Source organism: Plecotus auritus (assembly GCF_963455305.1).
Source record: "Plecotus auritus genome assembly, chromosome: 12".
Classification (NCBI taxonomy): Eukaryota; Metazoa; Chordata; class Mammalia; order Chiroptera; family Vespertilionidae; genus Plecotus; species Plecotus auritus.
In genome coordinates, this window is record NC_137778.1 from 16,346,362 (window position 1) to 16,490,540 (window position 144,179).

A 144,179-nucleotide genomic window follows, 5' to 3' on the forward strand; every position below is an offset into this window, starting at 1 on the left:
GCAGAGAAGACACCAAAGGGAGAGAAGGGGGAGGGTGAAGGGAATGAAGATCCGCTTCTCAAACTCGGAAGGAAACAGCTGGATAGCTTCGATGTGGACTTGCTGGGTTTCCAAAGAAAATTAGGGAGTGCCTTACTGTGGTCCAGGAAGTGTGGAAAGCACTTTGCACTCCGGTGTCATTATCCCCATTTCCTAGATAAGGAAAGTGAGGCATGAAGAAATTCCCTATCTCACCCAGGGTCACACAGCAGTCAAATCTGATAATGGAGCCTAGTCTGGTCTGGCCCAAAAATGCAAGCTACTTATCTCTTCCACGTTTGAACAAAACAGAATTAAGGTTAAAGATAGGGAAATACCTGCAGGCTTCCCAGGTAAAGCCCAAGTGCCTGCTCTTTCCCTGAGATAGAAATGCCTCTTGGGGTCTTAGAGGAAAGGAAGTGGCATTTGTGTGTTGTTCTAAAATCACTGTGATAGCCAAACTCCCAGCACAGCAGCTAAGACAAGTGTGGTGAAGACTGAGCAAAGGACTTACATGGAGACAGACTTCCTTTTTTAAATAGGAAGTCCAACTTGAAGTGACAAAAAGCCTTTCATTCTCCGGGTAAGCATGTAAGAGCGAGTCAGGCCTCTTTCAGAAAGGAAAAAAGGCAACCCAAGCCTGCATCGCACTCGTCTCCTCAGTGTGCAGCAGAGTGAACGGGAGCGTGGCTGAGGGGCTAGGTCCCAAATACATCACTATGGATTTACTTGAAAGCTTTGTAAGAACCTGTCATAAATAACTCCCAGAGTATTTCAACTTGTTACAAGCCTTCTTTAAACTACAAATACAGGCAGAATCTCCTGGGCCTCCATGATTCCTCCGACCTCAGTGTGTTCCTCGTGTTAATTTATTAATGTTATACCTTCAAAACATCAGAATCACTGAAAGCAACACAAAACAAGCTCCCCAATCAAAGCACACTGGAGAGGAAGCAGGCTCTCTTAGGAAAACTGATGATCTCTAGGGATCTACTCATTTTTAAAGTCTTATGTATGTAATTATTATTTTGTTGGTTTTTACCCTCAGTCTAATTCCAATTCCTAAATGGATATTTGGCAGTAATAGAGGGAAAGAAAATGGGGAGCTTTTTTAAGATACACATCCTCTCTGTACCCCCCTGCTCCCCATAGCTTATTCAGCATATTCCCTGGGTCTAAGGAAGAGACTTGGATGGGTGTGTACATGTGTATTTATAATATTTTAGACAGTATTGAGATATATTTCACATGCAATACAAAGCCCAAATCTGGCGTCCATACAATTGATGGCTTTTTCATATGGATACATCCACCACCCAGATCAAGATAAAGAAAATCCACCACAGAAATTTCCTTTGTGTGACATCTTAGAAAGTATCACCTCTCCAGGTTGACTTCTACCACAGAAGAGGAGTTCTGCTAGTTCTCAAACGTCACTTAACTGGAATTATACTGTGTGTGTACATGTCACAATTTGCTTCTTCATTCTCCTATTGGTATATTGGGCAGGTATATTTTGAAACATTTCCCAAGTTTTCCAATTCAGAACCACTGACTTACAGCAAAAATATAATAAGATAAGCCTAGATCAGTGGTTCTCAACCTTCCTAATGCCGCGACCCTTTAATACAGTTCCTCATGTTGTGGTGACCCCCAACCATAAAATTATTTTCGTTGCTACTTCATAACTGTAATTTTGCTACTGTTAATGAATCGTAATGTAAATAATCTGTGTTTTCCGATGGTCTTAGGTGACCCTGTGGGTTGAGAACCGCTGCTGTAGAGCCTAATAATTTTATGGTTGGGAGTCACCACAACATGAGGAACTGTATTAAAGGGTCGCAGCATTAGAAAGGTTGAGAACCACTGGCCTAGATTATTCTACACCTACAAAAATTATTAAGTGACAGACAAGGAAAGGAAGAGAAGATTTTAGAACAAATCTAAGAGGGCTTTAATGGTCATATATAATCAGAGCTTCTTATCAATAAAAAGAAGTAGGAAATTAACTGGAATATGAACTTCTTATGAGCTAGTGATTTTTTTAAGCTACCTGATTCTAAAGAATGGTCACGTACAGCCACATACGCATACACAGCTCTACTCCCAGAGCTAAAATAGTCCGCAGTGTGAATGGCATCCCCAGAGTTGTGCAGCGTGCAGTCCCTGATGTGATGAGTTCTCCCTTTGGAGAGAAGTTCATAGGATCTGCTTGGGAAGAATCACTTCTGACACAGAAGACAGCCCTTCCTCCTTCCTAGTTGCATCTTTGAGGCCTTTCAGTTTGGGGAATTAATGGGGTCCTCCAACACCCAGCCTTTCCACAAATTGACTAAGCCAGGAAGCCACACTACTCTCAAATATTGGTAAAATGATAGACTTTTGTGGAGGCATGGGTAAGATACTAGTAAAAGTGCACAAGGTATATTTGGGTTCGCTCTCCAGGCTCACCTGTCTCCATTTCACCATCTTTCCTAATGTCTCCACTCTCATTCCTGAAGCCCCTTCATCTCTGGCCACCAAGCCTTCCGGTCATTACCTCTCCAGTTCATTTTTCTTTCTTTTTTCCATCCGTCAGGAAAAGGCTCCCTGCCTTCCAAAGGGGCTACTTCCTGACCTGAATCAAAGGAGAGAGGGCTCCCATATCCGTACCTACCAACCTAGGCCCCAAATGAATTATTTCCTTGTTACCTCCTTCAGGAAAGAATGTCAAAGGTTTATAGGTTGTATTTTTTCAAACTGCTAGGAGAAAGTTGGATCTGTTTTCCTGGATAGTGTGCCAGCTCCACGGGGCAATGATCCCGGAGTCAGGTACAGTGGGCAGACTGGCTCTAGACCAGGGGTGGGCAAACTTTTTGACTCGAAGGCCACAATGGGTTCTTAAACTGGACCGGAGGGCCGGAACAAAAGCATGGATGGAGTGTTTGTGTGCACTAATATAAATTCAAAGTAAAGGAGTGGAGGGGAGAGCAAGAGAACCGGATAGAATAGCTGGATCCGGCCCACGGGCCGTAGTTTGCCCACGGCTGCTCTAGACAGATCACAAGTTTTTTCTTTTTTTTTTTTTTCCACAGCTTGTCAAATGATAACTTTAATTGAAACATTTTCCTTTGTAGTTCTTAACTAGCCGGACATGCCACTGCACCACTGTTGATATCATCTATGGTGTCATGAGGGTGGCGGCCATCAACATTGCACCCCACAGACTGGGCAGTCCCCAAGATCTCTTTAATAGTTCCAGAGAGTTCTCTAGGTAAAGATCGGTGCCGCATCTGTCGGGCAATGCTGACAATCTCATCGAAAGTGATATTCCCACTGTGCTTAACGCTTTTTGCTTCTTTCTGTCTCTTGGCGGTTCGTTGAGGGCTTTGATGATCAGGGCAGAGGCAGAAGGCACTACTTCCATCTGGGCCTGTCTGCTCTGAATGGTCAGTTTCACTGTCATCCTCAGACCCTTCCAATCACCAGTTGCTTTGGCGATGTCATCACCAACCTTTTTTGGAGACAGGTCCAGGGGGCAGGTCTTGGGGGCCAGGGCAGACATGGCACCCACTTCCCCACCGGTGCACCTCAGGTATACGACTTTGATTTCGCTGGGGTCGAACTTCGGCGGCATGGTGGAGGCAGCTGGTGTCGGATGGACCCGGATTCGGGACGACCGAAGAAAGTTGCACCTGAGCCTCCTCCGAGCCGAAAGCCGAAAGCGATCACAAGTTTTTTCAATAAAAATCTGCAAAATTAAACCAATTGTTTACTCTTTAAAAGTTCCACAGGACAGCAATAAATATAGCAATATATATTAATCAGGTAACTCTAGAAAAGGTAAGTCACACACATTATTGGTACTTTCAAGAAGTTGTAAAAGAAATAAAACCCAGGCCCTATTAAGTATCTTTCCATGTTCCGCGTGTTCATTATCATTCTCTACTAATTTCACCTTAGGTCACAAGCACCCTTTGAATCATGTCTTCAAGGTATGAGCTTCCTGATCATATTTTTTTTTCCATCCGTCAGGAAAAGGCTCCCTGCCTTCCAAAGGGGCTACTTCCTGACCTGAATCAAAGGAGAGAGGGCTCCCATATCCGTACCTACCAACCTAGGCCCCAAATGAATTATTTCCTTGTTACCTCCTTCAGGAAAGAATGTCAAAGGTTTTTAGGTTGTATTTTTTCAAACTGCTAGGAGAAAGTTGGATCTGTTTTCCTGGATAGTGTGCCAGCTCCACGGGGCAATGATCCCGGAGTCGCCCCCTCCCTCAGCACCAACCTTGCTTTCCAGCTTTTCCTGGCTTGATGGGAACACACACATCCAGTCATCACCATATCCTCTTCGGGGCAAGCTGCCACTGAAGGGACTACCCACCCCTTATTGCTGAAAACCATCTATTATACAGAAAAGGCTTTTACTACTGAAATCTCTTCATTTTTATGTGAACACTTTTAAACTTTGTAATGGAATAGAGTCATTTAAAAAATCACTCTCCACAGTCATTCACATATGGTTGTTAAAATAAAAAACATAATCTAATGTTGTGTGCAACTGATCTGGTAGATAGGAAGAACTGTCTTAGTACAAATCCTTCAGTTTACAATGAACAAAACCCCACTTCAGATTGTTCAAGCCAAAAAGGAATATATTGGCAGGATACTGGAACGTGACATAGAATCTACGAGAAAGAAGGGTAGGACCAGAGAACCAAAAAGATACTCTTACTTCTCTCCTTCTGGCTGGGAGTAATATCCTCCTCTTGTGGGCATATCCAGGTTCAACAGCCATGTGACCCTGGGCAAAGAACTAAAGCTCTCACACCTGGATGCCCTCACCTGTAAAGGGGGAATGGTGAACATATCTACTTCATGGGGGTGAAGTAATGATGAGTCAATGTGTGAAAAACCCCTAGAACAGTACCTGGTACACACTGAGCTCACAATGCTACCTATTAATACTATCATCATTCTGTGTCTGCAGGCTGGATTTCTCTCCTTCAACAGGGATTGTATCTCAAATCCAAATTGCCAAGAGAAAGAATATGGCTTGAGTTGTCAATCTTTTGTCTTGAAGAAGGACAGGCTGCTGTGGCCGAGCCTAGCTCTTTGGGTGGGAAGTCACTTCTCAAAGAGTGGCCCAGAGGGGCATCTGAAACCACACCAATAAGAGAAAGGAGAAACTTCTTGTCAAAGAGGAGTCCTGGGAATCCCCTCCATTAACTCTGTAACGTTCTACACCAGCCTTGGGCAAACTACGGCCCGCAGGCCGGATCCGGCTGTTCTATCCGGTTCTCTTGCTCTCCCCTCCGCTCCTTTACTTTGAATTTATATTAGTTCACACAAACACTCCATCCATGCTTTTGTTCCGGCCCTCCGGTCCAGTTTAAGAACCCATTGTGGCCCTCGAGTCAAAAAGTTTGCCCACCCCTGTTCTACACCATCTATGCAAAGATGATTTCTCCTGTGGAGAAGGAAGTCACCTATGAAGGTGAGTGACAGAGGGAGGAGGTAAGGGAACCAAAGTCCAGTAAACACTTGCAGTGCTCCAGGAACAAGACTAGGTCTTGTATATGCATAATTGGAGGTAATCCTTGTGACAGTGTTAGTGTTATGGATTGCATGTGTCTCTCCAAAATTCATATGTTGGAGTCCTCGTATGGTTAGATTTGGAGATAAGGCCTTTCAAGGAGATCAGGTTAAGTGAGGCGGAGTCCAGGGGAGGCAGCCAGGAAGCAGTGGGGAGTTAGGGGAGATTTTGATTTACGGGTGAAGTCACACTTTCTGGGAGTGTAGAGTCATTTCTGTCTTCAACGTTAATCTCAAAAGGTCAGAGGTACCCTCATTTCTAAGAATAGTTATGAATCTGTCATCCATGAAATGAGCTAAACTGTTCTTCATCCCATTTATGTCCCTACCTGGGCCAGCTTTCAGGAAGGTACACAGCTCTAGAATTTACCATGGCTGGCCAAGGAGCCATCAACACCTTCATGGAGTTGCATGAGGGCAGGTAAATGATAGCTGTAATTATCCCTGTCTAATCTCTAAAATACCTGCCTGTTGCCATTCTGTGGCATGATGCTGGGAACAGGTGCCAGGTTGCTGAGAATAACTGGAAGAGAGAAATTCTGAGTGGAACCTTGAAATCATGATTCATGGTAGATAAAGAAGGGACGGTTAGGCACACTGTTGTAAGAAGCCAAGTAAGCCAGGATGTTTCAGAGTAAAAAGTCAATGGATCCCCCTTTTCTTCATGTATAGGGGTGGGTTAAAGTAAGTTTACACAAAACACAGAGTTAATTCTTTTTTTAAAAAAATATATACTTTTTTATTGAGAGAGGAAGGGAGAGGGAGAGAAAGATAGAAACATCAATGACGAGCGAGAATCAGTGCTCGACTGCCTCCTGCTTGCCTCACACTGGGGATCGAGCCCTCAACCTGGGCACGTGCCCTGACCTGGAATCGAACTGTGACCTCCTGGTTGTTAGGTCAACACTCAACCACCGAGCTATGCCAGCTGGGCTATTCCTGTATTATTTATTTATTATTGTATTATTTGTCTTATTATTATTGTTATTATTTCCTATTCTTACTTATGATTGATCTTTTAATGATGGCTGGTAATTTAACCTACTTTTGCCCATCCCTGTATATTTTTCAATGCTTTTCCATCAACTTCAGGAGATATTTGGAGCTAGGGGTCTGTCTTTACCTTCTCATGATGACAGTGTTCAGAATAAAGGGATCTGTCCAGGTATGGCCTACTTTCTGATACTGTCTGTGTTTGCTAATATTTGTAGCTGCACTAAGCCTCTAAAACTGCATCTGAAATCTATCCAGCCGGAGAAAGCTAGATTCCAATGTTATGGGCCACTGACACCATCCTATATAATAAAAGGCTAATATGCAAATTGTCCCCTCGGGAGTTTGACCGCTTGCTATGACGTGTGCTGACCACCAGGGGGCTGTGCAGAACAAAGGAAGGCCCTGGCCTGCAGCTGGCAGCCAGGGAAAGGAAGGCCTGGATCGGCCCTGATCACTGCCCAGGCCTAGGGTCCCACCCATGTAAGAATTTCATGCACTGGGCCTTTAGTACTTAAGTAAAGCCCCGTAGGTGGCAATTCATTAGTTTGTTTTTTCTTCATCTCTTTGGGTTCTGGGCTTATTTTATTTTATTTTTTAATGTAAATTAAACAGCCAAATGAAGTTATCGACTAATAATAATGCAAATGAAAATACCAGGTTTATGGAGGTAAAAACTGGACAGCCTTCCAAACGTATTGCAAATTCAGAGATGGTTGGAAAGTAAAAACAGGAACGGGGCGCCTTTGATTCTGACACGGGCAGCTGTAGCCAGAACACCCCTCTGAGAGATATGGGACATCAAAGGAATCTTCTGCTGTGATTAGCGACAAGGAACAACCTTTGCTGGGGGAGGGAGAGGTCAGGTCGTGTTTGGGATGCCTTTCTAAAGAACATGGACACCCCAGCCTGCAGGGGTGAGGTAGGGTTACCTCGGGTATGGGCATGGCTGTGTAGGAGAGTCCAAAGCAGTAAATCAAAACCTCCCCTAAGACCTGGCTGCTTCCTGGATGCCTCCCCTGGACTGAGGGGTGACTCAGAATGTGACTGGCTCTGGGACTTCAAACATTTCTGAGTTATTCCCACGGGCCTGGACAAGGGCAATTAGAGGACTGGTTTGGAATGACTGCTGAGGACCGAAAGATCCTCACAGGGAAAAGCAATTGCCCAGGAAGCTCAATTTCGAGGTGTCTTTTACTACAACCAGGAGGCAGAGGTACCTTCTGACATACTAAATCGTAGAGGCTAGGAAATGTTTACTAATGCAAGAAGGCACATGCTGGGCTTCCCTCCGTAATTGGCACCTCCGATTTTATGGGACAGGCAAGAACAAAGTTTTCAAATGGTGAACGAGAAACTGAATGTTCAGTAACATATGAGAACACACATGATCTGGCCACTGGCTATTATTTCTGATCCGATTTGCAGCTACTCTTCCCTGGGACACTCTGCCCCTGACATGCCCACACTCTGCCATTCCTTGAACATGCCAAGTCCTCTCTCACCTCAGGACCTTTGCAAGTTTCTGCTCTCTCTGCCAGTAACTCCTCTTTCTGGCTTGCGCACACACTTCATTCCTTGGACAGACCTTTCCCAGCTGTCCTGAACCTTTTCAAACCCTATTCTCTATTCCCTCACCCTGCTCTAATTTCCTTGGTAGCACTCACGCTCCCTCATATTATATTATCTTTTTATGTTCTTTAGTTTATTACTTTTCTCTCCTAATACAACCCTCCGCCCTTCACAGAAGTTCCATTACAGTAGAGATTTTTGTTTGGTTGGTTCACCAGTGCATTCTACTGCGTGGTGCATAGAATATCGTCAACAAATATTATTGAGTATTTGAATAAATTTTAAAAAAATATTTTTATGTGAGCATATGCGGTTATTTCTCTGTGCTTAAGAGTTCTACATGTATTATGTTATTTAATCTTTATAACCACCCTATTAGGTAGGGGTTATAGTCTCCCATTTATAATGAAATTGAGGATTGGAGAGATGAAGTAACTCGTCTGTTGGGTTTGTTATTTTTAGATTGTGGTTTCTCTATTGTTTTGTTTTGTTTGGGGGCGGGTTGATGTTTGTTTAAAGGACCTTGAGTTGACATATCCAGACTTACTCCCACTCTTTTTTTTAAATATATTTTATTGATTTTTTACAGAGAGGAAGGGAGAGGGATAGAGAGTTAGAAATATCGAAGAGAGAGAAACATCGATCAGCTGCCTCCTGCACACTCCCCGCTGGGTATGTGCCCGCAACCAAGGTACATACCCTTGACTGGAATCGAACCTGGGACCCTTAAGTCCGAAGGCTGACGCTCTATCCACTGAGCCAAACCGGTTAGGGCTTACTCCAACTCTTAACACACTTTCTCAGCTCTTAAACTGCCCCTCTTTCTACTTATTTTATAATTTTACTCCCTTTAGGCCCTATTCATAACTTAATTCTTCTTCTCCAAACGGACAACTGACAGAGTAGATCTAAGAAAGAAACTAATGGTTCAGGTATACACTTCAGCTACATCGCTGGCTAACCTCCTGGCTTTGCCATTGACTAGCTGTGTGACCTTGGGATATTCTTGGCCATTATTGCTGGAATGATTGGCCTCCTTCAATTTCCTGGTACAAATAAACTTTGACACCCGATTCTCCAAGTTTCTTTTTTCTTTCTTTTGTTCTTTACCCTGTCCTTTCCTGATGTCTCCTGGGGGACCCCCTCAATCTAATCTCCCGCTCATATATTTATTAGATACTTTATTTAAGCAACCCATTAAAATCTTTATTCAATAACTACAGGATTATTTTTTTATTTTTAAAATTTAATTTTTTTTTGCCCTGGCTGGGTAGCTCAGTTGGTTAGGGCAGTGGTCGGCAAACGGCGGCTCGTGAGCCAAATGCGGCTCTTTGGCCCCTTGAGTGTGGCTCTTCCACAAAACACCATAGCCTGGGCAAGTCTATTTTGAAGAAGTGGTGTTAGAAGAAGTTTAAGTTTAAAAAATTTGGCTCTCAAAAGAAATTTCAATCGTTGTACTGTTGATATTTGGCTCTGTTGACTAAGGAGTTTGCCAACCACTGGGTTAGGGCATCATCCCAATATGTCAAGGTTGGGTTTCTAACCGCAGTCAGGGCTCATACAAGAATCAACCAGTGAATGAATGTATGAATGGGTGGAACAACAAATCAATGTTTCTCTCTCTCTCTCTCCCTCTGTCACTCTCTCACCTCCTCTCTTTCTAAAACCAGTCAATAAATAAAAACTCTAAGAAAATTTTAATTTTTTAAACTTTATTGAGGTATAATTGACAAGACTGTAAGATATTTGAAGTGCACAACATGATGATTTGAGGTTTGGCTTGGTTTTTTAGATTCCACTTCTAAGCAATACCAGGCAGTATTTGTCTTTCTCCATCTGGCAGGATTCATTCTTAGTATTTTTAATTCTTTCACTGAACTGCCTATTCTCACTCCATGTTTCCAGTATCTTCTGTCACGTCTTCAAGCATATTTATTATTCTGGTGGTAAATTCCTCTCCTGTTTTCATGAGTTCTGCGTTCTCTGGTATCCCTCAAACTTGCCATGCTCAGAATTTGCCCTCTGAGCTCACCTCTGTTCCTGTGGGACCATGAGCCGCCTTGATGAGTGAGCTGCATCATGGAGAGGGAAGAAGTCTAGCCAGCTTGTGCTTCCCCAGGTGAAATGGTGTGTGTGTTTATTGCTGTGTGCATTGGTGGGAGAGATATCCAAGGAACTCTGAACCGTCTTTTATTGGAGGCAGAAGCTCTGTATTATAATGGATGCCCACAGAGGCGTAGGAGCAGCACGTGTGTGGAGGGGGCTTTCCAGCACTGGGCAGACCAGCTACACTGACCGCCATGTGCTCATAGAGATGCCAGTCAAAGCTCTGCCTTGCAGCTGCCCAGGGCTTCTAGCCTGTGCTCTGATCTCCTACCTCCGCAGTGCCAGGAGGGGGAAGCTGCCCACGGCATTGCAGGGGTGGGGAAAAGGCAGAACTAAGAGTTGTTTTCCCAAACCTGGTTCCTATTTGTGACCCAGGCCCTCCCCATCTCTGGCCACCTTCCCTGCCAATGGACCGAATCTACGTCTATCTGCTGCTCGTTACTGAGCACAGCTCTGAGGTCTCTCATCTCCTCTGATGTCCCTCCCCAAGAGAACACTCCTATTCAGATAAACCAAGTCTAAAATGAAAAAGCTGTCAATGCCGCTTCTGAGGGCCTTTGAACACTGATTAGATATTAAGGAATAATGAAGTGTTTTAGATATGATAACCAGTACTGAGTTTATGTTAAAATAAAGAGTTCTCCTTTTTTAGAAATAAATACTAAAATATTTATAGTTGAAATGTTGTATATGGGTTTTGCTTCTGAATAAAACAAGAGGTGGGAAATGAATGGAAATATAGATAAAACAAGATTGGCAATGAGTTTATGATTGTTGGAGATGGGTGGTAGATATATGGGAGTTCATTATACTATTCTGATTAATTCTGTATAAGCACAAAGTTAATAACATTAAAAGCCTAATAGTAAAAGGTTTAATATAGTAAAAAGTTTAGTTGGACGTTTCTCCACACACTGAAAGGTCGCCTGTTTGATTCCCCACCGGCTGTGGGATAGATCCCCAGTAAGGGGCGTGCAGGAGGCAGCCGATGTGTCACTCTCACAGGGATGTTTCTCTTTCTCTCCCTCTCTCTCTAAAACTCAATAAAAAATATTTTTAAAAAGGTGGGTTGTCTGTTTTCATAACCCATTTTCATCTGAACATTCCCCGAGGTAATCACTATAATTTTAAACTGATACAGACAAGGTTTTTTGTGTCGCTACACACACACACACACGGGTGTTTTTTTTAAGTGCAAGAAAAAGCAGAGGTTAAGCATAAGTTATTACAATATGTAGACTGTCAGTTATTCCTACATTTTGGGTGGGACATACACAGTTTTTTTTTAAAGTCTATAAGGATACATACCAAACTGTTAACAATATAGGAGAGAAAATGATATTTTTATTTCTGCTCAATTCTGTATTTGAATCTATCAGAGTAAGTTCAAAAGTACTTTGTGGAGAAAACACAATATAAAAATTCCAGACTTAGGAAACACATTTGTTTTGGAGTAGGTAGAAGGAATCTTCACTAAAAACAAGTAACCATAAATATAACCAATGTCTTCATTGATTGTGAACACCACCTCAGACTTAGATTTTTAAATTTTTTTAAAATATATTTTATTGATATTTTACAGAGAGGAAGGGAGAGGGATAGAAAGTTAGAAACATCGATGAGAGAGAAACATCGATCAGCTGCCTCCTGCACATTCCCCACTGGGGATGTGCCCGCAACCAAGGTACATGCCCTTTACCAGAATCGAACCCGGGACCCTTGAGTCTGCAGGCCGACGCTCTATCCACTGAGCCAAACCGGTTAGGGCAAGATTTTTAAATTTTATCAAGTTTTTACATAACTTTTCCAATGCACACACCTGCACAAACCTCATGGCCTATGACCTCGATTTGATGTCAGGTGACTTGAGTCTTTATCAGCTCTGTATAGGGCACCAAATAAGTAATCAATCCTATCAATTCAGTTTTTTCAACCATTCATTTCAACTAGAATTATTTCATTAAAAATAGTTGATAAGTTAACCACAGTAGACTCATTGAGGAAAGAGAAGGAGAAAAGAAAGCTCAGCAAGCAAAAAATATAAATAGAAGCCAAGTATCATAACTACATGGACCTTATTTAAAAAACAGAGAAACACTTTGTGTGTGCATTGATCTCACCTCTCTTTTGACAAAGAGCAGGAAGATGGACATGTAGGACCCCTCTGAGTGCCAGGAACCACCTACTCCCACCCATCTGCCAAGCCAGCTCCATATGTTCTAGAAAATCCATGCAATATTTTTGTGATATTTTTTTTTCCAATTAAGGAGAGCAGCTTTTCTTCTCAGTTTCTCTACAAACTCCTTATAAACACTTACATGATGGTGTTTGTGTAAAATTTCATTTATTGTAGACTATACATAGATGGATATTGTCTAATGTTAATTATTCTTTTCTAAGCACATAGGTGATATTAACATTAATTCAAAAACATTTAATAACCCCCTACTATTTGCTAAGTGCCGATAATACAGACTTGAGTAAGATGTTTCGGGGGGAACTTATTAAGCATCTTCCATATTTAGACTGAAGCAGTCCTTGTTGTCATCTTTAGATACCTTCCTGTACTTAACGCAGAATTTTGAATGAATATATGGTTTTTGATAAAGACACAGGGTCTGGTTTTTAAATTTAACGACTTGTGGAAAACGGCGCATAGCTAGTTTTCTTGAGAGAACATTATTACCGCCATTTTCTGTATTATTTAATTTAAAACATTGTTCAAATGAAATGACACTTGGCATAAAACTTCAAAAAATAATATGACATCATCAAATCATGAAAACAACATTATGATTTAAAAAAAGTGATCCTCAGCATGGAAACACCCTTTTTGGCAAAAAATAGCACTTTTCTGTAAGATCTGTAAAAGGATAAAAATGCATTCTAACTTCAAAATTCCTAATATCTGAAAATTATACAAAGGAAGAAAACAATGTTAAAATAAGGAACAATAAATTTAATGTAAACAATGGCTGTTCTATAAAGTAAGTTACATTTTTGTGTGATACACACACACACACACACACACATATATATATATGACCGAAAATTTGTTTTTATTGATTTGCAGCCAGCAAAGTCATTGGTACAAATTTTAGTATAGAAGAAAAGTACTCTAGAAAAATCAGTTTGAGAAATCTCCCCTATATATGTGGAGGAATAGTCATTTCTTAATCAAATTCTGTTACTAAGAAAGTAAATATTAACACATGGCCACACAAATCTATCCATTTCCTTAAAAAATGCACAAAAATAAGCGAGTTATAAAAAATTGGCAGGATGGGGATATATGATTCTTGTATAAGAGACCCTCCACTCCAGCTGTTGGTAGCCATGCCTGGGCCACATGGCTCTGACCTCAGTGTGTGACACATGGTGAGCTCACCCACGTCTTAGCAAGAGTTTGTAAGGGGAGAAAGTGACATTTTCACTTATACTAAAATTGGGATTTCATCCGAGTAGTTCAACTGTGCTTCACTTTGGAGAAAACCTAATAAAAAAATTCCAGACTTATGAAATAAGTATACTTGGGGGTGGTATCTCATTTAAGGTAAATCACCAAGGCTATCACCATAGGCTTGTTTGTATTATGTGTACCAGTATTAATTATAGAAAAGAATTCAATATTTACACAAATTCAATGTTGACACACACACACACACACTTTCTGATCTGGACACACTTTCTGATCTGGTCAGACCTTATTACAGGTTGTAACCACTGGGTATGGGCCTAAAGCCCCTTTAACTCTAAAATTATATGATTCTCTGATAATTCTCTGAGATGTTTCCTCCTGCACCAGTGGCATGAGGAGCTCACAGTCCCCTAATATGTCCCTTCCCCAAACCTCCTATTTGAGTAGTGGTTGGGCCAGTGCTTGAGGAACTACATAAGTAGTGGACTTCCCGTGGTTCTAGAACTATGGCTATTGTACATCTGGATTTTGCTGGACATGTCAGTAAAAAATATAACCTTGCAATCCCCAAACATCAGTAGCATACTGAGGTAAAATACACACACAAAAATGTCTTTTCTAAAATCCCTGAAAAAAAATAAGTTAATACATAAAGTTTTCCTAATTTCCTGTGTTTCTCCCATGTAGTTTCTTACATTTCCAGTGCCTCCCAACACTTGTCTATTAGTGGAGGATAGCAGTGCAAACAAGTACCAAATTATATATATGGAAATACATAAAAGACCACTGACTCTTAGTTTACTAATTTATGCCTATAAATTTAAGCCTGTAATTTTTATTCTTGCATAAACTATCATTTAATTCAACCTCTGTATCTTTTTTAAAATATTATTTATTTATTGATGTTAGAGAAAGAGGAAGAGAGAGTGAGAGAAAGAGAAGTATCGATTTGTTGTTCCATTTATTTATGCATTCATTGGTTGATTCTTGTAGGTGTCCTGACCAGGGATCAAACCCGCAACCTTGGCATATCAGGATGACGCTTTAACCAACTGAGCTACTGGGTCAAGGCTCAACTCCTATATCTTGAACTTTCTATGTGCCAGGGCTTGTGCTGAACACTAGATATAAGAGGGTGCTAGACATGCTCTTTGTGTCATGAATGGTAGAAGTAGTGCAGACAGAAATGTTAAATAAATTATTACGCCAAATATATTCACATGGACAAACTGTGCTAAACATAATAAAAGGGAAAAATAATACTGAGAGGAAAATGTGTCTCCTAACCTAGAATTTGGTATACTTGGATCTTCAAAATAATTCATCTTTTATGTCAGGTGTTTCTTATCGATCAGCATGATCTCTGAGTCTGGGCTGGGGAATGTGGAACATCCTGTCCTTCCTTTTCCCATCTCTCTTCCTTCCTCTACCCCAGGTGCCAGGTACCAGTTTCTTTTTTCCCCTCCCTCCTTCAGAAAAGTCAAACAAACAAACAACAACAACAAAAATAGGCCCCACTTAGATCCAATTATGAAAACCAGTACCTAGAAGAGCCAGCCATCGCCTAGAATTAGCCATGAGAGTGCTCTGCCTGCTGAAAGTGTGTTGTGAATGTTAAGTGAGAAAGCATTAAGTAAATAAGCAGACACACCAGATATCAAGACTCAGGGGGTTGGCCATGGGCCCAAATCCTATGTTCATTTTTCTGTTCTCATTTTGCTTGGCTCCTTGGCAGCATTTCAGAGTTGACTGCCTCCTTCTTGAAACCCAACGCCTCCTGGCACACTTATTTCACACCCCACCTGCCATCTCTCTAGCCACTCATTCTCCACTTTATCTCTGAATGTTGGAATGATTAGTCCCGAACAGCTGAGTCCAGTCTGGAAGGAGCTAAGAGCCCCAAAGAGCTAAGCAAGCTGGGTTGTGGATCATGTGGGCCACTTGCTTTGCATCCTTCTTCTAATAATGAACTTCACCCCACTGACCAAGCACTGGGGGGTGGGGGGTGGGGAGAGCGGCTCGGGGCAGTGGGCAGTGGGGACAGGATATTATCTTCAATTTGGTCTACCTTGCTTTTCTTTAGCAATACCAATAGAGGGGAACAGGGGTTGAAGTTAATGAAGTGGAAATGAGATTCTGAACGATCAGTGCATTTCAATGATTTCTGCTCACCCTTGCAGGCTGACCACATGCAATTTCCTTTAGACATCCCTGGGTAGAGCAGCCTAGACTCATGAGAAGAAAATACCTGTCTCTCGTGGAAGCTCTATTCCCTCTATCTACCTCTATTATTTTAAAGGAAGACTTAATAACTTAGGGAGGCTTGGCACACCCTCCTTGGGGCATGCGTACTCGAAGCCCCTTTTCTTTTTTTTCTTTTTTTAAAAATATATTTTATTGATTTTTTTTTACAGAGAGGAAGGGAGAGGGATAGAGAGTTAGAAACATCGATGAGAGAGAAACATCGATCAGCTGCCTCCTGCACACTCCCCACTGGGGATGTGCTCGCAACCAAGGTACATGCCCTTGACTAGAATCGAACCTGGGACCCTTCAGTCCCCAGGCCGACGCTCTATCCACTGAGCCAAACCGGTTAGGGCTTCTTTTCTTTTTTAAATATATTTTTATTGATTTCAGAGAGCAAGGGAGAGGGAGAGATACAAACATCAATGATGACAGTGAATCAGTGATTGGCTGTCTCCTGCACGCCTCCTACTGGGGATCGAGCCCAAAACCCCAGGCATGTGCCCTGACTGGGAATCCAACCTGGTTCATAGATGGACACTCACCCATTGATTCACACCAGCTGGGCTTGAATCTCCTTTTCAAGTGATTTGTTTTCTTCTAATCTCGAAGAGTCCTCACAAGACTTGCAATCACGGAAGCATTCGGCTTGTCCCTGAACCTGTCCCCAAGGCCCCCTTTTCCTCTAACTTTCCAGAGAGCTGAGGGTCGCCCCTCCCCGCCCCCCCCCCCCCGTGGGTCCCTTCTTTCCAGAGAGTCAAAGCGGCCCTGCCTCGCCCCTCTCCTGTTGCTTCATCTATCCTAGCCCTTTCCTTGTTTCACTGTCCCTGGCTTTAATAAACATCCTTTCAGAACAAACAAGCAAATGAACAAAAAACTTAGGGAGGCCTGGAGCAGAAAACATTTCTACTTTCTGTTTCTTCTAAAAAAGCCTTTGAGATATTTTTGTTAAGAGAGAAGGGGTTTCCCTAGTGTCTTTGGACCCATATTTCTGAAAAGTCCCTCCATGTTACTTCTCTGCATATGGAATGTAAGTAACATCATATACCTTCCATGTACTAATTTCTTCCTCAGTTCCTCCTGTCCTTTTTGGAGAAATAGCTTTCATTTTTTTCAGAATGCTTTTAAATTCTAATGTCAGAGAACTTCTGCAAAAACCAAATATAGGCTTTGTTGATGTGCCGTGGGGGGAGAAGTTGAAATAACATCGAGGCTGGATGTAAACAGCAAAAAGTCATTTATGTTCTACCTACGTGGAACAATAAATGATGATAAAAGTCAGCAGGGAAAAAAAAAAGAATGAAAAGGATAGCCAGAAAAGAAAAGAAGGGCTTTTGTCTTTAATTGACCATTCTAGCTCAAAGGTTCTACCAGAAGTAGTGGAAATTATAACAGCTCTATGTAGCGAGAGTGCCATGGGTTGAGGTCCTTTGTTGGATATTTTTTGAGGACCTAGAGTTTGGCCTGGAAAGAGGTGAAAGGTTGGGCTGAAGAGAGGTGGAGAGAGAGAATTCCAAGCGGAGTTTGAAAGGGGACATAAAGGTCAGAATGAGCCCTAGCCCGTTTGGCTCAGGGATAGAGCATGGGCTCACAGACTGAAGGGTCCCAGGTTCGATTCTGATCAAGGGCATGTACTTGGGTTGGCCCTGGTCAGGGCTTGTGCTGGAGGCAACCAATCAATGCATCTCTCTCACATCAGTGTTTCTCTCTCTGTCTCCCCACCTCCCTTCCACTCTCTCTAAAAATCAATGGGAAAATATCCTCGGGTGAAGATTAACAAAACAAACCAAAAAAATGTAAAGGTCAGAATGAGCACAGTGGTGGTGACGTGGTAGGGGCACTGCGGAAGGTGGTCTGCCTTACCCAAGGGAGGGGCTGCCTCAGTGGAAAAGGATGGAGCCTCAGAAGCTTGAGGGTTAGGGACAGGCCTCAGTGTGACTGGGTAGCAGCCTGCTCGGGGTCTGTCTGGTAGAAAGCCTTCATTAAGAGCTTTGTGAACTGCCAAGGAAATTAGTTCCCAATTCCTCTGAGTTAAAGTTCAACTCCCTCCCCCTCCCTCACTCCTTCAAGATCCTGTCCTTTGGCCATAAGACCTTACAGTTGCTAGAATAATGAGGCAGAGAAGAAACGGTTGACATGTTTTCCCTAAGCAATTAATTTGAATAACTAGTGTTCTAGTATTCTCTGTTCATTTGTTTTCCACTTGAAATTCAAAACAGACTCATAACTGCTCCACACAAGGACAAGTTTGGCAATTCTGTCTCTCTTTCTCTTTGTTACACACACATACACAACACACACACACACACACACACACACACACACACCACACACACACACACTCACACATACATACTGCCGGAGTTACCACCTCCTTCCCTCCCTCAGTTTCCAGTAGGTTCTGACGCGGGCCCCTTTAATAGCACTAGCTGGTGAAGGCAGTGGAGGAAATCTAAGCATCTGACCTTCAGCTCATAAATAAGTATGGCTGTGTATATAAGATGCAGAGGAAAGCAATTGTCATACCACTTAACAATGCATGCACCACGCGCCCCCCCCCCCGAAAAAAAAAAAAAAAAGATAACATTGGCCCAAGAATCTTGTATTGTTCTTCTTCTTTTTTCCCCCACTTAATTCCTGAAATCTACCAGGAAGATCTCAGAGAGTGATTAGTTTCACAATTCTGGTCCTTCCTGAGGTTCTGAAACATTCCTTTTTGGGACATACATGGTGTGTTGATCTCTATTAGATACGGTCTTTGCCCAGATGCCTAGCTCAGTCTGCTCTCCGCTCTTATCTTCAAGTGAAATCCAAATCTCCAGGAGGAACTTAAAAAAAAAAACAACCACCACACACACCTGGTCTGGCGCAGAACCTTAAGGGCAGAAAGCCAGAGTAGACTCTCCAGCTGTAAGAATCAAACCATTCATTATCTGGCCTCGGGTCTGCCAGCCCAGAGGGAACAGGAAGCTTGCTTGTGAGTCCAGGGCGATGGAATGCAAAACCCCAAGCAGTGATTGCTGTGGTTTTAAGCTTTGTCCTGGGAGTTAAGAACAATCTGCACTTTCTTCTGAATAACATTCTAGTCAATAAATACCTACCTAGCACCTAAGGTCTTTGAATTTACTCCAGTGTGAACCCTTTACACGGTATGTTAACACCCTATTAGTTTTTAAAGCCAATCTAATACGGGTACAGAGTGCCCAAGTCGCCGAGCTGATTAGGTTGCTATTTAAGACAGAGCAGATCAAATTCCCTCCCTAAAAAGCCTTAGTAGGCATTTGAATGCGTTCCGTAAACCTCAGCCAGCTACTGGACAACATTGCCCATGGGTCGCACTTGATTTATAGTTTACAGATTCGTCTAGGAGTGAAGAACCCATTTCAGAGGAAGGGTCTGAGTCTACCATAGTTAACACAGATGGGCTTTGAGACTCCAGGCTTGTCAGCAATCCAGTTTAATAGCTCATTTCCAAATCCTTTCTTGGAAAAGGAATTCAGATTACATAATCATGAAAAACAAACCTGTTGCCACCCAGCATGAACTAACATGTTACAGTACTTTATGGCCGAAGGTTATTAAGCCAGCACCCAGCTTCGTGCACCAAGGAGAACAGTGGGAAAATGAAAACCTGCCAATTTTAAGTTATGCCACTTAGTAGTAGTGACAGGGGCAATTCACCTTAGGACTTGGGGTGGATTAAATAGATGCTCATTACTGCTGATTAGGACGGTATAGTCATTAGCAACCTAGAAGCCTATTAGAGCAATTCTTTAGATGAGCTCTTGTTAGTAGGAACACCACGTTGGGAGTTTCTAGTCAGCCTCAAGATTCCCATCAAATGCCTCCTCTGCTGGGCAGCCTTCCCTGACACTGTCCCCCTAGGCAAGTGAAGTAATGAGTTCTGATCTTAGGACATCTATTGAATTTAACCAAAGAATTCTGGGATTGTGGGTTTTTAAATATTTCATTGAAGGTGAACTTGGAGATAAAAGACCCTAAATTAAAATTTAATTTGCCCTGGCCAGTGCTGCTCAGTGGTTAGAGGGTCGGCCCCACAGAAGGATCACAGGTTCGATTCCCAGTCAAGGGCACATACCTGGGTTGCATGTTCAATCCCTGGCCCTGGTCCGGGCATGTGCGGAGGCAAACAATCAAATGTGTCTCCCTCACATCTCTCTCTCTCTCTCTCTCTCTCTCTCTCTCTCTCTCTCTCTCTCTCCCCCCTTTCCCTCCCTCCCTTCCATTCTCTCTAAAAATCAATGGAAAAAATATCCTTAAGTGAGGATTAAAAAAAATTATTATTTTTTAAATCTACACTTCCTGGTTTAAGAGCCATACACAAACTCTGTCCTAAGAGTCCTGCTTCAGGTTCCCAAATGAAATCTATCAACATGAGGCTGGGTAGACAACCAGACATTAAGGAGGTTACTTTCTCATTTCAGACAGGTAGCCAAATCAGAAGGCTTTTCTGCCTCAAGCAAAACTTTGACCTAAATTTCTGTTCTCAACACAGAAGTGAAAAAAAGAACACAATTTGATTCATCACCAACTCAGCACATAACCTTTCCTGTGGCTAATACACTTTATAAACTTACTAAGAGGTGTAAAAACCACCTTAGTTCTTCCAGCAGAAATTACAGGTGAGTGAATGACACAGCCTAGCCAACAATAAGTACCAATAGCTATCTTTTGACTACGCACCGTGTGGCATGGTGCCGAGAGCTTTACACAAATTATCTCACTTAATCCTCATAACAGCCCCAGAGTGAAGACAGGTTGAGCAATGTGCCCAATGTCTCAAAGAGGGTAGGTGGTGGGGCTAGGAGGTTCTTTGGTTTGATACCTACACCCCAGCACTGTGCAACCCCCTGGTTATCCGATGGCATTAGAATCTAGATGACAAGGAACAAATACACTCTTTAATTGCTATGAACAACAGGTCACCTTTATACATCCTGAATACATATTCTGTCATCTTTGCCTTTTTCATGAAATAATACCCTTTCTCTTGGGAATTAAAAATCATATGCAACCCTGAAAAGTGTTGATTACCTGTTTTATAAATAGTCAAGGGTTCCTGTTTTCTGGTTCTAGGATCTCAAAAGCAAATTCTCCTAGAAGGGAAAATATAAGGGATAATCTAGTTAGCAGATAGCAGTCAAGAGAGATGCCTACGTCAGATGCCTCCACTGCCTTTACCTTTAGCTGTTCCTGCTTCTCCAAATTCCAAGAAGCAAAGGAGACAGGAATAAACAGTTTTCTTCAGTTCCTTTGTGGGTCATTTGCACTTTACCTCATCCACTGAGCTCTTGGGCGGGGCAAAAGAGAAATGGTTATTCTCCAACATTTTCTCTCCCTTCCTCTCCTAATAACTGTCTTTCACCAGGTAGCTGGGAGAGTACTATTTTATGAGTTTCTACTATTTGGGGGCCCTTTGCTCTCTCATTCACACATTCTGCATATATCTATTGAATATTTACTATGTGCCAGACATGGAACTAGTCCTTAGTGTTCAATGCCCAACGTTTTTGGTGGCTACTCAGAGAACTGGTTTCCTATGAAGCCAGGCAGGCTCCAGACGCTGTTGAGATGTCGCATCTACTCTCAAAATCAGGAGTAGTTTTAGGGTTGGGAGTGTGAAGAAGCAGAAGTCAGGACCCGGGTAAGAGGGGAAGGAAGTGAACCATCGTAAGATATTTGTCTAGGGTTTGAGAAGTAAGGAATGTATGGGAGCCACAAAAGTTGCTGCCTAGTTACCTTGCTTCATACTGAAGGTAAAGAGCACCTTTTCTGAAACCATGGCTCAGAGGCTCAGTATTTATGACTTCCCTTCTCCACAGGCCAACGGGCCTCACCTGACACATTGGGATCTGAATGCATGTAACAGATATAGGGAGACCATCCGTCTCAATTTGTCTGAGACTGTCTAGGGCTGTTCTAAACATATATTATCCAAGCAAAATTTTGAAACATTTTTAAAAAATGTATTTTAATTGATTTCAGAGAGGAAGTGAGAGGGAGAGATAGAAACATCAACGATGAGAAAGAATTGTTGATTGGCTGCCTCCTGCACACCCCCTACTGGGGATAGAGCCCGCAACCCAGGCATGTGCCCTTGACTAGAATCGAACCCAGGACCCTTAAATCCGCAGGCTGACACTCTATCCACTGAGCCAAACTAGCTAGGGCTTGAAACATATTTATATTGATTATCGGAATATTAAAAATAATATAAGCAGAATAACTGTTATATATATAACTGTTATTTATATATACTTATTATATACTAGAGTCCCGATGCACGAAATTTGTGCAAGAGAAGGCTCTTGCAGCCCCAGCTGCCTCGCCCCTCACAGCTCTGGCTGCCTCGTGGCACCACAGCCCCACACTCCCTCCCCACCCCGCCCATTGGTCGGTCCAGAAGGTTGTCCTGCCATCTGGTCTAATTAGCATATTAGCTCTTTATTATATAGGATAATACACATATTATATATATTATTTGGTTTCTTAGCATTTTCATTTGCTAGTGCTCTGTTATTGAGATATTTCTGAAGAATGTAGTTTTTCAGTATGGTCTTATTATATACATATTTTTTTCATAAATTTGCCAGTCTTTCTCACTTAACACTTCTCTGTAGCCCACAATATTTGCAACTGAGAAATCTCTCTTCAGGTGGTGAGGCTCACAGTATGCTCAGAACAAATTCTGCTAAATGGAGGAGATCCCCAATTCTATTCTTTTTAGTTTGAAATGTGTAAATATTTCAGCTGAGATATTTTCACAGATCCCTTATGTTTGGCTCTATTCAGAGTAAATTTTTAAAACAAATACATTTACAAGGCAAAACTTGCCTATAAGTTGTCTCTATTTATATATATTATATCTATCTATCTATCTATCTACCTATCTATCTATCTATCTATCTATCTATCTATCTATCTATGCCTAAGTGACTGAATAGTCAACTGGTCACTATGACACGCACTGACCACCAGGGGACAGATGCTCAATACACAGGATCGGGCTCCCTCCTCTCTGGATCGGGCTAGCAGGGATCAGGTCAAAACCAGCTATCTGACATCCCCCGAGGGGTCCTAAATTGCAAGAGGGGGCAGGCCAGGCCAAAGGACCCCTAGTTTTGTATAATTTAGATGCTTCCAAATTGTTAGCTTTTGCAGTTTCGTTCCATCCTGGGATAGAATATACATTTGTGAAATAAAAACAAGGAGCTTCATCCAAAGATTATTCCACAAGTCAGGATATTTTAAGGCATAATTATAGAATTCATAATTAAATCCTATAAATTGATTAAGGGCTCAATGTTTGATTTATTCAATTCTTCCCTTGCTTTTATAGGATAAATTTCAATATCTCCCCATTTCCAAATTTTGTTGTTAATAACTGCAGTTCTCTAAAAGCGTAATAGAGCCCAGCTGGCATGGGTCAGTGGTTGAGCATCAACCTAGGAACCAAGAGGTTGTGGTTGGATTCCCGGTCAGAGCATATGCCCAGGTTGTGGGCTCGACCCCCAGAGTGGGGCATGTAGGAGGCAGCTAACTAATTATTCTCTCTCATCATTGATGCTTCTATCTCTCTCTCCCTCTCCAAAATCAATAAAAATATATTTTTCAAAAAAGCATAATAGAACATTTATGCTAACTAATTAGGCAGCTAATTATTCTCTCTCATCATTGATACTTCTATCTCTCTTCCTCTCTGAAATCAATAAAAATATATTTTTCAAAAAAGCATAATAGAACATTTCTGCTCTATAGATTTTTTATTTAGCAAGAAATTTATTAACAAGAGATAGAATATATGAAGAATTTGTATTTCTATGATCCTCACGATATAAAAATTTTTATCTTCAATGTTAACATTTTTAACTGAATTTATGATAGCATTCATAATAAAGTCAGATGAATGTTTTTACTTTGATTCTATGAATTTTATGGAAAAAATTGAACAATGATTGGAATTAATTAATTTTAATTTGAAGCATCTGTTGACACATAAGAACGGAGTCATTTAGCTGTCTGCAGAGTTCTGTTAACTAAACGAAACACATTAACAGCTATTGCTTCATATTGCATGCTTCTCCATGAAAACCTTAAAATAATGTCTAAGGTTTAAAGTAAATTCTGGGGCCTCTGTAGTATATTTATGACTTATAGTTTTCATTATTATAGGGCCCATGGTAAATGGTAAATGTTGGCAAACATTTTATTTATGTTATGTACTCATCATCAACTTTACTGAGAAATTAAAATTGTGTACTTAATTTTTCACTAAATATGCATTTTTGTTTTGGTTCTTGAGCTCATTGCTGCTGACAGGGTTCATTAAAAAATCTTGAAAAAGATGAAATAGTAATAAACAACAAAGTAAATAAATAGAGCAGTTGCAGATTATACTATTTAGTATATTACAAAACCATTTTAGCAGGATTGTTCATGCTACTCTATATAAGCTCTATGGCAGGCATTCTCTTTTTGTTTGTTTTTTTGTTAATCCTCACCAGAGGATATTTTTCCATTGATTTTTAGAGAGAGTGAAAGGGAGAGGAAGAGATAGAGAGAGGAACATTGATGTGAGAGACACACATCAATCGGCTGCATTCTGTGCATGCCCAAACCTGAATCCTGGGTTATGTACCCTGACCAGGAATCCAACCAGCAACCTTTTGGTGCACAGGACAAACCTCAACCAGCTGAGCCACTCCAGCTGGGCCTGTGTGCTATCCTTCAAGTGGAGGAGTTAGTTTCCTGTGTCAAGAAATGTTTTGAAAAAGTGGGAGGGGTTATCACTGATAGTTTGGATTTAACCACTTGTTACATGTCTTTGCTTAGGCTATCTCACATACTACCAGAGAACACCATGGTAGCAAGTGGAAGTACAAAGTGATCTACCAAACCAATCTAGCATTATTTTTGATACACCTATCCTATCTAATAAAAGAGTAATATGCAAATTGACTGTCACTCCAACACACAAAGATGGCTGCCCCCAAGTGGTCAAAGATGGCTGCCTCCATGTGGACACAAGATGGCCAGCAGGGGAGGGCAGTTGGGAGGGACCAGGCCTGCAAGGGAGGGCAGTTGGGGGCGATCAAGCCTGTAGGGGAAGGCAGTTAGGGGTGACCAGGCCAGTAGAGGAGGGAAGTTGGGGGCGACTGGGCCTGTAGGGGAGGGCAGTTAGGGGCAAACAGGCTGGCAGGGGAGCAGTTAGGCATCAAACAGGCTGGCAGGGGAGTGGTTAGGGGGTGATCAGGCTGGCAGGCAGAAGCGGTTAGGGGCAATCAGGAAGTCAGGCAGGTGAGCAGTTGGGAGCCAGAAGTCCTGGATTGTGAGAAGGATGTCGGACATCCCTCGAGGGGTCCCAGATTGGAGAGGGTGCAGGCTGGGCTAAGGGACACCCCCTTCCCCCCCCCACCCGTGCACGAATTTCATGCACCGGGCCTCTAGTTAATAATAATATTCTGTTAAAAGCAGTAACAACAACTCTGGGACACATTAAAACAGATAGATACCAGGACAATAGAAGTAAACCAGGAAGTATATTCACCTTATCTATTGACCACAGGAATGTTTCATAAATTAACTTTTTTTTTTTTAACAAGCATAAGTTTATTTAGAAAGTCACAGAGGTAGAAGAAGTGAGTCATAGAAGAAATGGGCTCAGGAAGCAAATTACATAAGCAAAAGAAAGACCTATGAATGGATTTCTGTACTACACCCCAAAAGTTTTTCCTTTTAGTGTTAATTGTTTTATTGATTTTAGAGAGAGAGAGGGAGAAGGAGAGAGAAACATCAATTGGCTGCCTCCTGGATACTCCCTACCAGGGATTGAGCCAACAACCTTTTGGTGCACGGGAGGACACCAATCAACTGAGTCACACCAGCCAGGGGTACACCCCAAACCTTTAAATCAGAACTGGGTGTAGCCTAAATTTTTGCATTTTAGAAAATCTTTTCATAATATTCTTAGGGACATTAAAATTTTATTCCTGGCTTAAGGGAATTTCTTCACTTTTCATTCCAATTAGTCAAACACCTGATCATAGGGGTTGGAAGAATCATGCACTTTATTTCATGGTGAACCTAACACCTGGATCAAAACTATTATTGAAAATGAACTGGAGACCAATTGAACTGTCATCTTCTTGCACAAACTTGTCTAGCAGGTTGAGAGATTGACTTTTGACTATATGTATATTGTTGTTTTGGAACCTTGGGCCTGTACCAGCCACTTTCTTTCTTTGGGCATCAGGTTTCCAACAAAGGAATAGAAAATATGATAAACATTGATTTAACACTTTGGCAGAAATAATCACCACGTAAGCATTTTGTCCCTAAGAAATGCTACTGAAAATTTAAAATTATATAAACAATTCCACTTTATTCATAAAATTACTGTTTCAAGACTCATTAGAATGTGTTTTGAATTTCTATAAGGTAATCGATTGCAGAATGATGAGGGTTTATTTGTCTAATCTGTTTTCTTTACTTGCTTCTTTTTTTTTTTTTTTTGCCTGTGAATTTTTGAAAATAGCTTAATCTCATTGACCTCAGCTACAAAATGAGGATTTCAGTCTAGAGGGAATCCAATGTTTGTTCTACTTTCCCAAGTTCATCTTTTATATCTTTCTTGAATGTTTGGAATTTCTTATTATGTGCATGTGTTATTACTTTGTTAATAAGAAAGACTATATAAGCAGTAGGATTATGGGCCATTATTTTTTCTGTGGTTTTCCTCTACTCTAAACAAACAAATGTTATATTAAAACAAAGTAAACAAGAACATTAGATACATTGAAGGAAGAGAGAGACAGAGGGAGACAGGAAAGAGAATGTAGTGAGTCAGGGTGTGGGGCAATAGTGACTTTTAAAGATTTTTCAAGGCATAGGGAATCACCTAGTGGTTGGAATAGAAAAAGCTTTTTAAAAGTTCAAAATCCCTTTTCTTGTGCTTTAGTTCACATCACTGAGTCGTGTCCATATGGCTTGTTATCCATTTTCTTAAAACATATAGCCTTGGCTCACTTGATTGAGTGTCATCCAGTGCACCAAAGGGTTTCTGGTTTGATTCCTGGTCAGGGCACATATCCAGGTTCCAGTTAGATCCCTGGTCAGGGTATGTGCATCGATGTCTCTTTCTCGCTCTCTCTCTGCCTTCCTCTCTTTCTAAAATCAATAAAAAAAAAAAAAACCCAAAATGTAGAATTTTTTTTGTAATCAACTTTATTTAAATCATACGAATGTATTGAATATGTAATATTTACTACCCTAAGCTTTTCTTTCCTTATCAAAAATTCCTTAACATCAAGCTTTGAAATTCTTGTCCCAAAGAATGTGTTAAGTTCACCGGTACTTTAGTCAAAAGAAGTCCAGATATGCACAAACCAAGCATAACCCTTATCTACCAGAAACCCCTGGTCTAAAACCACCCGCTACCAGGCAAATCTATTATAATTACACTTCGAATATCACAGATGAGGTAGGTGAGGTTCCATCTACGTAACAGAAGCTGCTGATACATTTGGGAGACCAACACTGATTTTTCACTCGCTGAAAATAATAAATCCTATGTGCAGTTTGGGTTCTCTCCAATGCAGAGACTGAGATAAGGACTGAGGTGGAAGTTTAGTTGGGTGATGATTCCAGGAAGCAAAGCGAGGAGAAGGGAGAGTGACAGGGAAGGAGGAAAAGCCAGTCGTAGGGTGCTGTTTCACAATTGTTGCAGTAGGTGCCAGGGGTCTGATTCTTCCGGGATCTCTCAGAACAGCCCACGTGAAAGATGCGACACCAGGCCTTTATTTATCCACTAGTTCCTGACCGCACTCATTGAGGATTGCCCCTGGAAGCTATAAATGCCCTCAAAATTCCTGGCTGTTCTTGTATACTGGCTTAGCAGGCTGCCTCAGTTTCGGAGACAGTTCTAGAGCAGGGGACTGGAGCGATCCATGGCTTGCACTTGAGGTGGAAACAGTCTGAGCCCACACAGAACCACCTACCTACCACAGCTGTGGCTGCAATCAAGGTGGGCCAAGGGGATGGCATCAAAGTACTTGCTATAGAACACACCTTAACCTACTCCACTTGTCTTTGTATTTTTTAAAAAAATATATTTTTTTATTGATTTCAGAGAGGAAGAGAGAGGTAGAATCATCGGGGATGAGAGCGAATCACTGATCGGCTGCCTCCTGCATGTCCCCTACTGTGAATCAAGCCCAAAACCCGGGCATGTGGCCTGACCTGGAATCGAACCGAAACTTCCTGGTTCACAGGTCTACGCTCAACCACTGAGCCGTGCCAGCCAGGCTATCTCTCTCTCTTTAGCATGCTGTCACCTTTTCCCATCCACTTCTTTTCCCAGGAGCACCCTCTCTGAAGCACACCCACATTTTTCTTCCTCGTCTTTCCTCAAGGCAGGTGAGGACCTTTGCTGGGTCTCTGTCTCTCTGTTTTTCTCTCACCTAAGCTCCAAGGGCCCTTCTTTTGCCTCTGTAACTTATTTCCTGAGTCTGCACAGCCCAGCTGGCTCACTTCTACCTCTGTGAATTTCTAAATAAACTTTTGCTAGTATTAAAAAAAAATTGAAATGTAGAAATAGCACTGAAGTTGCTAGAATCGTTTCCATCACATGATTGTTCAAGAAGTGAATGTATTTCTTCACTATTTGTTACAGAAGAGCATAGCACAAGGCTTGGCTATAGAGTGGCCACTCAGTAGACATCTAATGGCAAATGTAAATTTCTCATTCAAAACACTCTATGACATGTCTTTCTATTTCTGTTTTCTTTAGGCAGCTAACAAATCTATATATATAAAAGGCTAATATGCTAAGTGTCCCTCCGCCTGTCTGACTGGTCGCTATGACACGCACTGACCATCAGGCTGCAGACACTCAATGCAGGAGCTGCTGAGCTGCAGAGACTTGGCAGCAGCAGTTCTCAGGTGACGCACCCTGAAACCAGAGAGGAGGGAGCCTGAGTCCTCACGGGCCGTGCAATTCCACCTTCAGCCATGGGTTATGTTGTTGCTGGGGCACTGTCGGCCCGAATCTGGTTTACTGCACACTTGCATTTGTGTTCCACACCCTGTACAACAGCAACTTTGCAGAGTGCCCTCTCGCACTCTTGGACCTCTTGGGGGGATGTCAGAGAGCCAGTTTTGGCCCAATCCCCACAGGCCTACCGGAGGGACCCTGCTCACTCTGCAGACGCAGGGAGGAACTGAAGAAGGCTGGCTCCAGGGCGTGTCTGGCCCATCTCACCCAGTCCTGCCCCACTGACAACCTTCTAATTAATTTTCTTTCAATGTGCACAAATCTGTGCACCGGGTCACTAGTAGTTGAATAATAACTTGGGAAGCAATGGGTTTGTAATTGGCGTTGGAGTCAGAATTTGGTTAGAATCCCAGAATGACCAGATAACTAGACTGTATGTGGGAAGTATAGGGAATTACAAGAGACACAGGATGAACTGAAACAGATTTTACTCTAGAGGAATTTTTGAGTCTGATGGGGAAGCCAGACATAGAAATAAATATAATGTGTAAGCATTATATTTCTAGGAAGTAATTATTTCTAAGAGAGTGGGTGAGAATAGGAATGTTTTATGAAGAAAGTGGCATTTGAATTGGGTTCTGAAGTAGAATTTCAGTGAAAGGATAGGGGCAATACAGGTTGTGCTAACCGTCTAAAGAAAGGTAGAGGTTTACACAAAATTTAGACTCTATTAAGGAGCATAATAACACCAGAGATATATTAATTTAACAATCTACCCTAGCTGGTTTGGCTTAGTGGACAGAGTGTCGGCCGGTGGACTAAAGGGTCCCAGGTTGGATTTTGGTCAAGGGCGCATGCATGCTGGGGTTGAGGACTGGATGCCCAATAAGGGGCGTTCAGGAAGCAGCTGATCAATTATTCTCTCTAACTATTGATGTTTCTCTCTCCCTCTCCCTTCCTCTCTGAAATCAATAAAATATATACTGTATATTAAAAAAAAAAAAGACAATTCATTGTCTTGTTCCTGCCTTCAGGAGCTTCTTTTTAGTTGAATAAGGAAATAAAACAAATACATAAACACACAAAACAGTGGGCTTCATAAAAAGGAGAGATTACACCTTTTTGGAGATTCTTCTGGCTTCAATGCCCTCCTGTGGAATCCCAGCTAACAAGTGTCCCGTATCACTCTTTAGAATATTATCAATGCGGGGGAGGGGAGGGGTAGCTACGAAGAGCAGGGGGGGTGGGGTTAAAAAAAAAGAATATGATCAATGACCAATAAAGGACAGCAGTTAAGAGGTCCTGGGTTGGATTTCAAATCACATATTTTTTATGTGCCTCGCTTAACTTTTATTTATTTATTTTTATTTTTTAAAAAATATATTTTATTGATTTTTTACAGAGAGGAAGGGAGAGGGATAGAGTTAGAAACATTGATGAGAGAGAAACATCAATCAGCTGCCTCCCGCACACCTCCTACTGGGGATGTGCCCTTCACCTGAATCGAACCTGGGACCTTTCAGTCCGCAGGCCAAGGCTCTATCCACTGAGCCAAACCGATAGGGCCTCGCTTACCTTTTAAATAAAATGAGACTTACCTAAAAGAATGATTAAGAATGACACTGGATGAAGAATGCATGGCAAGCACAGCACCAAGTATCTATGCCGTGAATGATATTTAATAAACAAGTGGAAATGTACGTGCAGTATTAAGTGTTTTCACCAGAGAGCACTCTCCCGCTGGCAGCAGGTGATGGACCACACCCGCCTAACCAGCGGCCGGTCCCCAGGCTTTTGCGGGGAAAAAGCGGTTCAAAACTTCCTCCGGCAAAACCACGTGGGCTCCGCCTCCCGCCCCCCCCTCCCCCGCCACCCTCCCTTCCCAACAACAAAAAAGCACTGGAACTCCGGCGCCGGTACCTCACGAGGGGGAAGGGGGGGACTTGATTTTTAAATCCATCCGAAATGACCAATCAAAGGCGGCAGTCCTAAAGCGCGGAAGCGGATTGGTCCACCGCTGATTACAGCGACCAATAGGCTTGGAAGCGAGTTTGGTCGAGACCGGAAGTGGGCGAGTCGTAAACGGGTGGCGGCCGCGGGCAGTTTGAATTGGGGTCTGGGCTCCGAGCCGCGGAGGCTGCGCCGGAACTCTACTCTGCGAGGGGATGTTTTTCCTTCCCAGCTGGTGAGGTGAGCGTCCTGCGTGGGTCCCGGCGACGCGGCGGGCGTGGGGGACGGGGAGGGGATGCCTGTGGGATTGCGCCCCCTGGGCCCCGGAGGTGCAGCGAACCGCCCCCTCCCACCTGACCCGACCGGAGAATCTGGTCCCGGGAAAGCTGTGTTCGCACTAGGGTCCCGAGACCCCGCTCGGTCTTGAGCTCGCACTTTGGGGGATCCGTTTGCAAGTCTGTGAGGTAAAGGAATTGGAGGTCAGCATGTATTTCCTGTAACAGGACCTAGGGGCTCCCATTTGATAGGTGGACGTGGGTCCTTTTGTCGCCTGGAAGCGTGGGTTTTGGTCCGGGCGGCGGCGGGCGGTGCGCTGATGGTGAGTCGCGAGAGCACGTCCCCGTTGCCTTTCACTTTATGTGGCCGCGTTTGTGCTCCTGGCTCTGCTCTGTTACGAGGACCCAGAAAGAGATGGCGTGAGTCCTGGCCTCGAGCGTGGTCTGGAGGAGCAGGTGTTTTCATTCTCGGCCTCAGCAGGGGCACGGTAGGCGGGAACTGGGGTTTCTTGGTGGAAATGGGGGAATTCTGATAAAGAGAAGGTGTACTAACGGGCCTGCAGAGTCACAAGTTGGCTTCCTCGGGCACCCTTCGGGGTTGGGTGGTTCGGTCATGAAGAGTGTCCTGCAGACATCTGGGAGAGAGCGTTTTCTGGAAAGGATGATGGTCCTGTAAATCCTCTTTGCAGGAACCTTGACTTCCAGGGCTTTTCTACACCAAGCCCCCGCCCCGTTCCCCATCCTCTGCCCCCTACATCTTATTTTTAAGGTTTACATATTTTTTTTTGGTCCCCCCAGTGGCTCCATACAGATTCTTGATGCCTTAATCAGAAGAAGTCTGCTCTGGTCAAAATTAGCCTGGGTCTGGTAGTTGCTTTAACGCCTTCTTTATAGCTGTATCTTAGATTTTGAGTTGGAAAAGCATCGAACTTGGCCAGGCTTCCTTGCTTATTTCATAACCGCATCTCTGTCATCCTTCTACACTGCTCCTTTCTATATTTCGATGTCTGTGGCGTCTTGGTGGGATGGTCCCAGTGACTGGCAGAATCGTTGAGGTCAGTCGCAGTGTGTGCCTCTGGGATCTGTACCCCCCATCCCTGAATGAGCAGGCTAGGTTTGGAATGGACCGAGCAGGGTTGAGACAGTGTAAATTGTTCTTTGTTGGTGGAGAGGCTTGAGACTCCCTTCAGGAGTTTTTTGGGCAAGTGGGAGGGGAGTTGAAGATGTTGTGTTCAAAGAACTGACATCTGGAAGCAAAAGAATTAAACAGGCAGAGAAAACACCGCTTTCCAAAAGCGTGATGTCTAAATTGTTTTCCCAGACCTTTGCTTCTCTCTCTTAATAATCGAAAATCTCTTTTTTTATACCATTCTTAGTACTTTCATCAACTATTTATTAGTTATTCTGATAAATTTCATTGATACAGTCGATTGAAATAAAACACTAAAATGGTTTTGGGCTTCATTTAGTAAAAAAAAAATTCACCCTGTTGCCAAAATAACTGGAAAATGAGTATTTTTTCTTTCACTTAAGTACTAAAGACTAATGAATAAAGAACAGTTACCATGCCTTTTCCCCAGCTGATGTAAATGTTCTAAGATTTGGCTGAGAAGGAGGTAGGCCACTTCCCTTTTGGTACCATAAGCTGAAATACAGAAATGAGAAAGTGTTCTAAGGCTGTCCTCAAACTTTTTATTTTATTTTATTTTTTAAATTATTTAATCTTTATTGTTCAGATTATTACAATTGTTTCTCCTTTTTCCCCCATAGCTCCCCTCCACCTGGTTCCCACCCCACCCTTTGCCCTTACTTCCCCCCACTGTCCTCATTCTTAGGTGTATGATTTTTGTCCAGTCTCTTCCTGCACCCCCCCCCCCATACCTATTCCCCCTGAGAATTATCAGTCCACTCTCTTTCTATGCCCCTGATTCTATTATATTCACCAGTTTATTCTGTTCCTCAGATTTTTAATTCACTTGATTTTTAGGTTCACTTGTTGATAGATATGTATTTGTTGTTCATAATTTTTATCTTTACTTTTTTCTTCTTCCCCTTCTTAAAGAATACCTTTCAGCATTTCATATAATACTGGTTTGGTGGTGATGAACTCCTTTAGCTTCTTCTTATCTGTGAAGCTCTTTATCTGCCCTTCAATTCTGAATGATAGCTTTGCTGGGTAGAGTAATCTTGGTTGTAGGTTCTTGCTATTCATCACTTTGAATATTTCTTGCCACTCCCGTCTGGCCTGCATAGTTTCTGTTGAGAAATCAGCTGACAATCGTATGGGTGCTCCCTTGTAGGTAACTAACTGTTTTTGTCTTGCTGCTTTTAATATTCTTTGTCTTTTGCTCTTGGCATTTTAATTATGATGTGTCTTGGTGTGGTCCTCTTAGGATTCCTTTTGTTTGGGGTTCTGTGCGCTTCCTGGACTTGTAAGTCTATTTCTTTCACCAGGTGGGGGAAGTTTTCTGTCATTATTTCTTCTGATAGGTTTTCAGTATCTTGCTCTCTCTCTTCTTCTGGCACCCCCATAATTCTGATGTTGGTACACTTGAAGTTGTCCCAGAGTCTTCTTACACTATCTTCAACTTTTTGAATTCTTTTTTCTTTTTGCTTTTCCAGTTGAGTGTTTTTTGCTTCTTTTTATTTCAAATCTTTGACTTGATTCTTGCGTTCCTCTAGTCTGCTGTTGGGACTCTGTATAATATTTTTTATTTCAGTCAGTGTATGTTTAATTTCTAGTTGGTTCTTTTTCATATCTTCGAGGGTCTCGTTATATTTATCGGCCTTTTCTAGGATATTCTTGAAAAGCCTTATAACCGTGGTTTTGAATTCTATATCCAGTCGTTTGTTTTCCTCCATTTCTTTTGTTTGTGATCTGTTTCTTCGTCTCCCCATTTTTCACTGCTTCCTTGAGTTGGTAGGGTAGCTTTGTGTGCTAGGTTTCCTATGTGGCCCAGTGGGTCGGCCTCCCCAGTTAACCTGAGGTGGACACTCTTGATGCACCCCTTTGTGGACTGTGTGTACAGCCTTGTTGTAGTTAAGTCTTGATTGTTGTTGGTATCACTGGGAGGAATTGACCTGCAGGCCAGTTGGCTGTGAGGATCAGCTGTGTCTACACTGGGAGAAGTTCGGTGCTAGAGACAGCCTTATAGGATTAGACTTGCCAGATTGCAATAACCTCTGTGCTCAGCTTGGAAGGGGTGGAGTCTCAGGGCGGAGCAGACAGTCTTGGCTTCCCATCAGCCCTGCCCTTGTGCGTGAGTCTCCAGACCTCTGCCTTCCGCGGTTCCCGAGTTTCCGCCTTACAGTCCAGATTTCCCCCGTAAGAGCGTGGGTCCCCAGGGGCTCGCCCAGAACTGCGGTTCAGTGCAGTCGGAACTGGGGTTCAGTGCAGTCAGGAGCTTTCGACTCCCTTTCGCTAGGGAATGCATGTGGTAACCTCCGCAGTCAGTCTTTGTGCGCACTCGCGCCTCCAGACCCCTCCCCACCGCGGCTCCCCTGAGTCTCCGAGTCTCCGTGTGCCTTTCTCTCTACCTGATAGTCCAAACTCCCCCTGTATGAGCCTGGGTCCACAGAGTTTCGCCCACAACTGAGGTTCAGTGCAGTCGGAACTGGGGTTCCGTGCAGTCGGGGGCTTCCTTCCCCTTCCCGCCAGAGAAAGCCAGCCAGGCACTCCGCCGCCCTTCCTCTCTGCGCACGTGTGTCTCCGTACCTCAGCCCTTGGCTGCTCCTTCTCCGTGAGCTTTCCTCTTTCCTTCTAATTGTAGAATTTCCACTCAGCCAGCTTTCCTGTGGTTCTGGATGGTGTCCGTTCTGTCTTTTAGTTGTAGTTTTGAAAATGTTGTGCAGGGCAGCAGTTTAGGTGCTTACCTATGCCGCCATCTTGGTTTCTCTCGGTCCTCAAACTTTTTAAACAGGGGGCCAGTTCACTGACCCTCAGACCGTTGGAGGGCCGGACTATAGTTTAAAAAAAAAACTATGAACAAATTCCTATACGTACTGCGGGCCGGGGACGAGTCGGCTGCTAAGCAGGACAGGCAACGGCACCCGGCGGGCCGGATAAATGTCCTCGGCAGGCCGCATGTGGCCCGCGGGCCGTAGTATGAGGACGCCTGCTAGAAGTTGCCATCATGATTATCCCCATTTTGCAAAGGAGAAAAACCACAGCACAGAGCAAGTTAAATGACATGCCCAAGGTCACTGTTTCCTAGTCAAGGTCTGTGTGCAGCATGACTTGACTGCATTTTGCAGTGGTTCTAGTACTAACATGTAGTAACAGCTTTGCCACTCATAACATTAATTCAACAAATGAGAACTGGGAAGTGAGGGAGGTACCTGTGTCATGAGAAACTATGACCAAGTTGTGGATCTCCCAGGGGAAGAGGGACAAAGAGGGAGTGAGAATTGATCGCATGAAGAGGGGAGAAAAGAGCGTTTACAAAATAACTTGTGTATTTTATTTGCTTGTAGGACCCACTTCACCCAAAACATTATGGCAAAATATTCATATTTTGTATAATGGAAACAAACAGCAGTAGAAAGCAGGTAGCAATCTTAAGAAGTCAAAAAAGAGAAATAAAAACAGAAAGCAAGGGGATGCCAAACAAGCATACAACGTGCTTCACCATCAGGTTATTGGTAATCACCTTCAGAGGACGGGAAAGACAGATGTTTTGCTTTGTCATCTTTTGCAGTGAGAAGGTTTCAAACTTGATTCTTAGGAGTGGTTCTGTAGACTCATTAATCTCTGAGATTTTAAGTATCCTTTTCCTATCTATAGTTAGACCAGCAGCCTGGTTCTTCTCTTCAGTTCACTTACAGATGTTTGAATAACAAAGAAAGGAGTCAAAATGAGCTGGGCTTTGGAAGAATGGAAAGAAGGCCTGCCCACAAGAGCTCTTCAGAAAATCCAAGAGCTCGAAGGACAGCTGGACAAACTGAAGAAAGAAAGGCAGCAGAGGCAGTTTCAGCTGGAAACCCTGGAGGCTGCGTTGCAGAAACAAAAGCAGAAGGTACCCTGACGGCACTCATTCTGTGGATGCATTGTTTCATCTTGGCCTGTTTGTTTAGAGCAAAATGATTTTGCTATATCTTTAGGTGGTAATGACTCCTCTCCTTTTTAGAGTCATTTTAATTTCAATTACCTCGTTTTTCTCCATCCTCTATCCTCGTTTCTGCTTACCTGCTTATATTTAGGGGGGACAGGATAGAACACTTTGTGGTCCAAATAGCAACCACTTTTTCAGAGTGGGCTTTTCAACTTGATATTCCCAGACCTGTCTCTTCAGGGCTAGTAAATGAAAACTTAAACAGTCCCTCTTTCTTATCTCCACTAACCAGCAAAGTGGTGATACAGTTATTGCTTCTAAAACGTTTTTGCCAGTGGGATAATTTTCCAGTTTCTTAGAATAACGGATTTTAGCAGTCAATTTTGAAAATGAGTTGCTAAGGAAGATGTATAGGGCTTATTTTTGTTGTTTTAATTCTTGAAAGCGTACTAAAGCTTTTTCTAGGATGGGTACATGTAGCCCTGACCAAAGGTAATGTAATGCATAACTTTGTAGAACTTTTCTCTCTAGAGGCTTTAAATGGAGGTCTTTTAAATATCTGCATTCATCAAGCATTGCCACTGGATTATTGCAGCCCTGTCTCAGAAAATGAGTTGTCAGTGTTAAGCTCAGATTTACAAATCATACCCAGCAAGTTCACGAAGTAAGAGACCTCTTTCCTTTTAAATAATCCCCGTTAGGTTGAGAATGAAAAAACAGAGGGCACAAACCTGAAAAGGGAGAATCAAAGCCTGATGGAAATCTGTGAAAACCTGGAGAAGGCTAAGCAGAAGATTTCTCATGAACTTCAAGTCAAGGAGTCACAAATGAATTTCCAAGAGGGACAGCTGAGTTCAAGCAAGAAACAAATAGAGAAACTGGAACAGGAACTTAAAAGGTAATTTTTTAATGGTTTTTATATGGATGTCTGTGTGTATTTATCAGATGCATTTCTCTTTCCTTCAGTGATGCAATTATTTTTCCCAGTGGAAAAAAAAACCATGATCTAAGGAAAATTGGTTCTTATATACTTCAGTCCTATCATTGCATAGCTCAGTACTATTTAAATTCATTAAATGGTTGCTCACTTCATTTGAAAAAATATATTTTTATTGATTTCAAAGAGGAAGGGAGAGGGAGAGAGAAACATCAATGAGAGAATCATTGATCGGCCGTCTTCTGCACACCCCCTCTTGGGGTTAAGCCTAGTGTGCAACCCAAACAGTGCACTGACTGGGAATTGAACCTTGACCTCCTGGTTCATGGGTCAATGCTAAACCACTGAGCCATGCTGGCTGGACTATCACAACTATTAAGAGTATAGTTTTCTATAATCTAGAAACTGTTAAAAGTATAAAAACTAGACTATAAGAACTATTGAGTACAGTGTTTAAATTCTCACTGGTAACCTTCAAGTGCAGGGCAGGAACTTAATTTCTCCATCAATATCCACACATGTTTCAGGAACATCTCAAACATGTTAAGTTTGAAATGTTGATTGAAAATTGTTGACTATTGGCAATCTTGTGTAGTTAAACTTAAGGAAACATCTTCATTGAGGGCTTTTGGTGGTGGTGGTTTTTGTTCTCTCCCTAAGAAAAAGAAGAAACAAAGGTTTATAAAAATAATAGGATATACTTTTATTTAATATTTAAAACAAACTCTTTGTTCTTTAATGAAAGGAAAGGGAAAAGGGGGTAAGATGTGAATTTGAGAGGGAAAAGAAACACCGATTTTTCAAGTTTTTGAAAATTCATCTCTGGAATTATTACCAACCTTGTGACACGTTAGGTGGTCTGTAGATACACCTCCACTGTCCAATATGGTAGCCACTGCTACATGTGGCTCTTTAACTCTTGAAGTGTGGTTAGTGAAAACTGAAATGTGCTCCAGGTTCTGAAGATTTAGTAAGAAAATATAAAAAACCTTATTAACAATTTATTGATTACAAGTTGAAATGACAGTCTAGAAAACATCAAGTTAAATATTGAGGTGAAATTCACTTATTTCTCGTTCCCTTTTTTTTTTTTTTATGTGAATGGAACATTTCTATTGAACAGTCCTGTTAATACCTACTGAGAGTTCGAATCTGAGATCTGATTTGCTGAACAGTCATTTCCAGCTCTTACATTGCTTCTTCCCAGGTTGAAGTTGAGGCTGGGGGAGCTAGGGCACCGAGGCACTTTCTTCACCCTCTGCTTTGAGGAATGCGCCAATGGCAAAAAGAATGGTGCACATCGCTGGCCATCCTAATAGGATGTTCATTATGTTTCTATGTTAAGCTAAAATCAGAGACATTAGAGACTTGCCAGAATCGAATCATCTTTTCACTTAGGTTGCTTGATTCTGAAAGTTGCTCAGAACTGAAGTGGTAGGATATTTTGTACATATATACAATATATAGCTTTACTTTCCCATTTCTTTGTAACTGTTTTCAGTCATATATTTATGCATTATGTTAACTTGATTCTTATATCTGTTTTAAAAATGTCCTAAGCATATGACATATATCACATCTACTATGCTTTTGTCATGCCTTAATAACATATACCATCCAGTTTTGTGATTTCAGCCCATGCTTCAGGGATACCAGTTTTCTATGTTTCTGAAGTTCCGGGTTCTTTATATCCCTAGACTTCAAATATAAAATTTTCTTGGAATATATCCCCAGCCTCCCACTTCTTGCTTTTACTATATAGTGGATATTACAGATCTTCATGATAGCCTTTATGACATTGTATTTATTGGTTTATATTTCTGTTCCCTAACTAGTCTGAGTTTGTGTGTCTGTCATAAGCCGGGTTAATTAAATGTCTTGGGTAAATGAAGAGTTTAGAATTCTTAGGGTGGGTTTTGTCAGGTTATTGCTCTCTGGGAATGTATGGTGTTGGCTTTCTGTAGCTTTCGCTCTGATTTGGCATCCTCTTGGGTCCTTTTCTAACAGGTGTAAATCTGAACTTGAAAGAAGCCAGCAAGCTGCACAGTCTGCAGATGTCTCTCTGAATCCATGCAATACACCACAAAAAATGTTCACGACTCCACTAACACCAAGCCAGTATTGTAGCGGTAAGGATTTTTTCCCTTCCTATAAATAGTTCTCTTATTGAGATTTCAGTTCTGCCTAAGATATGAGTTAGTTCAACTTTGAATTAAATTTCTATTTGGGCATTAAAAAAATGCAACTACTTGCTATAACATACATTTGTTTATCTGTTGAACTATATTGAGACATTAGGTTAATAAGAGTTTATGCTTTTTTACTTAAACATTTCTTTTTCTTCACCTGAGGATATGCCTTTTATTTATTTGAGAGAGAGAGAAACATTGATGTGAGAGAAACATCGATCAGTTGCCTCCCTTATGCCCTGACCAGGGATCAAACCCACAACCCAGGTACGTGCCCTGAAAGGGAATCAAACCTGCCACCTTTCAGTGTGCAAGACAATGCTCCGACCCACCTGAGCCACGCTGGCCAGGGCTTAAAATTCCTTTTACTAACAGGAATTCCACCAAGTTGTTAGCACTAATTATAGGGAAGCTTTAAAGGAAGCTCCCATTTTCAGGGAACGTAATGACCTCAATGTCCACTATTGCCAGCTTCTTCTAAATTTCTGCAGAAACACATTCAGGTGGCAGACTTGTTGACTGGCTTACACTTTTCACTTTATCCTTCTATGGTGTGTTTCAAAAGTAATTCAGTTTCAGAATATTCAAAGCACCTGTGTTTCCATGGATTTTGATACTTGAGTAATTTGATCAGTATCTGTTGCCCAAACTGAACTGTTCTTTCTGGTGTACTAAGGTAGTCATTTCTCAGCTATCTATTGCATTCATTATTGATCTGAGAATTCCTTCACGGAATCAATGATCAAAATAAAACTGTTATCTCCTTGTGTGTGTTTAGGTTCCAAATATGAAGATCTAAAAGAAAAATATAATAAAGAAGTTGAAGAACGAAAAAGATTAGAGGCAGAAGTGAAAGCCTGGCAGGCAAAAGTAAGTCAAGAATGAGCCTTATAACAGAGTATGCAGTCAAGAAAGTACTTTGGTACAGGCTAGAACGAGGTTAGAAAAATCTGCTTTGCATAGAGCTGGTACATTTTTCTTACACCAAGAAAATAAGTTCCTTCCTCACTGGTTATGATATTTCTTAATTTAAAAGATAAAGAGTGAATAAGATAGAGTGGGAGATTGCATTATCTCTAAATGTTAAATGTTCACCGAATGCCATAGAAACTAGCAATACAGTATGTTTATTTCCCTATTAAGGTCTAATGATAAGAATCATGTTTAGAGAGGGCAGGACCAGTTCTTCCGACACTGGCGTTGTCACCTGGAGGAAATGGCTTATGAGCAGAGAGAGGTGGATAGAGAGATTTGCTTAATGTCAACAAAATAAAAAAAAATGCATATTTTAGAAACCCTTGCTTCTAGTTTAGGGACTTACTCTAAAATACCTGGTATGTAGAATTTTCCTTCACCATTTTTGCTCATGTGATATTATTTCTTTAAAAAGTACATTTTGGCACTTAATAGTGTATTGTATTTCTGCTAAACATAAGAACTTGATAAGATACCACAATTTTGCAGATAGTTGAATGACAATTTTATAAGTAGATACCTTAAATATTGAGGATCAAAAGTTCTTAATAGAGACTTAACAATTGTAATTCTTTTTGTACCTTTAACACTTGTTTTGGAGTCACCAGAATTTTCATTTGTGACAACTGCATTGCTTATGAAGATGAATAATTATTAATCTATGATTTATCCTAGAAATATCATATGCTTTGTTATCCAGTTCATTCATTGTTATCAATTCTGCCCGTGATTCCCAGCTATTCTGTGGAGGAGTGGGAGTCTCCATAAACATTAAACCTCTCGCTGTGGCAAGAAAAGCACTTGCTATAAAGAATGAAATGTAGCATCTACAGCCATGTCAGAGTAGAGTCTGAAAGAAGAACCAAAAAATCCAAAGCATTAGGAAAATTCATAGATGCCTATTATATAATGTAAAATATCTTATAGGACATTTTCAGGAAAGTTAGATTCTTTAAAGTTTTTTAGGTTAATTTTGATTCTCTTTGTGTAAAGCTACTGCGGATGATAGGGAGAGTGGGTATGACCAAGGACAGGGGGAAAAAAAATCAAATTTCAGAATTCAAAATTGCAGTGAATACTCATGTGTTTAATAGAGTATTTGAGGGATGTAAGCTAAATACAAAAACTGAGCTCATGTGAAATAGCACTGGCTTAACCCTTTAGTGCTGGTCTGACCATTAGAAAATCTCACTGGGTATTGGAGCTTAATGGTTCCCTTGACTTGATGAATGTTCTTCCTTGGTACCCAGTGGAGATGCTAACCTCTTGGCATGACTTTATGTTCTATTTGAAAATAAGTAGTCTTGAATATTGATTTCTAAAGGGCTCTAAAGAGTTTCTATCTTAACAGAAAGCAAGCCAGGCTATTCCACAAAACACCATGAATCACCGGGACATTGCCCGACACCAGGCCTCGTCATCTGTGTTCTCATGGCAACAAGAAAAGACCCCAAGTCGTCTTTCTTCTAATGCTCTACAAACCCCGAGTAGGAGAGATTTCTCTGCATCTCACTTCTCTGGGGAACAAGAGGTGACTCCGAGTAGATCAACTTTGCAAGCAGGGAAAGGAGATGCTAAAAGCAGCTTCTGTGATAATTCTAGCAATTCTCATCTTTTGGATCAATTAAAAGCCCAGAATCAAGGTAAATTAAGTTTAAATTTTCTTGAGATAATTTTAGAGGTGATTCCAGACATTGTTGGTCTGAGAAAGTGCTCATGTGTTTCGTTAGACACATCAGTGGTGAGCATCCCAGTCTGATGATGTTAAATACTGTCTTTTCGATAATGAGAAAAGATATCAGTTTGGAGTGTATCTTGATTTGTACTAAAAAGCTGGGCCCCTGAAGCCTTCAAAAGTAGGATGAATGGCTTTGATTGTCTTTCCAGAAGCCGGGTGAGTAGGTTGGTTGCAGTCGACACTCCCCACGCTTCTCATCTGGTGCCTTTTGTGCCCCATGGAACAGCCTGTGTTCTGGCCAGTTTGGGCCAGAGGTGTGGCATGTGTCTGCAGAACAGCTTTGCTCTGTGCTGCCAGCTTGTCCATATGGGAGCAAACCTGTAACCTTGGCGGCTGCACCACGCTGCAGCTGACAGCCAAGGGTACCAGGTGGTGGTTTGGAATCTTCTCTGCAGACTACGATAATTTCCAGGGCTGTGATATATTGAAAATCACCGTCAGTGTTCACTGGTGAGAGCTGTCACACTGCCAGTGCCATTGGAACCAATAGTGTGTGTATGTGGGGGGAAAATGAGAAAAAATGATTGTTAATTTTGGCTGTATAGGATGCTCACACTGTCTTGATCTTTAGTGGAGGTAAAGCTACCCCAGGATATGGAAGGGTGAATTTTTCACTCTTTATCACTTATTTGCATTGATATGGGCACAGAACACATATTAGTCTGCCAGTGTGTAAAACCAGGTGGTAATTTATAGTAAGGGTGTTGTTATATGTGATGCACTTTTTGCAGGCTCGATCAGGTAATATTCACAATTTTAGAAAAGCATTTTCTTTCCCAAGTTTCTCTGTGATAAGAAGAAAATTTGTTTCTCCTGCTTTCTATAGGTTATTTAATATAAATAATAGAGACTAACCACTGAAATTAAATCCAATGAAAGTAGCTTCTGTGTTTAATGTGAATTGAATTGACTTATGTTTGTCTCACCAAAGATTTCAGAGCAGAGTGACATAAATGATAAATTCTGAATTGAATTGTAAGTTTTTTTGTGAAAAGTATATGTTAATTGAAGTATGGGTTTTGTTTGTGATTTAAGAGCTAAGGGGCAAGATTGGTGAGTTGGAACTACGTCTACAAGGACAAGAAAAAGAAATGAAAGGCCAAGTGAATAAATGGCAAGAACTGCAGCTCCAACTGGAGAAAGCAAAGGTGGAATTAAATGAAAAGGAGAAAGTTTTGAATAAAAATAGGGATGAACTAGTGAGAACAACAGCACAGTACGACCAAGCCTCCGCAAAGGTACGTGACTGCTCATGAGTTACTGAAAAATCTCCACTTTTTATGCAATTATTTGGGAAGCACACTTTACACTTAAATTATGAAATAAATGATAAAATGAACCTTATTAATAAATTCCAGGCAGTATCGATGCCCTTGAAGTAGTAAGTTCTTTTAGAGTTGGGTATATCAGGGCTCAGTTCTGGACTGTCTGTTTTCCCAGCTGAGGGCCTTGAGGCAGTCACTTCTCTCTTGCATCTCAGAGGGTGAAGAATAAGATTATGTAAACACAATATCTGCCACAGCCTGGCCCATATAAGAGACTTAAAGAAATGGAGCTTTGAATGACATTTAGGAATTATGATAGAATGTAATTGAACCACTCTTGGGATCCAGTATCCATTTACTCCCAAAGCTCCAATTAAGGCCTGTTATTTGAGGGTTGCTTTTTTTTTTCTTTTTTTTTTTGTGGTGGTGTGTTGAGGGGGTGTTCGTTGCTTTGGCCCCAACCTGTTTTTTTCTATTATTCATTCATTCACTCACTCATTTGACAAGTATTTATAGACTGCCTACCTATGTCAGCCATTGATCTAGACTTGAGGATGGAGCAGTGAGAAATTAGACAAAAATCATTGTCCTGTGGAGCTTCATCCTAATGGGGGATGTATCCTCAATATAGAAATCACAGGTAGTGTGGTATATGGGGACGAGTGTAGAGAAAAATGAATTACCTTATAGAACCACCTGCCTTATTTGATGTCTCCTGGACGTAATCTTTATCTGGGCCCAGTGTCTTTCCGCTTCACATACTCTCCTCTTGGAATACTCTTGAAATGCTTGTCCTTTCATCCTTTTATCTCACCCCACTTTTGTGTAATTTTAAGTGTTTTCTCTACATATATTTAGAACCATATCTGACAGTGTTATAAGTTTTGCTTCAGCCCTAGCTGGTTTGGTTCAGTGGATAGAGTGCTGGCAGTCAGACTGAAGGGTCTCAGGTTAGATTCCAGTCAAGGGCACATACCTTATTTGTAGGCTCCATCCCTGGCCTGGTCACATGGATGTTTCTGTCATAGGGATGTTTCTCTCTGTCTTCCCCCATTCCCGTCCACTCTCCAAAAAAAAAAAAAAAAAAAAAAAAAATTATTGGGTGAGGATTAACAAAAAAATTTGTTTTTCCCTTCAACTGTCAAATAACTTAGAAAACTAAAGAGAAGGGAAGGAAGCCTTTTATATCTACCAATATTGTTGCTTCCCGTCCTCTTTTCTGGTTCCTTTCACATGTCCTTCTTTCATCATTTCCTTTTTGTTTAGACAACTTTTTAAAACAATTTTTTAATGTTGGTCTGTTTGGCCATGGGTTGTTTTACTCTGCCTTTCTCTGAGGATGTCTTGGTTTCCTCCTCATTCCTAGAAAATACAGCCTCAGGGTATATGATTCTGGGTTGACTGAAGTTATTTTCTCTCATCACCAACATGTTTTTCCCTTGGGTCCCAAGGTCCCCAATCAATCAGTCTTCTCTCCTTTTAGAGCATTCTTTTTTTTTCTTTTTTTAATATGTTTTATTAATTTTTTTTACAGAGAGGAAGGGAGAGGGAGAGTTAGAAACATCGATGAGAGAGAAACATCGATCAGTTGCCTTCCTGCACACCACCTACTGGGGATGTGCCCGCAACCAAGGTACATGCCCTTGACCGGAATTGAACCTGGGACCCTTCAGTCTGCAGGCCGACGCTCTATCCACTGAGCAAAACCAGTCAGGGCTAGAGCATTCTTATGTCTGTTTTACTAAACATGGTTTTTAGTTGTTCTTGATGGGAAAAATAGGGAAGTGTACATCTGTTCTGTCTTCTTGGAAGTGGTAGTCTAGGTTCATTTTTGGATATTCTCGTAGTGCAGGACCTGGCACAGAGAAATTCTTGATAAATATTGATTAGTTTTATGAAGGTAAAGTGGAGGGTCAATGGGACCATAGCCTGCCTTGATCCTTATATGTATTCTCTTTGTGCAGTCTTGAGTTGGTTTTTTAAGTTAGAAAGACTTGGATTTGAGTTCTGGCCCTGCGACATCTCAGTTGTATTGCTTTTGGAGCTATTTAATTAACTTCTGAGCCTCAGTTGTCTAATCAATAAAATGGTGTTAAAAATGCCTGTGTCATAGGATTGTTATTATTGAAGTAATTTTCATAAAGGCTTTAGCATAGTACTTGGCACGTGTGAATTATATTAATATTCGTAATGATTTTTGTTGTATAGAGTTCTTTTTCAATTAAGCTCATTTTCGGTTGCATTTCTGCCAGTTCAGGCCTTCACATATATAAGAATTACACTTGCCCTTTCGCATTCTGTGCTGTTGGTTTTCGTGTAATAAGATCACTGAATCCTTGTTCCATCTGACACATCTGATGTAGTGTCTTCTACCAGGTCATGATTGAAATATTTGACTGGACAGTGCTGAGTGCTGAGAACACAGCTCTGACTTTCTTTCTATGAGTTGTCCCTCCAGGTTAAGACTTGTTTGTTCTGTGCTTCCTGGGTTCCATTTTCCCGTGAGCTACAATCCACCTGACTGAAAATTCAGTCTACCTCTCTCCAGCTTGCCTCTAAGGACAATATGACCTTGTCAGATATGTTGCTGAAATCAAATTATGCATTGTTTATGCTTTCCCCTGAATCTAACCTTAGAATTACCTATTAAATAAAATGGAGCTAATTAACCAAGTTCAATACCATGTTCTTCAGTTTTAGTGAACATATGCTTTTTCTGGTATGCTTCTTTTCCAAGTATTTGTGAACCGGGTGGCATATAAAGCTGTTGAAATCATGTAGAAACAAAGTGTTGGGGCTCATAGCAAACCCGGAGTTGAGCACCCACATTTTAGAGATAAAACACAGGCCCAGAGCTCTGAGTGCTAGTTTCATGTGCTGCATATTTTCATGGACTTGAGTTCTGGACACTATTTTAGAATATTATGGAACATTCATGACATCTAGTGGTAAGCTACTCTTACATGGATTGTGCATGAGAATGCCATTTAAAAATTTTTACATAAAATATAAATATCTCCTGAAAGCTCTTTTTTAACGTACTGCTTCTAGTAAGAAAAAATTACTGCTTCTGAGAAACTTTAATGGAATGAGTTGCAGATTGAAGGAGGGCCAGCAGAGGGCGCCAAGGGTTCAGTCCTCTACAATGCCTGCCAAGTGTGGGGGGTTTTCCCATGATTGTCAACCATCAACATTTTGGACCATGTGGGCAATGATTTTTATCGGAATTGTTTACTCCTGTATCTCCAGTATCTGGCACAGTGCTTGACATATAGTAGGTTTGCAATAAGTATTAAATTTATCTTATAAATAATTTCTATAATACTTTTTCTCGGGGATTAAAAAATTCAAGAACAGTTAGGATAAGACAAAGGTGTCTTGAGGTCCAAGGCAGTGTATTAATTTTTTAAAAATGTATTTTCATTGATTTCAGAGAAGAAGGGAAAAGGATAGAATGATGAGAGAGAATCACTGATGGCTGCCTACTGCATGCCCCACACTGGGGATCAAGTCCACAGCCGGGCATGTGCTCTGACCAGGAATGGAACCGTGACCTCCTGGTTCATAGGTTATAGTGTAAATGATGAAGTATTAAATGGTCTAAGTCAGGTGTCCTCAAACTACGGCCCGCGGGCCACATGCGGCCCGCCGAGGACATTTATCCGGCCCGTCAGGTGCCGCTGCCTGTCCTGCTTAGCAGCCGACTCGTCCCGGGCCCGCAGTGCGCATAGGAATTTGTTCATAGTTTTTTTTTTTAAACTATAGTCCGGCCCTCCAATGGTCCGAGGGACAGTGAACTGGCCCCCTGTTTAAAAAGTTTGAGGACCCCTGGCTAATGCTTTACATCCTTGCTACTATTTCCCAAATATAAATTTTATGTCTCCTAAAATAATTATAGTGCTTTTGGTATATGGCTAATAGTTTTAAGCTAAACTTTTTATGAAATATAAATGTCAAAGCATAATGTTAAACTTGAACCAGAACTTGGTACTAATTTTTCTAAAGTTCAAAATATTCTTTCCTTGAATAGTTTTGTATTGCACATTTTTATTTGTTGTTAGTGTACTGCATTGGAACAAAAACTGAAAAAATTGACTGAAGATTTGAGTTGTCAGCGACAGAATGCAGAAAGTGCCAGATGTTCTCTGGAACAGAAACTCAAAGAAAAAGAGAAGGAGTTTCAAGAGGTAAGGTGAATAGATTCATTAGGAGTTTGTCGGGATGTCACAGTTCACTCATTGGAAAAGAGCCATTTGTCATTGTTTGGATGTTCTACTAGGGAAATGCTCTTGGCGGGGAGGGGAGGTCGCTGTATTTTCCTTCAGTCTTTTCAGTCTTTCAGTTTTTGATCAGAGAAGGAACTCAGTAGTCAGAATGTTCTTTTTTATCCATATTTTCTGATTAGTTTGAGATTATTATTCTGAGTAGGAAAGTGTCATATTTCTTCTTTCAAACACTCTCCATTGTGAAAGAAATTGAATTACAATCTCTGCCTGTTTGTAAAGCTTGTGGGTTGGCAAATACATTAGAACAGTAGCTGATGAAGTGGGCAAAGGCTTTGGCAGGCAGGTTATAGCTGAGGATGCCCTTGTAAGTACAACTGCCAGTGTGAGGCGAGTTAGCCTGGAAGTGTGTGTGTCATAGAGATTGAGGGTCTGCAGACTTCCAATAGGAGTGACTGCAGACTGGAGCTCATCTTGGTCAGACACCGCCTCATACATTCGTTAAACTGTTTATCCCTTTATTGTTTTTCTCACCAGAACTACTGTATACAGCAGGCATGATATACCCAGAAGGAAGTAATTCCGCCTCCTGGGGAAATTATAACCAATTTTGTATTTAAATATTTTTTATTGATTTCAGAGAGGAAGGAAGAGGGAGAGAAAGATAAGAACATCAATGATGAGAGACAATCATTGATTGTTGCCTCCTGCATGCCCCCTACTGAGGATGAAAGAGAATCATTGATTGGCTGCCTCCTGCATGCCCCCTACTGGGGATCAAGCCCGAAACCCCGGATATGTGCCCTTGACTGGAACTGAACCTGGGACTCTTTAGTCCACAGGCTGACACTATCCACTGAGCCAAACCAGCTAGGGCTAATTTAATGTTTTCATTTCAGTTGATGTTTAGTATTCTGTTAGTTTCAGGTGTACAGCATAGTGGTAAGACATTTGTAAAACTTACAAAGTGATCCCCCGATAAAACAAGTATTTAAATATTGTGTCTATTATTTATTGACCAGATAAGATACCAGGTGCTTTGCAAGTTCTGGGTGAACGGGGTGATTTAAGACCATGGTTTTTATAGTCTAGAACGGTGGTTTTCAACCAGGGGTGATTATTTTCCCCTTCCCAGGGGATATTTAGCAATATCTGGGGACATTTTTTATTGTCACAACTGGGGTGAGGGATTTGGGGGCCACTACCAGCATTTAGTGGCTAGGGGCCAGGCCTGCTGGTAAACACGCTGTAATTTGTGACAATCCCTTAAATTAAGCATTGTCCCCAGCCCAGAATATGAGTAATGCCAAAGCTGGCAATCCTCAAGTAGTAGTGGGGTGATAGGGAGAAACGCCCCCCCCCCCAAAAAAAAAAAAAACAACAACACAAAAAAACCCACACAAGCACATATACATATAAAAAAGTGACCTGCAAATGTTACTCTGGTATCCTTACCTGGTTATCCAAGTTCATTGGTGACATATACTTTGTGTCATTCTCAATGATAAGTGGTGTGTGGTACTTGAAATTTTAAACCCCATTTTTGAGTGCCTTTGATTGCTCAGCTCTCCTCTCTTTTGCCCCTGATGATTGATTTAAGAGTGGGGATGAGGTGGACACAGGCTAGCTTCCAAGTGGTCAACTGGCTCCTTCCCGGGACCTCGGAGACCTGGATTTGAATACAAGGACCAGTGCTCCGGCTGATTATGTTCATCATCAAGTGGATGGTCCTCTAGGCTCCCTGTTGCCTCTGGCTGTGGGGTGTCTGTGTCACCCTGGTATCTGCCTGGGAACCATCAGCAGTGTGACGCGTGTGTCTTTTGCTTTTCAGGAGCTGTGCCGTCAGCAGCGCTCCTTCCAAACACTGGACCAAGAGTGCACTCAGATGAAAGCCAAACTCACGCAGGAGCTGCAGCAGGCCAAGAATGCTCACAACATCCTGCAGGCTGAGCTGGACAAGGTAGGCGCTCCTTTCTCTCGCCTTTCCCTCGTACCTGGTGTTTCTGTGCCGCAGCTGACATAGGCCACTTGGAAGGAAAAAATGCTCTATCCTCACTTTCCTTTTCAAACAGGAGAGCAAACGGACCCTGTCTGGGTCTGGATTCTCATTTAGAGAAGAGGACAGTGAATGAGGAGGGGTTCTTAAATCTGAAAGTCTGTGAGCTCTGATATTCTAGTTCTTAGTCATGTCACTGGGTTCCTGTCCCAAGTAATTTATGCCCTCAAATCGACAAAGCACTGAAAATTACAATCTGTTTACTTAACACTCACTTCAAAAATGATGTCCAGTATTGTGGCTTTGCGTTTCATCTGTGTGGTGAAGGTTCCCATACTTACATCTCCGGCCTGGACATCTGTTCTGAACTTGAGACTCAGGGGTTTGTATCTGACATTGCCACTTGCATTTCTAACGCATCTTACTTGTTAATAATGGAACTCCAGTAAATACCGCATCCCAGCGAATATCAATTCTGGTCTTCATATTGCTCAGGCCTAAAGCTTCCTGTTATCTTCAGGTCTTTCTTTTCTCTCACACCTCAATGTCATCCACTAAAACTCTGCCGACTCTACTTTTATTTATTTACATGTACAAACGTGTGTATTTGTATATATCAGTGTATATGTGTGTGCATATGTATATTTCTGTGCATGATTGTATGTGTATGTGTGTGTGCATCATATAGAAAGTGCATTTAAACTTTGTGTTGTAACACAAAATCTATATAGAATAAAATTTTGATAAGTCATTATCAGGCGTGCTCTCTTGAAAGCATTATCTATGTTGGGATAGAATGTTATCAGCCACTACTTACCCCTCTGCTTAGAAGAAACCTGACTTCACAAAGTCTGTCTGTAGTTTATATTGAATATGACTACTTTCACCATTTCCGGTGCTGGTCTAAGACGACATTGTCTCCCTCCTGGATTACTGTTCTAGCCTCCTAACTGTCTACGGGCCCCGCACTTCTTCCTCAGTCTGTTCACAACCAGCGGCCAGAGTGAGTCTGTTAACCTGATGTCACTCTGCTCAGAGCTCCTCAGTCTCTCTCAGAGTGAGGGTCTTGGCCAACATGGATGGATCAATTCTTTTATTCGGTGACTTTCTTATTATTGGAGAAGAAATTACTATTAAGGAAATAAAGAACAGGAGATTGAACCTTGACCTTATTTTCTCTTTGTAGGTCACATCAGTAAAGAACCAGCTAGAAAACAAATTGGAAGAGTTTAAACAGAACGCCTGCCGAACCGAGCAGGCATTACAGGCAAGTCAGAGCAAGGAGAATGAGCTGAGGAGGAGATGTGAGGTGAGTGAGGAGCAGAGACAAGTGTTTGCCAACTTCCATTCAGGATGCGCTGGGAATTGCTACACCGATTTTCAGTAGCTTATCATGATCAGTTCATTGTCTATTTTATTTGCCAGAAGTATGACAATGTATTTTGTATATAACCTATGACATCGAACTATAGTGCTTTTTTTTTTTCACATTCTATCTCTATATATAAAAGCCTAAGGGACTGAATGACCAGTCGACTGGTCACTATGATGCACACTGACCACCAGGGGGCAGACGCTCAACTCAGGAGCTGCCCCCTGGTGGTCAGTGCACTCCCACAGCAGAAGCACCGCTCAGCTGATCAACGGGCGCCAGACACCAGGCTCATGTGCGAGCCTCTCCCGCCTCTGCGGCAGTGCTGCCAGCGGTGGTAGTGGCAGGCCCGGAGTGGTGGTGGTGGTGGCAGGCACAGTGGGGCCAGGATGAGTGGGAGCGATGGCGGCACCCAGCCTGGGCTTGGGCTCCTCCCTGGCCGCCTGCCGCTTCGCATACTACTACATCCCTCTGGAGATGTCGGACTGCCAGTTTCGGCCTAATCAAACTGGCAGTCTGACATCCCCCGAGGGGTTCCAGGTTGCCAGAGGGTGCAGGCCAGACTGAGGGACCCCACCGGTGCACGAATCCATGCACTGGGCCTCTAGTTCTGATATAATTACTAATATGCATATAGAAATTATAGGAAAACTTGACTTGTACAAAGGACATATACTATTTTTTTTAAAAAAAATTATTTTAGACCATTTGGGAGGTAGAAGAATAGAAGAAAATGAGGGGTTTTCTAAATGGAAAGAAACAAAATTGGTGAAGGGGTACATTGAAATCCCTTTTCCAAGGGTTGGCTTTTGGAATCATCAAATATTAAAAACCTGGTGGAAAGTCAATGATTTAAATGAGCAGAGTAATGACAGATGAAGAGTTTCTAGATTTCAAGTTTTTGTGAAAATATCAAGTAATTGTAAATTATGTTACTCTGGCTTCAAAAGTCAGCCTTAGGCTCAATGTTGAGCATGGTTGTCAGTGTTTTCGTAGATTCGTGCTTTTGTGCACAATGCTGGGTGATATCCCCAGTGGTGTGAGTATAGAACTACCCTGACACTGCTTCTGCTGATAGGGTTTTCTCCATACTTACTTAATTTGGCTTCTCCCTGAGTTTACTTAGTGGCCTGGAGTTTATTTTAAAGGGCTTAATGAAGAGCCATTTAGGGGCGCTTATTAGCCTGAGACAATTTGAATAGTGACATAAATCAGCGTGGCATTATTACAAAGAAGCAGAGCAGAACAGAAGTTTCTCCTCCATCAAATGTCACAGGAAAGAAATTGTTCCACTCATTCTTTAAATATTTTGCAGTCACTTACTAGATTGTAAAGATTCTCTCTGAAATTCTCTGTAAAGAGCAGTCATTTATGCAGGTGAGTAGAGTCGAAAGGTTTTTATCCCCCCGCTTTGGAGAGTGAACATGGTTGTAAAATCCGAGCATCTGTCAGTAGCACAGGAGCATGCAGCTGCCTCAGAAGGGTAATACGGCTGGAGACAGGCGGCCCCAGTTCCAGGCACTGGAGTGGAAGGAAGCTTCGTATCAGATGATGGTTTCAACAGCGAACGTTTTCAAATGGAAGTGTTTTGTTTCAGCAAAACAAATGTTTGCCTTTTGGCCAGTGGGGACCAACCAGCAGATGCTTCTGCTAACATTTCCACAGGCAGACTGGCACCGAACTCTTCCCTCTGTGAGGTCCCCTTTCAGCCAGGAACTCTCCCACGATGCCACTGGCGGGCTGGTGGAAGCGTTTTGTAAAAGCAATCATCTGGTTAAGAGGCCACAAACACTTTTAAAACAGTCTCCTTGGCTGAGGCGCAGTAGTGGGCTGGGCGTTGTCTTGCAGGTGTTTCTGAAGACTTGGGTGAGCCCACAAGGTGTGGTGTGCCAGCTGAGGAGCTCTCCTATATACTGTGAACTCGCCTATACTGAGCTAACTGCCCAACGCGTTGTACTAATATTTCATCGATCTCTGTGTCCAGTGAGGGCAGTTGTGTGGAAGGGCCTAGCACAGGGCCAGGGAGTTCATTTAGTGTCTGCATTTATGTGTGTCTTCATTTGAAGATGATAAGAACTCACATTGAGCTGGCTCTTGCATTTTGAATTGGGATTAGGATCAGAAAAGTGATTTAGCCACTTAGAGCAGTGTATGACTTACTGGTATAATGTTGGCAGCTTTAGTGTGAGCGAGAGCTGAAATTGCATTGCTTTTCTGCCACCTACCTGCTGAATGACCTTGAGACAGTGACTTTCCTCTTCTGAGTCTGACTTTATTCATGTGCATATAGGGACAAATAATACCCCTTCCTTTTCAAAGCTTCACCAATGATTAAATTAAACCTTGCCCAGTACATAAGTGCTCAGTAAATTATTGCAGTCCACCTGCTCATTGCTTTGGTCTTCACAACTGTTATGACCTGTTTGCTGTCACCAATAGGCACAGAAATCGATGAGCCAGGGGACTGCATTTGAGATTTTACACATTTAAAATTTGCCTGTTCTATCACTCTGGGTCTCTTTCTGTATCTAATTATAAGTAAGTACTAATGAGTTTAGCACGCCGATAGGTTTTGGATGCCGAAATAATGTGACAGTTGTACTGAATTTTTCCTTGATCGTGTTTAGCAAACTAATATGCCACTCACAATGAGAAAGCATTAGTAATGGAAACGTGATTTAATGGTCCAATCAAGGGTAAAGTTAACGTTTAGTATCAAAGTGAATGGAGGGTTCAGATAACACTGCTCATCCAGCATTGGCTGCCAGCCCCATAGCATTGGGTTAGGCCCAGTGGTCGGCAATCTCATTAGTCAACAGAGCCAAATATCAACAGTACAACGATTGAAATTTCTTTTGAGAGCCGAAAACCGACTTCTGCGCATGGGTCACAAAGTTTCAGTTGCACTGTACGTGCGTGCCTGCACGTGGTATTTTGTGGAAGAGTCACCTTCAAGGGGCCAAAGAGCCGCATGTGGCTCGCGAGCCGCAGTTTGCCGACCACTGGGTTAGGCCATTATGTACCATCATTTGACAGCCAAGGTAGGGGGAACACTTGCTTGGGGCCCTTTCTGAGCATGGGATCTGTATTACACCAGATCCTCTAAGGGGCTTGTTCTGGCAGACAGGAATGATGAGGTGGAAGGGAAAAACATATCCTTGCATCCGTCCCTTGTTCATGATACAGACTTCGCCCCAGCAGGGGATGTATTAAGCATCATTCATGGATGGGATCATGAAATAGTGCACAGTAACTGAAATTTGTTTTGTCTGGCCCTAGGAAAGGATGCTTCCCTTGCTGCTCCTAAACCGAAGTTGATTTGGGTGGAATAGCTTGCTAAGCTCAGATGCTGGCTTGTGTTTATAGGGATTTTTGTTGCATTTATCCAGACTCGTGCCCAATTTTGCACATCATGTCAGGATACAGGAGATGCCTAGGAGAATGTATCCTTGTATGCTTAACTCGTTGTTGATAATGAGCTACCCAATCAAGTCTTAAGTGGCTGTAGCCTTGCAGAAAACTAATTGCTGATGGATAGCAGTCTTCAGCTCCATTTTCAGATGTTCATTTTCTAAATTCTGGCTTTTAAAAATCCTTGGGTTGGTCTTAGCCATAGCATTAGAAGCCTGCTGGGTCCCATGATTGGCTGAACATTTTTTTGTTAGAAACAAATATTTACGGAGCTAATGCCAGAATAGAGAAAGACATGCTAATCTTGCCATTTCACTTACAATTCCTGTAAATGTCTCCAGTTACGGACAGAGGCTGTGGAGATCAGCAGACATGTAAACATAAGTTGTCCCCCTCCTTCTCAGGGATGCACCCAGCTTTAGCTTTGCACATGGTGTTTTCTGTTTTCTTGTCACCTCCAGATGTAGATGCCATTTAATTTAATTGGTTTTTTAGGATGATAAAATATTTTATAGGTTGTAAATAAAAATGCTGCGTCAACCCAGGCGGGTGGGTAAATGCTAGTTCCTCTCTTATGTTGAACTCATTCAGCTGATCTTAGCACTGATCACACAGATCTGGCTGCTGTTAGATTTTGGGAAGAAATAATAATGATGCCCCATTCACTTATTAAAGTTCTTTAAGGTATTTTTCCTTTCCCATTTGTGATATCTTTTTGATGATGATTATCCTGTGTTTGAAGAACAAACAAGTGATTATAGTGTCTATAGTTTAATGATGTTAGTTTAAGTCAATAACACATTTTAAATATGTATATGTGTGTATATATGTGTGTGTGTGTGTGTGTGTGTGTGTGTGTGTATATATATGTATATATATATATATATATATATATAGATATAGATATTGATTTTAGAGAAGAAGTGAGAGGGAAAGAGAGAGAGAAACATTGATGAGCTGAGAAACATTGATCTGCTGCCTCCTGCATGCCCTCTACTGGGGGATCCAGCCTGCAACCCGGACATTGCCCTGATCGGGAATCGAACTGGCAACCTCTCGGTGCATGGGATGATGCTTGATCAACTGAGCCACACTGGCTAGGGCACACTGTTGTATCTTAATGATCGTTCTTTGTGGACTTGAACACTGCCCAGTATGAATGTCAGCCTCAGTCTTGAGATCAGTTGGAGCAGCCCTTTAGTTCTGATTGATGTCTTAATTTGCCAGCAAGGGAGGCAGGATTAGGACAAAGACAGGAGTTTAACTACAATGGGTTCTATCTTATCTTGATGATGAAATGAGCATATATATATGAACACAGCAGCTGCCAGCAAGTTTTCAAGTACTTTCTCCTAGCCAGATTCCCCCTCTTCTTGAATTTGGCTTTGCTACCTCGGTACCCATCTGCTGGTAGTAACCAGACTGATAATTGAAGGCAGCTTTCCAACACAACACTGCCAGGGCCATCTGTTTTCTAACGGTGCAGTAGGGTTTTGGAGGCTGGGTCTTAATTGTTTCTTTAAGATTCAGAATTTTCTCCTACTTATTTTTTAAGTGTTGTTTTTTGTTTTGTTTTGTTTTTTTTAAAATTAGCCTTATGAATTCCCCCTCCCCCAAGGATGTGAGACTCTTAGTTCTGTCAGTATATGCCAATTCTTTGTGGTCCAGAGGGTGGCACATCATATAAGCTGAGATACTTAACAGCTAAAAAATCATTGAAGGTGGGAAAACAGGTTGAGGAAGTAGAGGATTTATGATATTGTGTGTCTTATATGGTTAATAAGCAATAGCACTTTTCTTTGGCATACAAATATTGCTTGGTTTTAAGATTCCTCCCCTCCCCCAAATATGTCTTCTTAGATAATACAATGGGGCTACATCTGCATCTCTGCTACTTTATTTACATTTCAGTACATGGATACTTCATTTAATCAGGTGCCCAAAGAATCTGTTTTTACTGTGAAAGCTCAGTTTCCTCCATCTAGAATGAATTCTTCCTTTTGTGCTCCAGCCCGATTTCCCATAGTACTCGCCACCTCTCTTTAGCAGTTAGCACATCTCCAGGTGTATTAAGTGACTGGTAACACATCTTCCCCTACTGGGTTACCTGCCCTGAGGGCAGAAACTGTCTCACTTAAATTTACATCTTTTATAATGTTCATTTCAGCATGTGGTTTATTGTAGACTTCTTTGATAAACACTTATTAAAGGTAATTTACTCATAAAGACATCCCCTTAACAGTGAACCTCAAGATGTAGAGTCAAAATTTGTAGTGTGAATTTTTTTGTTCCTTAGTACATCAGGTATTTGCAAAACTATATTTGATATACATTCAGATATGGTAAGAACTTGGAGCTTGTGTCCTTGAGGATCTTTTAAATAGGATTTTTCTTATTTGCTAACTCTTTAACAAGCTTAGGGAAAACCAGAAAGCTCAAAGAAATATATTTTTGAAGGAAAACGATAATTGCCAGATTTGGGTTTGTTTTAACTTCTATTCATAAACTCATTTGGTTTAAGAGTGTCTAACTTTGTTAAGCACTCAAAGGAAAGTGTGATTCCTCCCCTAGTGAGATACACAATCATTTCCAGTAGGGCCTTTACTAAGGCAGAAGTCGTAGTTTGCTTGAGCATTTGTTTTGATTATAACCAAGAAAATGTGCACTTTAGGAAATGAAGAAGGAAAACAGCTTCCTTAAGAGCCAGTCTGAGCAAAGTGCCAGAGAAGTCTGCCACCTGCAGGAAGAACTGAAGAAGACCAAGCAGTGTTTGACTCATAGCCAGAATTTTGCAGAAGAAATGAAGGGTAAGGAAAACTTGATGTTTTAGAATTGTTTCTCTAAGCTACCATTCCTGAGAGAGAGGATGGATAGCATTAGAAATTGCATTTTTCCGTATATTCTCCCAGAAAGATGTCTGCATTCGATGTGGAGAAAGTTTTCTCTCCACTTTTTAGTTTCCAAAGTGATAGTTGGACATTGTTTTATTGGAGCACATTGAGTCCCCAAACGCCTGGTTTTCAGCACTTTGAAACCAGAGGGGTAAATATTTCCCACACAAAAGTAAATTGTCAGTGCTGACTGTTGCCCGAGAGTGCTATTGATTGTCTCAAGTGTGTTTGTTCGTTACATTCAGACAGCTCATCTCCTCGCTCATTACCATTTCCCATATAATGGAAAATCCCTTTATGAAATGCATGTGTCCCAGCCCTTAATGACCATTGATTTTTGATGACTAACTTGATTGAATGATTTTATTTCCTTACTTTAGAGCTACAGAATTATGCTATACACACTAAATGAATCCACTGCTAGTTTCCCATTTATCAGTGTACCATATGTCTTCTACTTCATTTATTTTCTCACCTGGGGTATTTGCACATCTGAGATTTTTTTTTTAAATCCTCAACTGAGGATATTTTTATTGATTTTAGGGAGAGAGAAAGAGAGAGAGAATCATCAATGTGAGAAACATTGATCGGTTACCTCCTATATGTGCCTCAACTGGGAATGAACCTGCAACCTTTTTTGGTGTGCGGGACAACACTCCAACCAGTTGAGTCGCCTGGCCAGGGCTCTAGGATTTCTTTTAACCTGACCTGTGGATTATGTGTCACACTTGCTGGTGACTGTTTTCTTTTTAAAATTTCCATCTCCCAAAGATAGCTTTCAATTTTTCCACAGCAGTGGTAAAAATGTCCGTCTCTCTTGAAAGAAAACCATGGCAAAAGTGAAGGGTTCCAGGCATTTTCCAGTGTTAGTCATTAGGGTTATTGTCTCAGGTCCTTGTGAGCAGAGGTGATTGATGGCCCTTTTGGTCAACTGAGAACCCTCATCCAGTAGGTAGAATGAGGTTAGCAGATTAAATTTAGGAGCTGTATTGTAACATCTGCATTTAGAATACATCCTGACCTTATCATCTATTAAGTTTCTCAACTTATATTCTCCCTCAATATATTTGGGGTGTATAAAGCCTTCCCACCACTGTTGAATGAAACCATTGAGGTTATTCTCAACTGGATGGGACCAGTGGGTAGAGTTGTGTTGTTGGACAGAAAACAAGATTTCAATGGAATTTGAAATTTGGATAATTATTGGATTTATAGACACCACCCTTACTGCAAGGGGCTGGAATGTGGGTGACATTGTTCCTAACTAATATTCCTATATAGGCCTCAAGAGTTAGTGATTTTAGGATTTTTTGCTCTTTTGTATTTAACCCTATAGATTTTGGCTAAAATGGTGGCGTAGTTACTTATTTTCCTGGAAAATCAGTATTAACGCCACAGTAACATGGGTAATTCCATTTCAGTGCTGCTTTCGACACAGTTTTCTCTCTTTAAGTAAATATATCAAAAGAGTTGAAAAATATAGTGAGAGATGTGGTGAGTTTGTATCCAACCATTGCAAAAAAGCAAGTATCACAATGAAGGGAGTCATGATCTTTTACTGGTGGAGGGTCTTGCCTTCAGTTTATAAAAATGCAACATCAGTGAAGCACAATAAAATGAGTATTCCTGTACACATATACATAAACATGTACACAGAAGAAGAAGAAAAGAAAGTTCCAACAGCTTAGGAAAATAATCTGTTGGTATTTTATATATTTTATGCAACAACCCTTTATTAAGCTGCTTAGAAGGAAGATAAACAAATGTATTACCACCCCTAAAAGGACCATGACTCTCATTGCTGTAATTGACTTTATATGATGATTATCAGGTGATCTACTTTGCAAGAGGTACCTGGGCAATAATGCCAGTTTTTTTTTGTTTTGTTTTGTTTTTTTAGATAAATCTTTATTGTTCAGATTATTACAGGTGTTCCTCTTTTTTTTCCCCCCATAGCTCCCCTGCACCTGATTCCCCACCCCACCCCATGCCCTTACCCCCCCGCTACTGTCTTCATCCATAGGTGTAAGCTTTTTGTCCAGTCTCTTCCCGCACCCCTCACACCCCCTTCCCCCTGAGAATTGTCAGACCACTCCCTTTCTATGTCCCTGATTCTATTATATTCATCAGTCAATTCTATTCATCAGATTTTTCATTCACTTGATTTTTAGATTCACTTGTTGGTAGGTATGTATTTGTTGTCATTTTGTTGTTCATAATTTTTATCTTTACCTTTTTCTTCTTCTTCCTCTTCTTAAAGAATACCCTTCAGCATTTTATATAATCCTGGTTTGGTGGTGATGAACTCCTTTAGCTTTTTCTTGTCTGTGAAGCTCTTTATCTGACCTTCAATTCTGAATGATAACTTTGCTGGGTAGAGTAATCTTGGTTGTAGGTTCTTGTTATTCATCACTTTGAATATTTCCTGCCACTCCCTTCTGGCCTGCATAGTTTCTGTTGAGAACTAACTGTTTTTTCTCTTGCTGCTTTCAAGATTCTCTCTTTGTCTTTTGCCCTTGGCATTTTAATTATGATGTGTCTTGGTGTGGTCCTCTTTGGATTCCTCTTGTTTGGGGTTCTCTGCGCTTCCTGGACTTGTAAGTCTATTTCTTTCACCAGGTAGGGAAAGTTTTCTGTTATTATTTCTTCTAATAGGTTTTCAATATTTTGCTCTCTCTTGTGTTCTGGCACCCCCATAATTCGGATGTTGGTACACTTAAGGTTGTCCCAGAGGCTCCTTACACTATCTTCATATTTTTGGATTCTTTTTTCTTGTTGTTTTTCTGGTTGGGTGTTTTTTTGTTTCCTCATATTTCAGATCTTTGGTTTGATTCTTGGGGTCCCTTGATCTACAGTTGAATTTCTGTATATTCTTTATTTCAGACAGTGTATGCTTAATTTCTGACTGGTCCTTTTCCATTTTTTTGGCATTCTCATTAAGGTCCTTGAAGGTCTCACTAAGCTCCTCAGAGGTCTCATCAAGTTTCTTGGCGGTTTTTAGAAGATTCTTGAGTAACCTTATAACTGTGGTTTTGAACTCTATGTCCAGTAGTTTGCTTTCCTCCATTTCTTTCATTCGTGACATGTTTCTTTGTCTCCGCATTTTGCTGCTTCTCTGTGTTGATGGAGTGGCTTTGTGTGGTAGGTGACCTATAGGGCCCAGTGGTTGAGCCTGTCACCTGAGGTGGACACTCTTGGTGCACCCCTTTGTGGGCTGAGTGCAAAGTCTTGGTGTAGTTAAGCCTTGATTGCTGTTGGTACACTAGGAAGAATTGACCTCCAGGCCAATTGGCTGTGAGGACCTGCTGTGTCCATAATGGAAGAACTGTTGTGCTGGAGACACGCTTATGGGGCAGGACTTGCTTCAGTGGGGCTTTGGTGCTCACTGAGTCTGCCTCTTGAATGTGTCACTTATGGATGTGAATAGTTGAAATCTGGTGTCGTCTCACACAGACCACTAGATATACTAGCTTCTGGATCTCCAATGGGGTGCAGGTCAGCTACTGTCTGAGGCTACCCAGCAGGAGCTACAGTGAGAACTACAGTTTTCTCCTCTTTGCTTGGGGTTTGGAGGTTTTGGAGCTGTCTGACCAGAGCTGCAGTTTGTTAGGTTAAGCTGCGATAGGGAAGACTATTTATATGCAAAAGCCGCTGCGTGGATCTTGGGTGGGTTTGTAGATTGTGCGGGGTGGGGTCTCAGGGAGTCACTAGGCTAGGGCATGGCAAACAGTGATGGCTGCCAGTCAGCCATCTCTGCGTCCTTGCATTTCCAAGTCCCCACGCTCCAGCGCAGTAAACAATGATTGCTGCGCGCACCTCTGCAAGAAAGCCACCCTCACTTTCTGACCCGATGGCAGACAGTCCAGCTTCTCCCCGTAGGAGTTTGGGTCCCCAGCGTCTCCCCAGAAACTGGAGTTCAGAGTAATCGGGAGCTTGTCTCCCTTCGGGTTGAAAACAGCGCACCCAATCACCCGCTGCCAGCCCGATTCGCGCGCCTCCGTACCTCAGCTTTTCAGCGCTTGTGCACGTCTCAATGCTCTTTACTTTTTCCTTCTAGTTGTAGAACTTCCACTCATCCAGCTTTCCCGTGATTCTGGGTGATAGATGTTTTGTCTTTTGGTTGTAGTTTTGAAATTGTTGTGTGAGGCAGCAGTTGAGGTGTTTACCTATGCTGCCATCTTGGTTCGGATCCTCAATAATGCCAGTTTTTACAGGGCTGAGAAGTTGTTTTTTTAGATTTTTTTTTATCAATTTAAAATTTTTATAAAGTAAGTATTAAAAACAGTGACAGTGCTTTTTATCATTTTATTTTCAATAGCTAAGAATACTTCTCAGGAAACCATGTTAAAAGACCTTCAAGAAAAAATAAATCGGCAAGAGAATTCCTTGACTTTAGAGAAACTGAAACTTGCCTTGGCTGACCTGGAAAAGCAGCGTGATTGTTCTCATGATCTGTTGAAGAAAAGGGAACATCACATAGAACAACTGAGTGAAAAGTTAAGCAAAACAGAGAGAGAGTCTGAAGCTTTATTGAGTGCTTTGGAGGTAAAAAAGAAAGAATTTGAAGAATTGAAAGAAGAGAAAACTCAGTTTTCTCGTTGGAAAAATGAAAATGAACAACTTATAAAGCAAATGGAATCAGATAAGGAAAGCTTGCTGAGTAAAATTAATCAGTTGGAAACTTGTCTTAAGACACAAAAAATAAAAAGCAATGAATACAACGAGAGAGTAAGCATATTGGAGATGGAAAGAGAAAACATAAATGTTGAGGTAAGAAACCTCCACAATGTGATTGATAGCAAAACTATTGAGGTAGAGGCTCAGAAACAAGCTTATGCAGAGCTACAGCAAAAAGCCGAGTTCTCAGATCAGAAACATAAGAAGGAAATGGAAAATATGTGTGTGAAAGTTTCTGAGCTTACTGGGCAAACTGAAGATCTGAAGCACAAGCTTCAATTACTTTCAAGTGAAATAATGAACAAAGACCAGCGTTACCAAGACTTAAATGCAGAATATGAGAGCCTCAGGGACCTGCTAAAATCCAATGATATTTTGGTGGCAAATGAGGCTCATCACAGAAATCTTTTGGCTTTTGAGAAGCAGTCTGCAGTGAATAATTCCTTTGCAAATATAGGGGAACAAGGAAGTATGCCTTCAGAAAGGAGCGATTGCCATGTAGAAGCTGACCAAAGTCCAGAAAATTCATCTGTCTTACAAAATAGAGTCATTTCTCTTGAGTTTTCATTAGAGTCCCAAAAGCAAATGAACTCAGATCTGCAAAAGCAGTGTGAAGAGTTGGTGCAAATCCGAGGAGAAATAGAAGAAAACCTTGTCAAAGCAGAACAGATGCATAAAAGTTTTGTGGCAGAAACAAGTCAACGCATTAGCAAGTTAGAGGAAGACACTTCTATCCATCAGAATGTTGTTGCTGAAACTTTAGTTGCCCTGGAGAACAAGGACAGAGAGGTGCAGCTTTTGAATGGAAAATTGGAAAGTGAGCAAGCAGAGATTCAAGAATTAAAAAAGAACAACCATTTACTTCAAGAATCTCTAAAGGAGCTACAACTTTTGTCTGAAACTCTGAGCTCAGAGAAAAAGGAAATGAGTTCCATGCTTTCTCTAAATAAAAAGGAGATTGAAGAGTTGACCCAGGAGAATGGGGCTCTCAAGGAACTTAACGCAACCTTAAATCAAGAGAAGATGGATTTACTCCAAAAAAGTGAGAGTATTTCACAGTGTATAGTTGAAAGGGAAAAAAGTATTTCAGAGTTATGTAATCAGTATAAGAAAGAAATACTTATTTTATTACAAAAATGTGAAGAAACAGGAAATGCATTTGAGGATCTCAGTGAGAAATACAAAGCGGCACAAGAAACAAACTCCAGATTAGAAAGCGTGCTAAATGAATGCATTAGTGTAAGTGAAGATAGTAAAAATGAGTTGGAACAGCTAGAGGAAAGATTTGCAAGGGAACAGCAAGCATTTATAGCAGAATTAGCTTTAGCTAAAGAAATTCACCAGAATCTAAAACAAGAGTTGGAGTCATTGCAGGGAGATCTGAGAGCTGAGATTGACGAGATTCAAAACAATTCCAAGAGCGAGGCTGATGATTTAAAGCGAGAGATCATGACTTTAAAGGAAGAGCACAGCAAAATGCAAAAGGAACTTGATGCCTTATCACAAGAGAATGAGCAGCTCATAAACTTAATGAAGATGAAACATGAGCATCAGAATCTAGAATTGGACCTAAATAATGACTCCATGACAGAAAGAGACAGTGAGAAGAGTAAATGTCATGTTCAACTTCCAATGGAGCTTGAAGTTAAAGATACTTCTCAGGACAATTACATTGCACAGTTGGAACAATTACAAGCTAAGATAAGAAATATGGAATTACAACTTGAGGAAAGTGAGAAGGAAAAGAAGTACTTACAGCATGAATTACAGAAAATTAGAGAATTAGAATCTAGAAATTTGCAGCAAGACATTCAATCACAAGAAATTAGTGGCCTTAAAGACTGTGAAGTAGATACAGAAGAAAAGTATATGTCCATGCTTCATGAGTTGTCAACAAGTCAGAAGGACAATGAGCAGCTGCAGTGCTCTCTACAAATGGCATTGAACAAGCTGAATGAGCTAGAGACAATGTGTGAAATGCTGCGCAGTGAAAAGTTTGAATTAATGTCTGAGCTGAATGACTCAAGATCAGAATGTATCACAGCAACTAGTAAAATGGCAAATGTTGAGAAACTAGTCAGTGAAGTTAAAATGTTAAATGATGAAAATGGTCATTGCCAAGATAAGTTAGTGGAAGAAATGCTAGAAGGTGAATGTGGTGAACGACAAAATTCAGAGACATCTGTGTCCTTAAATCCTTTAGATAACAGTCACATCTATGAGCACTTGACATTGTCAAACAAAGAAGTTCAAATGCACTTTGCTGAATTGCAGGAGAAATTCTCATCTTTACAAAGTGAACACAAAACTTTACATGATCAGCACAGCCAAATGAGCTCTAAGATGTCAGAGCTACAGTCCTATGTTGACGTGTTGAAGGCTGAAAATTCGGTTTTGTCAATGAGTCTTCGAAACTCTCCAAGTGACTTGGTAAAGGAAAGGAAGATAGAATCCGGTGCGAGGCATTCGCTGTCACTGTCATTCTCTTGCGTGGCTGACAGCCCTAGTCTTACTAGTGTGGGTGAATTATCATTTTGCAAAGATCTTTTAGAACAGACAGGGGAAACATCCCTTTGGAATAGTTTGGAAGGGAATGTTTCTACAAACCAGTCTAACCTAGAGGAGGTATCATGTAGCAGTCTGGAGGAGGAGGATCTGCCCAAGACTGCTGTCCCGTCAGCCTCAGAGAAGAGTGTTGAAGAACTTGAGATCCTCTGTCAGATATACCAGCAGTCCCTTAAGAAGCTAGAAGAAAAAATTGAAAGTCAAGAGATCATGAAAAAGAAGGAAATTGAAGAGCTCAAACAGTTATTAAGTTCTGAAATGGAAGAGCTTGACTATCTTAGGAAGCAGCATTTGTCAGAAAATGAACAGTGGCAGCAGAAACTGGCAAGCGTGACTATGGAGATGGAGTCCAAGTTGGCAGCAGAAAAGAAACAGACAGAACACCTGTCACTGGAACTTGAAGTAGCACGACTCCAGCTACAAGGTCTGGACTTAAGTACCCGGTCTTTCCTTGGCACCGACCTTGAAGATGTAAGTACATGGATTTACATGCTGTTTCTCTAATTACATGTCTAGCAGATACCCAATAAATGTTTGTTGAATGGAAATCAATGTGGAATTGACCTTAAAAGTAGTTTTAGTGTTCAAGGGCATTAAATGTCCCAAAGTTTTTTTAAAAAAACAATCCAGAACTTTACGAATATGAGTAAACCTTTTTGGGAGCTAAATTTCTACAGTTATTACATTTAAACACTATTATATGGGAAATTACTAAAGAGGGCTTTTAAACTCCCCTGGAAAAAATTATATGGCATCAGAACAGTGTCTTCAGGATGTGTATGTTGTGTATTTTCATTCTTTGTGAGTTAATAAAGCACACTTACATATTAAATTAGAGCTTAGGAATGCTTTTGTGATATGAATTTTAAAGTCTCTTGCCCTTTCAGCCTATTTTTAATGTTACAGTTACAGTCATGAAACTAATAAAAGAGTATATTACATGTTACTGAATCATTTTCTAACAATTTGCTCTGATACAAATCTGTAATTTGGTATCAGTCGTTTAAAAAGACATTTCTTTATAGAATACGAAATTGCTTAGTTACTTACAACTTTGTCCTTCTAGTCTGCCAGCTAAACTAGTAATTCTTCATGGTTGACGAGTCTCACTTTGTTCCTTCTGCCTCTGTAAGATAGGAAAGGCAAGTGGTGAGGAGTCAGCAGGAGTAGTCATAGTAGCTGATTGCCATTTTACAGATGAGAGGAAGGTGATGTCCAGACATGTGATTTTTCTGAGAATGTTAAGCCCTTCAGCTGGAATTTTGCTCAGAAAACCTTATTACCTTTTCTTGAAGAATATCCGAAATCCTGAAGATGGAAGCTGAGCATGTCATGTGGAATTGGTTAGCCTCTTGTTTGATAAGCACAAAGAGATATTTTATATTTAGGCTATCTGGACTATTTCTAGCAAGAAAAACAATATATGAAATTTAAGTGTATGCCAATGTGGATGATTAAATAACTGCAGGTTTGTCTTCATGATAAAGACCTTACCAGTGCCTTGCCCAGAGAGAACACTTACTGAATGTTTGTTTAATTGTGGAGTATTTGGATGGAGAGAAGAGAATATTGTAGGCAATATTTTATTTGAAGAGATGTATTTAGCCAAGGCAAGAAGCCAGTTGCTGTAAAATAATAATTAAGCCTATTTATTCTATTATGATTCTTCCTGAAACATAAAAAGCATTCTTGTTATGTATTACAATTGCAGGCTATTCAGGGTGGAAATGATAACTGTGACACCAACAAATCAGAAGAATGTACTACTTCAGAAACTAAGAGAGCACCAAAGCACGACATTCATCCAATTTGTGAAAAAGAGGTTCAGCAGGACCTCATTCTAGAGGAGGAGAAAAGCACCAAGCCTGGGGCAGTTCTGCAGGCAGGAGAAAGATCTCAGGAGCTGTCCCCAGAAACCAGTTCTGATTCCCCACTGGAAGACAAAACCCAGGACTTTCCAGAATGCATTTCTGAGTCATCCCTTTCTGGTCCTAATCCTTTGGTACCTATGGATTTTCTAGAGGCTCAGGTAACCACTCAGAATCTCCAGCTGCAGGTAAAAGAGATATCAAACGAGAATTTGAGATTACTTCATGTCATAGAGGAACGGGACAAAAATGTTGAAATTTTGCTAAGCGAAATAAAAGAGTTAGATTCAAAACTCAATTTACAGCAAGTACAACTAACTACCAAGATTGAAATGTGCAGAGAATTGGAGGAAACCATTGAGAAACTTAAGAAAGAAAAATCCGACTTAATGGAAAAATTGGAATCCTTTTCTTGTGATAACCTGGAGTTCCACCAGAGAGTAGAAAGTTTGGAAGGCCTCAACTGTAGTTTAGAAAAGGGCACAGCTAAATTGTCACATGAAGTTACTAAAGATAATGTAGCCAAGGTGAACGACCACTGGAGAGAGAGGTTTCTTGAAGTGGAAAATGAGCTGCAGAGGATCAAGTTGGAGAAAGGCAGCATCGAGCATCATGCCCACTCTGTGGAAGCTGACAGAGAGAGAGTTCAAACAGAGAAGCTGCAATTAGAAAAAGACTATGAATCTAAGCGGCAAGTTATAAGCCATCTTGAGGAAGAACTCTCTATGGTCACAAGTGAGAAAAACCGGCTTAATGGAGAATTAGATACTTTGTCAAAAGAAAATAAAGAATTGGACCTGATGTCTGAAAAGATGAAGGAGAAAATTCAAGAGCTGGAATCTCATCAAGAGGAGTGTCTACAGCACATTGAGGTGATGGGAGATGAGCTGAAGGACAAAACCCAGCTCCTTCAGAATTTGTCCTCAGATAATGCCCGTCTGCAGGAGCAGCTGCAGAGTTTGGAAAAGGACTCACATGCACTGTCTTTGGGAAAAAGTGAGCTGGAAAACCAAATCGGACAATTGAATAATGAGAAAGAATTGCTTGTAAGGGAATCTGAAAGCCTAAAGACCAAGTTTCATGAATTGGGACAGGAAAAGCTGACAATTGCCAAGGCCTTGGAGGCTGCACTAATGGAAAAAGGCGAGGTCGCCATGAGGCTGAACTCCACACAAGACGAGGTGCATCAGCTGAGAAGTGGCATGGAGAAACTGAGGGTCCGCATTGAAGCTGATGAAAAGAAGCAGCTCCACATCTTAGAGAAACTGAAAGAAAGTGAGCGTAAGAATGATTCGCTTCAGGATAAACTTGAGAATCTTGAAAGAGAATTGCAGATGGCGGAGGAAAACCAAGAGATGGTAATTCTTGATGCCGAGAATTCCAAAGCAGAGGTCGAGACCCTAAAAACACAAATAGAATTGACCACTGAACGCCTGAAAGCTTTAGAATCAAACCTTGTCACAATAAAGTCCGAAAAAGAAAATCTGACTCAGCAACTACAAGAAAAACAAGGTCAAGTGTCTGAATTAGACACATTACTCTCTTCATTAAAAAATCTATTAGAAGATAAAGAGCAAGAAAATATGCAGACAAAAGAAGAATCTAAAGCTGCAGTGGAAATGCTTCAAACAGAGTTGAAAGAGCTGAACGAGGAGGTGTCAGCCTTGTTTGATGACCAAGAAACCAGGGAGGTCAGAGCACAGAGTCTGGGCTCCCCAGTGCAGGTCGTGCACCAGCTGAGAAACAGCATCGAAAAGCTGAAAATCCACCTAGAAACTGATGAAAAGAAGCAGCAGGAAAGTAAGCATCATGCAGACTTGCTTAAGGATAGAGTTGAAAACCTTGAAAGAGAACTAGAGATGTCAAGAAAAAAGCACGAGCGTGTGAGTCTGGAGGCTGAGAACTCCAAAGCAGAGGTTGATACCCTAAAAGCAAAAATAGAGGAGATGGCCCCAAATCTAAGAGATTTGGAATTAAACCTTGTCAATATAAGTTCAGAAAAAGAAAATCTGACAAAAGAATTAAAAAAAGAGCAAGGACGAGTATCTGAATTGGAAACATTAAATTCTTCATTTGAAAATCTGCTGCAAGTAAGAGAGCAAGAGAAACTTCAGCTGAAAGAAGAATCTAAAATTGCTGAGGAGAGGCTTCAGGCACAATTAAAAGAGCTAAAGGAGAAAGTGGCAGCCTTGTGCAATGACCAAGAGACCTGGAAGGCCAAACAACAGGATCTGAGTGGTCAAGTAGATTATCTTGAACATGAGAAGTCTAAGTTACTGCAAAGCCTTGATGAGGCCAAAAGTAATTACACTATTTTGCAATCTTCTGTGAATGGCCTCATTCAAGAAGTTGAAGATGGCAAACAGAAACTCCAGAAGAAGGATGAAGAAATCCATGTACTCAAAAATCAAATCCAAGATCGAGAGCAGCTTGTCTCTAAACTGTCCCAACTAGAAGGAGAGCAGCAAGTTTGGAAGAAGCAAAAAGCAGACTTGGAGAATCTCACAGTGGAATTGGAGCAAAAGATCCAAGGGCTGCAGTCCACAAATGACACTTTGCAGGACACCTTCGAAGCACTGCAGACTTCTTACAAGGACCTGGAGAAAGAGCTTGAATTGACAAAAATGGAAAAAATATGCATTGTTGAAAAAGTAAGTCGCTTTATCTACATTTTCATTTGTTGTCATGAGGGAGGGAAACCACTGGGTGAGTTATATTTCCCTGTCGATGGTGTCTGCAATATTGGACTAAACTTTGTAAAGGTTTTGAACTTGGGAGACATTGAGTTGGCTCCAGTAGTAGTGACTCTTTTGCTTTGGGACACATTTGTCTGGGACTCTTCTAAGGATTGGTCCAGGTTTTCAATATGGCACCTGGACATGGGAGAAGCTCTGGGTCATGCACAGTTCCTGGTTCATTACACTTCCCTTTCTCACAATGCATCAGAATAGTACCCTCCAATACACAGGTGAGAATCCCATCTAATGAAAGAGTAATATGCAAATTGACCATCACTCCAACACACAAGATGGCTGCCCCCATGTGGACACAAGATGGCTGCCACAAGATGGCCAGCAGGGTAGGGAAATTGGGAGGGATCAGGCCTGCAAGGGAGGGCAGTTGTGGGCAATCAGGCCAGCAGGGGAGGGAAATTGGGGGTGACCAGGCTTGCAGGGGAGGGCAGTTAGGGGCAAACATGCTGGCAGGGGAGCAGTTAGGCATCAATCAGGCTGGCAGGGGAGTGGTTAGGGGTTATCAGGCTGGCAGGCAGAAGCAGTTAGGGGCAATCAGGAAGGTAGGCAGGCAAGCAGTTGGGAGCCAGCAGCCCTGGATTGTGAGAGGGATGTCCGGCTGCCCGTTTAGGCCCGATCCTACCGGGATCGGGCCTAAACGGGCAGTCGGACATCCCTCAAGGGGTCCCAGATTGGAGAGGGTGTAGGCTGGGCTGAGGGACATACACCCCCGTGCATGAATTTCGTGCACCAGGCCTCTAGTCTGCTATAAAGGGTTTAACATATACTAGTTAGAATCAGAAGGGATCCTCTTTGTCCCTGGGCTGCCTTTAGGAAAAGACCTATTAGGATGTTGATATAATTGTCAGGGCAGAACCTTCATGGCTCCTAGTGTGTATCCTGGGGATTTTGTGCTTTCAGTTCCCCTCTCTTGTATTTTCTCATTTAGTCTCCTGTTATTTATAAGCTGATGATAAAGGGAAGATCTGCCCTCAAGAGGCTCACTTATTAATGAAAAATTAAGTTTTTTTCCTTCTTTGCTTGCTTACTGATCTAGCAAAGTGATTTCATCAAATCACATTTTTTCTGGACAAATATTAAAGGAGAAAGGGTGTGTCCAGATAATGCAGTCAATCATAACTTTATTTTCCAAGAATTTTAAGTTTTTGGATGGCTAGCAAGAGATGGCGGTTCTGGTAGAGATGATTAGAAGAACTGTAGCAGGCTGTTTCAACGTCACGGAGCAGATGCAAACGAGAGCTTTAGCTGGCCGGAACTGATCAGAGCCATGTTTCATGCAGAGCAGTATGGCATTGGAGGATTAGTAGAGATCCAAGAAATGATAAAAATCTGAGACGCTGCCTCATACAGTATTCTCTGAGGTTTAAGTTTAATTCAAATTAATGCCTTTATGAAGGATTTTAATACTGAGTAATATTATCTTTTCTTGTTATTCCTTTCCTTATTGCTGTCTTTTATTAAATCGTTGCTGAGAAGAAAAGGTAAGCTCCCCAGTAGGATTTGAGCATATTAATTGAGTGGATTAGTAAAAGGAGGCTTAGCTGGGTCCCATTTTCTTACTGAAGCCTGAAGTGATGTCATGAATATGTTGTATCTGAGGGATTAATTTGATCAAAACAGAAAACCAGAAGCAGGTCCTGATGAAAGATTAAATTTCAGGTGGACGCTATGACTTTGAAGGAAACTGAGCTGCAGAGGGAAATGCACGCGATGATGCAGAAAATGACGGGTTTGGAAGAAGAATTCAGTGGGGAGAAAAACAGGCTCACTGAAGAATTAAATTTAATGTCAGAAGAAATAAAGAACAGCAAAGTAAGCTTCTCTGTGACAGATTGACAATTCAGTGTGCACACTCTCCTTGTTTGTTTTAAGACCTTTTGTAATGTACCAAACTTTTTTAGCTTTTGAGAAAAATAACCCACGCATATGTCACGATCAGGTTTGCAGTCATCTCCACCAGCCAGCACTGTCATGAACCCAGGAGTCACGAGAGGCCTCTGAACACATGACCAGACCTGTCATGGAGCCCAAGTACTTTTTTTTTCATGGAAGGGGACCCTTATACTGTAAAATATGTTTTTTTATTGATTTCAGAGAGATGAAAGGAGACGGGGCGGGGGGTGAGGGGAGATAGAAACATAGAAACATCAATGATGAGAGGGAGTCATCAGTTGCCTGCCTCCTGCACACCCCCTACTAGGGACCTAGTTAGCAACCTGGGCATGTGCCTGGGAATCGAGCTGTGACTTCCTGGTTCATGGGTCGATGCTCAACCACTGAGCCACACCAACCGGTCGTGGATGCTATTTTAGAGCCGGGTTAATGTGACAGATCTATAGTATCTGGGCTGCCACTCCCCACTGCTGTTCCCATAGCAGACACTGCCTCCCTTCCTCCTGGGTTTCTTAACACTGAGTCCTGGGTAGCAGCCACTGTGCATGCAGAGCTGGCAGATGCATGGAAACCTGTTTGCCACTCCCAGATGTCCATATGGTCCTCATGCAGCTTTATCCCTAAGGAATACTTAGGAAAGGATAGCAGAATAGAGTTGTGATTATGAACCTGAATAATCGCAAAAAGTTGAAATGACATTTGTAATAGCCTTTATAAGAAAGAAGTTGGGGAAAGTTGTACTTTTCTTTAAAGTACTATATTTAAGCTAATGAAAATTTAAATTTTTTGGTGTTTAATCTTGGAAATTGACGAAGAATTTTCTGGCAGTGCTGTTTAGGAGTTCCTATTGATGATAAGTTTGAGTATCACATCTACTGAAATCTTTGGCACTGAGTATCTTGGGACTATCCCAAGTATATTGTTATTCGTACTTCACTTATAGGCTCTAAAAATTGCTAGGTGTTTAACCTTAAGTTTATACATATGAGAGTGTTAGCTTGCCGTGGCTTCATTCATTCATTTTATTCATTCTATAAATAACAAGCACTGGTAATATTAGGGGATAGAATGTCGACCTGTAGCTCTCCTGTGCTGCTTATATTCATAGAGTTTGCGTTTTGGACACACAGTAAGGCATTAAATAAGAAACATGAAATAATTATAAACTTTTAAGTGCTATAAATGAAAGAAATAAGATTCTCCATTGCCGAACAATTGGGATTGGGCTGTGGGGATAGGCAACAACCTAATTGATATCGGGTGATCAGAGAATGTTGCCTGTAGGATTAGGAGTCAGACCCGCAAAGAACCAGCTAGAGCATGGAACCTTGTGGGTCTAGGGGGCAGTGTGGTAAAGTCTTTGTGTTTTTTAGAAATTGAAAGGAAGCCTTTGTGGTCAAAATCAGATGGAAAGTGATCTGAGAAAAGATTAGGGAGGAAGGAAGGCCATGGTGAAATGTTAGAATAAAGTCTGAAGTGACCAAATACATGATGCTGGAGTTTAAAGGAAAGTTTTGGGGTGGATATATTCATTTGGCTAGTTCAGAATATAGGTCATATTTCAGAATTATGGCAGTGGTAGGAAATACAGACCAAGCCCAGAGATCCCCAAGTGTGCAGCGTGATGTGGAGGAGGAAGAGCAAGCCGGGAAACAGAAGCCATGGTCAGGCCAAGCAGGGCCGAGTCGTGTCCCAACAGCCAAGAGTGAAGGCTCTCAAGGCCGGAGGGTCAGAGCCTCAGATCCTACTTACAGGTCAGACGAGATGAGGACTGAAGCGTGTTCCTTAGGTTTACAACGTGGAGGTAGACAATGCCGTGAAAAGCTATTTCAGGAGAAGTCGGGTAAAACCAGGCTGGAGTGGGTTGAGTGAATAGGAGATGAGGCAGTGGACACAGTGTGTATATAGACTCGCATAGAGGCAGCTCTGTGGGATCAGGCACAGGGGAGGCAGGTGCCTCCAGGGCTGGGGTTCTGCCTGTCCTGCACAGAGGAGGGGGGCTAAAGAGTTCAGGTCATTTGGAAGGAAATTCTTAAAGTGATAGAACATGGAATCTAAGCTGGCCAAGGAAGAAAACTGTAAGTCTGGAATGTGGAGGTCATCATGGTGGTGCTGTTGATGAGGTCAAGGAGTTAACTGCAATGGAAACACATAAGTGAACCTGACCTGGTAGCCAAGAGGGTATAGTCCCAGAGTGGTTTAGTGGAAGTCAGGTTTCAGAGATTCTGTGGTCCCACTGGATGTGACCTAGGAGGTGGCTGGGCTAGAACAGGGGATATTGTCACTGCAGATGAAGTTGCAATTTAAAGTGAATACACTGCTAAGGATTATAGCATTATTCTGTATAGGTTTTTGTCTTGCCTATAAACTGTTCCCCCTCAGTACTCAGTATTTCCTGAAGACATATGTCAAGGTTCTTAATTATTTTCCCATGATTGTATAACTTTATTCATTAGGGTCAATTGAAGGAATTCATGCTAGAAAATCATGAATTGAAAAGGAGCCTGGGTTGCCTACAAAAAGACCAGATGGAAAAGCTGGAGAAAATGAGAGAAGAAATAGCTGGATACCAGCTACAGCTCCAGGAAGCTGAAAAGAAACACCAAACTTTGCTTCTGGATACAAACAAACAGGTGACCCGCGGGGTTTGGTTACTGGGGGAGCTGGATTGTGTGTGTTGACCATGGAAGTGAGGCATTTTTTTTGCAAGGAGGTCAAAGTTCTGCATCATTATTATGCTATATGACCTTAGGAAGGGTGCCATCATGTTTTCCTCACTACCTTTCCCTTTGTTACCTGCACATGTCTCATTCATAACTGCTTTTTAAAAAATACCTTTCCATCGTGGAGTAGAGTAGTAGGAGAGGCGCAAAGACCATTTGAAATGGCCCTTGAACAGCAGTTCTATCTTTAGTTCACTTTGCTTACAATATTTTTAGCTGAGCCTCCTGCCTAAAGTAGCATTTTCTGCCCCAGCATGAAACGGAAATCCAGACCTATCAGGAGAAGTTGACGTCTAAAGAAGAGTGCCTCAGTTCCCAAAAGGTGGAGATCGACCTCTTGAAGTCCAGTAAAGAGGAACTCAATAACTCTTTGAAAGCAGCCACCGAGCTTTTAGAGGAATTGAAGAGAACCAAGGTATGTTTACTCTTTTTTTAAAAAAATATATATTTTTATTGATTACAGAGAGGAAGGGAGAAGGAGAGAGACATAGCTGAGAGGTAATCATTGATTGGCTACGTCTCTTGCACACCCCACACTGGGGATTGAGCCCACAACCCAGGCATGAGCTCTGACTGGGAATCAAACCATGACCCCCTGGTTCATAGGTTTACGCTCAACCACTGAGCCACACCAGCCAGGCAATATGTTTACTTCTCATTGCTTCATGACCTCGAATGGCTTATGCAGCATCACTGGTTTTAATGGTATTGAATTACAAGGTTTCATTTTAATTTTTGTGAAAAAGGTTTTTGCAGTTATAAATAATATCACTCATCAATTTTCTGCTGAGTTATTTTTAAAAGTCAGTGGATGGCCTACAGTCTGATGGCATATATGAACTTCATCCACTGCTCAGCGAATCCTCTCAAACTACTTCAAGACTTCTCAAGATGGAGGTGAAAGTTGTACCACTGACAAATTAGGGTGGGCCCCTAAGTAATAACTTGGTGGTAATTCCAAATTCTTGCTTGATGGGTCTCCAAGTTCATTGCTGTCACCAAACCCACTTTGGCAAAGGTGAGGCAGAGCATTTGGTCAGGCACAGGTAGGTGTGCATTCTCCTCTTCCTCTCCACGCAGGGATTCTAAAACTGTGTTCTTTAGATAAAAAGGAGGTGAACACTAGTCCCAGGGTTAGACTGGAGGTGGTGCTTCAGGAATTCTACTTGTAAAGGGCTGTTTTGATTTCTACAGATAATTTTCACAAAATGAATACCATCCAGAATGTATAATAATGAACCTGGATAATAAATATTGTCCCATAAAAGTCTTTATTAAAAGATGATTTAAATTTTAAAGATTATGATACTAATTGTATATTGAATATATTCAAACAGAAAACTAGGTATTAGCTTCTTAGGTTTATTGCTCATATACACTTATCGAGGTGAAGGAAATATACCAGTAAAATACACACCAGCCTGGCTGGTGTGGTTCAGTGGTTGAGCATCAACCTATGTACCAGAAGACCACGGTTCGATTCCAGGTCAGGGCACATGCCCGGATTGCAGGCTCAGTCCTCAGTAGGGGGCGTGCAAGAGGCAGCTGCTCACTGATTCTCTGTCATCATTGATGTTTCTATCTCTGTCTCCCTCTCCTTTCCACTCTGAAATAAAAAATATATATATTTTAAAAATAATACATACTCATAAAATTTAGAATAACGTTAATGATCAATGATGTTCTGTTACAAAATGAGATATGCTAGTTTTAATAATAGATGTAGTTTCAGGTCTACTTTTTTATTCACTTTCTGCCTTTTTAATCTTTGACAGTTTTACAGTGAGGAATGTCTGTTTGTGTACATACCATGTACAAAATGGTACATTGTTGAGTCTATTCAGATCACATGTAATTTTAATGAGGTACCAGTTGATAAGCATTGTTGAAATGGAATTAATCCATCTCCAATCCAATTATGGTTGGATTCAGAAATAGAAAATTTCACAAGTGCAGATGAACTGCAACATTGCTAATACAGGATCTCAAGGTGAAATACACAGAGAATTAAATCATTAGCAACATGATTATGGTGCTCAAGTTCTTTTATTTTAATACTTTGGTTTGCCTTTATATATTCATGATCTCTTACCAGAAACTCTTAAAGCTAATTTATTTTAGAATTCTGCATTTTTTAGATATTACATAATACAATGCACATGCCACATCCTCCTATATAATAAAAGGCTAATATGCAAATCGACTGAACAGTGGAATGATGGGTTGCTTTGATGCGCACTGACCACCAAGGGGCAGACGCTCAACGCAGGAGCTTCCCCCTGGTGGTCAGTGTGCTCCCACAGGGGGAGCGAAGCCAGGCTCACAGCTCGCAGGCGCAGTGGCTCCCACCACTGGGGCAGCGCTAAGAATGTCCGACAGTTAGACATCCCCCGAGGGCTCCTGGACTGTGAGAGGGCGCAGGCTGGGCTGAGGGGAACCCCCCCCCCCCCCGCCCCCGTGTGCAGGAATTTCATGCACTGGGCCTCTAGTATTATGTAATATCCTAGCAGGCTCTCAGGTAGTAATCATACCAATCCCTGTTTCTGTAGCAAAATGTGTGACTGTTCTCACAAGGTAGGATAAATAAAGACTAGAAATACTGTGGTATTCAATCAAGTTTTGCCTCTAAATCATTTTCAGAGTTTTTTTTAGGATGTTGCAATTGTGGTGACGGAGCTTGAACTTGCAATGCTGAGAAGTGCATGATGCCATAATTCTCCCGCCATTCTATTCACTTTATAGTTGAACTATGTATAAGATTTAAATTTGTATTGTGAGCCATAATGTTATTTAGCCTTCACTTGGTGTGACTAAGACAAATGCTATCTTAGGTATTGAAATTTTGCACCAGCAGGAGATTACAAATGCGAACATAATTCTCTGAGAATTTTTGATCCACCAAGAATATGTCCATGGACTCTTATCCCTGCCTCGTGTTGGGTAAACACAGGCAGCGTGAGCCACGTAAGAGAACATCATCTTAGCACCATGCTCTGTGCTTGCTGATGCTAAGACGGGAAGTGACAAAACCATTGTCTATTGGGGAGACCTGGAAAACTGAGTAGAAAGGGTGAATTGTTTCATTCATCTTTAGATGTTTCAGTTTGAACATAATCTTAGATTTACAATGTGTGATTCTTGGTTATATCTCATGATTATTTTTCTATGTGCTCACTAAAAGAAGTTGAAGGTTTTAAATTCAAGGTTTTGCTTTGTAGACGGACAATCTAAAGTATGCCAGTCAGCTGAAGAAGGAAAAGGAGCGTGCCCAGGGGAAAATCAAGCTGTTGATCAAATCCTGTAAGCAGCTGGAAGAGGAAAAGGAGCTGCTGCAGAAAGAGCTGTCTCGCCTGGAAGATGCTGCACAGGAGAAACAAAACTCAGGTGGGGTCAGCTGGGCATGGTCAGGCCAGCTCGCTGGTGTGTGTGCCAGGCATGGTTTTAGCACTCTGTTTATTACTGCCCGCTGATTCTCAGCAGTTGTCCATTTCCAGGTTTCGAATTTTGTGCTCAGCTTGGGGTCATTCATAGAATTCAGAATGAACCCTGCACTTTCAAATAGGATTGTCACATCTGTTCTATGAAATGTAAAAAGCCTGGCAGCACTTTTTGCTAGTGAGCCATTCCAGGGTGAGTTTTCATGTGATGGTGTCCCTCTCATTAGCTCCTACGTCACAGGCAGAATGGCCTCTGAGCTGGTGCTGGCAACTTACAAACAGCTGGTTCTGGTGGTCCTGGGCCCATCCTCATGGCTCAGCCACATGGGAGGATGGGAGGCTTATTTTTGGGCATGGTGATAAAATAAAAAAGAAAACCTTTCTCCACTTATGCCCGAGGGGAATGCTGCCTGCCCGTGTGGGAAGATTGTGGCGAGCATTGTATGCGTGGCTCTTCTGGACCACGCTGGGCAGGGTATGCCAGTGGTCTTTCCCGCTGAGAAGAGTCCTCAGTATATGGGGCTCCAAGGAGGTTTTCTAATGGATTTAATGGCAGCTACGAGTTGCCAAGACTCCCACTTCATAGCCTCCCCCAAGCTTTTGTCCATCAGACTCTCTATTGCTTACAAATGGTTTTCAGAGCGTTTTGGACCTGCCTTGTCACAGGTCCCCTTCTGCCTCCCAGAGCCGTCACAACTGGGACTTTATATTCTTTACCAACTTACGTTGTTCATTCACGTATGGTGGAAAGAATGGACTGGGATCATAAGGGATATGCTAAATTAATCCATTTGATCTCATGAACAACTACAAGAAAGTTTGATAGGCTGGAGGAAATACATGCTTGAGATTTGGGTATGTAAGCTGTCCTAATAAGAATATTACCTTAATGTGATCCCTCCCAAATGAGGGTTGTTTAAACTCTAAGAACATGTATAGATATATCTCTCCAACTTGTAAAAAATAAAAAAAGTAAAAAAACACAAGCCTAAGGTTTTCTGCTTTATGATGTCCGGTGTCAACTAGAGGAATGTGAAGTGACACGGTATGATTTCTGACAGGTCCTGTTGTGGATGCTAATGTAGATGAATTAATGACCGAGGTGAAAGAACTGAAAGAAACCCTCGAAGAAAAAAGCAAGGAGGCAGACGAGTATCTGGATAAATACTGTTCCCTGCTTATAAGCTATGAGAAGTTGGAGAGAGCCAAAGAGATGTTAGAAACACAACAATCTCAACCTAATGTTCAAAGTTCTCCTTCGCCAAAGTCAGTTGTCCCGGGATCGTCTGAAAAGCAGAAGTCATCCGGCCAAAGTAAAGGTTCAGGCAAAAGGCAAAGGAACAGTGGGATTTGGGAGGATGGAGGGACAGCACCATCCACTCCAGACACGTTTCCTAAGAGAAGCCGGAAGGTGGTCCGCAGTGGCGCTCACCCTGCAGAGGACTCAGAAGACGCCGAGTTTGAGCCTGAGGGGCTTCCAGAAGTCGTTAAGAAAGGTATGGCATAGTTGTAGAACAAGATTATCTGTGTTCTTTTGAAAGTCCACATGGCATTTCCCATGCAAAAGAGAAGCATTGAGTTTTAGGTTATTGTGCAACTGTACGAACTGAAGTTCAGAAGCGGTTGCCTGCTTTTAAGGCATGTATTTTCCTTTCTGTCATGAGACCAAATAGGACCTAGTTGCTCATGTCCCACTACAGAAACGGCTGGTCCATTTGCAGAGTGACTGTTTGAAACCTGTTTGGAATTTGATATTCCTGTGCTAGAAAGTCCCCGACTGTAGGACACCCTCCTAGCTTTCCTGTCTATAGTCAAGGGCTGGAGGATGGACCCGAAGATGCTGGAGCCATGGACCACCTTTTTTTTTTTTTTTTTTTGGTTAATCCTTTACCCAAGGATATTTTTTCCATTGATATCTTTTTTTTTTTTTTTTTTTTTTTAAGAGAGAGAGTGGAAGGGAAGGAAGAGACAGAGAGAGAAACATTGACGTGAGAGACACATCGATTGTTTGCCTCCCACACACACACCGCTGGGGCTGGGGATCAAGCCTGCAACTGAGGGACGAGCCCTTGACTCTTTAGTCCTCAGGCCGATGCTCTATCTACTGAGCCAAACCAGCTAGGGCAAGGCTTTTTTTTTTTTTAATTAAGTTGTCCTCCAAGTGTGGCCCAGGGACGGGGAACTGTTGTTACTGGTTCATGACCCGCCCCCCCCCCCAAAAAAAAAAAATGAACACACCAATATACAAAAATCAAGAGTTAGAGTTTCAAATTTTCATAGCAGTTTGACATTGTCACAACATCTAAGCACATAATCATTTCTCTATTGATTCGTTCTTACTGTATTATACAACAGTGTCATTCCATAGCAGATTTAGAAATTATGGACCCCAACACCCCCCAAATTATCAAAACTTTTTCTTTGCCATAGATGGGTTGAGAAGCACTGTTCTAAGTAACTCTAGCCCTTAGGAAATCTAACTCCAAGAAAGTGAGATATCTCTTTCTCCTTACTGTTTTTTATTTGTAGTTAAAGGGTTAAAAACAAACCAAACCAAATGTTGCTTTAGTTAGTTTAGTCAGTGCCACTTCACAGTGTGTGATAATCCTGTCCATTAGTGTCCTTGGGTTGACTTTCTCTTGTCATCACAAGTCACGTGGGGTCCTTCTGTGGAAGGAAGGGATGGATGCAGAGTGAGATTGAAATCCCGCTTAGCAAGGTCAGATCTCTGCCCCTCCTGGTCTTCACCCGAGGGGAGTCACCTGAAGTAGCTGTAGCATTTTACACTTTCCTCCAGAAACAACAACTGGCCTTTTCATTTTTCTTTTTCTTTCCATTTTACCCTCTTCCTCTACCCCCTTTAACCCAAATTTTACAGGGCCTACCTGGTGTGTTCTTTCGATCTTAGAAAAACACAAGTATAGAGATCCTCATAGAAGAAGCAGGAAAATATTTTCTGTTTTCCCCTTCTTTTCCCATTGTGGTTTTTTATGTTTCTAATAAGAGAAAACATGTTAGTTAGTTAGTTAGTTATTCAGTGTGACAATTCCCAGGGTAACTGAGAAGTTAATCTCTGTTCTCTGTAGCTAGGAGAAAGCGTTTTGGAGTCCCACTTATCTGTTAAAATGTGACCTAGTGCATATCTTTTCCATTATGGATAGAATCGGACCTAGCAGTGTTGACAGGCAGTTTTTTTGTCCTTAGGGTTTGCTGATATCCCAACGGGAAAGACAAGTCCCTATGTCCTGCGAAGAACAACCATGGCAACTAGGACCAGCCCCCGCCTTGCTGCCCAGAAGTTAACTCCATCCCCATCCAATATCCACAAAGAGAACCAGGCCGAGGCCTCCAAACCAACAGCTGGTGGCAGCAGATCACAAAAGGTAAACGCCTGTGAACAAGTATCTGCCATTTGAAATCTAGCAAATGATAGTGTTACCATGGCTAGGGTTTGACACTGCGCCCTCTGACCCAGGAGCTCTTAAAATTCAGGGGTGAGGAGGAAAGGTCTGAAAGTTTCTTTCACTCATTCAAGTCTGTATTAGAAACATTCTGTCATTTTGTGTAAGGATTTCCCCTCCTCCATCAATTACCCCCATTCCTTCCTCTCCCTCTCACATTTAGGTTTAACTTTTGGGTGCTGGTAACAACAAAACACTGCGGCGAGCATACTGCGGTAGGCCCTGGCTCTCCACTGACCATACAACAGCGTTTCCATAAAGCAGCCAGTGCTCTAAAGAGCGAAGCTTCCGAGCTCGACCCAAGCTGTTACCTGTGAGATGAGCCCTGACCTGCAATCCAGGAGTCAGGCTTAGGTCCTGACAGGGCCAGGCGGTTCCTCATGGCTGGCTGGCAGCTGCTCCTTCCTCAGTGCACACAAATACCCATCCTGCTGGTCCCACACTTAGGGGATCAAGTGAAGTATTTGGCTCTTAAAGCAGAAAATCATGACTAGGTAGTAAGTACCCCAGACTCCCATTATGATATGCCAGTCCACTTTATTGTAATTGCCTGCTTGAAAGTCTGCCTTCTGAATTGCAGAGTGAGTTCTGTAAGCTTTTTTTAAAAAAGATATTTTTTTATTGATTTCAGAGAGGAAGGGAGAAGGATAAAGAGATAGAAACATCAGTGATGAGAGAGAATCATTGATCGGCTGCCTCTTGCACGCCCCCTATTGGGGATCGAGCCTGCAACCCGAGCATTTGCCCTTGATCAGAATCGAACTCAGGACCCTTTAGTCCGCAGGCCGAAGCTCTACCCACTAAGCCAAACCAGCTAGGGCTGTGAGGTTATTGATTATGTTTATGCTTTCCCAGTGTCCCAAGTCGAATGCATCATCTCACATTCAACAGATGTTTGTTGAATGGGTGGAACTGTTGCTGTTGTCCTGAAGTGACTGCAATAATAAATAGAGGTTTTAAAGGCGTGCTAGGAAATTATCTCACGAAATCACCAACGGATCACTTTTCCCTCCTCTGATGAGGAAGTAAGTGATGGTATGGCAGTTTGTGTGTGGAGTTCAGGCTTATCTTTAGAAAACAGGCTTTGCACACTAGGGGGCCTGCTCTCCACACTGCTGTTGAATCTGTTGAGCGCAAAGTCGTAACCATGGTTTCCTGCAGATCTGTGACCCCTGTATTAGCTACAGGCGGCAGGAGGCACCAGCGGTTATGAATTGCTAAGCAATTTTGTGCACGTGTGCAAATGAATGGGGGGGAGTCCCTCTTGAGAGGAGGTTATAGGAGACTTCGTGATTAGATGCAAACTTCAAAACCCAGCCTGCTGAATTTTAATTTAATTCGGCATTTTCCGAGTCGCCTTATAAAATGCTTGCCTCATCTGTTAAGCATATTTTATTATTCAGTTTGAAAAATACAGAGCAAGGCATCATTTTCCTAAAGTGGCTGCTCAGAAACCCAGAACTACAAGCCTTCGCCTGAAGCAACTGGCTTGAGTTTTGAGCAAGATGATTTTCTAGGTCAGTGGTCGGCAAACTGCGGCTCGCGAGCCACATGCGGCTCTTTGGCCCCTTGAGTGTGGCTCTTCCACAAAATACCACGTGCGGACGCTCACGTACAGTGTGATTGAAACTTCGTGGCCCATGCGCAGAAGTCGGTTTTCGGCTCTCAAAAGAAATTTCAATCGTTGTACTGTTGATATTTGGCTCTGTTGACTAAAGAGTTTGTCGACCAGGTTATTTAGCAGGACCCTAGGTCATTTAGCAGGACCCTCAGTGATATCTGACAAGTTCAGAGGGGAAAGTGGGTGAAATGCAGATTAGGTGAGGGTCAGTCTCTGTTATGTCTCTGGATGAATAAACCCAGGGGGGGTTTATTTGCTGGGGACCAGGGAGCCTGACGTGTGCGGACTTGATCTGAACCTGGGGTTGGTCGGTGCCGGTGGATGGGCCACTGAATTGGGAGGATGGTGAAGCGTCACTGCAGCATCAGTCACTCACCACTTTAGTGGGACTTTGAGTTTTTTCCTTCTAATGAGGTCCATTTTCACCAAGCTGTCCGCATCCTCGCCCTCTCCCCCTGTGGCTGCAGACATAGTTTGTAAGATAGTCAGGGTTTCTGTGCCCTTAGGAGTTTAAGTACTTGGTGCATTTGACCTCATCTCATTGTTCACAGTCTGAGGCTAACTGACCAACATGAGGATCAAATCCATGTTTTAAACTGATCACAGACTCTAATTTCCTCAACCCAGTATCAGAGAAATTGAACCTAGAGGTGGGGGAAGTCCAGGGATGGACCTTGGCTATTGAACTTGGGTAAGGAAAAATTTTATTAGCTCAGAAGAGAGAGTCAATGTGATATCTCTCTCTCTCTCCCTCCCCCCACCCCATGGTGGACCTAGAAATTTGATTCTCCTGCATCTGATGGGTTCAAGGGAAACGCCTGCCTTTTATATCACTTTCTACTTTTTAAAAAAGTACCATAAAACTCTGTTTTTTCCCTTCAACTTTCCATGACGGTGATTTTCCACTGAGTTCTGGTCCTGGCCCTTCAGGGCTGCTGCTCCTTTTACGTGTCCTGCACATAATCTGAGGTCGGGGCGAGCTTTCCAGGGATTTGATCTGTTGGCCAGATTTGCTATGTTTTCTGTAATGAAAAGTATTTAGCTGCCTTTTAAAGCCACATTCTTCCTATGGAAAGAATATAAATGGAGACATAATTTCCATTCTTTCTTCTTACTGCTGCAGAGGGAGGGCCCTGGCGGCCGCCGCGCAGGAAGTGACTGTCGCTAAGCTGCTTCTCAGTCGGTGCTGGGCACGCGTGGCCCTTGTTAGGGCCTGTCCTCCTACCTGGCTCTCCCACTCCTGCCTTAGCTTTGGTTAAGTGGAGTTTTTGTGCCCGTCAGCTGTCTTGTTCCTCTTTCTCTCCCACCCCCTGTCTTCTTTCGCTACTGTGTAACCCTCAAAAAAGTCTTGACTCTCCTTGGCTTCTACGTCTCATATTTTCTGAGACCCTTCTGGCTTTTAAAAGACAGGTCATCAGAACGGAGATTTACTATCATCAGACGTGATTATTAGATAGCTGCCCTTCAGCTCTAATCCAAATCCAATATGGAAGCTGACAATGATGCAGGGAGCAGGAGAAAAGCGCCGTTATATGAGGAACAGGTGGTGGGCCATTGAAATGTTGTAGATCAAGCTTATACGCTGTGGAGGTGGTATTTCTCATTTGGATTATTCTCATTTGAATGACAGAGTGGTTTAGTTAGGGTAAACGAAAGCTGGTTTGGGTTCTCTGAGGTGTATATTGAAGGTTTGCCGGGTAGTCAAGCATATTGTGGGCACAAGAGGTAAGGAGGACATTGTCTTTGCCCTCAGAGAGCTGCCCTCTGGTCTGATGGTGTCACACTGGCCTTGGGAGCACGTCTCTGCCCATCAGAGGCATCAAGGACAGTTTGCAAGGTGACTCGTCAGAGGTCCCGTTTGACATCGTCCTAGCTGTTAGATAGGGCCTGTCCTTAGGTAAGAAGAAATGGTAAAACTATGTACCAATCCTAGGGAAGAAGAATAGCCTAAATTTTGATGACAAAGGATTCTTCATGCTGTACAAATGTGAATGAGATCGAAACTCTAACAAAGGTGCTTGTGTTGCAGGTCAAGGTTGCTCAGCAAAGCCCAGCGGTTTCAGGCAGCACCTTCCGAGAACCCCCCGCGAGACCTCTCTTGGTCAGTAATCTTCCAGAGAGACGTTCGGCTGGCAGCCCCAGGGAGGGCCTGAGGTCCAAGCGCGGCCAGCTCGCCCCCAGCCCAGAAGCCTGCACCAAGCCCAACGAGAACTGCCGGGTCCAGTAGAAGAGACTTGTGTGTTAGGACCCTGGCAGGTGGCCGACGGGCTTGTCTGTGGTCAGGGACACATTGTCAGTGGGAAGAAAATAGTTCCTTGTCCATCTAACTACATTGTACTATTTGGATCCCCCGTTAGAAGTACTAGAAAAGTTTGGAAGCCCCGATCACCTTCCACATTATACTCCTCTTCAGAGCTGGAAATTGTAGTGTAGAAGGAAGGCTTTTTGTAATGTTGCATTGAGTGGCAAAGCACTATATTATATAACTTGTGTTTGTGTGTGGATTTTATACTAAAAAAAAGCAAAACATTTTATACTTCCAATGAACAGCTCAGCTCCCAGGGAAATGCAAACTTGCCTGTGCTGTTTCCTCTGTTTAGTGTTAGGCATGAGATAGTTTCAGATGGAGAAATTTCTTTGAGCTGAGTAAAATGAAGGAAAACCATGTTACACGTTCCTAAGGAAAACATGCTCACATACACACACATGGCTGTGTCCACCCTTCTCTTCCAATGTGTTTTCTAAACCTTTGCTTATCCAACATGTACATATTTGTGTGTGGTGGTGGTGGGAGCTGTATGTTTATTTCCAAATGGCCTGGCTGCAGGCTCCTCAGAGATGTTAATATATCAAATTTTCTGTCATTGTGATGTTTTTTGTTTAAGACCGGTTTGATGTACATTCTCACAAGCAGTGGTATTGTATTAAAATAAGGCTTTTTTTTCCTTTCTAATAAAAAATAATCACCTTTGTTTCTGTAAAAATGATTCCTAAATATAAATGCATTATGAATATTGTGACCACTTCTTGCCAACTTCTAACACCTCTTACAAAAGTGAAACCAGTCTAGCAAGTGATACTAGTGTATGTAGTGGGTAAACATACTCAGCTATAGTAAAAGGTGATTCGGAATATAGGCCATGAAGATCATATGGGAATGTACTGTGTCCAGCCAGTATCTACCATATTGTATGTCCCCATTAAATCATATCAGCAAGGATATAAGTATGTGGTATTTTCCAGCTCATTTTGATGACAGGTTTATTTTAGAAATATATATATTTTTTTATTTCAGTGAGGAAAGGAGAGGGGGGAGAGAGAGAAACATCAGTGATGAGAGAGAATTATTGATCGGCTGCCTCCTGCACACCCCACACTGGGGACCAAGCCCTGACCATGAATTGAACTATGATCTGGTTCATAGGTCGGCGCTCAACCACTGAGCAACGCCAGCTGGGCTGATGACAGGGTTTTGAAAATATGCAGGCATTATGAGCCATACCAAATCTAAAAACTTTGGACCAAGACCTTGTGTCCTTGAATCAGGGTAAAAAATTTTCCAGGACACGAGTTAGTAAAAGATCATTTGCTCTTGGCTTTCGGTTTAGATGGATGTATAAACCTTGTTCATTTGTATTTTAACCTCGTCCTTTGCAAGGTGGCCTCTGTTGGATAATGCTGCTGTGACACTAAACTGCTTGGTATTCATGTACTGAAAGCTGATACCCTGACCTCCCTCCTGTTTCTCCGGTTGCTCGAGGCTGTGGTCTGGTGCAGGGTCCTTATCACAAATCATCCCAAGGCTGCCATGTGCTCAAGGGCATGGCCCCGCACAGACCTCGCTGAGGCCAGCTCATCAGCCTTGTTGGCTGTCCTCAGTGACTGGAAGATTCCACTCAGAAGGGCTGGATGAGTCGTCCTGTGGGTCCTTGAAAGCCTCTTCACCTTTTCCTGGGTGGGCCGGAGCTGCGGCTCCTTCCTCGTTACAGGGCATCCTCGGCGTGCCTGCCATTTTCATGTTCATAACCCTGTGAAGGGACAGCCAGGACATTGTTCTTTCCCTTGGCCTAACAACCCGCATAGAGAGGAGCTGAGCTGCATGTAAGATGAAAAGTAAGGCCTGGCCAGGGTGGCTCAGTGGTTGAGCTTTGATCTATGAACCAGAAGGTCAGGGTTCAATTCCTGATCAGGGGACATGCCCGGGTTGTGGCGTGTGCAGGAGGCAGCTGATCAGTGATTCTCATCATTGATGTTTCTCTCCTGCTCCCTTTCTCTATGAAATCAAAAGTTTTTTTTTTTAAAAAAAGAAAAGTATGCTACAGTCCCAGCTCTGAAATACCTCATAAATAGTCGAGTCACAAGATCCCAGGTGACAAATCTATGAGGAAATAGACCAAGCCCAGAAGTCTAGGAATTAAATTATGTGGGCTGGCTGAGATGATTCTTTTGTCTTGAATATTCTGTAGGCACTGAGATGGCTGTGTTTTGGGGAATTATCAAGAGTCCAAAGGGACTGCATCTTCAACAAGAAGGGAGTAAAACCCTACATTTTAACGGAGTCTGATTTCCTAAGAGTCACCCTTCCACCCCTGCACACACGCGAAGCTTTGAGACTTGTGGTTTTTCTCATTTGATGCCAATCTGTTTTGTTGGAACCACAGTGTCATTTTCACACATTTGTTTGGGCCTGGAAGGATGTCAGGGCACGTCTTACCAGGGCCCCCTCACTCTAGGAGGGGAGATGTATTCCACTTCCCAGCAGTTTGAATCCACAAAGATGCCTAACTGTTCTTAGCATGACTCAGACCATTGATCTCCGGTTCTTCCAGAGTCATTCAGGCTGTGTCTGTACATCTTGAAAGTAATTTAAATGAGAGAGAAACTATGGTCAATTATTTTTTAAATATATTTTTATTGATTTCAGAGAGGATGGGAGAGGGAGAGATAGAGACATCAATGATGATAGAGAATCATTGATCGGCTGCCTCCTGCACAACCCCCAGTAGGAATTGAGCCCACAACCCAGACATGTGCTCTGACCAGGAACCGAACCATGACTTCCTGATTCATAGGTTGCCACTCAACCACTGAGCCATGCCAGTCAGGCCTATGGTCAGTTATTTTAAGTCAGAAGTTGTATTAACCATTGGTTGGCCTCTTACATTTCTCTTCTGTGGCTGAGAAAGGGGGTAAATGATTTCTTGGAGGACACTAAGTACTGGAGTTGGTAATTGAGGATCGTTGAACTCAGCTCTTCCTCCTACTTCTATTCCCATCATAGAATAGAGGAAGGGGTGCTGCTGGGTCCACTGATGAGAGAGAACAGAACTTGGAGTACATCAGGACACCCAGGCTGTTCTCATTAGAAAAGTCCGAAGGCCTCAAGCTAGCATCCTACCTCCAGGAAAAGCCAGGTATCTAATGCCACCACTCACCTGAGCTATGGCTCACCTAAAAACACTGTGTGCAGAGTTATAGACATTTTCTAAAGTGGTTTCACATGTTGCTCAAACCATACACATTTGGATCTAATGGAGACATTAGGCTCTCCATTTTATAGGCTGGAATGAAGTAAGAGACACAGCACTGACTCCTATGTCTGCGGACACTGTTAATAATGATAATAATGTATCTCACGACAATATTGCAAAATGGAGATTATCTTCATTGGATAAAAGCTGGAATAGGGTCAGAGAGTTACAGTGCAGATATTCAGGTGACAGAAGAATTTCTACTTTTCTCTGTGCAATGCAGATCTCTAGGGCGATGGCATCTGACTGTTACCTTTTCTACAATTTTAAACATAAAATTATAACTGCTAATTTAGTGCATAAGCATTATTTACTTTAAATAAATTCTTTTAAAGAGTGTTTTAGAAAACCTTGCAAAATCGAAAATATTTGTAAGGCTTTGAATATGAAAGTTTAGTATAAAAGTAGATTATATATATATATATATATATATGTTTCAGAAAGAAAGGGAAAGGGAGAGAGAATAGAAACATCCATGATGAGAGAGAATCATTGATCGGCTGCCTCCTGAACGCCCCTTACTGGGCATTGAGCCTGCAACCAGGACATGTGCCCTGACCAGGAATCAAACTGTGACCTCCTGGTTCAACCATTGAACCCCACCAGCTGGGCTGATATTGAATAATCTTGTGAAACGGGTCCTATTTTAGCACTCGAGAAGAGACCCAAAGAGGTTATTAAGTTGGTGGCTCTAAGTCTTCATCCCCAGTCCACAGCTCCCCGACTGTTACCACTAACCTCCCAGGGGAGAGAAAAGGGATCCAAGGCCCAGGAAGCCAGACAGCAGTTTGACAAGTTCTTTTAGAATCCCATTCTGAACCCAGTGGGAAAACCTTCCTTCTTTTAGGGCCTTGGACAACTCCACACCTAAGGAAAATGTGCTTTATTTAACTTCATTTAATCCTTTGTTATTTAACTCCATTTAACCCTTGACATAATCGTTTGGGTTTCCAGCCAAAGTTCCTCTGTTATAACAATAGGAGACTTCCCTTCTTTTGCTCTACCCCGGTGGTTGGAAAATAGCAGCTTTCCATAGTTAGACGTTTTAGCAAAATACTGGGATATTCCTGAGTTTTAAATGTGAACAGATCTTCTCGCCATTGAAATCGCAGCTGTGTTATCTAACAGCATTTGCTGGCTGGGAGCCCACCCCCTCCTGCTGGACCTTGGGCAGTCCCTATGAGGGTGTTACTTGTCCTGGAGATCACCTGCTGGTTGATTGAAAGGTCATCTTCTTGGACTGAGCCCAGCAGGGGGCCCTGAGGTGCCCTGTGTTAGCTCAAAATGCTTGGTCTCCTCTGTGCTATTTAGGGCAGCCTATCTCACATACCTACACGGTGGGCTGTGGGCACTTCCCTTCGAAGCACAGACACGTGGGGAAGGAAAGAAGTGCCCTGCTGTGATTTGTACTCAGGTGTTTCCTTCTGAAACAGCCACATTCGGAGCAGATAAGTGAGCTACCTCAGTACGCTCAGAAGTGGGCATTCACCTAGGAGACAATCGGCTCCCTCCATGTGGGTAGACCAGATGATTACATACTTGCTTTTAACATATTTTAATGAAAGAACTAATCATTGGAGGAGACCCATTATTCCTAGAACTTAAAACAAGTTCGTATTGAGAAGATTTACTTCACACTCCACTTACCAATCTGTTGTTTTGAAAACCAGAAGCCCAAATTAGCATCCTAAGTCTTGTCCAATATGTATAACAAAATTAGATTTTTTTTCTCTCCCTGGAGGTTGTCATAAACTCATTCAAGGAGAGAATATGTTGCTTTGTAAGAGTCACACTGATTTCCCAAATGTGGCATAGACTGTAGTCAATAAAGACTTACCTTTTTAACCAAATTCACTCAATTTTTTTGTTTTGTTTTGTTAATCCTCACCGGAGGATATTTCTCCCATTGATTTTTAGAGAGAGTGGAAGGGAGAGATGGGGAGAGAGAGAAACATCGATGTAAGAGAGACACAATTGGTTGCCTCCTGCATGTTCTGAGGATGGAACCTGCACTGTAATCCACATACATGTCCTTGACCGGGAATTGAACCTCCGACACTTTGTTATGTGGGCCGATGCTCTAACTGCTGAGCAACACTGCCAGGGTCCAAATTCACTCAAATTTTTAAAAATTATTATCCACAGACAGAAAATGTTGGTTGCTGTGATAGAGATGATTGATTGCCTACCCAACTGTCACTCCTACTTTCTCTCTTGCCATTAACACCCACTTTTGTCCAGGCAGCATTTGCTCAAGAAACATGGCCCTATCACCAGGGAAGGCATTACTCAGCATAAGCCAGTTGTGGTCACACCATTCTCTAGTTACGATGACCACCTACAGTAACCAACGCTGAGAACAGAAAGAATGCATTTCCAAAACACAGGGTGTCCATTCAGAAAGATGGGTGTTTGTTAAGCCTCTGGAGCAACCATGGACTTCTTGTCTTATCAGAAAATAGACCATTATTTTTTAAAGCAACTTTCATTCGGAAATTCTCTTACTTCACCCACAACCTTCTTGATTCAATTGCAGAGTCTGTTCTCTGCTTTTTTGTTGTTGTTGACAACTACACTCTGTACACTTCCTTTGAGTTTGACCTGCTCCCTGAGCAAGAGAGCCCTTTGAAACCCATTTGCTTAATAATCTTCCTTTCTCTGTCGTGAAAAGCCATTCTGCTTAAATGGGTGCAGGGCACCTTCTGAAACCCAAGTTACATGAAGGAAGCACGTAATTTTCTAATGACTCCTGATGCACTCCTTGAGGTCAGTCATTATTCTGACTATTGTGATTTTCTAAACATCGGGTAATTTAAATTATAATAGCGACAAGTCCAAAATCAAACGGCTTTTAGAGCATCCACCTTTTCTATGATAACAATACGGTTTGATGACCTAGGTTTTCTTTATCACTTTGAAGATGAAGAAGTTGAGATCCTGAAAGAAATCATTTTCTCTGCATCCCCCACGATGCCCTAAAACCTAGTCACCACACATCGCTTTACATTTCCATCGCTTCTCTTTTTCAAGTCCGCTCTCTCCAAATAGCACTTAGCCTAAAATTCTTTGTAAGCTTGGGAGTCCCTCACACAGTGCCCTGCGTGGAGAAAGCTTCAGTAAGTAGTTATTAATCAATGTACAGCTGAATGATGAAAAAAGCAGAACTATAATTGCTCATAGATTTCTTTTTCCAGTTGGAAAAATCAAGAATGTAATTGTGGTCTTAGATTGTTATAAAAAGAAGAAAACTCCCGAGTTAAATAAGTGTTATTTCTAAGGCTGCCATGGCCATGATCACGCGGCCAAACATTTTTTCACTCTACCTTAGACTAAACATCGAGTCTGTCCGGATTGAGGGGCCTATGGTGCCTTAACCCACCATTCCTACTCCTGCTCCCAAACTATTTCTCACCGTTCCTTGGGGTCGGTCCTGACCCCTAGTTCTACTGAATCCTCCGGGGCCCAGGTAAGCCTGCCTTTTCTGTGCAGTCTTCCCTGACCATGCTCCCTGGCCTTCACCTCCTCTGGGAGTGACAGCTTCTCTGGTTGGCACTCACTCACAGCAATGGAACATATGCTCTTATGTATGTTCCTGTTTCCTCATCTGAATTTGAGGATTCCCTGGGGACAGTAGAGTGTCCTATGCCTTTTTTAAAAATCTTTATTGTTGAAAGCATTACATACAAACCCCCCCACCCCTGCTTGACCCTAAGGGAAATAAGCTTGCCCTATGCCTTTTTATTCTCCAAACTGCGGCTCTGTTGACTAATGAGTTTGCCGACCACTGTCCTAGGCCCTTACAGGCCACGCCTATAAGGACTTACTGATGATTGGCAGCTGGATGGCAGTTGCCCTCCCTTCTATCAGGACGTGGAGGGGTGAGGACTGGACAGGTGCGCTGACTTCTCAGCCTTAGCCCTGGCTGGTACTAAGAGCCATCCTCTTGGGCTTTTGACAGCTATTTCAAAATGGTTCTTAAAAAGCAATCAAATCTTTGCCCACAGCTATTTCAACTGATGGACTGGGTGAGTGTCTTACGGGAACTTTCCACATGATTCATCTCTGCCACGGAGTCCACAGAGTTAGTCCCGTTATCCAAGAGAATGGGGCGCTTTTCTCTCATTAGTTGGCTCACCGTTTACTCCTGGTCCGGCTAATTTTCCATCTTCCTCCGAGATAAATAAAGCAGGCCTCCAGTTCAAGGATCTCATCGCAGAAAGGTCAAGGGATGGAAGCCCAGGAGGTGTGTATGCACTTCATCTTTCCCCTTTTAATAAGGTGACCTTATCGGGCTCCCCACGTACAGTACAGCCTAATGTATCCATTCCTCCTAGCTCGGAATTGGTGAGAATGTCCTGTGTACTTCACATCTCCGTCTGTGCCTCCTCAGGGAGGAACAGGTTCCCACAGCAATGTTAAAAGGTGTGTCCCATCTCAGGAGGCATGTTTCACCTATTTAACTTTTGAACTTATTTTTTTTAAATACATTTTATTGATATTCTACAGAGAGGAAGGGAGAGGGATAGAGAGCTAGAAAGATCGATGAGAAAGAAACATCGATCAGCTGCCTCCTGCACACCTCCTACTGGGGATGTGCCCGCAACCAAGGTACATGCCCTTGACCGGAATCGAACCCGGGACCCCCCAGTCCGCAGGCCGACGCTCTAGCCACTGAGCCAAACCAGTTTCGGCTGAACTTATTTTTTAACATCCCTTTTTTGACTTAGATGAACTTTCCTCCTGTTTCTCAATGGTGATTTTCTCTCAGCCTCAACCCTACCTTGCTGTGTGATGCCGCCACGGGCACTCTGGAATCCATACTTATGCTTTGCCATCTGATTCCCTGATGGCTTTCAGGTCGTGGGTGCTCGAGGGACCTGGAGAGTTGGAGGTGGGAGGGGCTAGATCCTGCTAGCCTCCTCTCAGCATCACCCTTCAGCTCACTCTTGGCTCCGGCCCTGGCACTTTATTCCAGGAGCAGCATCAGGGGTCAGTTCAGCATTTTCCCAACACCCACCAGCCTCATCACACTCCCTCGGAAACCCAGCCCCCAGCCGGGCCTTCCCCCAGGGTCTCTCATTCTAGTAATTTTCAGGCCTCCCCTGTGTTCCTTTGGCCTTAAGCAGGGTAGCTGCTTATTGCAGTCACAGCCTCTGTGAATCCTTGGGTTTTTTTTCTCTCTTTCAGTTCTAGGATAATTAACAATACTTGATTAAATTCACTCTGTTTAAATAACTGGTGTCATTTCTGTCCCTTGACTGGACCCTGCCTGACACAGATGACGGAGGTGGTTTTATGTGTTTGGTGGTAATACAACTAATTTTGAATAAATTCTTTAACCCATATTTTTCACCATTTAAAAACTTTCCACCGAATGTGTTGGAATGCATGACATGTTCTAGAAACCATTGTTCTCTCCACCAAAACCTACTGACCGGGCTTTCTGTTAATACTTCAAGACTTAAACACCACCACTACAAATATCCATTTCCAGCAAGTGAGAATTGATACTGTTCTGTGTTGGCCTGTCCCCCCAGATCCCAGAAAGAGGGGCGTATCCAAGTCAGCCCCACTCTTGTGACACCTCGCAAATCCCAGGAGGGAGCAACACAGGCCGCTCCAAGACTTGTCACCCGCGGGAGGCTAAAGGTCATGGGCTGTTCCTGCTCCTGGCACGGGGAGGAGAAGCCCCAGGGGGAGCAGCGGAATTGATTTAAATTTCCTTCCACCTTGTGCAGCAGGCCTCACGGGCTTTCGGGCAGGTGTTGTGGCTTTTTAAAGCATATCTAACAGCCGCTTGGAGCGGCTACTGTGAGGTCAAGGAACTGCCTCCCTGGAGAACCTCTCGCTCAGAGGTGCTGTTGCCATTACTCATTCGGTAGCTACTTCTGTTTATTATTATTATTATTTTTTTTTTTTGTCATTGGGGAACGGAATCTTTGGCAGAGCTGAAGTTTTTAATTTTAATGAGGTCTAACTTGACAATTTTTTCTTCTATGGGCGATGCTTTTGGTGTTGTATCTAAAAACTCATCACCAACCCAAAGGCACTTTCTCTGATGCTTTCTTCTAGAAGCTTATAATATTGTGTTTTATCTTTATGTCTATGACCCATTTTGAGCTGTTGTTTTTTTTTTGTGTGTGTGTGTGAAAGATGTAAGGTGTCTGGGTTTTTTTTATTTTTTATTTTTGCATATAAACGTCCAATTCTTCCAGCAGCATTTGTGAAAAGGATATCTTTTATTGAATCACCTTTACTCCCTTTTCAAAGATCAGTTGACTATATTTGTTGGGTAGATTTCTGATATCTCTGTTCTGTTCCAGGTTCATTCATTCTCTGATGATGTTTATTAAGCACCTACAACAAGAATGGAGGGCCATTCCATTTAGGCACAAAGATGGAAGACAAAGTCGCTGCACGTAGGTGGCTCTTGCTGCTCATACTCAAAGCAAGAGCTCAGAGTAGAGCTTGGTAACAGCTGCCTGGATGTGTGCTCAGGGAACCAAGAGCTTCCAGAATGCACACAAAGCATCCCGCCATCTCTTCCCACCTTTATCATGAGCGTTTCCCTCAGGGCCCAAAGCACTGTCATCTTTTACCGGGATTTGTACAATCGTGCCCTAACAAGGTTCTCTGATTCCGTGCTTGCCTTTCCTTTAAAATAAAGTGGGACAGTGTCATTCCTCTGCTCAGAATCCGCACTGGACTCCCTTCTACCTTGGAGTGAGAGTCAGTGTCCTCACAGGAGCCTTTGCACACTGCTCCCATCATGTTCCTGACTCACCTTCTAATTTCACCCCATCATTCTGTCCTGGCCTCTGCTATCCCTCAGAGGTGCCAGGCAACCTTTTCTCAGGGCTTCGCATGTGCGTGTCACTCTGCCAGGGATAATTGGCCAGCTGACTGCATGACCTCTTTCCCACAATTCCTTTAGGTGTTGATACTCTGTACTATCACCATTCATTACCTGCTCAACATTTTCTTTTTTTCTTTTAAACTCTCTCTCTCTCACTCTCTCTCCAGTGAGTTTCATGAGATTATGGAATTTTGTGTCTCCTCCTTTCTTTCCCCTCTTTCTCCTCATCCTTTCTTTCCCTCCTTGTGGTGCTTAGAATAATGCTTGGAATATAGTATGAGCTCATCAACTATTTCTGAAATGAAAGCATGGAGAAGAAATAGGGACTCTTTGGGGGTAACCCCAGGGCAATCTCAAGGAAAGAGGAGCTTACAGAAATCATTACGGACATGAGAGCCTAGACATGAAATAAATGCTGAATAAAAACAACTATATACTCAAAGACCCATTTTACAGTTGAGAACACTGAGGCACAAATCCTTAAATGGTTTCCTCCAATCATGCATCCAAGTAGTGGCAGACGTGACATTTGATACTGTAGAGATATTGTGTTGTTTTTTTCATTTCCTCATTATAAAGCCATAATCACTAAAGCAAGATGAACTAATTGGGTCAAGGGGATTCATCAGAAGCCAGGAGGAGGCTTCGTGAGTTCGAATGTTTCTCAGTAGGACTTTGAAGAGAGAGAGCCTCAAAGGACAGACAAGGAAAAAGAGCTCTCCCCAATTCTCTATCTTGCTGGGGTGTCGGAATGCAGGAGTGGGCACCAGAGGGTCCTGACGCAGCCTTGACCAGTAGTCCGGTGACTTTCGCTTACCAGCTAACAGAGGCCATGGGAGGAAGGAAGGAGCTGAGTGGATTTCACATCCCAGCCAGGCCTTCTTTCATTTGCACCACAAGGCAGAATGCTGGGGGATTAGGAACACCTGCGGCAGCTGAGAGGCCGACACAAGTTTCTCGCTCCTGGGCTTGTCCCAGGGCGCACCGGAGCTGACCCGGAGAAAGCCGTCCTTCTCCGAGTCCTTCACAGAGCATCTCTCTGGGACCCCAGCTGGAGACCCCCACTCCAGCACAGGCCTTCAGGGACAACGTGGGGAAGAGGTGAGTGTAGCTGACTGCTCTCAGCGTTGTCCAGTACAGAGGTCTGCACCGGGGTGGGATGTCTGCATCCATGCCTCACTCCGAGTTCAGGTCAAAAGCAAGTGGCCACTGAACTTCTCTAGTGGTATCACCAATGCTCTCCTTGGTGCTTGCGTAGGTCATCGGGTGTGGTCTTGACAGGCTCTCCATCACTGGTGTTTATAGTTCTTCTTGGTTTGTATGACCTGTTTTACTGAAAACTTATACCACTAGAGAGCAACTAATACTGACTTGTATTTCCAGGTTTATGTAACTGATTCCATATGGCTTTGATAATCCTATCATATCTTTTAGACAGTTACAAAAGATATTTTCCCTCATGGAGTGTCAGGATAGTAACTTGAAAAGTTGAGGGCTGTCTTATGAGGAATGTAGAAGATTAGAAAGTCAAACAACTAACTTCAAAAAAAAAATTTTTTTTTAACCAACACTGATCTAGGAAGAAATGAGGAGAGAGATTTCTTCTGTAAATTCCATGGAGTAAAAAAATGCTGCTTTCTTGTTCAAGGCTGCTGTAAATTTGTTTCTTAGTTGATTGTCTCTCAGAAAATCATAATGTGTTTTAAACATGTTCAGAGTTTTCTCTTTAAACTTGCCATGCTTACCAGGACGCAGTGTGCTGGCCTGAGAGTTCGCTTTTGGAGATTTAGAAGCTTGCACTGGATTCCTCATTCAATAAAGTGCAACCGAGAAAGAACGGGAACTTTTTTTTCATGGTATACAGTTTCCAGTTCTGCTTTCTTTTATTATTGTTATTTTTGGACATTCAATATTATTTTGTATTAGTTTCAGATGTACAGCAGAGGGTTTAGAGACGATCATATACTTTTCATAGTGTTCCTCCCGACAATTCAAGTGCCCACCTGACTCTCTCAAGAATGGAACATTTTGAAAATTGATGCATTGCCTTGTAATTTTATACTTTTATATCCATTATAAGAGAAAAAAAAAGTTTTCTCTTTAGGGAACGCATGATACCAAATCTCCTCATCCAATATTTCTATTCTTAGGACCACGTCAGTAAGTCAACTGCTCTGTAAAATTAGTTTTAGCCCGGCCGGAGTGGCTCAGTTTATTGAGTGTCCTATGCACCAAAAAGTTGCTGGTTCGATTCCCAGTCAGTGCACACACCTGGGTTGTGGTTTTGATCCCTGGAAGGCAACCTATCGATCAATGTTTCTCCCTCTCCCTCTCTCCCTTCCTCTCTCTAAGCATGTCCTCCGGTGAGGATTAAAAATTAAAATAAAAATAAAGTCCATTTCAGGGATGGAAAAAGCAACTTAATTTTCACTGTTCAGGGTCTGACTGACAGCATCGATTTTTTTCTTTGCATATGGCCACATTTTCTTGTACTCACAAAGAGAAAAGAGAAGTGTGGAACTCTTTTTTTATTCCCTCCGAGGGTTCTTCTCTTTCTCCTCCTCCTCCACTAGGCTGAAAGGAGCAAAGATAGATGGGAATGGTTATTAAAGGATCACTTGTTACAAATAACTGATTAGGAGTTGGACCATGTCAACAGTTGTTGCTCGCCAGCCTCTTGGCAGAGCTCTGATCACGTTAGGTTTTGAGTAATCAATTTATTCTAATATGAACCATATTGGATGATTGAGATTTTATGCCTTCTTATTTCCTTTAAACCGCCTTGTGAATCAAATGCTTATTATTTTGAAATGCAGCCAAATCCTGGCCACCACAGGAGTCCAGGATTAAGGTGGAGAGCTTAGTCCTCTAGATATTTTCTTTTAAAAAATATTTTTTCTATTGTTGACAGTATTATAGATATCTCCCATTTCCCTCTCCTTTATCCCCCTCCACCCTATCCCCCCTTACCCGCCTCCACCCTGTTCTCCCCCCGCCCCCCGCCCCAGGTCTTCTAGATATTTTCTTATGCAGAAAATTCCATTTCTGATTTTATTTTGTATCTGCTGATTATTCAAGTTTTATTAGGAAAGTGACAGTAACCCTATACTCTATGGAACTTTTTCTGTAATAAAGCCTTGCTCCTCTGTATTTTGCCTGTTGTAGGTAAACAGTAACCCAAAATTTAGTATTCAAATTCAGTAATAAACAGCAACCTTGGGGTGGGTGGAGGCCCAGAGAAGAGAGCAGAGGATTTTTGAGGGGAAAGGTTTTTTGTTTGTTTTTTGTCATGCAAATTGACAACCAGCAATGCGGAGAGTTAGATAAGCTGAGAGGTTGTGCATAGAAGTTGTTAGGCCCACCATGGGCATGGAACTCTAACAGAGTCATGTTCTAAAGGTTACATAAGCCCAATATTTTGAAATATATGGGGAAGCAGAAGAAAGAGAGGAACTTCCTTTGAGCACCTAGGGATGAGGTGGAGAGGCTGCTAAGATTTGAGCAGAGGTGGCCAACTCAAATGCCTGTAGGGCGCAGGCTGGTAACCTACATGCAGGGATGCTATTAATAACATGAAACAACTGATATGGTACCAACACTTGCCAATCAGAGCGGACACTGGCCATATCCTTTATTTCCTGGATCTTGGGGAGATTTGAAGGATCCTCAGGGAAGGGTCTAAGATAGCTGGAGAGGCAGGGATACATTTGGAAGGCACAGGATAGTGCTGACTTATCAAACAATGTAAAGTACTTCAATGGTCTAACAACTCGTTGGGATAAACTGTACTGGTGGATTATCAGCCCCTCCCACAGGGGGAAGTGGACTCTCTGAAGAGACAGTAGAGAGTAGTGTGGACTGTGGTAAGCTTGAGTCTCTCTTAGTTGCAACCCAATGGATTTTATGTTCATTGGAAATGGCCTTTATACAAACAATTCTTTACCTCTGTGAGGGTAAAACAGCACATCCATGGGGTGATCGTGGGCATTCGTCATGAGACTTTCTACACAGGTTCTGTCTTAATAGCTGATATAATATAACACCAATGTTTCAGGTAAGAAGCCTCAGTTCTTTTTGACCCCTTCATTCATTTCTCCATTTCTTCACTTATTTACTCAACACTACTGGAACATTATTTTTGTTCTTCATGCTTTGTCATTTATTTACTAATATCTTGGCTATTCATCTCCATCTCCCAACAAACTTCTTAGAATAGTATCTGAGCCCCGCCTTTCTTGAACCTTGACATCATACAGTAATTCATTTACTTTTTGTTTATCTATTTAACATTTATTGGACAACATCCATGCAACAGGCACTATATGAGGTGCTGATATAGAAAGACTTATAAGGCAGTCTTTTCTCCTTGCTCTCAGGAGCTCACTGTCTAACGCAACTCAACTATCCACTGACAAAGTATTATTGAGATTCTGGTTGACATCATCTTCCTCAGTCTTCTGAGATGTTGATTGAATGGCCTTCTCTCTTCTTTGTGTCCCACTTCCTTCTCTTCATGCTACCATAGTGGTTTCCTCGGCATCTCATCTCACCCGAGGACCTCATTCTTGTTCTGTGTTTTAACATTTTTATCGAGCTACTTTGCTTTGCAAACCTCACCTCTCCAGGCCCTTCACCCCCTTCTCCGTTTCCTTTGTGGCTTTCAGATTTGCTTGCTCAATGCCAAGCCCTCCTAGCTGCCTCAGGTCTTCACCAGGAAAACTTGGCAGCAGCCCAGTTCCTCAATGCCAATGGCTTTCTCTGAGCTGTTACTGAGCTCACACTTCACTGTGGAGGAAACTGAGCCCTTGCTGCTTGGCTGGTACATAATGTCACAAATTTCCCAAGGTCTGGCTAAAGGTGAAATACCATGTCTAGTAGTGGAAGGATGCTGCTTGGCAAAAAGAACCGGTAGACACTCAGACTGACTTAGCAGAGGGAAATGTGGGAAAGACAAAAAGAGAGAAGGGCAAGGGTACTTTTTTTTTTTTTTTTTTTTAATGGAAATACTTCCTTCATCTAAACTTCATCTAAATGAGGGGCTGTGAATAGTGTGAGTTTTGAAAGCAGTGCTGTGCAGGCCAGACCATAGAGGCTGGTCTGGTTCCATTCAAAGTTGCTTGCTCTTCACTTTACTGCCAGACCTGTGACAACCCAAAGTAGAGAAGATACTAGAGAGGGTTACTCATGGGTGGACGAGGCTTCTCCCTTTCTGCTGCTCAGAGTTGTCTGGTCAATGCTGCTTCCATGGACCTCTGACCTGGTCCTGCTGCCTTTTAAGGATTAGAATAGGAGAAGAGCTATGTCAGCTTCCAGAGATCTGCCGGCTTCTATACAAGGAAATGATTGCTACATAGAATGCTATGTGTTGAACTAGGTCCCTCCAAAAAAGATATGTTGAAGTCTTAACCCTTGGTATCTCTGAATGCGACTCTACTTAGCAATCAGTCTTTACTGATGTGATCAAGTTAAAATGAGGTTATTAGGGTTGGATAATCCATATCACTAGTATCCTTCTAAATTTAGAGAACAAAATAAACAAGCAGAATAGAAACAGAATCATAGATACAGAGAACATTCTGATGGTTAGCAGATGAAAGAGGGTTTGGGGGAATGGGTGAAAAAGGTGAAGGGATTAAGAGGTGCAAAATGGTAGTTACAGAATATCATGGGGATGTAAAGTACAGCATATTAAGTGCTCAATAGTCACATGTGGCTGGTAGCTAGTGTGTTGGACAATACAGTTACGGAACCTGTCCATCAATGCAGAGCGTTCTTTCTTCTGGAGAGAACTGTGCTGGAGGAGGGGCCCTTCTAGTCAGTTGAATGTTCTGGTCAACAGAGACACTGCATATGCCTAAAAAAAAAAATAAGTTTATAAAACAAGAAAGAAAGAAAGAAAAAGGAAAAAGAAGCCAATACAGTGAACACTGAAACTGTACTTTGATAATTATGAAAGGATGTTGTAATTTTGAAGGGTTTTAGAGACAGGAGTGTAAATTTCACCACTCACTGTACTGACCAGGACTATGATGCTGGTGAGTTGAGAGTTGGGTTGATTGAATGCTAAATAAATCAGCGTTTGCTGTCTAAACTATGGCCCAAATATAAAACCTAACCAAGCCTGGGGAATAATTTAGGAACATTTAAAGTCATTAGATTCATTAGCTCTGACTCGAGCAAGACAAAATAAACAACCCTCCCAGCCTGACTTGGAACCAATTCTTCCACCGCCTTCACAGTCAAAGCTGAACCCTCTGAGTTTAAATATATTACAAATGTTTTTTCTTTGTTTGGCTGTGTTGATCCTCATTTCTATATTGTTGTTTTTTTTCAGTGTTTGTTCCATTGTTTTCTGTACCCTAATTACTCACTGTCTCAGAGCACTAGGACTGCTAAGGACTGAAGAGTCTAGCTTGTCTTTTGCTTCCAGAGAGCTTTTGCATTTCAGCTCTCTGGAATGTCTCTCCCTCCTGTGTTCTGGGCCCCATCCTTCATGGGCGTAGCATCAGCCCAGGAGTGGACCCAGCAGCATGTCCCCTGGTTTTTTTCATAATGGAATTTTTACATTCTTTCCAAACCTTTGGGTCAGAGTGACATTCAGTTTGCCCCTCTGACCTCTAGCTGCAATTTTCTTTGTCTGGTCTATGGGGAGGGAGACTAAATTTCCCTTTTTATTGTGGTTAGAGGGTTCACCAAGGAACAATGGCAGGAATGCAACTCGGAATTCTTAAATCATGGATAACTAGATAACACTTCTCAGAAAGAGGGGACTCCACGAATACATCTATTCTTAAGTGACTGGTTGGCTTAAAGAAATTAACACTCTTCTCTAAAGAATCATTTTATCTGGATTCAAGAGCTACGTGGTGCTGAAATTTGAAATACATTCTTGGAGAAGGCCTTCACCCCAACTCCTAAGGGAGAAAAGTCACTATATTCGGCTTCACTGATAACAGTGATTTGGACTTTTATTTCTTTTTTTCTCCACCAGAAAAAATGTTGTGTTAGTTATGTTGCCAAGAGCTACAGAGCTGAGTGGGCTCTAATGAAGGCTTATTAGAGTGGGATGACGGAGAGGCTGCTGGTGAAACAGGCTAATTGTCTGCTGGTGCCCTGTGTGCTCCTTGGGAAGACTTGGCCAATGGGCTGCTTACCTTCCCAAGGCCAGGCATCTGATTATGTAATTGACAGGTTATGATGTCAGCCAAGAGGAAGGCTGAATAGATGAAGCAAGGGAGAGATGTTTAATGGGAGAACATTTTTTATGTTGAGGGTAGAGAGGTTTTACCACATTTTCAAGCCATCCCCTCACCCCAGGCTTTCTATCCTCCCCCTGAATATGGAAGATATATGGTATTTCTCATCCTAAGAAATTCAACAAACAAAAATCCAGCAAAAGGACCCAGAACATCTTTTGAAAAATAGCTATTATTGGGGGAAAAAAAAACTGTCAAAATTACCAAAGAATAAATATGTACACAGGATTTCTTTGAATAATGAGATTTGGCAGAAATCTCTGTTCTGGTTTTATGCAAATTCATTAATATTTTCCTCCACTTGGCTTCTGGCCACTTCAGGGTTCATTCATATTGGTTTATAATGAGATGCCTTTCTCTTATATCAGAGCTATTCTAGACAGACAGTTCTAGGTTTCTACTCCCACATTTGTAGCTGCAGCCCAGACCTCCTTCTTGGACTCCAGATCTGTATACTCCATCATCGCTTTGGCAGCTTTTTCGTTTGATCCCATGGACATCTCAGAATTAAGTGTCTAAAGCTATCCATCAACCTCAAATCTATCAACCAAGATTCTTCCCATTTTTATTTTTTTTAAATATATTTTTATTGATTCTGTCCATTTTTATTTTTTTAAATATATTTTTATTTATTTCAGAGAGGAAGGGAAAGGGAGAGAGAGAGAATCGTTGATTGGCTACCTCCTGCATGCCCACACTAGAGATTGAGCCTGCAACCCAGGTATGTGCCCTGACTGGGAATGGAACCTCCTGGTTCATAGGTTGACGCTCAACCACTGAACCACGCCGGCTGGGCCCATATCAATTTTTAGTAATTCCCAAAATTCAGCAGCTTAGGCCAAACACCTTGGATTCAACCTTCTTTTTGTTCCCACATCCCACATCTACCAGATAGAAAATTCTCTTTGAAAAAAATCTCCAGAATTTGACTACTTCCCACCTCCCCCACTGCTACCATCTGCCACCACGATCTCCCACTTTGGGACACTGTCACAGGGACAGTCTTATTTCAGTGCTTTAAATGACCCCATTTGATATTCTACTAAAATTCAGGTCTTCAGTCAGATTTAAAGTGTGTCCTGTCCCCACTTGCTGAATCCTGCACTGGAGAGGGAGAACGGATGCTTCTGCCCACACCCCCACCTTGTGCTACTTTTCCAACCCCTGCTCACTATCCCAGGCTTTTGACTCCTGAATTGGGAAGAATAAGTTAAGAAAATGCACATTATTCAGAGATTTGTATTTTTATGCTCTGCCCTTGATGTTCATGAAGCTAGATATAGGTCTTCCCCTTGGGATGCATTTTGTGGTTTCTAGGAAACTCCCCCACTGGGAACCCTCAGTGACCAGTCCTGTGATGTGGGATGTGGCTGGCCACTCAGCAGCACAAGCTCTCAGCCCCTGACATGGGGCCTTACCCCACGACTCTCTGGTAAACCTCTTAAGCAAGGTCTCTTTGAAGATGGCTCCAGCCTGGCTCCCACGAGGCCCGTGTGTGGTGGGTGGGAACCTCTCCTACATCCTCGCTGTGTGAGAGCACAGTTCACTTCCAATGCTGCTCACTTACTTCCTCTGAGTGCCGCTCCTTAGCACAGCTGAGCCCTGGCCTCTCCCCTTGAGATCTTTCAGCTGAGTCAGACACCAGTCCACAGAGACATCCCCTGAAGCCCCCACACTAGATCTCACTCAGCATGGGGAGGGGGTAAGACACCCCTCTTCTTCCTTTTGTGGCGGGGACAGGGCAAGGGAGTGGGGACAGAGCCTAGTGAGGGCTTCTTCAGAGAAATTCTTGCTCTCAGCCTCTTTCAACTCCCAGCCTGTTGTACCCTCAAGATTGGTGCTAGGTTAGGGATTGACACACGGGGGTCTTGCAAGGCCTGTGGGGCACGTGAGAGCTATTATTTTGTTGTCAGTCTACGGGGCAGACAAACAGATAGAACGAGCCCCAGTTTAGCATGCTCCACAACTTTAAAATAACAAGAAACGAGTTGGGGTTGTCAGGATGTCCCCCGATTCTCCCTTGCTCCCACCTGCTTCCTCCTTCTGGGCTTGGAGCCTTCAGGTGGCCACTTTCTCCTCCATGTCAGGTCTCCGCTTAGACAGAGATTCCCACAGAGACCTGCTTTGCTCGCCCAGTCTAAACCAGCCCCTCTCACACTCTCTCAGCTCCCTCTTCCTTTCCTCCCTGTATTATGACCGTGTGTAATCATCTGGGTATCAATGTGATTGATTTCTGTCTCCCACACCAGACTGCTGGCTCCAGGACAGAGGTTCAGTTACCTCGGTTCACAGCAGCCTCCTCGGGGCCCAGGACAGAATCCAGCACGCAGCTCCTGCTCAGAAACGTTGGGGACCTATCACGCAGGGTAATGCCACGTTGCCTTGTGTGACCATTGGCTCTGCTGCTTACTAGCCATGGCTCTCAGGGCAGTTCTTTTCTTCAGCTGTAAAGTTGGGGCAACAGTGATATCAGTTCTTTGGTGATATTATCTAGATTAATACAAATAAGTGTTTAGAAGTGGGCCTGGCACATAGCAAGTACTTTGAAAGTGATGAGGCCTGGCCAGCGTGGCTCAGTGAGTTGTATTTTATGGTGTAGAAGTGGACAACCTGTTTTCCCACTCACTCCTTGGAGGGCATCCGGGTTGTTATATAAACCAAACATAAGACAATTAAAATAGACATATGACTGGCTAAAACTAGTATATGAAATTGAATATCAAGTTCAATTTGAAGCAAAATGACAACATTATTGAAGTGCTACAGAGTTGATGATGAAAAGATTTAGTAAAATATCAGTTATTTTATGGTGTCCTGTAGTTATAAGAGACTTTACATCACTCTGGGAAAATGTTCATCCGACTATGATGTCTCTAGTTGTTTAAAAAAAAGAAAATGTTTATAAACCCAATGATAGTTATCAATGTGCGTGACTCTCATAGAGCTAAGGGAGATTCTTTTAAAACTAGAGATGTAGAGAATGTTCTATTTTTTGTTATTTTTGTGAAATTCACAAAAGACACATAAAATTAAAGCACTGGAAGTACTTAGATAAGAACTCCTTGCAAAGGTGTAGAATTCTTGATACTTGAGGCAAGATAAATTGTCTCAGTGAGAGTTAAATGATCCTTTTGGGGTGTAATAGAAACATGCTATAATTTACTAAATGCATCAAATTCCTGGGCCCCTACATCAAGAAAGAAATATCGTCTAAATATAAGTTTCCTTTTAGGGCAGTGGCTTACTTTTCCTGTTTCCCAAGATGCCTGCAGCTCTTATGTGCTTTTTATATGTAGCATTAATTTCGCAACACAATGCTCTTGAGAATTCACAGCATATCTTGTTTCCTCAGAAAAGTATTTTAGAGGATTACATTGCTTGGTTTTGTGTTACTGGCCCCACATAATCTCATATGCTCTATATGACTGGATTAAAATTACTTGGAAGGGTTGGGACATTTTGTGGATGATAATGTAGATATCTCTTTCACCATCGTATCTGCAATTGGCATTCAGTTTTCTCCAAGGAAGGGGACGTAGGCACTGGTTAATTTCTAAACCTCTTGATCATGATAAAAAGTTACCCAACTATAAACTGTCAGGAAAACTAGTTTGGTTGATACTTGCTTCCTGAGATTTCCTGAGACAGTTGCTAACGCTATATGAGGTGGGAATAATAACAAAATGACTAGATGAGCCACAGTTGGCTGGAAAAATCCTCTTCTCAAATGATGGAATCTAAAACACCAATCAAATGTTTTCATGTCGTGATGTAAGCATAAAATAAAAGTAATGACACGTGATTAATTAGTGAATTGTGGGAAAATGATGGTAAAGCAATCTTTGACAGCCTGGGAAAGGAATATTTCTTAAACGGACTGTCTATTTCACTGTACTGGAAGGTGGTGTTTGCATAGAGCTTTTAGGTTGGAGCTATAAGGAATTGCCATTTTTGTTGGTCAAAAACTGACGATTTTATGTGGTCTGGTCTATACAGACCACACATTGGACAAGACGTTTCTAAACAGCAAAACCGCAGCCTGCTCTCATTGTGGCGGGTGAGCAGGGATGAGATGGGGAGAGAAGGTGTAGCAGCTGGATCACATGACACAGGAGACAAGGAAGTCAAGTCCTCTGTGCAGCAAGCTAGTGATTTAAAAATGTCAAGCAACTGACAATCCTTCAGCCTCATCAGCACCTCTGTGCAGAGAGGTGTTCACAGGTGCATTGAGGTGTGAGTCTGGATCAGTCTCTAGAGAAAGAGGAACCAGCCATCCCCAGCATGACAGGGACCTGCAACTGATGCTAAAACAGTATGGAGAAAAAAAACATGGAAAAGGTAAAAAAAATAATAATCATGGAAAGATATGGAACTACAGTGAAAGAAGCAGTGCCTCGTATCTATTTCTATCCCGGTGTGTGACATGTTTATTTGTTGCTCTATAAAATAGCTCCTGTCTCCCTCCCTCTCCCCTGACAGATCTGTGGGCTGTACTTGTGTCACTTGAGAACTGCTTTGGATTTATGAACTAGCACACTCCAGCGAGGAACAAAGCCACGCTTCTCTATTTGAAATGTAGCTGCGTTTCCAGAATGAGTTGTTCTAGTTGTTGGCACAAGTAGCCCATGTCAGTTTTAAAAACCATACAGCGTCCTGGATCTGAATTTCTGTTAGCTGTTCTTTGCTCAATCTTCTACCTTTGGTGTATTCTCAGACGTACCGGGGAGACTATAAGAGGCTCCTGCATACGGAGCACTGGCTGCACACAACAGGAGATAAAAGGAAAGCAGTCCTTCTGTTTCGTCTGCAGGGCCCAGGAATGGTCTATGGTCTCTCTAGTTGAAGAGGGAAGACAAGGACAGGAGGCCAGACAGAGTTTTGGAGTTATTCTCCAGGCACTTCCCTGGTTCCCTAGGGAGCATAGATGGAGAACTACCACTGCACAGAGTAGGCAAAATAAAAATTTAATGCACAGTTATAAATCCTGTGGAAAGGGGTCGTGTTTCTATCCTTGTCTGACTCTGAGTGACTGTGGGGTGTTGCCTGGCGCTGACTTTTAAGAGAAGACTCAGACAGCAACCAGTTGAAAATCAACACGCATGGAAGAGAAGCTACTCCAAAGGAGGACGACACTGCAGTGAGGCTAGGAGCGGGGCGGGGAAAGCTCGGATCCTGATAGGCACCCCTTGCTTTCTACAAAGTTCCTTTCTGTCTAAAAGACGAACGGAACTCTCCAACATTTCAACTCATTTTTCCTTAAGAGACTCTTTACAGCCTCCTATAGGTCACTCAAGTTAAGATGGAAACAGCCACGGGAAACGTCAATTTTATATGAATTGAGACCTCGTGAGGAATCCAGGTGATTTTTGCTTTTAGTGCACTTTCAACAGGTGTAGATTGTCATTCAACGTTCATGCACTGTGCACATTTCACTCCACGCATCTATCATGTGCAAGAATGTAACACCAGGCATCAGGCTGCTGATATTGTCTGTGTACACAAAGATGATGCAAGAAGAAAAAAGTTATGGCAAATCTTCAAAAAAGTAGAGTTAACCTGATTCTTCCTCGGTTTGAATCACTTTAAAACCTATCACATTCTTCTCGGAGATGTCCTCTGCTTCTGATTTGGTTGCCAGGAAATAGTTAAACTCACATGAGTATTATTTTTTTTAAATATTGATTTCAGAGAGGAAGGGATAGGGAGAGAGAGGTAGGAACAGCAATGATGATAGAGAATCATTGATCAGCTGCCTCCTACACACCCCGTACTGGGGTTTGAGTCCATCACCTGGGCATGTGCCCTTGACTGGGATCTCCTGGTTCATAAATCGATGTTCAACCACTGAGACATACAGGCCAGGCTCAAATTAATATTATTAGGAAATTCTGAGGAAGCCAACATTACTAAGATTGGAACGTATCATTATAATTTTAGATAACATGAAATTGACTGCAAACACGTTTTCTTGAGGACAGATTTCTGGTTTATTTCTTAGGCTTCACATCCCCGTGGTCAAAATAAGTGCAAATATTTATCATCCCCCTGTATTTTACTAACCATTCCTCTCCCTTCGCAATGCAAACTCAGTCAGGATAATGAAGCCTGCTTCCTTCCACATGGCCTGACATGGGTCTGCCAAGAAGCAGGCACACAAATGGCGGTATCTAAAAGGCTGCAGATTGAACAAATAAAGCGGTTGTTTGAAAAATCTGATTAACGAATTGCAACATACTAACCATGTGGTCAGATTTCATCCTCCCCCTTAATGTTTTTCTATATATAATATTTATTTAAAAATATCTCAGGGGTGAGGCAACATTGTTGACAGTAACATTTCAAAACCTTTCTGCTTTTTAAATGTTTTCAACCATCTCTTGACCAATAACCTTGGCTTTAATTTTACAGACGAGGCTGAGCTCTGTATCACTTGCATGCTTTCATTTTCCTCCCTGTCACCTCTAAAATCCCTATGTACAGGCATTAGATCCATTGACTGGTATCATTGTAAGAGAAATGGGCAGGGGACTTAGACACAGAAATATAGGAGAGAAGGCCACGTGAACACAGAGGCAGAGACTAGAGTTGACCTGTCATAAAACAAGCACACCTACTAGTAGAGCTACCGGAAGTTGAACGAGGCAAGCAAGGATTCCCCCAGAGACTCAGAGGGAAGGTGTCCCTGCCAGCACCTAGATTTTGGACTTCCAGCCTCTAGCGCGGTTAGAGAACAAATTTCTGTTGTATTAAGCTACCAAGTTTGTGATAGTCTGGTATCTAAGTCTAGCCCTAAGAAACGAATACGGTTTGATTAAGGTTGTATTTGTCAGTCTCTCGACTACAAAGTTACTAGTTTTCCCTCTCCATTCTCACCACATGAAAGCAAGTTGCTAAATCCAGCCCATACTTGGTGAGGGTGAGGAGGTTGCACTCCACATTTTGAAGTGGGGAGTATTTGGCATTCCTCTATAGATTTGTCTCTTTTTTCCCCTTTTATCTATTCAGTTATTCATTTATACCATTATGGCCTTATGTATGCTTATCTTAAATTTTGGTCAATAGGAGTTCTTCCAGTTGGCTATTGTGTCCCTTTGACATGTCCCCATCTTTTTTTTTGAGTACTCCTTTACTTACTGGTATCTCCATAGGGTTTTTTTGTTTGTTTTGTTTTGTTTTGTTTTAAGATTTATGCATTTCTTTTGGCTTATAATTTCATTTTTTTTTGCATTTTAATTTCTTTATTGGTTAAGGTATTACATATTTGTCCTCATCCCCCCATTACCTTCCCACCTCCCCACCCCCCCGCCAACTCATGCCCTCACCCCCTGTTGTCCCTGTTGTCTGTGTCCACTGGTTAGGCTTATATGCATGCATACAAGTCCTTTGGTTGATCTCTCCCCCTTACCCCCACCCTCCCCTACCTTCCCTCCGAGGTTTGACAGTCTGATCAATGCTTCCCTGTCTCTGGATCTGTTTTTGATCATTAGTTTATGTCAGGGGTGGGCAAACTTTTTGACTCGAGGGCCACAATGGGTTCTTAAACTGGACCGGAGGGCCGGAACAAAAGCATGGATGGAGTGTTTGTGTGAACTAATATAAATTCAAAGTAAAGGAGCGGAGGGGAGAGCAAGAGAACCCTCCGCTCTTTTGGCTCCGCGGGCCGGATACAACAGCCAAACGGGCCGGATCCAGCCCGCGGGCCGTAGTTTGCCCATGGCTGGTTTATGTTGTTCATTATTTCCCATAGATGAGTGAGATCATGTGATATTTGCCTTTCTCTGACTGGCTTATTTCACTTAGCATAATGTTCTCCAGTTCCATCCATGTTGTTGCAAATGGTAGGAATTCCTTCTTTTTTTTAGCGCAGCGTAGTATTCCATTGTGTAGATGTACCACAGTTTTTTTAATCCACTCATCTGCTGATGGGCACTTAGGCTGTTTCCAAATCTTAGCTATGGTAAATTGTGCTGCTATGAACATAGGGGTGCATATATCCTTTCTGATTGATGTTTCTAGCTTCTTGGGATATATTCCTAGAAGTGGTATTACTGGGTCAAATGGGAGTTCCATTTTTAGTTTTTTGAGGAAACTCCATACTGTTCTCCACAGTGGCTACACCAATCTGCATTCCCACCAGCAGTGCACGAGGGTTCCTTTTTCTCCGCATCCTCTCCAACATTTGTCGTTTATTGACTTGTTGATGATAGCCATTCTGACAGGTGTGAGATGGTACTGCATTGTCGTTTTGATTTGCATCTCTCGGATAATTAGTGACTTTGAGCATGTTTTCATATGTCTCTTGGCCTTCCTTCTGTCTTCTTTCGAAAAGTTTCTATTTAGGTCCATTGCCCATTTCTTGATTGGATTGTTTATTTTCCTTTTGTTGAGTTGTATGAGTTCCCTGTAGATGTTGGAGATTAAACCCTTATCAGTGATAACATTGGCAAATATGTTCTCCCATGAAGTGGTCTTTCTTGTTGTTTTGTTGATGGTTTCTTTTGCTGTGCAAAAGCTTCTTATTTTGATGTAGTCCCATTTGTTTATTTTCTCTTTAGTTTCCATTGCCCTAGGAGCAGTATCAGTGAAGAAGTTCCTTTGGCATATGTCTGAGATTTTGCTGCCTGTGGATTCCTCTAATATTTTTATGGTTTCCCGTCTTATGTTTAAGTCCTTTATCCATTTTGAGTTTATTTTTGTGTATGGTGTAAGTTGGTGGTCTAGTTTCATTTTTTTGCATGTATCTGTCCAATTTTCCCAACACCATTTATTGAAGAGACTGTCTTGATTCCATTGTATGTTCATGCCTCCTTTGTCGAATATTAATTGGGCATAGTGGTTTGGGTCGATTTCTGAGTTCTGTATTCTATTCCATTGATCTATATGTCTGTTCTTGTGCCAATACCAGGCTGTTTTGAGAAAGTGGCTTTGTAGTACAGCTTGATATCTGGTATTGAGATCCCATCTACTTTGTTCTTCTTTCTCAGGATTGCTGCAGCTATTCGGGGTCTTTTTTTATTCCAGATGAATTTTTGGAGAGTTCGTTCTAGATCTGTGAAATATGCCGTTGGTATTTTAATGGGGATTGCATTGAATCTATAGATTGCTTTGGGTAGTGTGGACATTTTGATGATGTTGATTCTAACAATCCATGAACACGGTATGTTCTTCCATCTGTTTATATCTTCCTCTATCTCTTTTTTCAGTGTCCTGTAGTTTTTTGCATATAGGTCTTTTACCTCTTTAGTTAAGTTTATTCCTAGGTATCTTAATTTTTTTGGTACGATGGTAAATGGGATTGCTTTTTTAGTCTCTCTTTCTGTAAAGTTCACTATTGGTGTATAGAAATGCCATAGATTTCTTGGGGTTAATTTTGTATCCTGCTACATTGCCGAATTCATTTATTAAGTCTAATAATTTTTTGATGGAGTCTTTAGGGTTTTCTATGTATAGTATCATGTCATCTGTGAATAAGGACAGTTTTACTTCTTCTTTTCCAATTTGGATGCCGTTTATTTCTTTTTCTTGTCTGATAGCAATGGCTAGTACTTCCAGTACTATGTCGAACAGGAGTGGTAAGAGAGGGCATCCCTGTCTTGTTCCTGTTTTTAGGGGAAATGGCTTTAGTTTTTGTCCATTGAGTGTGATGCTGGCTATGGGTTTGCCATATATGGCTTTTATGATGTTGAGGTATGATCCTTCTATTCCCACCTTGCTGAGACTTTTTATCAAGAAAGGGTGTTAGATTTTTGTCAAATGCTTTTTCTGTGTCAACTGATATGACTATGTAATTTTTCTCCCTCAATTTGTTTATGTGATGTATCATGTTTATTGATTTGCGGATATTGTACCATCCTTGCATCCCTGGGATAAATCCTGCTTGGTCATGGTGTATGATCTTTCTGATGTACTGCTGGATCCGATTTGCTAGAATTTTGTTGAGGATTTTGGCATCTATGTTCGTGAGGGATATTGGCCTGTAATTCTCTTTCATTGTGTTGTCTTTATCTGGTTTTGGTATTAGGGTAATGCTGGCTTCATAGAATGAGTTTGGAAGTGTTTCTTCCTCTTGAATTTTTTGGAATAGTCTGAGGAGGATAGGTTTTAGTTCTTCCTTGAATGTTTAATATAACTCCCCTGTGAAGCCATCTGGCCCTGAGCTTTTGTTTGCTGGAAGCTTTTTGATGACTGCTTCAATTTCTTCCATAGTTATCGGCTTATTGAGATGTTTAGAATCTTCCTGATTGAGTTTTGGAAGGTTGTATTTTTCTAGGAATATGTCCATTTCCTCCAGGTTGTCTAGTTTGTTGGAATAGAGTTGTTCATAATATTTTTTAACAGTCCTTTGTATTTCTGTGGGGTCTGTTGTTATTTCGCCTCTATTATTTCTGATTTTGTTTATTTGAGTCCTCTCTCTTTGCTTTTTGGTGAGCCTGGCTAGAGGTTCATCAATCTTGTTTATCCTTTCAAAGAACCAGCTCTTGGTTTCATTGATCTTTTGTATTGTTTTTTTTTTTTTTTTGTCTCTATGTCATTTATTTCTGCTCTAATCTTTATTATCTCCTTCCTTCTGTGCACTCTGGGCTTTTCTTGTTGCTCTCTTTCTAATTCTTTGAGTTGTAGTGTTAGATGATTTACTACCATTTTTTCTTGTTTTTTGAGGTAGGCCTGTAGAGCTATAAACTTCCCTCTCAGGACTGCTTTCATTGTGTCCCATAGGTTTTGGATTGTTGTGTTTTTATTGTCATTAGTTTCCAGAATGTTTTTAATTTCTTCTTTGATCTCATTGGTAACCCAATCAATATTTAATAACATGCTATTCAGCTTCCAAGTGTTTGAGTGTTTTGGATTGTTTTTATTGTAGTTTATTTCTAATATTATGCCATTGTGGTCTGAAAAGATACTTGGTATGATTTCAATCTTCTTGAATTTGTGGAGACTTTGCTTGTGACCCAGTATGTGGTCTATTTTTGAAAATGTCCCATGTGCACTTGAGAAGAACGTATATTCCGCAGCTTTGGGGTGAAATGTTCTGAAGATGTCAATTAAGTCCATCTGATCTAGTGAGTCATTTAGGATTGTTGTTTCTTTGCTGATTTTTTTTGTCTAGAGGATTTATCCAGTGATGTCAGTGGTGTATTAAAGTCCCCTACTATGATTGTATTGTTGTCGATCTCTCTCTTGATATCTTCCAGATTTTTTTTTTATGTATTTGGGTGCTCCTGCATTGGGTGCATATATGTTTATCAGAGTTATATCCTCTTGTTGTATTGATCCCTTTAGTATTATGAAGTGGCCTTCCTTATCTCTTGTTATGGCCTTCACTTTGAGTTCTATGTTGTCAGATATAAGTATTGCTACCCCAGCTTTTTTTTCATTTCCATTTGCCTGAAAGATATTTTTCCATCACTTTCAGTCTGTGTGAGTCCCTTGTTCTGAGGTGGGTCTCTTGTAGACAGCATATATATGGGTCATGTTTTTTTATCCATTCAGCCACTCGATGTCTTTTGATTGGAGCATTTAGTCCATTTACCTTTAAAGTTATTATTGAAAGGTACTTGTTTGTAGCCATTTTTATTTTTTTGCCATTTTTATTTTTTGAGGTTGTGTTTCTTCTTACCTTTTTGTTTCTTCTTTTTTACAGCATTCCCTTTAGCATTTCTTGCATTGCTGGCTTGGTAGTGATAAACTCCCTTAGCCTTTTTTTGTCTGGGAAGATCCTGATTTCCCCTTCAATTTTGATTGATAGTCTTGCTGGATAGAGTATTATTGGATTCAGTCCCTTGCTTTGCTTCACTTTGTATATATCCTTCCATTCCCTTCTAGCTTGATGTGTTTTTGTTGAGAAATCATTTGATAATCTGATGGGGGATCCTTTGTATGTAACTTTCTGTCTCTCTCTCTTGCAGCCTTTAAGATTCTCTCTATGTCAATAACATTTGCCATTGTAATTATGGCATGTCTTGGTGTGGGTCTTTTGGGATTCATCTTGCTTGGGACTCTCTGTACTTGAGTAACTTTTTTCTTCCCCATATCAGGGAAGTTTTCTGTCATTATTTCTTCAAATAAATTTTCTAATCCTTGCTGCTCTTCTTGTCCTTCTGGCAGCCCTATTATATGTATGTTATTTCGTTTTGCATTGTCCCAAAGCTCCCTTAGGCTCTCCTCCTGCTTTTTCATTTTTTTCTCTAGTTGCTATTCAGATTGGACTTGTTTCTGTACCTGATCTTCTAACTTACTAATTTGGTTCTCTGCTTCTTCTAGTCTACTGTTGAAGCCTTCCATGGTGTTTTTGATTGTAGCTATGTCATTTTTCATTTCTTACTGATTTTTGCAGAGGTTGTTGATTTTTTTTGTTCATCCAGTGTATGAACTGTATGACCATTACTCTGAATTCTTTTTTTGTCATGTTGCATGCTTCCGTTTTACTTATTTCCTTTCTTGGTGATTCCTCCTTTTCTTTCCTCTGGGGATTGCTTCGTTGTCTCCCCATTCTGACTATCACCAGAAAGTTCAAATGTCGAGTTGCGGGGGCCTGGGCCTTGTGCAGTGGGAGTTTTGCACCCCCAAGTGTCACTGAAGAGCTCTGACACCAAGACATGTGGTTGCTGTGGTTGGTGGGAGCCATGCTCACCCTGGGTCAGAGTCACAGGCGCTTAGTGTGTCCTCGTGTGTGCACCTAGAATCAGGGACTTAGTGTGGCCTGCGCCATGTTGAAACAGAGGACCCACTGCGTGTGCCAAAAATCAAAGTCCCCTATTGCGTGTCAGGAGTCAGAGGCTCCCTGTGTCCATGCCGAGAATTGAGTATCAGAGTCTCTGTTGCTTGGTGCTACCTTGCACTGAGAATCAGGGTCCCTGTGTGCACATGTGCCAAGAATTGGAGTCACTGGCTCTTAGTGTGAATGTACTGGGAATCAGGGATCCCAGGCGCATGCAATGAGGAACAGAGTCTAGTCACTGATGCTCATTGCTGCCTCTTGCATGGAGATTCAGGGTCCCCGATCTGCTTGGGAGACCGGGTTGCTCAGTCTCACTGTGTTGGCAGGAGGTCCACTTCTGCCTTGTGGTAAACAGCCTTCTGTGTGTGCTTGCCCTGAATCAAAGTCAGGTGGCACTGTCACTTAGTGTGGGTGTGGGGTCTGGCCACGTGGGTGTGCACAGTGGAAAACAAACTCCCCGTATCCATGCACCCAGGCTCAAATTCAGCACTGCCTCCCCCTGTGGGGACAGGGTCTGGTCATGGGAAACAAACTCCCCGGGTTTGAACCCCCAGGCTCAAATTCAGCGCTGTCTCCCTGCGTGGGTACAGGATCTGGCCGCAGAAAACAATCTCCCCAAGATTGTGCGCCTGTGCACAAATTCATGACTGCCTGGGTGCGGAGACTAGTTGTGGAAAACAAATTCCCAGAGTTCACAAGTCTGGGCTCAAGTTCAGCGCTATCTCCCTGCCCTGCGTGGGCACGGGATCTGGTCACAGAAAACTACCTCCCTAAGGATGAGCAGCTAGGCTCAGATTCAGCTCAGTCTCCCTGCCTGGGCGCAGAGATGAGTCGCGGGAAACAAATTCCCAGAGTTTGCAGGTTCAGGCTCAAGTTCAGTGCTGTTTCCCTGCCCTGCGTGGGCGCAGGATCTGGTCACAGAAAACTACCTCCCTAGGGATGAGCAGCTAGGCTCAAATTCAGCTCAGTCTCCCTGCCTGGGCTCGGAGACTAGTCGTGGGAAACAAACTTCCTGTGTCTGACACCAAGGCTCAAAGTCAGGCAGAGTCGCCACTGCTTTGTGTGTGCAGAAAGCCTTATTGTGCGGCTGGGGTCTGGTAGTTTCTATGTTGCTGCCGCGGGGGGGTCACGGGGGAGGGGGATTGGCTTTGTGACTCACAGAAAACTGTGGCTGTGGTGCCTGGAGTCTTGGTGTCCCTGGGTCTGCAGTAGTGATTGCAGGTCTTTTACCAGTATGGCTGTATGGTCCTGGTTTGGTTCTGAGACCAGACTGGGTGTTGGTGACGCTAGGATTCTAGTCTCAAGCAGTTCTGTTCTTCAAGATGGCGTGGTCTCTGTGCTGCCGGTGTCCTCCCTGGAGTGTTTGCGGGGCAGCAGGGTTTTGCCATCTAAGATGGCCCAGATTGGCAGCCCCCTGGAAGAACTGCAGGGTCTAACTGCCCCTATTTCACTCACACACACACCCACACACATTCACACACACCTCTATCGCTCCCTCACTCTCTCACACACTCTCCCTCCCTACCTTCCTGCTGATCGCCATCTTTCCTCTCTCCATAGGTTTTTGATGCCACTAATCACATACCAAGTTTCCAAGCACTTTTTATTCTCTTCATCCTGATGCATTAGTGTGTGTGTGTGTGTGTGTGTGTGTGTGTGTGTATGCTTCCTCAGAATTTCCTAATATTAATTTGAGCCTGGCCTTATTATTGTTGCTTATCTTAAAGAGAATTCAAGTAAAGTTTCTCTTTACCATGATACTTACTGAGGTTTTGCTAAATAGCCTTTCTAAAATCAAGGGAATTCTATTTCTAATTTCCAATAACTAGAAATTAATTTATTAAATTGTATTAGGACCTTCTTTATGGACTGATCGCGGTAATGATGTGATTTTTCTCCCAGTGTTAATTTGCTCTAGGACCCATTTGTTCATCTCGCTAGTCAACAGAGCGGCAAACCATGGCTTGCGAGCCGCATGTGGCTTGCGAGCCGCGGTTTGCCGACCACTGGCCTAGAGTATCCATAGAGCTCTCCTCCAATACCATATTTATTTCAAATGAATCAAATCTTTTTTTTTCTATCAGACTTCTTCACTGTCCAACATTCACATCCATACGTAGTAATTGGGAACCTATGGGTGTCAACAACCTTAGCCTCGGTCTCTATTGATACATCTTTGCTCTTGATGATCTTTCCTGAATCTTCCTTTGTTGCCCTGTGAGTCTCAGCTTTCTGAGGATTTCTTGGCTGTAATCTCCATGTCTTCATTGTCTATTTCTTCTGTAGTCAAGATTTTTTACTTCTTGATGTTCAAATGCAGTTCTGCTTTGGCACTTTCTTCTTTTACTTCCCTCCGAAGTTATTTCAAATCACTGTTACTTTCTGCACACAACAGTTTCCCTTGTAATTTCTTCTTTAGCCCAGGTGTTATTTCTTGGAATATGTTTATGTTTCCAAATATCCAGCTGTCATACTTTTTTATTATCACCTCTGGACCGGTCTGGTTGGTAAGTTCACTGTGACTGTCTTTCCTTATAATACCTGCCACAGATATTTTATACCTCTATAAGGGCTTAATGCACTTTTATGATAGAACTGGTAGTTCTCAGTAGAAATTACAAAATTGATGTTTATACAGCATTGTTGTCATTGCAGGCTATGCTGATTGATTTTTTTTTGTGCCAGACTGTAAAGAATTATCCTCTCAAGAAAGTCATATCCTATAAATCTCCCAGCTGAAGAGGACCATTGAACAAACAAAAAGCTTAAGAATTGCAAGTAGATGATTATATTCTTACTTTTGATGCAGCTCATATGTCGGCCTAGCAATTGAGCAACTCTCTCCCTCCTTTCATTATGAGGAAAGCATGCCACAAAGCTGTAGAGGCCTGGAAAAATAATGACACAGCACTGTTTTCAGCTCTGTATCTATTTGTTTGCCCAACCCAATGAAGACAAATGACTTATATAGAACTATAGGTGCCATTTCTTGTTGTAATATCCCTTCACACATGTGGCTATTTCACTGTCTGCTGAAGATATTTGAAACTCCTCTCCACCTCAAATAAATTGTTGTGGGTTTATCACTTTGCTAGAAATGATGATCTAAGAGTCATTATATGTGGGTCCATGAAAGACATAAATATGTATAAATTTCCATTTAAAATTTCTCAGTTAATTTTAAAACACAGAGACTAAGATATGAATTACGGACACATCTTAAATCACTTGCTGGCACAATGCATTCATAAATAGTTTGATCAAACAGTCCTTCCATTGCTAGTTCTATGCTATTTATTATCCTGACCCTAACTATTATTTATGGATGACAGCCTAAAGACAGTGACCCCGGGTGAACGACTGTTCTGTGGCATCTATTGGTCACAGTGTAGAAGTCACTATGGAAACCGTGATCTCTTTCCGCCTCCCCTTTCCCACCCTCTTCCCATTTACTGTGCAAGAGCTTCTGGATATGTTCATGCACTCTGCATGGGCAATGAGAATTGTGGAGCAGATGACCTTAATTTTGAATGCAGAGCAAGTTCCTTGGAGGAAAGAACGATGTCTCTGATGTAGGGAGATGGACTGGGAAAGAGACACATCCTTGGCCAAATAGAGTCTATTTAAAAGAGCCCCACCGCCCTAACCTGTTTGGCTCAGTGGATAGAGCATCGGCCTGTGGACTCAAGGGTCCCAGGTTCGATTCCGGTCAAGGGCATGTACCTTGGTTGCGGGCACATACCCAGTAGGGAGTGTGCAGGAGGCAGCTGATCAATGTTTCTCTCTCATCGATGTTTTTAAATCTATCCATCTCCCTTCCTCTATGTAAAAAATCAATAAAATATATTTTTTAAAAAAATAAAAATAAAAGAGCCCCACCTAGTCCAAATCAGTTAGAGGACCTCCTACCTCCCCACCCCCAGCAAAAGGCAAGTTTATCTGTAGTAGTAGTTGTTTGTAAGGCACATCTGTTTCTGCATTTTTATCAATTCTTTGGGTATGAAATGTGTTTCTAGATATGAAAACTCAGTTTGTAATACTGTGCCTATAGGGAATGATGGTTCAGCTTAAAACATCGTGACTTGTAGTTGTCCAAGGAACCAATCAATAGGTTGTAGGTAGGGGGTCGTAGGCATCTGAATGTTTCTGTGTTTATTTCTCTTTGTACAGGGGCATGTCTCATCACAAACAATGTGCTCTTTATCTCGTGAGCATGTTCAGTTCTTTCACTCATTCAACAGAGGATGCCCATGTTCTCCCTCATACTTTTAGCAGAGGCGAATGCTACCCCTTTCCCACTGGGGGGGGGGGGGGCTAGTGGAGTGAACACTTCCGTGTCTTTCTCTTTGGATTACCCAACTTTATTGGTCAGTGCCATGGCCTGACAATGGGAAATTTCTCTCTTTGGAAATGCTTGTGGCCCGTGTTCATGCAAAACGGGCCTACATGACTGTTCTCCACATCATAGTTTCCTGGAAGGGGCTTCTGAATGGACTAGGGATAGAGAAGGGGAAGTCTGACATTGGTCTGAGGTTCTAGCTGCATTATCAGTCTTGGTCCTTCCTTCCCAAGAACCAAAAGATACTTACTACCTTTTGGACTCCTAAGAGACCTATCTGAATGGGAAGTACTTCTACTTGGTCTTCATCCATATTTTGTTGTCAATTTGCTCAGCCTCAGATCAACTCTTTAAAAAAAAAAATCAACATCAGCTGTGGGATCAGTTTCCCCAAGCCTCTCAATTATGTCCCACCCTGGAGTAGGTTACCAGACTTGCCTCCTGGATCCAGAGATATGACTCTTTTGTGGGCACCAGAGTCATCTAAGTTGGGGTTTGCCCACTTTACTCCCATGTGGTTGGGTGTTGTGAAATGCGGATTCTGACGCAGGACCTCGGGTGGGCTCTGAGAATCTGCATATCTAACAAATGCTCAGGTGATGCCCATCTGCTGGTCTGCAGACCGCACTCTGAGGAACAAAGATGTAGGTAATTTCTGAAGGTTTCTTCCAGCCCTAGGTTTAAGGATCTATGAGTAGTACATTTCATGTTTTACTCCTTAGAACACTTTTCTTTTTTTCTGTATCCTCTCTGGTTTATTAGAGATTCAGTCATTTATTTAGCAAACGTTTTTTCAGCACCTACAATATGACTGACATTACTGTTCACAATTAGTGAACAAAACAGGTGAACACCCCTGCCTTTAAGGGAATACCATAGTTTAAGTATGACTTCTAAGTAAGAAACAAATGGCATGTGTCTGTTATACTACCTTTCTTCTGTTCCTAGTTTCACAAAGTAACAGTTTAAATTCTTTTTACATGACAATGGCACATAGCCCTACTCTTTCTTACCCGCGCTTCATGTGATGGTCTCTATTTAATGCTGTTTTAAGCTTTGTTAGGAGCTTTAAGAATACTCAAACTGTTTACAATATTATCTTTTTTAGGATGATCAGCTTGTATCTTCTGGTTGAGAGCTATTAATAGGAGAAACCATGAAGGAAAAGAATGCTAAAACTGTTGCAAAATAAGCATTTTTTTTAATAAAAGAAAATTTGAGTTCTAGATCTCTACAACTTTTCTTTCAGACTGACTTTCCCTCACTTATTATTTTGCTTTTCTTTTTCACCACAGGAAGGAATCCTCAGTAAACGTTAAAATTCAGGGTGTCTTGGTGCGCGTTTCTTTCCACAATACATTTCAAGGCAAAGCGTTTGAAGTGGAGGAAACTTCAAAGTTGAACCCCAAGCTTTTGAAGTGGATCTCCCCGAGACTGGCTTTTAAAACAAGAGACTAATGTGCTTCCTCCCCCTTGTGCTTCACACATGACGGAGAAGAAATCTGTAGTGATAATCAGCGCCTCTACCATGCCCTAAAGAATTTAAACCAAGATGCATGCATATCCAAATGGTAATTTAAGATTTTGGAGGCGAAGTAAAAAAAAAAAAAAAAAGTGTTTGAGAGTGTAAAAGGAAGGTTGGAGGCTCTCTTTACTATCTGTGAACACTGCGTTAAAACAACTTTAATTTTCAAGCTTGGTTTGGAAAATGTGAAAATGACTGTGAGGTGACTATAAAAATGCAAATTTAAGATATTTAAACTAACCCACCTCATAGAGCTCAAGGCAATCTATTTTTAATATGTGTTTAAAATGAGGCCAAATGACCTTTGAAATAGAATAAAACGATAAGAAGAGATTTTCAGAAAAGTACAGTAAAACCACAATATCTGGTTCCTTTTTTTTTTTTTTTTTTAAAAAAAAGCAAAACTGGATAATTGGTTGTGATAGAATAGTTCTAATAGGTACAAATCATAATTATATGGCAGGTTCCCTTGTTTTCTAAATGAAGTTGTAATTTTCTAGAGCTTTCTAAACTCTAAATTTTTATGTTAATGACACGTCATGCTGGAAAAAATCTCAAACTTGGTGTCCTTTAATTTTGAATTTATCGTCTCCAACAAGGGCTGAAAGAATTAAATACAAAGGAAATACAGAAGTGTAAGTGTTACAATGCTAAACCATGATACAAAGATACACTTAGGAGAAAAGAGTACGTGATTTCTATCTGAGCATCACCTTAGAGGCGAGGCCTCTGCTACGCATGTTACACGTAAGTTTCCCAAATTCCTGATCCCCCACTTGGTTGGTGAGGAAACAGGCTTATTGAACTTGAGTAACTTGCCCAAGGTGACATGGCTAAAGACCAGGAACTGAATGTGGTCTGAACTCTGCTGGTTTCCCAAATCCATTCATTCTGCCTCTGAGTAATCACTGTTTTCTCAACTGACCCTTCCCACTCCCTCCCCTCTGTGAAAAAGACATAATGTTACAATGTGATTTTATAGATGGAGAAACTAAGGCTCAGAGATGTGTTTTTTCCTATGGAGAAAAGAAGTTCAGAGTGACTTGCAGAAAAACAAAACTAATAAACAGCGGTGGCAGGACTCAGGTGAGTTTACAGTGCCCTCTCTTTCTGCAACATGGAGGTTCACAAGAGTTAATTCCTGCCCTGGCCTGTGTGGGTCAGTGGTTAGAGCGTAGGCCCACGCATCAAAGGATCACGGATTCGATTCCCAGTCAAGGGCACGTACCTGGGTTGCAGGTTCAATTCCCTGACTCCAGTCGCGGCGTGCAGGAGGCAAACAATTGATGTGTCTCTCTTACATCTATATTGCTCTCTATCTCTCTCTCTCTTCATCTCTCTCTCTCTTTCTTTCTCCTTCTCTCCCTCTCTCACTTCCTCCCTCTGAAAACTCAATAAAAAATTATCCTCTGGTGAGGATTAACAAAAATAACATAATTAAATTGGCATAAACTGGGATAGCAATTTGGCACTATCAAAAATGTCCAATGGCCCTGGCTGGTGTGGCTCAGTTGGTCGGAGCATCAACCCATGCACCAAAGGGTCATAGGTCCAATTCCTGTTTGGGGCACATACGGGATGCAGCCAATCAAGATTTCTCTCTCTTCCTTCCTCTCTCTTTAAAAATCAATAGAAATATATCCTCAGGTGAGGATTTAAAAAAAAAAAAAAAGAAAAGAAAAAGAAAAGGTGACTAAAAAAAGTTGATTCCTTTTCTCTGGGTTTTTTTTTAATCTCTACATTATTAAATGCTAAAGATTATTTATTTCTTCACTCATTTGTCAACACATATTTCTTTAGTGCCTAGTATTTTACTTGTGAGGAGATTAAAATATTTAAGGGAGTTAGAACATTTAAGATGCTTCTCACTAATTCTTATCTCCGGGAAAGTAAAAAGAAAACTTGCACTTCACACTTCTCTTGTTTGAATCAAACAACAAGGAAATTTCAAGGTAGCACCTGTCTCAGCTTTCATATTTATTTTTAATTTTTATTTCAGGCCTGCAATAAGTTGGATCAAATTTCAGTCAGCTGAGACATGACTTAGTCAATTTTGTTGGCAAATTGCCTCCTTGACTCAGGAAAAGTCAAGGCCTGATCCTGCCGGTGGCCGAAATGATCCCTTTGTATCCGGGAGGACATGGCCTTGCCTACTTTAAAGCAGGAACAAACACAGGCAGAGGAGGACTTAGTGGGGAAGACTTTCTTTATGCTGTGGCAGTATGAAATCGACGTGGGAGCAACAAGTGTGTTATTATAAAGAGTAAAAAGTACTTGGGATCGGGGCAGTACTATTTGTCAATCTTTTCCAATTTCTTTGATTTTTAAATTTTTATTTGTAAACTAAGACTTATGACAACACTTAAGCTTAAGGCCCGTGTGACCTTCACATCCCCGTCTTTTACAGCTGTGGTCCGATTGTTTGGTGGGGGGAGTATGGGTTGGGGTAGAAAGTTTATTGTTAAAGTTTTATTAATGTTCAATGAACTGAAGAACAGCTACACAACTGAAATGGCATTTTGGAAAAATACATAGAAAATGCTCATGAAATAATGAAAACTAAAAAATGAGGACTACAGACTGAGACCACAGTCCTGGTAGAAAAGACTAGAAGATAAAACATGAAATATTAGCTGTTATGTCTGCGTGGGGATGTCTACTATGATCTTAATGTTTTTCTAGTACTTTCCTGCGTTTCTAAACTCCCTATGGTGAATCATGTATTATCACTTCAGTAGTCAGAGAAAAGCTTCACCAGGAGAAATCCTTACTTCCTGGTTTTGGGGCTCAGACAACAAGATTGCCATTATGTTTAGATCTAGTTAAAATTTGACTCACAGATCTTGTTTACCTCACTGGCTTTCTGTTTATTTCTTGTTTAAATATGTTTTTGTTGATTTTAGAGAGGAAGGGAGAGGGAGAGAGATAGAAATATCAATGAAGAGAGTATCATTGATTGGCTGCCTCCTGCATACCCTCTACTAGGAATCGAGCCCTATATCCCAGCAAATGCCCCTGACCGGGAATCAAACCAGGCCCTCCTACTTCCTGGGTCTATGTGCAATCATTGAGTGACACTGGTGGGGCATGGTTTTCTGTTTCTTTATCCCATTAAAGAATGCTGTGTAGTCATATAGCACTACTCAAGAAGAGATGGAAAACAGACGAGACACTTCAAATAACATCCCCAGAGAGAGAAAGCAACAAAGAAATGGAACATCATAGAAAAATCAGAGGAATAACCAGGCCAAAGATTCAGAAATCTTGCATTACGTTTCAGAAAAGTCATCCAGTGATTCTCAACACCTTTCTTGATCTTTCCTCACGTGCTTCTTTCCTTTTTTCATTTTCCCCTTCCTTCCTTCCTTCCTTCCTTCCTTCCTTCCTTCCTTCCTTCCTTCCTTCCTTCCTTCCTTCCTTCCTTCCTTCCTTCCTTCCTCTCTCTCTCTCTCTCTCTCTCTCTCTCTCTCTCTCTCTCTCTCTCTCTCTCCTCTTTCTTTCTTTCTCATATTTTTCCCTTCTCTTTCAAACCTCTGTGTTTTTTGTTTGTTTGCTTTGATAATGATACTAATTAGAACTACCTACTATGTACACTGCAATGCAAGTTCATAAGGGCCTGAACCAGACTCCCAAACCCTACTTGCTCCTCCTTATTGAAATCCAAGGGAAGGAACTAGGGTTTGATTTTTTTTTTTTCATAGCAGCACAATTTACAATAGCTAAGATTTGGAAACAGCCCAAGTGCCCATCAGCTGATGACTGGATAAAACCCACACACACTTCGGTATGGCCCTAGCTGGTTTGGCTCAGTGGATAGTGTGTCAGCCTGTGGACTGAAGAGTCCTGGGCTCCATTCCAGTCAAGGGCACATATGTAATACTTTCAACAATAAAGATTAAAAAATAAAATAAAATCCCTCCCAAATAAAAATAAAGGAAAATGCAGATTGCAAAAATGCTTGTGATGTTTCCAGGTCCTTCTGATTTTCATTCAAACAAAAAAGAAAACTACACCAAAAGCAGTCATATCTTCCAGCTTTTCCAATATCGAAGGGCAATGCAATATGTGCAACAGATTCAGATGCCATCTTCACAATCAGAATGCAAATACAAGCTAGAGCAGCCAAGTGCATAAGCTGCTGAAAACAAAGGCCTGGACCACAAGCCACGGGCATTTATATTCATGTTTCTAAATAGCTCTCATTCATTATTCACTTAGATATAATTCTCCTCTTCAGCTGAGACGAAAGTAGGAGAAATTTCCACTTGTTATGGGTGCAGTGTTGAATCAAAAAGCAATTTGTTTTTTGTTAAAAGATAAAGGTGCTGCAAAGCTTCCCTGTACAAATGTGGCCCAGCTTTAGCATCAACAAATCCTCCCAGTTCGTTCTCTTGATAATGTTTGTTTCTTCAGTAAATTGCAAACAAATTTGCGACATTGCTTGTTATGTTGATGACAATGATGTTTTAGCAATGATGACTGCCTTTCGCTATGGATCTAATCTTTTGGAAGTCTTTCTGTCAAGATCTTTGACGAAAATAAATGGTGTTTGTTACTACAAAGCTTAGTTACCATGCAGCTAATTGGCAATTCACATCTAAAGCTTAATTACATATGGCATCTATGTTCGTTTTTTTGTTTAACAAGTGTTTTAAAATAGCGTAAAAAAGTGAAATTCACATTGTATAAAAAGAATCCTTTTAAAGTGAACAATTCAATGGCATCTAGTACATTCACCAAGCTGTGCAACCACCATCTCTACGTAGTTCCAAAACATGTCTATCACTCCTAAGTAGACCCCTATCCAATAAGCAGTTTCTCTACATTCCTTCCTCTCTCCAGCCCCTGGCAACCATCTCTACATTTGTCTTTTCTGGATCATTCCTATAAATGGAATCATAAAACGTGACCTTTTGTGTCTGGCTGATTTCACTCAGCATAATGTATTGGAGGTTCTTTCCACATTGTAGCATGTATCAGCACTTCATTCCTTCCCCCCAACCCCAGCTTTACCGAGGTGTAACTGAGAAATAAAGTTATATTTAGAGTGTACAGTGTGATTTCATATCCATCTACACTGTGAAAGGATTTCCACAATCTAGTTAATGCATCGATCACCTCCATCACCTAATCTATATAATCTATATAATAAGTGGCTGTTAGGGGCGGAACAACCAGAACGACCGGTCGCTATAATGCGCACTGACCCAGGGGGCAGACAATCAATGCAGGAGCGGCCCCCTGGCGGTCAGTGCGCTCCCACAGGGGGAGCGCCGCTCAGCCAGAAGCCGGGCTCACAGCTGGTGAGCGTAACAGCGGTCGGTCGGGGGAGCCTCTCCCGCCTCCGTGGCAGTACTAAGGTGCAGCAAGCCGAGTGGTGAGGAGCAGCGAGCAGGTGGGCAGTAAGGAGCGGAGGGGTCCTGGACTGTGAGAGGGCACAGGCCGGGCTGAGGGACCCCCAACCCCAGTGCATGAACTTAGTGCACCAGGCCTCTAGTATATACGTATATATATTTACCTTTTTGTGTGTGTGTTAAGACACTTACAGTACTTATTGTCTTAGCAAATTTCAAGTATTTAATAGTTTACCAACTGTAGTCACCATGCTATCCATTGGTCTCATAGAACTTATTTATCCTCTTTTCCTCATCCCCAGCCCGTGGCAACCACCATTCTACAATGTTTCTGTGATTTCAATTAAAAAAATATATAGTTTCAGATTTTACATACAAGTGCTATCGTGTAGTTTTTGTCTTTCTGGCTTATTTCACTTAGCATAATTTCTTTTTTTAAAAATATATTTTTATTGATTTCAGAGAGGAAGGGAGAGGGAGAGAGAGATAGAAACGTCAATGATGAGAGAGAATCATTGATTGGCTGCCTCCTGTACGCCTCCTACTGGAGATTGAGCCTGAAACCCAGGCATGTGCCCTTGACTGGAATTGAAACCTGGACCCCTCCAGTCCACAGGCTGATGCTCTATCCACTGAGCCAAACCAGTTAGGACAACTTAGCATCATTTCTTCCTGGTTCATCTTGTTGCAAATGACAGAATTTCCTTATTTTTTAAGACTGGATACTATTCCTTTGTATTTTCATGCCACGTTTCTATGTTTACTTATTTATTTTTCTTGCATTCTCTCTTTCTTTCAACACCTCTTCTGCTGCCCAAGCCCTAATGTTCTGGGAGTCACCTCATCAATAATTAGGTGCTGGGACCAGGTTAAGTCCAGTCATAGCCTTTGTAGTTACAGGGTATCAGCTCTGTTTGCAGTGGCCTGAAGACCCTCCAGAGTGCTCTGTGGGGTGATGAAGAGGAATGCTCTTGTATATCACAATCTTTCTGGAACTCCTGACGTGTCAAATTATCATCTGGGGACAAAATGGAGAATTCATGGGCCCCTAAGAGTATGTTAAATGTCATTCTTAAATGGTAGAGTTTTAAGGAAACACCTGTTAGCAGTATAATCCCCCTTTGAAATCATCTTACCCCATCCATGTGTACGTGCAAGAATCATTACAAGATCAAATAGAAAAGGTACTTTACAAATCACTTAGCAAGAATGGCAATAATTAACATTTTTCTTAAAGAAATACTTTAAACTTGAACTATCCAACTATCGAATCAATCCATTGCTGAGTAACCTTGAAACTACTTTACTCTAAGGAGCTTTACAAGCTGTTAGACACCGTTTTGCATATCAATTCGTAGCTACTCAACTCTTAGATGACCTTTGACTAGTTCTGGTCCCTGAATTAAACATAAAGATAAACTTGTGACTCATCTGGATTTTAAATTTTTGATGCTGCTAGGAGAAAATGTTAAAGTAAATATTGCATTTTAATATGCTTATTTTTCTGAAGAGGGTGAATTGAGCATTTCAGATTTTCAAACCCATAATTCACTTCTCTATGTTTTTTCAAACGGAAAAATGAGCAGAGGAAAAAACCCATCTTTATTACTTTAGCTCTTTGTATTATCTGACTTTGTGTTCAGTGAGATCATTTCCAAAAGGTTAAGTGACTTGGAAATTTACAAGATGTTCTTAGTTTCATGTCCTATTCAGTTTGTCTCCCAGGAGAGGATGTTGAAGACACTGCCCATGTTAGTCATCAGTATTTCTGACCTGTGGAACCATTTAAGTAAAACTGTATTCAAGGAGAAGAGACGAGAGTCATAAAGATAATATGTATCTAGAGCTATAGCAGACAGAATAAAATATCATGTGATTCCTGTACATATGGTGCTTTTAATAAGATACTGTATTTCAGAATGACATAAAAATGATAGAACAAAGAAGATGGTATATAATTAAGAGCTCAATCATGTGGTATAAATTGTAAATGCTAAAAAGATTCAAAGAAAGGGGACATGAGTGTGGGTTTGGAGGATGTGAGACAGACAGCAGAACGATCTGGGACTTTGTTATTGAAGGGGAGGTAGAATTTGTTCAGGAGCCAGGAGGAAGGAGTACAGGCTCTCCAGAGGGAGAGATGAGGAGGTGGCAGCCCTGGCCAGTTGGTTGAGCATTGTCCCATGCACCAAAAGGTCACTGGTTCAATTCCCGGTCAGGGCACATGCCTGGGTTTTGGGCTTTATCTCCAGTAGGTGGTGTGCAGGAGGCAGCCAATCCTCTCTCTCTCTCTCTCTCTCTCTCTCTCTCTCTCTCTCTCTCTCTCTCTCTCTCTCATCAATGAAAACATATTTTTAAAAAAGATGAGGTGACAAAGGAGTGTTTTTGCCCAGTGGGAACCTGCTGGAGGAAGTTCTGAATGGCGAAAAGTCACCTCATGGGAATACAGTTGAAGAAGATGCTTTCTCATGATGATAGAACCACTAAGCCACCCAAGCAGCTGTTGGTTCTGGAAATAATTTTTTTTTTCCTACCATGTCAATTTGGGAAGATATATCTGAAGAGAGGGTTGTGAACAGATAATGCAACTGTTTTGGTGGACTGCATCCTGGCCGGGGCTCGCCCTCTCTGTGTGATCTTGGGAAGGTTTCTTCATTTGTTGAGCCCCCTCACCTCTCTTCTGTCTACTTGTCTTGCTTCACTTTCTCCTGTTTTTCAACACACACCTTTCACACATATCCAGCTGATTTCTGCTTCGGCCCATATACTGCTACCTTCTTATCTTTATACTGAGGTCAAACTTTTTAATGAAAAACATCCTCCTGTGGCTTGAGGCCTTTGCAGGTTATGTGGTCCTCTTTGATGTCCCTCTCCTCTATACTCATGACATTTTGAATCTGTAGCATCCCCCATTCAGTCCTTACTCATAAACTCTCATATTATTTTTGGGGGTGTGTTTGTGTGTTTCACACTTGGTTATAATTTTTTTTTTATAGCAGTGATCATCCTAATATATAAAAACCCTGGGTCATAATGACTGGTAACCACTGAGGCTAGACCAACCGGAAGTCAGTCCTGCAGTCAGCCATGGCAACCCAGCACGCTGCCCCAGCACTGACTGCTGAGGGGGCTGTGAATCAGGGCCAGAGAGAGGCCTGAAGAGAGAAGCAGGGACTGATTTATTGACTCTGTGGCAACTTTAGATCAGCACTTGCCTCTCTCTTTCTCTCCCAGTCTGGCCAGCAGCCTTGCCTCCATTTCTCTCCAGGCCTCCACCAGGGATGCTGATCAGTCCTGCCTTTCTGACCAGGCCCCATTGATAGGCCCAGAGATGCTGACTGGCATAGAATCTGACCAATCAGAACCAAATCTGGGTCAACTGTGAGGAGCCAATGGCTGCCTAGGAGGTAGAGCTTTTGATGCTGACAGGCATAGGAACCGACCAATTAGAACCAAATTGGCTGGCAGGGGAGGGCAGTTGGGGGTGAGATCAGGCCGGCAGGGGAGAGCAGTTAGGGACGATCAGGCAGGCAGGCAGAGGCAGTTAGGGGTGATCAGGCAGGCAGGCAGGTTAGGAGCCAGTGGTCCCAGATTGTGAGAGGGCCTAAACTGGCAGTCGGAAATCCTTCTAAGGATCCCCGATTGGAGAGGGTGCAGGCTGGGCTGAGGGAACCCCCCCTTCCGTGCACAAATTTCATGTACCGGGCCTCTAGTGATATAATATTAAATCCACAGGTGATGCTCATTGTGCACATGTCAGTGAAGTCACTGGGTTGATACATCTCAATTGTTGGTATATTTTTTGGTTATTTACATGGACATTCTTAAGGATTGTGTACTAAAGTATGCTTTTAGAAATTGGGGTCAGGGGAAGATGTTGTCATATCCACCAGAGTTTTTATTTCCATTTTTTTGACATCTTTCACAGCAAAAACTGAAATAGGAAATAAAAGAATGAAATCCTGGAAATAAGTCTAGTGAAACATTTAATTAAAATCTATTTATAGTGTGTTTTTATTTTTATTTATTTTTTTATATTGTGTTTTTTAATAAATATTTCCCATATGATATTTTCATAATTTTAGGTGAATAGTCACACAGCTGTGTTTTTCTCCCTAAGAAATTTTATATTTTCATTAGATCTCCCAAACATTACCTTAACAGAGTTTATTATATTTTAATGTTTATTCTTGATATAGTGAGCTTTGAGGATTATCACATATTAAAAGCAATTGCCATCCCATTTCCTTAGGCATTTATATAGAAAAAATAAAAAATTTTCCACTAAAATGATCATCATGAAGATGATTATGATCAACTCATAAAATTGTTCACATCTTAATTGCTAAAACAGATTTACAGGAATTTTTGTTAATGAATATAGAGGTATCACACTCCAGTACATATGGAGCATCTTAATTGGTAGTTGGGTGGAATAATACATATTTTTCTTTTAATGTGTATTTTCTAAAGACCTGTAAGCTTTTTAAAAAAGCACCAGAATTAAAATAATTTTGCTCTTTTATGTGATTTACTAAATTTTTCTTAAGAATCTTATTAGAACAATTGTTGCAAAATTATACTCAAATTACCAATGTGGTTTTAACAACAGAGCAAATGGATTTATTTCCCTTCATGTAGATTTTACTCTTCAAAATCTGCTTATAATGGTAACTAGAGGCCCGGTGCATGAAATTCATGCACGAGGGGGTGTGTCCCTCAGCCCAGCCTGCACCCTCTCCAATCTGGGACCCCTCGAGGGATGTCCGACTGCCCGTTTAGGCCCAATCTTTATTGGGGCAGTCAGACATCCCTCTCACAATCCAGGACTGCTGGCTCCCAACTGCTCGCCTGCCTGCTTTCCTGATTGCCCCTAACCGCTTCTGCCTTCCAGCCTGATCACCCCCTAACCACTCCCCTGCCAGCCTGATTGATGCCTAACTGCTTCCCCTGCCAGCCTGTTTGCCCCTAACTGCCCTCCCCTGCAGGCCTGGTTACCCTAACTGCCCTCCCCTGCAGGACTGGTCACTCCAAATGCCTTCCCCTGCAGGTCATCTTGTGGCAGCCATCTTGTGTCCACATGGGGGCAGCCATCTTTGACCACATGGAGGCAGCCATATTGTGTTGGAGTGATGGTCAATTTGCATATTACTCTTTTATTAGATAGGATAGAGGCCTGGTGCATGGGTGGGGGCCAGCTGGTTTGCCCTGAAGGGTATCCTGGATCAGGGTGAGGGTTCCCTTGTGGCATGGGGTGGCCTGGGCGAGGGGCCTGTGGTGGTTTGCAGGCCGGCCACGCCCCCCGGCGACCCAAGCGGAGGCCCTGGTATCTGGGATTTATTTATCTTCTATAATTGAAACTTTGTAGCCTTAAGTGGAGTCCAAGGCAGGCCAGGGCTGTGGAAGCTTGGCTTCCTCCATCGCCGGGGGCAACTCAAGCCTCCTGCTCTCTCCAGCTCTGTTGGCCACAGCCATTTTTGTTGGGATTTATTTATCTTCTATAATTGAAACTTTGTAGCCTTGAGTGGAAGCCTGGGCCTGCCAGGGTGTGTGGAAAGCTTGGCTTTCTCCATTGCCGGGCAAACCCAAGCCTCCTGCTCTCTCCGTGGCCGCAGCCATCTTGGTTGGGTTAATTTGCATACTCGCTCCTGATTGGCTGGTGGACATGGCTTGTGGGTGTAGCAGAGTAATGGTTAATTTGCATATTACTCTTTTATTAGATAGGATGTTATTTTCAACCCTCCATTGGAAAAAATAAACTTCTCTTTTTGTTGCTGTTATTAAAAAAAATGTGTAATACTTGAATTTTAGGGAAAAATCCTACAAGCCTTTCACATGGTTCTTCAAACTGTACATGTCATCAAGCTGACATGGCACAGCAAACTTTATTTTTTTGAGTGTGGTGACTATGTGTATTACCTTTAAAAATTAAGTTTTGAATAATTAATGCATATTTTTGGTACATAAATTCAAGAGTTTCAAAAAGAGATACAAGGAAAAACTGTTCTACTTACTCTTGTCTACCAATAACTCAATTTGCCAAGTTAACTGCAATCCGTTTATTATATGTCCTTCCTAAGAGCCTATGCTTAGAGATATCTTAATATATACATATTGTATGTTTCACTCAAATAGTGGATAGCACAATTCTCCATCTGTTTCACTAAACAGTATTTATTGGGGAATGTTCAGTTTCAGAGCCTGTAGAGTTGTACTTTTTAGTGGCTGTTAATTAATCTGTTATATGTATGTACCAAGATGTACCAGTCCCCTACCAATGGGTTAGCTTCAGTCTCTTTCTTGATCTTTTGCTCATGCTCAACAAATAGCTTTGCATCTACAATGTGAATTCATTTTAGAGGATTTGCAAGGATAAATTTGTAGATGAAAGGTTGTTGGCACAAAGGGACTGTGCCTTTTAAAATTTGGTGGACAGTGTTAAGCTATCAACATAAAAGTCACACTAGTTTTGCAACAGTGAGAAGGATAAGGGCCTGTTTGTCTCTGTTCTCACCCAAAAAGTGTCAAATGTTTTGCTTTTTTGGAGATTTAGTAAGTTCATAAAAAAGGTAATAAATGATTTCATAGTTTTATGTACAATTTCTTGTACTATGAGTGGAGTTCAATATCTTTTAAATGCTTGAGCCATTTCTATTATATTGCAATTTATCTGTTTATATCCTCTGTCCATTTTTTTTCTATCAATATGTTGGCCTTAGTAGGAATGACTAAGGTTGGCCGTTTACTAAGGCCTAAAGCTGTATCTCTTTATAATGTTTAAAATATGTCTTCACATAACGTTTTTACATTTGAATTAAGTTTATTTCTAATTTGTCTTTTTTATACTATTTTAGTGTGTGTATGTGTCTTCCTCTCTAGAGTGTCTTCTGGGTTGTTTTTTTTTTTGGGAATTAATTTTGAACTCAGTTATCTTTATGAATTCTCATATTTTTTTGTAGTGTAGTAGTTTTGAAGTGGGTTATCTTGGATTTCCCAGGTTTATAAGCATGTAATTTTCAAAGAATGGAAATGTACCTCCTTCTTCCTACTGCTCATACCTTGTACTTCTTTCTTTTATTTAATTGCATTGGTTAGTAGGTTGAGAACAATACTAAGCAGTTGTGGTGATAGTTAACAGCCTAGTCTTCTCCTTGACTGAATGGAAATTATTGCTTTTTGACTCTTTTAGAAAGCAATTCATCTCATCTATGTTTCCATATTTATTTGGACATAATTGAGAAGTCTGTTTTGATTTGCGGTTCTCTTTACCCGCCCCCCCCCCCCCCCCGCCCCCATTTGTGTTTATTTTCTCTTATCTTTATTAATTTACTGTTTCTTTGCAAAAGGCCACCTACTAAAACTGAAAGTTCATGTTTACCAGCGATAGGCAGCTGCTGGGTTTGGCCTTCATATCCGTGATTTTACTTTATTTTTCACATCTGGAGATTTGTCTTCTTTTCTTACAACCTCAGCAATGCATTTACACGTGTTTAAACTATTTTATATAGCATTTGCAGGTGTTTTGAGGCCAGTGGCTTTTAGTCTTCTATATGCTGTTAATGGAAATCCTATATATTTTTATAAAAAGTTACCACTATTTGTGTTTTAGGAAGTATTTTCCTTTAGCTACTCTCACCCCTTTCTCTCTTACTGTATTTCTCTCTTCCATTCTTCTTCCCTTTTATTATGATTTTCATCTTGTAAATCTTGGCTTTTGTACGGTTAAGTACTGAATTTCTTGGATTTGAAATATAGTTAGAAAAGCACAGACAGAAACCACAAGGCTTCACTGGCTACAGAGTGTGGATGAACTGCAGTTGTATTTTGAAAGAATCCAGAAGAAACTGTAAGTGACAACACCAGGCTCTCAGATGCCCCTCAGCCAAGGAATGTGGATGCAGAATTTTAGCTCATGGGAACAAAACTCTTTCTAACGATCAGAACTTTCGCCAACTCTGAGAAATGTGTGACCTCCCCCCTGGCATTTTTCTGCGAGATTGCATGCTTGCTCTACAGTCTGTTCCAAATGTAACAGTGTCTGACATGTAGTATTGGGTTCTCTCAGCTAAGGAACCTTGTCTTCGAGGTTTAGCTAAATATGCCCCAGATCCCTGTCTCTACCTTCTTTGTTCAATGTTCTCCTAAAGTTTTTATTAATATCTGGAGGCTGTGATCCTATAGTCAATTTTGATTCTGACAGTCATGTATCCCCTTCTTGGTACTAACTGTATTTTTAATTTATATTAATATTTGTTACTATGTATTATTATTTAATTTCTCATTTCAAAAAATTACTCAACTAAATGGTAAAATCTTTGAGGGAATGCATAGTCTCTGTACTTCCTTGAATCACTAACACAGTGCCTTGCTCATTCATATTCATGATTATTTGACTAATGTTGGTCTCATCCGTGGCCTCCATGTTCCATGATGGCAAGAGTCTTGTTCATTTTGCTGGATATTGAATCCCTAGGGCTGAACACAGGAGTTAAACCACATAACAAGTTCTCAAAATATTAATATTAATGTCAATACTCACTCTGCATTCTAAGGCATTAGAAAGCACACTGACTTCTGAAACAGAGAGACTTTAGTTCTGCTCCTTAATAGCAACAGGAACTTGTACAAGTTAATTAATCTTTTTCAAACCAGTTTGCTCATTTGTAAATGAAATAATGATAGTGCTAGCCACACATGATTGTTGTAGTAATTTAGCACTTAGAATGAGCTTAATAAATGGTTTGCTTGAAATAGATATGGAATACAAATGAACTGTTGTTGAGAATTACTTAATGATCCAGAAAGTTCACTACAGAATAACATAAAAGTGCGTTCCTTCCTGAAAGTCCTAGAACACCATAAATCAGAGGATCCTGGGTCACATCCTAGGAGGACTCTGAAATATCATCCATACAACCTCTGCCTGCCTAACCGCTCTTTACTCCAGCACTGCCCCATGGGCCGGCCCTGAACGATCGATGTTTAGAATGTTTATAGATGTTCTGTGTCAAAAGGGTTTTGTACTAAAGAAAAATTTACAAATTAAAAAGTTGTGTTCTTTAAGGAGTACTTCTCATACTTTTTAATATGCCTTGAGTGTGCTATAACTTGTAGCATTTTCCATTCTTATTTGCCCACCAATCCTTTTTTTTTTTCTTTACTTGCATCCTGTAGGATTAATTAGTGAGTGTTTCTCAGACTATCCTTTAAAAAAATTTAGGACCGTTAGTTTCTAGTCTTGTGCCAAAATGCTATGAAAGTAACCCATTCCAGTGATCAAGATGCCCTTCTTTAGAATATAGAAGAAGGGGGTAAAATAGACTTATGGTAAGTGTAGCAGATATTCCTAAATTCATGTCACAGAACAACCACTGTGATGCTTAAATAATGAGGCAAGTTAAAAAAAAGTTGCCTTAATCTCCCTACAACCTTTAAAAGGCTCAGATCACCACCTCCCATTAAGTGTGGAAGATTTAACTGGCATGCTGGTGAGAAACAGAAAGCTTGTTTTTATTTTAAATGCATGCATCTGAGCAGAGAAATTTAAGCATAACAGGAGTAGAACCCTACAGGTGGAACTAGACAGAAATAAATGAGAATATAACATCCTGCATTGCACAGCAAGGAGATTTTATTTTTGACTCTTTATAGGGGTCAGAAAATGACAAAACTTCTATTCATTGGAGATTATATGTTGCAAGTTGAAGTCTGATTGCCATTTTCAAAGTTTTGAAATTCTTTTATGAAGCTGAGAAATTACTTTCCTTTTCTTTTCTTTTTTTTTCACATGTCATGGCTGTGAATCTGTTGGAAGCATTACACAACACTGTGGATATTGTCCTAAATCAACATCTTTTATTATTGCAGTTTACTTTTTAATGATTTCCAAGAGCTGATATTAAAAAGTTGAGCTCTCTCCAGAATGTTTTGCTTGGACTCTCCATGTGATAATCTGAGATACTGGGAACAGTAATCCCAATAATATTTCCCCCTTTTTAATATTTTCTTTCATTTTTTAAGCAAAAATTTTCAACTTTGCAGGCTTTTCCCTACAGAGGCAGAAACCATTAAAATTTCTCTGAATAAGAAGTTAAAAGGAAAAAAAAAATGGCTGGTGTGGCTCAGTGGTTGAGCATTGACATATGAACCAAGAGGTCACCGGTTTGATTTCTAGTCAGGGCACATGCCCAGGTTGTGGGCTTGATCCCCAGTAGGGGGTGTGCAGGAGGCAGCTGATCAATGATTCTCTCTCATCATTGGTGTTTCTATCTTTCTCTCCCTCTCCTTTTTTCTTTGCAATCAATAAAAAATATTAAAATAAAATAAAATAGGCCTGGGGAGGCAAGAGCCTAGGATCTTCTGTGACTTTGTCCACACATCTTAAAATTATGTATGTATCTTAGAAAGGCAATGTTCTATAAGGTAAGGAGGTCTATAGATATCTAGGAGGTCTATAGATATCTTAATTTTCATATTTGCTTATAACAGGCAAAACAAAGAAAACATTCTTTCTCAAAACCTAATGGTTTTTATCATGAAAAACATGTAGTGAGAGTTTGCCACATGTCAGACTTCAAAATAATGATCGAATCATCACAACAGAAAAGCCTGGATGTCTCCCAGGTCCTCAGAGCCTGGTTCTTATCGTCTCCTTCTAATGCCTGGCCAGCTGCTGCCGCAGAAATCAACGCAAATTACTGGGGAACAGAGCCACACTTTCCACTCCATTCCCCCTCCCACCTCGCCCTCTCCTCCACCCTTGCCTGTAAAGTAAAAGTACCCTGTTGCCAATGCAAATAAATTGGTAACCTTGAGTAGGGGTAAGGTGTATAATTGAAGATGGGGCAGAGAGGGGATGCCTGTCTATTCATCATGTTTGGACCTCAGCTCAGCCAGCCATTCCTGCCTGGTTAATGATGGAACGCAGGTTAGCATCTGGACCCCTCTCCTAAGAGACCTTTACGAATGCCTTAGGGCAGTGGTCGGCAAACTGCGGCTCGCGAGCCGCGGTTTGCCGCTCTGTTGACTAATGAGTTTGCCGACCACTGCCTTAAGGGAAGAAGCTGAATAAGAAGTTAAAAGGAAATAAAATGAAATAAAGTAAAATGTGCACCATTAAGTATCCCTTTAAGAAATTGAGCTAAAATGCAGAGTTGGCTAATAGGATGTAACACTAGTGGATTTCCTCCAGGTTAGCCCAGTGACAGTGAGACGGGAAGAGGATTATGGCTGGAGCCCTCAGCTTGGCACCGGAACCTCTTGAGAATGGGAGCATCAGGGGAAGGCAGTGTCAGTCATGACCATTTGTGTGCCTGTGAGAGATGCCCCTGAATGGCCCTGGACTTAGAGAGCTGGCCTGGTGCTAAGAAATACAGTGAACCTGGAAGTAGGTCTGTTACGGTCACTGTGAGCTTTTTGTACCCTCTAGGCCAGTGGTTGGCAAACTGCGGCTCGCGAGCCACATGTCGCGAGCCGCGGTTTGCCGTTCTGTTGACTAATGAGTTTGCCGACCACTGCTCTAGGCCAACTGTTTCAGGGAAATTTGGGTCATACAACCTGATGTTTATAAATCAGATTGTGGGAAATTTAGGTAAGAGGTTCTATACTCTCAGTATGCCAGTGCTGTGCTTATTGAGCCATTCAATCTAATTAATTTTTCTTAATCTAGGAATGAGAGAATCTAACATGATTCTGTTGTTCATTTTCATTCTCTTATTTCTGTTTTTGCCATATATCATATTTTTATTTCCTTATGGTGGCCTTTAAAAATCATATGAAAGATTCACAACATTTTGATATGAACAGTGGGTAAGTGGGTTAGAGTCTGCATCTACATATATGGTGCAGAACAAGGACTCAAAACATTTTTTAAAAGTTCTGGTTTCTGAGCCACAAATTCCTTCTTTGCTGAAATTCTCTCGTATTATCGTATTAAATCGTGAAACTCTCAAGCAGAGAGCAAACATTGTCTTTCTAACAGGAAATGAATTATCTGCCATAATTTTTAGAAACACATTTAATAGGATCCCTGATGGGCATACTATCTAATAAAAGAGTAATATGCAAAATAGCCATCACTCCGCTACACCCACAAGCCACACCCACCAGCCAATTAGGAGCGAGTATGCAAATTAACCCAACCAAGATGGCTGCGGCCACAGAGAGAGCAGGAGGCTTGGGTTTGCCCGGCAATGAGGAAGCCAAGCTTTCCGCACACCCTGGCAGGCCCAGGCCCCCACTCAAGGCTATAAAGTTTCAATTATAGAAGATAAATAAATCCCAGATATCAGGGCATCTGCTTGGGTCACTGGGGGGCGTGGCTGGTCTACAAATCACCCCAAGCCCCTCGCCCAGGCCACCCCACGCCCCAAGGGAACCCCCAACCTGATCCGGGACACCCTTCAGGGCAAACCAGCTGGCCCCCATCTGTGCACCAGGCCTCTATCCTGTCCAATAAAAGAGTAATATGCAAATTGACGATCACTCCAACACACAAGATGGCTGCCCCCATGTGGACACAAGATGGCTGCCACAAGATGGCCAGCAGGGGAGGGCAGTTGGGGGTGACCAGGCCTGCAGGGGAGGGCAGTTAGGGGTGACCAGGCCTGCAGGGGAGGGCAGTTAGGGGTGACCAGGCCTGCAGGGGAGGGCAGTTAGGGGCAAACAGGCTGGCAGGAGAGCAGTTAGGCATCAATCAGGCTGGCAGGGGAGTGGTTAGGGGGTGATCAGGCTGGCAGGCAGAAGCGGTTAGGGGCAATCAGGAAAGCAGGCAGGCGAGCAGTTGGGAGCCAGCAGTCCTGGATTGTGAGAGGGATGTCCGACTGCCCGTTTAGGCCGGATCCCAGTAGGGGTCCCAGATTGGAGAGGGTGCAGGCTGGGCTGAGGGACACACACCCCTGCCCCCATGCACAAATTTCATGCACCGGGCCTCTAGTATGACAAATAATTCCCTTCCTATTTACTTTTTCTTTTTTTTTTTTAAATATATTTTATTGATTTTTTACAGAGAGGAAGAGAGAGGGATAGAGAGTTAGAAACATCGATGAGAAAGAAACATCGATCAGCTGCCTCCTGCACACCCCCTACTGGGGATGTGCCCGCAACCAAGGTACGTGCCCTTGACTGGAATTGAACCTGGGACCCTTCAGTCTGCAGGCCGACACTCTATCCACTGAGCCAAACCAGTTTCGGCTCCTATTTACTTTTTCCTGGCCGCTGTATATCAGGTGACTCTTAAACTTGATTTCTTAATCTATCCATATCTACACAAAGACACACATTATTCTGGTTCAATTGTTGACAGTTGCTAATAAATAAAGGTGATTTATATATTTTTAACATAGGTCCATGTTTTCAGGTTTGAATAAGATCTAGTTATTCAAATAACTGTTGGTTAACTAAACTGGACTTAGTTGAATAATTATGAGTAATTTGCATTTTCTAATTAAGTGCTTCTCCCTAGTTAAAATATGGTTATGCCACTGACTTTCTCCGTTTCAAATTCTATGGCAGAGATAAATTTATTTTCAAACATTACTATGTAGTCGTCATTAAAAAAAAAAGTCAATATGAACCTTCAGTCCTCAACAAATACTGGTTTCTTCTATCAGGTTGGTCTCCTGCCTATTTCTTAGCCCCCCTGTGCTCAGCCTATCTTGAGGCTTTAAAAAATGTATTTACATAAACTGGAAGGCTTTCCCCAGTCCTCTTTTGCCAACATCCAGTGAGGCCTTGTTCAGGATATCTACACACTGATAATTTCCTTCTTCAACTTCTTCCAAGTTTGTTGACGCAACGCAAATGAGTCTTATATATATATATTGTCTTGTTCTCTACGTGTCTCTACCATGTACTTTAACACAAGTGTTAATGGATATTGGTTTTGTTCATGATTTATTTCATCATATATGTATATTATTTCTTTAATTGTACTCTAAACCTTTAGAGAGCAAGCTCTATATCTCAGTTTAATTATGTTGTATTCCCTCACACCTGGAGGAGGGCTGGTGTCTGTGAGAGGTGGTATAATCATCCCTTACCAGGGGTGGGCAAACTTTTTGACTCGAGGGCCACAATGGGTTCTTAAACTGGACCGGAGGGCCGGAACAAAAGCATGGATGGAGTGTTTGTGTGAACTAATATAAATTCAAAGTAAAGGAGTGGAGGGGAGAGCAAGAGAACCCTCCGCTCTTTCGGCTCTGTGGGCCGGATAGAACAGCTGAAGGGGCCGGATCCGGCCCGCGGGCCGTAGTTTGCCCACGGCTGCCTTAGGCGCTGGTTTGGTTCCCATTTGATATTTTCTGAGAATAGCTCTTAATTAGTCTGTGGGCAGGTTAATTCATAGACTAATTTAGGTAATTTAATAGGCTTACAAAGTTAAAAATGTCATTAGCAAGATATTGTTCTGTTAACTATAAAAGACTATATTTTGAAAGAGTTTTATTTCAATATTGTTACTCAGTCACTGAGTTCTTACTGAATGTAAGGCATTTTTCGAATGTGTCCAGGCTGAGAGAGAGTATGCAGTGGTAGTAATTTTTTAAAATTATGTTTTAGCCCTGGCCGGGTGGCTCACTTGGTTGGATCGTCATCCCATACACCAAATGGTGGTGGATTCGATTCCCCGTCAAGGCACATATCCAGGTTGCCGGTTGGATCCCCGGTCAGGGTGCATGTGAGAGGCAACCAATCGATGTTTCTCTCTTACATCGATGTCTCTCTCTATCTCTCCCTTCCTCTTCCTAAAATAATAATAATAATAATAATAAACTAATTTTTAAAATTAGGTTTTAAATTCAGCCTAAGGGGTTGGTTAAGATATAACATGTACTGTTGTTAGTTCTTTGAAATTCTCTAAATATTTTTATGATATGTTTTTTAAATTATAAAGTAATACATGCTTGGTGTAGAAAACTCAGAAAACCAGAACAAAACAAAACAAGAATTCCACATAATCTCTCTGGTTTCCTCGTCACTAATATTATGGTGTGTTTTGATACTTACAGGACTTTTTCTATGTCAGGAATGAATCTAGAACTTTCTAAGGCCCAAACTTTTACATTTTGGAGGACTTTATTTAAAAAGAAAATACAAAATTAGAAATACAAAATTGAGTTCAAAAGAGAATATTTATATATATATAAAGGAAATCACAAAAATCACAACTTTTATCAAGTTAAAAACTACCACAAATGTCACCCAATCCAGAAAAATAACTATTGTGTTTAGTATCTTGCTATGTGATGCTCCTCTCGCCTGCATTTTGGGTTGAATACTCAAGGATTGCTTCTTTGTGAGATGATTTTATAATACCATTTTCTATAGAGAAACTACTTCAGTCTTCCCTCTCACATCGTTGATCAAAATTCATGCTATTATTGGTTATTTAGAAGTCTAGTTTTAGCTTCACACTCATTGATCTTGCCTCTGCTGTAACTTTTGCTGTTACACACTGGGGGAGGGATTGGTGTTTCTGGCTGGGGCAAGCCCTGCTCCCACAAAAGCTGTCTAATCTGGAGGGGATGGAGGTATCCATGAGACTGGGGTCAAATTGGCCCTCTGAACTGGAAACTGGGCAGTGACTCATTCAGATCCTTCTCCTTGGGATGAAGATAGGATCTAGATTTTGTAGAAGATTCTCCAAGGTATGTTCTTATTGGGCTTGGTAGGTCTGGCAGTCTGCAGGCTCTCGAACCCTCAGATGACCCCGGGGTAGAGAGAGTGACCTCTATTCTGGGGCAGTGGCTGAAGCTTCTCCTTTTTTCTTGGAAGCAGACATGTCTGACCTTGGAGGGGCTGGTGCAAAGGGGTGCCTGGAGCTGAGGGGGGGTGGCTTGGTAACCCACTCCTCTTCTTGATATATATTTAAACAAAATAGTATTCGAGTGCCCTGATTTCGTTCACTTAGCAGTATATTGTCCCTTTTCCCTATGCTAACAAATATTTGTCTAGAACATGATATTTAAAAGATGCTCAGTAACCATCATATAACTAAATATAACATCATTTTCTTAGCCAATCTTTTATTGCTAGACATTTAGGTTCATTCTAATTTTTTAAGATTGTGAACAATGTTGCATTCAAATGATTATGCACATGTCTGACATCATCTTTCAGGGCAATTTTTTTCTTAGGATAAATTTTTTGAAGTTGCAATGTAGGTAAAAGAGTGTACAGAATTTTTTAAGGCATATACTGTGTGTGTATGCATATACACTAAAGCTTGACATATTGTCTAGCTGTTCTATACAAATATTATAACAATGTTATTTTTAGAAATGAAATGACAGCTGATGAGAGGAAAGGACTTTGCATTTCTTGAATGAAAAGCACTACAAATTAAGACTGTTCACACCTTAGAGAGAGCCGTTAGGAACTGCAGACTGTTCTGAGAGCCATACAGAGGCACGCCCGTCTGACGTGTTTGTCAGAATAAGGCCACATGGGCACAGCCTGCGTGAGCAAGACTCCCAAAGCTATTTACTGACATCAAAAGCCTGTGAGCTGTCACTACGTCTTGCTACTAAGGCCGTATATATGATGTATGATCTGATCCTGAAAGACACGTAAGACGGAATCTTGAAGGGCTGGGTGTCTTTAGGGAAGCTGAGAGAATTTGGTGTGATAGGGGTTCAAGCCCCCTTCATGTGCAGGGTCTGCAATGCAGTATTAACGTCCTTTGGTTTTGACGGATGGAGACAGCCAGGAGTTTCTAGTTGGGCATGAGTGCATTGCCATGGTTTTATGCTGGCAAGTATGGTGATGTGATTAGTTCCTATATATTTACTATGAACTATGAAGAAGCAAGGCATACAGCATAATAAAAACTACAGAATGCTATTAGAGAAAGATAAAGATTAGGAAAAGTAAAGATTAGGAAAAAGAAAGAACACATTTAGCTGCTAAGCAATTAAACCAATTAGTCTTTAATAATGACTTGAATTTCTACATGATACACAGAAAAGATTTAATTTATAACAAATTTTATGGTTGTGGATATCTAACATCTCTTATACGAAGCCCACAATTTAAAATTCATTCAAATTTAGTGTCTAGGGGAGTCAGTTTAGTGTGATGTGTTAAAAATAAGTAAAAGAAATGGAGTAAAAAAATTTCATTTCAGATTCCATGAAAACAAGAAATGATTTCTTTTAGGAATGGGCTCATGTGTCTATTCTAGGAAATTCAGAGTGAAAAACTGCCAACATAGGTACCAGCCTCAGGTAGACGGTATGACATTGGAAGAAAGAAAAGGAGCATCAGCAGTAAAACTTGTACACAGCAATGGGACAAAGGGCGAGGAAAAGAGAGGAAAAGATTTGTGCACCTGGCTGAGAGGCTGTAGTTGGAATTAATGACTTGTCTTTTCCACAACCCTTTTGATAATCCATTGTCTCAAGTGCTCAGGGATCAGGATAAACCTTACCTTGCCTTTAAAAGTAAATTCTGTATTCAAAGTGCCTATTACAGTGCCTGGCACAGAGTAGGTTTATTAATTACCATTTCCCCAGGATGTGACTGTATAAGGGGGGGTTCCACAGATGATGTTCTGGGTTCCAGCCATACTCTTGTCCTGTCCCACCAGATAGTTTCTGCTGTCTATTATTTTTGCTAGGCGGAAATAACCAATAGTACCATCACATTCTTTCCCTCATTTTTACTCCCTTTCAGGAGGAGCCTGAAATTGTCGGCTTCCCATTCATGGAACCCTTTGTTATTTCCCACAAACTTGCTTCTATTTCAGGGCATTTACTGCATCTTTGCAAGGTTGAGTCCTTTAGGGCACCATAACCAAGTCTCTCATAGGCTCATTATATAATGTGTGCTGCCTGTAGGTGTTGTGGAATATGATAAAACCATATTGCTCCTTTTACTATAATGTGTGTTCAGAAGAAATGTTTGCTATATTCTTACCATGAGGATTGTTCAGGCAGTTCTCAAGGGTAGTTGTTCTATAATTTAGTTGTAATTTTGATGTGGTGGTGGGAGGAGGCGAGCTCAGCGTTTACCTACCCCGCCATCTCGACCAGAAGTTACCACGAGGGCTAAAAGAGCAGGCAGAGCAGCAGGTGTAGGCGGGCTGCGGGAGGGGGCGGGATCAGCAACCTGTTCAGGCTTCCTTGTGTCTCCCACACTTGCTTGGGCCCAGTTCCCTGTATATCTTTTGCACTTGAAGCTGGATATGAGAGAATTTATGCCACCCCGGTCATATGTACAACTTAGATCTTGTGGTCACCTGTGTCCTATGTAAGTCATTCACTCTGAACCTGGGCTTAATAGCAAGCCATGAGCTTCTAAAGAAGGCCCTCCCCTCTGGTCTCCCTGAGGAGCGTGTTACAGTCTCCATACAACGTCCTGACCTACCTGTGGCCCTTCAAGTTCCCCAACATTATT

General features: G+C 41.8%; 1 protein-coding gene and 1 pseudogene across 2 annotated transcripts; one reads left to right on the forward strand and one right to left on the reverse strand.

Moving 5' to 3' along the window:
* Positions 1–3,137: 3,137 nt before the first annotated feature.
* LOC308237605 (large ribosomal subunit protein uL11-like) lies at positions 3,138–3,699 on the reverse strand (annotated as a pseudogene). Its single transcript has one exon. The product of its transcript is annotated as a large ribosomal subunit protein uL11-like (transcript).
* A 27,296-nt stretch (positions 3,700–30,995) lies between these two features.
* CENPF (centromere protein F) lies at positions 30,996–85,186 on the forward strand. Its single transcript, XM_080648249.1, has 20 exons — positions 30,996–31,126; positions 35,975–36,176; positions 36,914–37,110; positions 39,157–39,278; positions 40,117–40,208; positions 41,665–41,956; positions 43,087–43,289; positions 47,378–47,503; positions 49,371–49,499; positions 50,722–50,844; positions 56,990–57,125; positions 61,528–64,922; positions 66,163–68,970; positions 70,732–70,884; positions 73,422–73,598; positions 73,942–74,103; positions 76,907–77,072; positions 78,187–78,621; positions 80,330–80,508; positions 84,237–85,186. Exons 2-20 carry the CDS (start codon positions 36,015–36,017, stop codon positions 84,432–84,434), a joined length of 9,255 nt encoding a protein of 3,084 aa, XP_080504375.1. The 5' UTR covers positions 30,996–31,126; positions 35,975–36,014; the 3' UTR covers positions 84,435–85,186.
* Positions 85,187–144,179: the final 58,993 nt, after the last annotated feature.

Bases quoted from the DNA above. Each gene is read 5' to 3' on its own strand.
- CENPF (XM_080648249.1), top strand. From the start codon at position 36,015: ATGAGCTGGGCTTTGGAAGAATGGAAAGAAGGCCTGCCCACAAGAGCT. The intron at 41,957-43,086 runs GTAAATTAAGTT...TTGTGATTTAAG, and splicing joins ATTAAAAGCCCAGAATCAAG to AGCTAAGGGGCAAGATTGGT. The intron at 77,073-78,186 runs GTGGGGTCAGCT...GATTTCTGACAG, and splicing joins ACAGGAGAAACAAAACTCAG to GTCCTGTTGTGGATGCTAAT.